This window comes from Bos indicus x Bos taurus, chromosome 11, assembly GCF_003369695.1.
Source record: "Bos indicus x Bos taurus breed Angus x Brahman F1 hybrid chromosome 11, Bos_hybrid_MaternalHap_v2.0, whole genome shotgun sequence".
Lineage (NCBI taxonomy): Eukaryota > Metazoa > Chordata > Mammalia > Artiodactyla > Bovidae > Bos > Bos indicus x Bos taurus.
In genome coordinates, this window is record NC_040086.1 from 44,286,800 (window position 1) to 44,388,097 (window position 101,298).

Consider the following 101,298-nt stretch of genomic DNA (forward strand, 5'->3'; position numbering starts at 1 on the left):
AGTGGGAGCCAAGGGGTTGGAGCAGGAGCCCAGGCGGGCACTGCCGCTCCAGTGATCACTGTCCAGCCAGGCTACCCGGCGGTTCCCTAACTTGGGGAAGTGAAAGTCGCTCAGTCATGTCTGACTCTTTGCAACCCCATGGACTGTAGCCTGCCAGGCTTCTCTGTCCATGAATTCTCCAGGCAAGAATACTGGAATATTCTCTAGTTCCCTTCTCTAGGGGTTCTTCACAACCCAGGGATTGAATTCTTTACTGTCTGAGCCATCAGGGAAAGCCTAACTCAGGGAAGACCAGCTCTAAAGAGACAGCAGGACAGGAGGAGGAGGCCTGAGAAGGGGACAGAGGAGGCGCCCGTGGATACCACAAGGGCAGGGCACTGCATGAGGACCGAAGGGGCTCAGGGAGTTTTGTGATGACACAGCAGAGGGCCCACGGCGGGGCGGCAGTGACAGCAGGTAAAGACCAGAGGGACAAACAGAGCTTTTGAGAATTCCTACAAGACAGGACCTGTGCCTTGGTGCCACCAGCAAGAAGATAGCTCACCCTGGCAGGGTCCCTGGTGTCCTGAGACCGTAGGGCCTGAGCATGGCCAGCAGATGCCTGGGGCGGCCACCTGCCTGCCGTCCTTTCTGCTGCCTAGGGTCCTCCCACCTGGAATCTCCTCAAGAGTCCTGTGCAGGGTCACCATGCCTCTTGCCCCCATACTCAAACAGAACCTATTGTGTGATCACGACACACACACACACTGTGTCCTGAACCTGAACACGGCAACCCAGAAGCTGTCAGCACAGGCTCATCTAGATGAATAAACTGTGACTCAGAAGGGCTGTGTTCAGGGTCACAGCAATTTCTAGCCCACCTGCCGCTTCCACAGCCAAGAGGCTGGCGGGGCCATCCAGACATCTCAGCTTCACCAGCATCCTGGCGGGTTGTCCACACACACCAGCCTCACCAGCATCCTGGCGGGGAAGCAGTCAAGCTTAGAAGGACTAGAGGCACTTCCACACCCTCCAGGGCACCCCAGGGCAGTTAATTCAGACTCGATGGTGGCGGGGGAGGGAAAGGACTCTTTAAAGCCCACCCTGGTGGCTGCAATGAGCAGCCCAGACAGACTGAAAGCTCACTGCTTTAGACGAGGGACTGGGAAATGGGGCACAGAGGGTCACCCACCCTCAGCTCAGTTGTGGAGTCACCGAAGGTGAGACCATGGCGGGGGCACACCTGTGTGTTCCAACACACGCTCCCTGTGCACTTACATGTGTGTAGAATTTTAAATGTGAACAAAAATACTTTTAAACAGCAGCAGAACATTAAAAATAGAAACAGGAGTTCTGTTTTCTTTCTGTGTCACCTTGTGTTCCCCATACCCCAACAGCCCTTAGACGCGCACCCTCATGCACATTGAATACAGAGCTTCAGAGTTGAGTCTCACTCATTTATCATTTTCTTTGTCATTTCATCTCGCCTTTTAGAATTTCTGAAACCACTCTGCTTCCTCCTGAGGTACGTCCTTTAGAGGTTTAGGTGGAGCTTGGTGTTGCTGAGTGTTTGGTTTGTCTGAAATGTCCTGGGAAGGGTGATGATAAGGACGCCTGGGCAGATGGCTGTGGGGAGTCACCCACCTGAGCTGCCCTTTCAGCTGACCTGTCTTCTCTCTTGGCTGCATGTAAGCGTCTGCCGGTCTTTGGTGTCCTTCCGTTTCTTCCAGTTTGATGTTTCTAAGGAGCGATCTCTTTGCACCTGTCTTGCTGCTAGTTCATTTGGCTTCTTGAACGGAGAGTTGTGTTTTCCATCCTTCTCGTTTTATCCCCAGCCACGCTTTTCTCGGATCTCTCTGCTGTGTTTTCTCCTGCTGGGGCACGTTTACACTTGTGTTAGATCCTTTCATGCTTCATCCTCCACGTAAGAGAGTCTTCTAGGTTTTCATCCTGCATAATTACTATGACCAGTTCTCCTTTCAATCTTATCTATTGTCTGATTTTAACAGTTACATTTTCATTTCTGTAAGCTACTTTTTGGAAAACTTTACAGTCCATTTTGTTAGTCTCTTGTCTCTTCATAGTACCTCTAACCATCTTGCTTCTTTGAACCTAGCTAACATGGCTTATATTCCACTTTGGTATCTCAGCTGTTCTCTTCAATAGTCCAGTGTCACTGAGGCAGGGTCCCACACGCCCTCTGAAGACTTGTTGTTTAGTCACTAAGTCATGTCTGACTCTTTGCGACCCCACAGAGGAGCCTCCTCTGTCCACGGGAGGATAGAGGAGGCAAGAATACTGGAGTAGGTTGCCCTTCCTCCTCTAGGGGATCTTCCCTTGCTGGGGATCAAACTGCGTCCTCGCACTGGCGGTTGATTCTATGCCACTGAGCCACCTGGGAAGCACCCTGCAGACAGGGTCTCATCACCTGTATTGCCTTCAGAGGTCCCAACTCTGCAAAGATCATGGTTAACCCACCACCCTGACGGCCCCTCTTTTCTGCCCTCCAGTTCAGGGCCTTGGGCCCCAGGCCTTTGTGACCCACCTGTCAGTTCTGGCTCCAGGGGGTCTTGTACATGGCCACCAGCTGGGGGTGTATATGTGTCCCCGACATTCTTAGCTGCCTGGCAACCTGCAGGATGGAGTCAGTATCTCCACTGGAATCAAGCTCTCTACTTACCCCTTATTCCAGCAAGTGTGGCGAGGCTGGAGGAGCAGATGTGAGCCCCAACCAGATCCGGGTTGACCCCCAGCATTGCAAGCTCGCCCTCCCCTCTTGGAGGGCCACTGTGTGAGCAGCTGTGGCCGGGTGCTGGGCCGTGTCTCTTTCAGCTGGGCCGTCTCTTTCAACAAGGACAAGACCCAGCACGAGGGTCTGATGAGGATCAAACAACAGAAAAGAACTTGGCTCAGTGCTGACAAACAGCAGAAGCTTCCTTCTCTAATCCTGCCTGTTTATTAGTCCAGATGAGTTAGGATGACTTCCCCATGTTCTAAAGGGAATTCAGATTGGGATTAGTCTTGGCTGAAGCATGTGAAGTACTTGGGGAGACGAGGCCCCGACACAGCGGAGCCCCACCGGGAACTCAGGGTCTGTTTCATCAGATTGCCCTCCATGTCCCCCTGGCCAAGCCTGGATGGTCGCTCATCAGGTTCTGAACCTTCCTTGGTATTTGATTCCTGTTCCATAAAAGTCTGCCATGTAAACTGTTAACTTATTACTAACACTGAAGTGAAACATTAATTTCTAGTTAGTGATTGAGGGATTATGTAGAAGCTCCGAATGTGAGTGATTATCTCGCAACCGGGCACCCTGCTGAGCTTCTAAAAGAAGCCCCCAGCCCCCAGGTGGGCCCATCACCTGCACCTCCCTCCCCAAAGTTATGCTTCCTGAAACACCAGCCGTGCATCACAGGATGGGTGCTTGGGCTGTTACAGTCCCAACTTCAATAGGCACATACCCAGTGTCTCATAGTACTCACTGATTTCATAGCCCTTTAAACATATTATAGCTTTATCAGGAATGTAAGTTGAATTATATTTTAGGCATTTATTGAGTGTATGGTTTTCTATCTTTGCTTGGCAAATACAATAAAATATGTGTTTTTTACCACAAAGCCAATCTGATATTTCTAGAATGCATGCTTCCCCAGCTGGTGATGGATTAAGGTTCCTGTAATGTTCCTGCGACCTGCGCATTTAGCGCAGGCAGCTGCAACCAGCGCATTTAGCAAGGGCAAGAGAAGCTACCCCACCTCCGAGGTCAGGGGCGGCGGCCGGGAGGACCAACCCCACCTCCAAGGAGCGGTGGCCGGCACAGGAGGGCCTAGAGGAGCTATTCCACGTTCAAGGTCAGAAGGGGTGGCGGTGAGAAGATACCTCTCGTCCAAGGTAAGGAGCAGTGGCGGCGCTTTGCTGGAGCAGCGGTGAAGAGATAGCCCACGCCCAAGGTAAGAGAAACCCAAGTAAGATGGTAGGTGTTGCAAGAGGGCATCAGAGGGCAGACACACTGAAACCATACTCACAGAAAACTAGTCAATCTGATCACACTAGGACCACAGCCTTGTCTAACTCAATGAAACTAAGCCATGCCTGTGGGGCCACCCAACACGGGCGGGTCATGGTGGAGAGATCTGACAGAATGTGGTCCAGTGGAGAAGGGAATGGCAAACCACTTCAGGATTCTTGCCTTGAGAACCCCATGAACAGTATGAAAAGGCAAAATGATAGGATACTGAAAGAGAAACTCCCCAGGTCAGTAGGTGCCCAATATGCTACTGGAGATCAGTGGAGAAATAACTCCAGAAAGAATGAAGGGATGGAGCCAAAGCAAAAAGAATAGCCAGCTGTGGATATGACTGGTGATAGAAGCAAGGTCCGATGCTGTAAAGAGCAATATTGCATAGGAACCTGGAATGTCAGGTCCATGAATCAAGGCAAATTGGAAGTGGTCAAACAACAGATGGCAAGAGTGAACGTCGACATTCTAGGAATCAGCGAACTGAAATGGACTGGAATGGGTGAATTTAACTCAGATGACCATTATATCTACTACTGCGGGCAGGAATCCCTCAGAAGAAATGGAGTAGCCATCATGGTCAATAAAAGAGTCTGAAATGCAGTACTTGGATGCAATCTCAAAAACGACAGAATGGTCTCTGTTCATTTCCAAGGCAAATCATTCAATATCACAGTAATCCAAGTCTATGCCCCAACCAGTAATGCTGAAGAAGCTGAAGTTGAACGGTTCTATGAAGACCTACAAGACCTTTTAGAACTAACACCCAAAAAAGATGTCCTTTTATTATAGAGGACTGGAATGCAAAAGTAGGAAGTGAAGAAACACCTGGAGTAACAGGCAAATTTGGCCTTGGAATATGGAATGAAGCAGGGCAAAGACTAATAGAGTTTTGCCAAGAAAATGCACTGGTCATTGCAAACACCCTCTTGCAACAACACAAGAGAAGACTTTACACATGGACAGCACCAGATGGTCAACACCGAAATCAGATTGATTATATTCTTTGCAGCCAAAGATGGAGAAGCTCTATACAGTCAACAAAAACAAGACCAGGAGCTGACTGTGGCTCAGATGATGAACTCCTTATTGCCAAATTCAGACTGAAATTGAAGAAAGTAGGGAAAACCACTAGACCATTCAGGTATGACCTAAACCAAATCCCTTATGATTATACAGCGGAAGTGAGAAATAGATTTAAGGGACTAGATCTCATAGATAGAGTGCCTGAAGAACTATGGACTGAGGTTCGTGACATTGTACAGGAGACAGGGATCAAGACCATCCCCATGGAAAAGAAATGCAAAAAAGCAAAATGGCTGTCTGGGGAAGCCTTACAAACAGCTGTGAAAAGAGAAGCGAAAAGCAAAGGAGAAAAGGAAAGATATAAACATCTGAATGCAGAGTTCCAAAGAATAGCAACAAGAGATAAGAAAGCCTTCCTCAGCCATCAGTGCAAAGAAATAGAGGAAAAGAACAGAATAGGAAAGACTAGAGATCTCTTCATGAAAATTAGAGATACCAAGGGAACATTTCATGCAAAGATGGGCTCGATAAAGGACAGAAATGGTATGGACCTAACAGAAGCAGAAGATATTAAGAAGAGGTGGCAAGAATACACAGAAGAACTGTGCAAAAAAGATCTTCATGACCCAGATAATCACGATGGTGTGATCACTGACCTAGAGCCAGATATCCTGAAATGTGAAGTCAAGTGGGCCTTAGAAAGCATCACTATGAACAAAGCTAGTGGAGGTGATGGAATTCCAGTTGAGCCATTCCAAATCCTGAAAGATGATGCTGTGAAAGTGCTGCACTCAATATGCCAGCAAATTTGGAAAACTCAGCAGTGGTCACAGGACTGGAAAAGGTCAGTTTTCATTCCAATCCCAAAGAAAGGCAATGCCAAAGAATGCTCAAACTACCGCACAATTGCACTAATCTCACATGCTAGTAAAGTAATGCTCAAAATTGTCCAAGCTAGGCTTCAGCAATATGTGAACCATGAACTTCCAGATGTTCAAGCTGGTTTTAGAAAGGCAGAGGAACCAGAGACCAAATTGCCAACATCCGCTGGATCATGGAAAAAGCAAGAGAGTTCCAGAAAAACATCTATTTCTGCTTTATTGACTATGCCAAAGCCTTTGACTGTGTGGATCACAATAAACTGTGGAAAATTCTGAAAGAGATGGGAATACCAGACCACCTGATCTGCCTCTTGAGAAATTTGTATGCAGGTCAGGAAGCAACAGTTAGAACTGAACATGGAACAACAGACTGGTTCCAAATAGGAAAAGGAGTACGTCAAGGTTGTATATTGTCACCCTGCTTATTTAACTTCTATGCAGAGTACATCATGAGAAACACTGGGCTGGAAGAAGCACAAGCTGGAATCAAGATTGCCAGGAGAAACATCAATAACCTCAGATATGCAGATGACACCACCCTTATGGCAGAAAGTGAAGAGGAACTAAAAAGCCTCTTGATGAAGGTGAAAGAGGAGAGTGAAAAAGTTGGCTTAAAACTCAACATTCAGAAAATGAAGATCATGGCATCTGGTCCCATCACTTCATGGGAAATAGATGGGGAAACAGTGGAAACAGTGTCAGACTTTATTTTTCTGGGCTCCAAAATCACTGCAGATGGTGACTGCAGCCATGAAATTAAAAGACGCTTACTCCTTGGAAGGAAAGTTATGATCAACCTAGATAGCATATTCAAAAGCAGAGACATTACTTTGCCAACAAAGGTCTGTCTAGTCAAGGCTATGGTTTTTCCAGTGGTCGTGTATGGATGTGAGAGTTGGACTGTGAAGAAGGCTGAGCGCCGAAGAATCGATGCTTTCGAAGTGTGGTGTTGGAGAAGACTCTTGAGAATCCCTTGGACTGCAAGGAGATCCAACCAGTCCATTCTGAAGATCAGCCCTGGGATTTCTTTGGAAGGAAAGATGCTAAAGCTGAAACTCCAGTACTTTGTCCACCTCATGGGAAGAGTTGACTCATTGGAAAAGACTCTGATATTGGGAGGGATTGGAGGCAGGAGAAGGGGATGACAGAGGATGAGATGGCTGGATGGCATCACTGACTTGATGGACGTGAGTCTGAGTGAACTCTGGGAGTTGGTGATGGACAGGGAGGCCTGGTGTGCTGCGATTCATGGGGTCACAAGGAGTCGGACACGACTGAGCGACTGAACTGAACTGAATGTCCCTGTAATGTTGGTGTTGGTTTCTTACTATTTCTTTGAAGTTTTTGAAACATACTTTTTTGGACAATTTTTGGTGTTGGGCTCATGCTGTGTGAAATGAATTAGAATTTTTTTTCTACCTTCTGGGCCAGTTTAAATACTTCTCTTTGAAATGTTTAAACAAATCGCCTGCAAAACACCTGAAATAAATGTCATTAAAAAAATAATTTTCACACTTACAAAAGACTTAAATGATTTTCTATTGAAGATTTTTGAGACAATTCTGAGTTTGTATTTTTCTAGAAAATAGTCCATTTCATCCAATTTTCAAATTTATCAGAACAGAGCAATAGAGAATTTATAATTTTAAAAACTTTATCCTAAATATTTTTGTTCTTTTTATGTTCCCGGCTCTCTGTTTTGCCATGTCTATAAATGCATTTTAGTTTTCAGTTAAAAGCAGTCTCTTCTGCTTTTAACAATTACTCTGACGTTTTCTAAAAGCATTCTTGTAGCCTCCTTCATTCTTGTCAAGGTGAAAGTTGCTCAGTTGTGTCCGACTGCAACCCCGTGGACTATGCAGTCCGTGGAATTCTCCAGGCCAGAATTCTGGAGAGGGTAGCCTTTCCCTCGTCCTGGATATCTTCCCAACCCAGGGATCGAACCCAGGTCTCCTGCATTGCAGGGAGAGTCTTTACCAGCTGAGCTACAAGGGAAGCTCAGGAATACCGGAGTGGATAGCCTAACCCTTCTCAAGTGGATCTTCCCGACCCAGGAATCGAACCAGGGTATCCTGCATTGCAGGTGGATTCTTTACCAACTGAGCTATCAGGGAAGCCCTCTTTTGTCAATGTCACCACTGAAATTGAATGTTCAACTCCATCTCTGATGAAGACTCAGTGAAGGGTCCCTCACTTGCCTCGCCCTCCCCACCTTGACCCCAGGCCCCACAGCTGCTGCTCCCGATGCTGGCTAGTCACGTCTCATGCACACACTCTCAACCACTGCTCTCCCTGTTGTCTACCCTTCCAAGAAATTTAACATTTCACTCCATTTTATACACCAACTACAATGATTTAAACCTACCTATGTTTAAGTGGTTTCAGTGTTCACTGCAGTCTTTTGGTACGATGCTGACTCAGTAAACTCAGTTCTAAATTGGTTAGAATAATCTGTGCAGTTTCTCTTCTCAGAACAGTGGGTAAGTGGTGTAACTTCTGAACACCTACAAATCTGAAAACGTTTTTCCACTGTCTTCACTGACAACAGGAATGTCTGCCAGGCGTAAATCCTCAGAGATCCTGTCCCCCAGAGCCAGAGGGGTGGCTCCCTATCAACCTCCGGCAAGTCTCCTCTCCTGCAGGCAGGGGTTTCTGTCTGCCTCCCCCCTCCATCAACACTGTGTATGCACATAGCCCCCTCCTCATGGTCCCCACGGTGGGGACGGGTGCCTTCCATCTCCACTCGGCCGCAGCCCAGAACTTGGCCCCTTCAGAAGCACCAGCCCCACGCTGTCTGCCTGCCCCCAGCATCGACTCTACCTCCTGTAGCGACTCCACCTCCTGTAGCATTGACGAAGGATGCTCATTTTTGCTTCTGCATTTTCAAGTTCCTATAAAGCCTCCACATCACCTTAGCCTGCTCTCTGTATGGATTTCTGCTTCACAAACAGCACAGCTTATATTCTCTTGAAAAGGCCCAGGTCTCCAGATCCCAGGATGAGATTTGAGATTTATGCTGATTTCCTCTGTGCGTCCACCCTCTGTCCTGTGGACCCCGGCCACAACCCTCCCCTCTGATGGCAGCGAGGTCCCCGATGCTGGGCCCATGGCAGCTCAGATGTACGTGCTTCTGCTTATGGAAGGCGAGGCTCTTCACATGTTAAGAAAACGGAACAAGATGATCTAACTGTGTTCCCACACAAACACCAATTTTATTCCAAATAATCACATAATTTTAAGAATTTCCCAAAACATTTTTACAAAGAGTAGCCCCAGTGTCATTTGCCTTGAAAACCCCACTGTGTACATGAGTACCACCTGAGCCAAATGGGGAAAGTCCACATTTGCTGCAGCTCCATGGGTTTCATTTTAAAAGTTTTAAAAACTTAAAAAAAATTTTTTTTAAACATTTTTTTTTTCTATTTTTCATGATAAATGATGCTACTCATATGTAACTTTACTCGGTGGACTTTTAGTTACTTTGCTGATTTTTACAATCTGACAAGCAGCAGCACACATGCAGTATCTGTAAACAGTAACGACCAGTCTAAGGGTTTGTGCTGGTGGCCAGGGAGCTGCACTTCGTTAGACCCAAATTGAACAGAGTGGAGTTGAGGTTGATGCAGAGAAAGGCGTGCTCTGGGTGCGTCGTCCTCTGTATCTCCTGAAGCATCAGGTGGATTGTGAAGAGTTCAAAGAGCTTCTTATTACTCCTGCAAGAGAAGGAGCACCTTAACGTCATCTCACAATCAAGAACAGTGAGAAAGCCTTACGTGTGAATAGCATCCTGTTTCATACATGAGGAAATGAAATAGGTAACTAGAGATTCACATGCCGAGAAAGACAAGACACGATTTGTGAAACAGGCCTAACATGGAAAAGTATTCAAGGAGAAAAGAGGACAATTCATCACCCTGGAGCCTGCACCATAGTCACTACCAGAGCAGGCTTGCCCTCAGCCAGCCAGAGTCAAGTACCTGACCACCATGTCTCAGGAATGTCAGCTTCTTCATGGAGCAGACCATTAGCTGACCTCTTGACTTAGCTCCTGGCCACTGTCCTCTGCAGAGCAACCAGTCAGCAACCTCATTTTCAATAAGTTAAACTCGTATCTGGTAACGTATTTCTTACTTCCTTGTCCAGATCTATTTCCCTCTATGGTAACCTTTATAACCATCCATCTCACATCCAGGGTCTCCATCTCTGTGGATTTACAGGTTTACTCTAAGGCTGGCTTGGGCATTAATGATTCCCAGCCCCTCATTCAAGCTTTGTTCCAATTCTTTATCTACGCCTGAAATGAACACAAACTTCAAAGCTCTGGCTCAGGCCACAGCCATACGGGAACTACACCTCCACCAATTCCAGGAGCAGGAACTCAGAGGAATGAAACACGCCTGCAGCCTCAGGGCACCACAGAGGGTGAAGGACCACAGGCCTCCCAGAGAATTCACTGATTACAAATCAAGACAGTCACAGCCAGTCAGCCTGAGAAAAGGAAGACCATGAACTGACAAGCCTGAACGACACCAGAGTTAAACTAGTACCTTGTTGAACTAAGGATGAAGTCACAACGTGACAACAAGTAATTTACTGCTGTGGCATCGTGTGCGACACCAGGCAGGACGGGCTGACCTGCAGTCACACACCCACAAGTAGCCTCAGGGTGCACTGTGTTTACTGAACCAAACCAAGAGGTCACGGCATGAAAAACAACGCACAGAAGATGTTCAGACTTCCCTCAAAAGAAACACTAGAGTATATGAGATTCAGGGAAAATATAGTTTAAAGTCTATGTCCTTTTTAAAAAAAAAATAATTTAAATATCAATGCTTGCATCAGGGAAAGAAGAAATACAAAAAGAAAGCCCTCACTTATGGCAATGAAATGAAACCAGTGCAGCAGTGCGTCCAAGACCGTTTGTGGCCAGCACAGGTCACAGTCTTTTCTGCCTGCTTCCTTCTCACCCCTGACCCAGTGCATCCACAGTAAGCACCAGCAGGACACACCTTCATCTGCCCCTGTCTTCACCTGTGATCACAGCGCGCCAGCCTGCAGGAAGCTGGCCCAGGGTTCACTCTGTCACTAAGTGTGTGGCCTGAGACCAGCATTTAACACACCACACGTTTGCTGGAAACTCTGATTCAATAATCACAGTGGAGCCACTGCAGGAAGCAGAAATCTAAATGATCACAGTGAGCTGGTTTCTGATGAGAAAGCTGAGAAATCAAATATCCTTACTTGATCTTGGAAAGTTTCTGCAGGATGATACTGAGCTTCTCTAGGACATGGAGGTCGAGCTTCGGGGCCCGGAGCAGCACGGAACAGGTCCGGAAGAAGAGCGAGCAGCTGCAGGCCTCCAGGAAGGGCTGCAGGGCACCTGCGAGACAGGAGGCTCAGGGCAGGGGGCGGGGGGCCAGGCCCTGCGGGGCGCAGTCACCCACTGCTGGGTAGGGTTTCTGTTCTTTCCACTCTTATACTATGGGGAAAATACCATCATTGGAAGAATTAAAATATCTACTGGCTCTTGTTGAACAAGCAAACTGAAGGTAATGACGTCAGAGTTCCATTCTTCAGACGTCAGATTCTTCCACTAAGCAGAATCGAGAATACAGTCCATAAGAGGAGGCTGTTTAAATAGTGCTTTAGCAGTGTTTAATAATAAGAAGAAATTCTGTTGGGGTGGTAATTTTTTTAAAGCATCCGAAATTTAAGAATTTCATTTACATGTTAATGACAGCTTGGATAACCACTGAATAAGGAAGAACTTTTTAGCATAAAAGCAAAAGTGGGAAAGATTCATAAAAGAAAAGATTGCAGATTTTAATAAAATTTTATCGAAAAGACGTATGCTTTCTATAGTTTTCCTTGCTTGATTCTTTTTGAGCAATAAGTGTTCATATTTACTTTTCAAACCGTGGTTAAATATGCATAAGGTAACACGTACCACTGGAACCACTTGGAAAAGTGCAGTGTTTGCTAGTGTTAAGTACACACATGCTGTTGTGTAAACACCACCCCACGCACCCCAGAGCTGCTCATCTTCCCCAGCTGACTGTCCCGTGAGTCACTAACCCCCAGTTTCTGTGCCCCATTCCTACCTCCTGTCTCTACATATGACAACACGGGGGCCCTCACATGTGTGAAGTCACAGAGGATCTGCCCTTCTGTGTCTCTTATTACACTCAGCATAACATCCTTGAAGCCCATCTGTGGTGTAGCAGGTGTCAGCTTCCACCTTTTTAAAGGCTGAATAATATTCCACAGTACACAGACCACACTTTCTCTTGCTGCTTTCAAGATTCTCTGTTTTTGACAGTCTGACATTTTAATATCATGTGTCTCCAAGGCGGGGTCTCTCTGGGTTTATCCTGAACTTCACTGAGCTGTGGAATTTGGTGAAATTCTTAGATTTGTAAAAGCACATCTTTCCTCAAATGTGGTAAGTTTTCGGCCATATTTCTTTAAATCATCTTCATGAATTCTCTCAGCCAAATCTCTGGACAACCACCTGCAGCTTCATGGAGCACTGTGAATCTAGCCCTGCCCTGGATCAGATGTTGTCTTCAGGGAGTGCTGTGGCTAGGCTGATCTTCTGTCCAGACACTAAGACTTTCTCCACATCAACAGTAAGGCTGTGTCACTCTCTTGTCATTCGTGTGTTCACTAAGCAGCACTTTAAATTTCCTTCAAGAACTTTTCCTTTGCATTCACAGCTTGACTAACAGCTTAGTCGAAGAACCTCAGCTGTAGGCCTGTCTTCGCTTTTGACCCACCTTTCTCACTGACTTCAATCATGTCTAGCTTTCTATTTTAAGTGAGAGAGGAGCACTCTTCCTCTCACATGAACTCTCTGAGGCCACTGGAGGGGTATGCTGCTGCTGCTGCTACTAAGTCGTGTCAGTCGTGTCCGACTCTGTGCGACCCCATAGACGACAGCTCACCAGGCTCCCCTGGGATTCTCCAGGCAAGAACACTGGAGTGGGTTGCCATTTCCTTCTCCAATGCATGAAAGTGAAAAGGGAAAGTGAAGTTGCTCAGTCGTGTGACTCTTAGCGACCCCATGGACCGCAGCCTACCAGGCTCCTCAGTCCATGGAATTTTCCAGGCAAGAGGATGTTAATTAGCCTAATTTCAATATTGTGTGTCAGGGAGCAGGGAGGCCTGAGGAAAGATATGGGGGAACTGCAGTCAGTGACACAGGCAGAACACACACAACATTATTAAGTTCACGGCCTGCCCCCCAACACCCCTCCTGCCCCAAACCATGACAACATCAAGACCACTGGTCACAGATCACTGTTAACAAACACAGGAATAATGAAAAGGTTTGAAACACCATGAGAATGACAAAAATGTGACAGAGAGATGTGAAGGGAACAAATGCTGCTGGAAAAATGGTGCCAGAAAATCTATTCAAGGCAAGGTTTCCACACACCTTCAGTATGTTTAAAAAAAGAAGTACTTGCAAAAGCACAGTTCACAATAGGCTTGTGAATGTACATATTTTTGGACAGTAGGACTTTTGGGTCTTTGGCTAGTTTCCCAACTTCTATTACTTTTATAATAAAAATAAACTTTATTTGAAAAACAAGGTCTGAGAAACATCCTCAAATACATTGTTCCATTCAGGTGTTAAACGGTAACACAAGATGGTTTCTAGAGCACAAAAGAGAATAAACTCATAATACAAATACAAACTTAAATTATTTTATTGAAACTATGTCTGACAAGAAAAGGAAAGTTCTTCAAGAAAGTGAAACTCATGCTCTTACACAGCTAAGCCCAGGTAGGTGAGTGACAGGTTTCACCACTGACAGGAAGAAAAAAAGAAACTACAGAGTAACTTTCTAAAAGCACACTGCTCAGTTATTGTCTGATTTATATTCATGTGCAAAACGTATAATCAGAAGTCCTCAATCTAAAAATAACACTGTGCTCACCACACACACTCAGGTAGAGCAACGCACAGACCTCCGTTCAAACTCATGAAGTGTAGCCCAGCAGCTTTCAGAGAACTCTGCCCACACGGTTCCTGGTACTTCTCATGCTTGGGGGGAGGTAGGGTGGGGATGGCTGAGATGACCTGCGGCAGATGGACAGGGGGCCCTGGACAGACACACAGAGCTCCTACCGCTTCGCCATGTCTGTGCCAAAGACCGGTCTTCTTAAAGTTCCAACACGGCACCGGGAACCCACCACCTTCCCCCAAATATGTGACAACAGTCATGAAACAAGGTGGCCACCAGATTGGGTGGCTCAGGTCCCCCAGTCACAGCCCACTAGACAAACTGGAACTCCACTTGCATCTGAGACACGAGAGTCCAGAATGGCGAGCCTAGCAGCCAGCTAAGGCGAGCGCTACAGTGTAGACAAAGTTTCTCTACTTCTGAGTCTGGTCCACAAAAACCTCTGCCTGAGGCCCCACCAAGCCCCACTGGGAATGCTGTTTGCGCAAATAAACTTTTCAAGTTACAGTGTGTCTCAGTTTACCATTTTACAACGCTGCTAAAAACACTAGAAGACGAAATAAAACAAACATACAGAATACATGCCCCATGTTTTAAATTACTCTGGGATTTAACAGACGTGAAACAACTGTGGAGTCACCTCCCAGTCTCAGGCCATTTCTACACTGATCCCAGGTGGACACCACCAGGCCTAGCTTAGCCACTGGCAGCTCCTCCCGTTCAGCAAAGTGGCAGACCCGAGGCCCAAACCACGGCACTGCATACACGGGCCACCAAGGCCCAAGAGCTGCAGACCAGTCCTATCAGGATTTCTTTTCCAACAATTCTTCCTAAACAGTTATATGGTAAAAGAGGGCTTCCCCAGTGGCTCAGAAGTAAAAGAATCTACCTGCAATGCAGGAGATGTGGGTTCAATCTCTGGGTTGAGAAGATCCCCTGGAGAAGGGAATGGCAACCCACTCCAGTATTCTTGCCTGGAGAATCCCATGGATGGAGGAGTCTGGCAGGATACAATCCATAGGGTCACAAAGAGTCAGACACGACTGAGCAACTAAATAATATGGTGAAATGAGTTTCCCACCTCAAACCTAAAAAGAACAAAACAAAACCAACAGTGGAGAAGTATTTGCTGTGTTTTGATCTAAGATTCATTTATCCCTTCAACAAACTTTGTTGGCTAGTATCAGGCATTGGGTTTATGCTAAAAATGGAAAACGCATCCAACAAATACACACACCTCAGTCAGCGACCCTCAAAGTTACATCACTTCCGGTCTCCTGGGTCCCATCTCTCTGCCAGCACAGCTCCCAGAGAGCAGCCTCAGGAGCAGCTGTTTACCCCACGGGATGGGAAGAGCAAGAGAGGGTGAGGGCGGCTGGGACAGAGATGCTGGGCCCTGCATGAGGAATCGGACATGGTCTTCCACATGGGTGCTGTGGGCGCCCCAATACTTCTGAGATTGTATCACGTTGTCCCCTGGCTACACAGTGACTTCGTCTGTCAGACACTCAGATGGCTTTGTCTCTGATAAACAAACATTTTCACCTGATAGGAGTTTTGTTTTCCTTACTGAAAAAAATTCTGTGAAACTCGTTGGGAATTCACCTACTTCAAAAAGTAACCTTAAGTCTCTGTGTCTCAGTTACTAATTTTGCAATGCTGCTGGAGACCTGACATCAGTCAATCAAGAGCTGCCATGTCACCATCACCGCTCAGGGAGGAGTTAGACTCCAGCGGGCAGTCTGATCGTTTAACAGTGACAGTCAAGAGATGAACACGAATAAACACAGTCAGCGGAGGCTGTCCCCCTGGGGCAGGAGGAAGCAGCCCAGGGTGGGGGGTGTGTGGCAGAGCCCCTCCCCAACCCACAGCCCTGGGTTCAAGTCCGAACTCCACCTCGGTCCAGCCGTGGGTCCAGGACAAGCCAGCTGACCTTCCAGGCCCTGGCTTTCCCCAGGGCCTCCTCGCAGGACCGCTGTGGGGAAACAGGCACACAGACCACATCCAGGGAGGATGGAGGGACAACTGGCCACCAGGGACCTGCCCTTGCTTGCTGGCTCCCACAGAGCGTGAGCTTCCTGGCTGTGGTTCCATGTTCTCAAGGCATAATGAGAAGTGCCGTGCACGGAAGATGAGAAACCGAGAGTGGGAAGAATCACTGAAGCAAAATGGCAGCTTCCCATAAGTTGAGGGGTTTCCCTAGGGTCTGAAGAACAAGGCAGGCAAAGCCCATCAGGGTCTTGGCTGGGCTGGGGAGGAGCCCCCACCAGCGAGTAAGAGCTTGTCTCACCCACCAGGGCCATCGCCGAGAGGAAAACCCCACTGACCACACTGCTTCACGCACTTGAGCATCAGAGACACAGGGAGGCTGCAGGGGTCTCTGGGAGGAGAGGAGGCTGGGTCCCCATGTGCCCTGCAGGTGGGGATGCTCCCTCCCACCCACCAGGAGGACATGGATGCTCTGCCGCACAACAGACATGAGGAACAGAGAAGGGGCTGGAAAGTGAGCGAGTCTTCACACTGAGGCCCCTGGGAAAGCTGGTGGACATGTGGACAAAGGGTGAGGCTCTATAACTCTGAACGGCACTGCTGACCCTGTGATCCAGCTGTGCCGTACACAACACAGTCCAATGTTGAGAATAGGCTCAAACCACTGCCCTCACTGGGCACGACACTCCTTGGACTCTCCCCTCCCTCCCGTTATTGGACATGATACTCACTGGATTCCACGGTCATCTGCAGCAGGCTGTCCATCACACTGGGCAGCAGCCCCCGGCTGGAGAGCTTCAGGTGGCTCAGCACCACCGGCACCGCCTGCAGCTGCAGGAACAGGCTCTTCCCCTCGTCCGCCTGCAGGTCCAGACACAGCGAGTCGAATGCCTGGGCCAGGAAGTCAGCTGGAAGACAGGGCACCAGACAGTGACCACATCATTAGTCCAGCAGGTCACAGGCATGGCAGTAAGGGGACCCCGATGCGGCCATAAACATGAGAGAAAAGGAGAAACTGGAGGACCAGATGAGATGGGCTGAATTCAGACACTGCCTCTCACTCAGCTGTCAGGACTGAAATGGGAGGAGACGGTACGACAGGGTAAACTTCACTCAGAAATTCCCTGTTTAACACTGAATTTACAGTGAACACCACTCGTTTATATCAAGGAAAACAGTCAATATTCAGCAGTCTGATCATGACTACTGCCTGCCGACACCTGTGAGCAGCATCACCACCGCCACCTCGACAGCTGCTTCTGAGACGAGGTTTCTTGCTACTGCTGCTCCCATCGACCTGTTTCAAAATGTAACTTTATAAAAATGGGGGTTTCTGCCTCAAGATCAAGACCAAATGGGAGCCACTCCCAGAGCTCAGGAGACCGACCTTCTTGGGTTGCCAGTGACCTCTCTGCCAGGAGGAATGGCCGGGGGGCCAGACCATCCTGACCGCAGGATGGACCTGAGGTCAGATAATGCGCAGGTAGTGCACGAAGAGTTAACACAAAGTGTCAAATCCACATCAGGATCATGTCTATGCAGATGCTCGTGAAGAACAGAAGTCCTTGATTTCTGCCCTGACACTCCAGCGATAACCCTTCCCTGACCTGGGCCCTCACCGTTACTTACGAACTCTGTACTTAAGTCCTGTTACTTCTAAGTGGATGAGGTTTTACTGACACTGTGTTAGAGCAAGGTCCATATTTCACAGAATGTGCTTTGCTTACATGAACAAATCTCTTTCTTTGTTCATTATTGTTCCTTATTACTGATGATCAGAAGAGTTAACACTCTAGTTACAAGCTCTGTGGGGTCTTGTTCATCAGGGCGCCACCCCCATGACCCAAGCACCCCCAAAGGCCAGTCTCCTGACACCATCTCCCTGGAAATAGGGTCCCCATGTGAACTGAGAGGGACAAACATTCAGCCCACAGCACATGGCAGCCAGCACCTCTCTCTGCCAGTGTCCATCTGACCTGCATGGACCATCCCCAAGTCACCAGTTTTCACTATTTGCTTCCATGTCCATCCCCACGTGTTTAAGGCCACTGCCGGGGACGGCGTGTCCAATACTGGACTGCGCAGAGTGGGGGAGGGGGCACCGACTCCTTCCTGCTTATCTCTTCTTCCCATTCGCGTTACCAGCCACGAACATCACTGTGTCTCTGATGACGGGACCAAGTATGTTGATACATGGTGAACTCTGGTCTGGGCTTCTTACACACATCTCAGACAGCCACTACCCCTTCTGATACAACTCTGGGGACCATAACCACGAGGAAGAAGAGAACGAAGACAGAGGCACTGTCTGGTAGGCAAGCTCTCTCTGTTGCTATCTACTGAGCTCTGCTGTTACAAGGAAAAGCAGTCAGAGGCCAGGGAGGCAGATTAACATACATGTGTTCAACTAAACTCTATTCACAGAAATAAATGCTGGGCCTCACTGGCTCCCGGGCTCCGGCCCACCAAGCATTGTCCCAGTGGATCCGTAAAGGCGCACTCTCCGTGCTGTGTGGGTTCTGTGAGGCGGGTAGCGGCAAAGGCTGCCGTGGACACAGGATCCAGGCGCATCAGTAAAGGCCCTGGAGGGCAAGAAGCCAGCCCACCATGACCTTCTCAACTTCAGCAACTACAGTCGGGCCCCCAGCACGAAACAGCACACTAGTCCACTCTGAAAAAGTAAACTGTGTAACTATGTAAGAACTGCTTCACTGTGGACAATCTGAAGGCTTACCTTGAGTGACTGTTTTGAGGACGATTAAAGTGGACACGAATCTCAGGGGCAAGCTGGTGCTCTTGAAGAAGGCAGCTGTCCTCGGTCGACTCTCCACTGAGTGCTCTAAGGCCACGTCCTGAACACCCTTCGTCACCACTCCTCTGAATATGTCTTCACCCAGCCTCCTCAGTGTGGCTGTCATGGTCGAGTGCTGTTAAACATATGAACTCTCTCGGTACACTTATCCATGGTCAGGAAATAGATATTTTAAATACTACAATCAAATATATGAACTAAAAATAAGCCAACTAAAAAAAATTCAATGGAGCTGAAAATACACAGGATTGAAAAGCAGAATACAGGACACCCACTTTGCAGACATACACAGATGAAAAGGGCATGGACGAAGAACACACACCACGCTGACAGAGACTGAGAGGCCGGAGCAGTTCTCAGCCTCAAACAGGCTTCAGAGCAGGCAGTTACCAGGGAAGGAGGGGCAGCACGCAGTGATGGAGGGTGAGGGCTCCAGGAAGACACGACGACACCTCGGGTGTGTGATCGCCTGCAGACACAACACCCACCGCACCGTCTGTCAAGAATAACCGATAAGCTGCACTTCATGAAAATCAAAACCTCCTGTTCTGTGAAAGCACTGTCAAGAGAATAAGAGGACAAGCCAGAGACGGGGGAGAAAACATGTGTAAAAGACACACTTGAAAGACTGTTATCCAAATACTGATAGGGTCCTAGAGATTCAGCAGTAAGAGAACACAGCCCGATTAAAAACGCACAGATGACCCGGACACCGCAGCCGAGACGACACACAGATGCCAAGCAGACATAAGCAGCAGCACCGCACACGTCATCAGCGTGAAACCCCTGTGGGTAACACCCCACACTACAGGAAGGGCCGAAGCCCCGAACCCCGACACCACCAAATGCTCGTCAGCCCATGGGGCAGCAGGTACCCTTAGCACTGCTGGGGGACCAGAGAGTGCAGCCACTCGAAAGACTGGCTTCAGCTTCTTAAATAACAAAGCATCCTCTTAGCCAATAACCACATTCCCTGATATTTCAGCTCCTGAAGGAGCTAAAAACTTACATCCACACAAAAACCCACCTGTGGATGTGACAGCAACTCTACTCAGAGTTGCCAAATCTTGGAAGCAACCAACATGTCTGTCAGTAGGTGATGGATAAACAGTGGTCCATCCAGACAGTGGAATAGTATTCACAGCTGAAAAGAGTTATTAGGCCGTGGAAAGGCAGGGAGGAGCCTTAATACATATGACTATGTGGAAGAAGCCCATGTTAAAAGGGCACGCACTGTGTCACCCAGCTCTGCGACATTCTGGAAAAGGCAGGACCACCTGGGTAGTAAAGGTGGGGGAGAACAGGCACAGCATAGAGGATTTTTAGGGCAAATTTTTTTTTTGGTATCAAATGTTAATTTTTTGCATCAAATTTTATACCAAACTATACTGTGTGATAGTGTAACAATGGTTACAGGCTCCAATACATTTGTCAAAACCCACAGAACGCACACCACCAAGATGTTGGGGGATGATGGCACATCCACGCAGGACGTGGATGTGAAGAAGATTCCGTCTGGCAGGGATGCTGATGGGTGGGGCAGGGGGGGGGCGCCGGCGGTGCAGGTGTAGGGCAGGGTACCTGGGAAATCTCCCTGCTCAATGCTGCTCTAAACCGTGACGTCTACATATGAGAAGAGCCACGTGAGGCTCTGGAGGGAGACGGGACGGTCACCTGATCGCGGCCCTGGCGGCGACACTGCACCTGTTCTGCACAGCGTCACCTTCAGGAGATGGACACAACGTGTCTATTATTTCTTATGACCACAGAGAATCTCTAATCACCTCAAAATAAAAAGCTTAACTTATGTACCCGCACTTTGACAACTGTTAAAACTAAATTATTAAAAACCCATCAGTACATGTTCAGCAATGCGCAGGTGAGAACCAAACTTCACAGCAGAAAGCTGTGCAGCTGGCAGCCCCGCCCCAGAGCACACGGAGCGACCAGGTCCACACTGGAGGCAGGGCAGCACGAACTGTCTCAGGAAGAATGAGGAGACTATTCCAGAAGGAAGACAAAGTCCCACTCAACGCTGAGTCTAGCCTTTGACGGCTGAAAGCAAGAATTCAGCCAACCTTTCTCAGAACCCATCACACAAACAGCAAAGTCACAGTGACTCTGAACAGACTTGATCATTTTATGTAACTTTCTTTTATGAGACAACCCATGACCAATACATCCAGATGATATTATGTGTGTGGGTGCACATGCTCCCCCACACACGTGCTCATGCACTCACTTGTTTACCATGATGGCAAAATATTTAGGGTTTCCTCAGGAAAGGTATTTCCCTAAACCTCAGCCATCCGGCTACATGACCATCAGGCCCGCATGGAGCAGCTTAGCCCCCGCATCCTAAGGGTCACGGGGCCAAGAGGAAACTACCCCAGCAATGCTTTGTTTCTTCCCCATTTTTAACTGAATGAAACCTGTATCAGGATGTATCAGTACTAACTGGGGAAATAAAATTTTACAAACCTACTATAATTCACAGCACACGGTACACACGCGCCTCACATTTGGATTAAACAACCCTACGTGAGCTGGTAACACACACCCTTCATTTACATGACGCTGGAGTAACTCTCCCTCTTTGATTAGCTTATCCTAACAATCACAGTCCCATTTAGCTAGAGTGTGTTTATTGACATAAGCACAAAAAATCAATTTCTATTACCTTCAAGAATATAAGAAACCATAAATTAAATAATGGGGTGGGTGGAAGCAGTTAGTTTCAACAATAACCTAACACAGTGAAACTCATTACACAATTCTGAAGCTCACAAACAATGACCCACTGCACTGAGAGAGAGGACAGAGAAGGAGAAAGAAGAGCAAGCGGTGAACGAAGCAAGGGAGGCAGGAAAAGTCCTGCGACGTGAAGAGAATGCACAGGGAAGCCTGAGACAGAGCAAGACCGGGAGCCACGCAGCACTGAACACAGCTTTCCCTGCAGATCGACTCTGATTCAGTTACCTGAGTCCCGGCATCGAGCTGCCTCAAAGACCAGTAGATAAACTTCACGAAAGGCTCGTGAAGCCTGGCATTCACAAAGGGCAACCACTGCAGCTGCTCTGTCATCAGAGGCAAAAGCTAAAGATGAAATGATGGAAAATATAAACACACAGTTTTCAGACATCTGAAATTATCACAGTTTTCCAAAAATTATTTTTCCAAAAGAAAAGAGTTCTCTAACAAAAAAAATCTCTACTTTAAAATTAAATGCAATACAATAAGAAAACACACATTTGAGACATTACATATATATTTCCTTGACCTACCAATACCACACCTAGAATTTTAAAATTAACTTATATAAACACACATCTGAATCTTTTGTTGTTGTTCAGGTGCTAAGTTGTGTCTGACTCTTTGTGATCCCATGGATTACAGCATAAACTTCTGGTACATGTATAACCATTAACTGATAATGACATCTTTATTGCCATGGCATAGTCTGAGGTGATAAAAGCAGGTTTCAAAAGTGTGATAAGATCCTCTTTATATAAAATATGTCTATTGAATTTACACTGACAGAGATAAGAAAAGATGTTTTTTAAAAAGTATTAACAGTGAGATTTCAGTAACTGGAAAGATGCTCACTTTCCTCTTTATATGTCTTTCATAAACATTTTAATGTTAATTTGTAAAAATAATACACATTTTAAAAAAAGAACATTGACTCAACAGTATGTTATTTTGTTGAAAAGTTTAAGACCACAAAGATACAGTCTAAGCCTTTGAGGAAATAATCCCACTTCTGCTATAACAGCCTAAGAAAATTACCTAAAATAAAACCTTCCAAAAGCTCACATACAAAAATAGTGTTACAATGATTTGAAAAAAATGGAAGTGACTTAACAGCCTAACAAAGGGAAATAGCTAGGTCAGGTGAATAGCTACTCAGTGGACTAAAGATGATGAACAGAAAATATTAATGATAAAAATTAAGTAAAAGTAATAAAAGCAAGGATGTAAAATCATATGTAATTGGACCACAGACATAATAAAGACACACCAGACCTCGGACAGCAGCTCTGGGACACCCTCTCCACGCACCACCCACCTCTATTCCGCGACCCCAACCCGATACACCCTTTTTGACTTCTGAGACCCAGCTCCCCCCACCTCTCTGCTCACTTTCAGGGACCCCTACTGGCTGGTTCTCAGTCACCTGGTCACCTGCTCCTCAACTCAGCCAATTAGGATTCATGCCTCCAGCATCCACACCCAGTTCAGGCATCTCTGCAGAGCTCCATCCCCATGGCAACACCCACCAGACACAAGCAGGCTAGTCTCCAGCTCAGCTGCCTAAAACTATCTAGCCAGAGGGCAGAGGTGCAAACCCAGATCTTGTGGTTTCCTACCTGGAGTGAATGCTGCCAACATGCATTCCAGCGCAAAATCAACAGCTGGGAGCCAACCTTGAGACCCCGCAAAAGTACGGGATCCATCACCAAGTCCCACCAAGTCCCAAGTATGCAAAGTTGCATACTTTTGTACTGGCTTCCCCAATGGCTTACGTAGTAAAGAATCTGCCTGCAATGCAGGAGACACAGGAGACCAGGAATCGATTACTGGGTTGGGAAGATCCTCTGGAGGAGGAAATGGCAACCCACTCCAGTACTCTTGCCTGGAAAATCCCTCAGATGGAGGAGCCTAGTGGGCTGCAGTCCAAAGGGTCGCAAAGGGTCTGACACAACTGAATGATTAACGTTTCACTTCAAAGGTGTACGTCCAGAACAAGTTAATATATAATAATCTTTATTTGAGGATGACGACAAGAACCTGGTGCTCCCTCGGGCTATGGCTGGAGGTGTAGTTCCGTGGTCAGCTGGCTGTTAGCAGAAGGTCACCCCAGCCTGGTTATGACCCTCCTGCCTCCTTCTCTTGCCTTCACGGCTGGTAAGGGTGAGTGAGCCTCTGACTGACTCTACAGTAGCCTCTTGTGTCTGGTCTGAAGTGCTCTGTGGTTACTGAACCCACCCGGATCACCCTGGGTTAATCATCACTTTAACCAAAGCTCCAACACTTGGCCACCTGATGCAACGAGCCGACTCATTAGAAAAGACCATGATGCTAGGAAAGATGGAAAGCAGGAGAAGGGGACAACAGAAAACGAGATGGTTGGATGACATCACCAACTCAATGGACATGAGTTTAAGCAAGTGCTGGGAGATGGTGATGAACAGGGAAGCCTGGTGTGCTGCAGTCCATGGGGCTGCAAAGAGGTGGACACAACTGAGTGACTGAACAACAATCTCCACTTGGGGGTGAGTGGATAAGTAACTTTAATTCACTTTGGCAAAGTGATGTAACATCCATGGGCTCTAGGGGCTTAGGTTATGAATATCTCTACGGCCATTATCCTGCCCAGAACAAAAGGCATTCAGAAGAAACTTTTTAGGTAAGGATGGAAACAATTTCCCAAAATGAAACTGCTTCCTGTATGTAATAATTCTTTAAGTAAAACAAACAACCTCAGATATCCAATCTTCAGAGTTTTTAATGTATTTCTTGTAGAATACAACAGTCAACCTCTAGTAACAATTTATATTGACTGTAAATATGAATAGCAATATCCAAATTAATGTTTGTAATTTAAGAAAATGGTCATTTGTCTTTAATAAAGAGAAGCCTTTTGAAAATAGTTTGTTCTTTCATGACAAAAGGCAAAATAAAATTATTTTAGTGAGATGTGAATCCTAAAAAGATGCATTATCAGGAATTGTTCATATCACTGATTACCTGCCTAACTCTAAAATATAATTATTTTGCCATTTTTTGGAGTAGGTTTTTAATTTCTGGTCTTCCTTTAAAAGGAAATTCCCATCATGTTATAAAAATACACACAGGAATTCATGTGGATTAAATCTAAAATGAGTCTTTTTACAACAGACTGTTGGTATGATCAACTTTCTATCAAAAATACTTTCAATATTTATTCTCCTGCAAAATACACCACAGCCTTCCTTTTTTCACTCTTCACGTCTCTACTGAGTTATGACTCAAATTATTTCAAATTAAAAACAAACCTTCACACACTTCTCCTGAATATCACTTCTCTGAGAACCAAATGTGGGTAGTGGTTTTTCACCATCCATTCCAGATTCCTCATTTTTCAATTTGCTAAGGTGATGATCTGAAATCCAGTCCATGAAGACAGTTAAAAGTTCATAAACTTGTCCATTAAGTGATACCTTTAAGCAAAAAATTAAAGCAAGCATTTATTTCAATTCACAGCTTGCTGTAACTTCAAAGGCAAGTTTTACATTTGTTAAGTGATTATGGAATAATTTATTTAAACTGCTTCCATAAAACATGCATTGGATTGCAAAGCTTCTCCAAATGGAAGAAATTCCAAATCAAATCTCTCCAGTTAACATCAGACACATGTTAAATGCTGGCTGACAGAAGGGGGAGACCCACCACAATAAGGACATTGAAAGAACTGTACCTTATTACCAAGAGAGAGAATTTTCATTAAAATTCTTTATCCAAGTTTGATAATGAAGAAAAGCAAAATTGGCCTTAATTCAAAGGCATGAACCACCCATACCTAAGATTTTAACAAATTTAAAGGTTTTAAAAGCTAAATAATTTCCACCATGGAACTTATCTTCCTCCCCCAAAAGCTGTTTTTCTTTACATTGTACCATTCTATAAAATGGACATGAAAATTTTTTTCCTGGAAACCCTGTTCTTTGAGAGTCTACACAAATGGGAAGAAAACAAGAACCAAATGCCATAAAAAACCAGTACAAATTCAACTCAACTGACTTCCATGTTCCTTCAAACCACTTTTAATCATTTTAAGTCGATGTTTATCACACGTCTGCCTTAGGGAACTATGCCAGATTTAACTTTAGACAGAGAAGTACAAGAGCAAAGTAATAAAAAAGGCATAGTTCAGCAGACAGCAATCCACAAAAACAAAAACAGATGAAGGAAAACAAAGTTACATTATTCTGAACAAGAGTAATCTTTAACTTTTTCAATTTTCTTCAAATAGGAACTTTTGATGAAAACTACAATCATCTTGAGTATCTAAGAATCTCCACTTTTTCTACTTTAATTAAAATTTTTTTCCACAACTAGCATCCTCTTTAATAAAACATGGAAGCTATGTAGCAGGAAACGGGTGGGCGAGTAAAACAGGACCTCTCCCAGCCACTAAGCCCTCTGCACACAGCCCGTGCGCGGCAGACGGGGGGTTTGGGTGTGGGGAGGCAGCTACAGGCTGGGGCAGCCTTTTCAGGAGTGGAATGTGGGGTCCAGGCAAGTCTGCAGTGAGATATCACTACTATCCACTGGAAAGACGAAAATAAAAAGGACTGGAAACATCAAATATGGATGAAGCTATGGTGCAACAGAACAGACTGCCAGCAACGGTACAAATAACATGACCTCTTTGGAAAACTGGCGGCTGTCCCAGAAGTTAAACCTATGTGTACCTTTTGACCCAGAAATTCCAGTCTTGGCTTTATTTCCAAGAGGGATGGAAACACATGTCCACAAAGAGCCCTGTACACTGATATTCTTAGCAGCTGAATATTTTGCTCTGTTTTTAAAACAAAAGCATATCTGAAATATTATGATACTTTTCTAAAAAGAAATTATTACGGTGAATACTTTCATAACAAAAAGAATGTTTGATAAATTGGAAAAAAAAAAAAAAAAGAAAGAACAACGAGAAAAATGTCCTGGCTTTGCAGTAGAGAAATGTTCAACCATACCTTACAAGGTTTTGAAGCTGGTACTTTTTCCTGCTTTAAACTTTTTGCTTCATGAGTGGCCTGGGGATTGCCTTTCAGTCTCTGTATTGTCATGAACTCATACTTCCTCTGCGACAGTACATATCCACGAATTAAAGAAAAACGGTATCAGAAGTGAGACCAAGACAGCCATTTCAGATTTCACTTGTGTCTCAAGAGCAGAGCAGGTTCCTTACCTGTAAATTGTCTAAGCGAGCTTGAACTCTTTTGGCCTGAACCTCCAGCTTCCTGTTTTCTTCACTCACTTCATTCAACTAAAGCAGGAAAATAACAAGACATTTCAATAGAAACCTCAAGCTGATTTCCTACTGAAGTTTTCCCAGGATACTATCTTATCTTGTCTATCACCAGGCAACACAACACACAGAGGCAGCACCTGCGATTAAAGATCACAGCAAAACCACCACTGGGCCCTAAAACATGAAGAGTGTCTAGAAAGTTTGCTTAATTCTACGAAAAACGTTCAAGCCTCCTAACATCTTAAATGAAGACATTTTAACAGGGAACGTCCTTTTTCTGAGTTTTCTACTGAACTATAATATACATACGTGAAGATGCACAAACCACGTAACAATGTAGTGAATTACTGGGACTGGAGTTCATGTCTGTGTAACTCAGGAAAAGTGCCTTCTTCACCATGTGGGTCTTCCCACCCCACATGCAACACAGCCTTCAACTTCTTTCCATCCTCTTTAATTGCTTTTTAAATCATGTTTTGCACGTTTTGTGTGTTCTGTGCATGTATAATCTCTTAGGTTTATTCCTTCACAGCCAATGCTTCTTGATGCTACTACCCATAGCATCTTTCAATAAAGAGTATCTGGTTATTGTTGATATGCAGAAATACACTTGCTTTTTAAAAAAATTTAAATTTATCTTTTTAATTGAAGGATAAATGCTTTACAGAATTGTACTGGCTTCTGCCAAACATCAACATGAATCAGACATACACATACATACGTCCCGACTTTTACTGAACCCATATCCGAATAGTCTCCTGAATTTGTTTAATTCTAGTAACTTATCTGTATGCTCGTCTGGACACCGACTATATCTGTGCATAATCACGTCATCAGAGGCTAATTCTCATTTCTTCCTTCCCAATCCTGACCTCTCCTTGCTACGTGGACCAGGACGTTAGTTCAAAGATCCCTGGAATCAGGAACAGTGAACACCTTCCTTGTTCTGATCTCAGAGGGAAAAGATTTCAGTAACTTATGTTAAGTGTGAGTGTTGTCAGGATTGTTTCTTTTTGTAGATACTCTATGAGAATTAAGTTCTCTTCTATTCCTAGTTATTGTCTTGAGTTGGTGCTGAATTTTAAATCAAAGAATTATGATTCTTTTCTTTTTATCAGATGATGTGTTAATTTTCAAATGATAAATGACCCCTGTATTCCTCAGATAAATCCACTGAATGACATTACACTTTTTAGGTAGCTCTAGATTCAACTTGCTGATATTAAAATTTTTGCATATACACTCATTGGAGACTGGCTGCATTTTTCTTGTCGTGCTGACAGGTTTAGACTCAAAGTTCTGCCTGGCCTCCTATGACAGGAAAGAGAGCCTTTCTCTTTTATGTTAATCATGTCTGTGATATTTCCTCCAGGAGTACTGTTCCTTCTTTGAAGGTAAGGTGCCTTCTTTGTCTCTGATTTTATCTTTACCTAAAGTTTTCACATCTTAAAACAGCGTACCAGTATGGTGTTCCTCAACATTTATCCTCCTTAGGTTAACAGAATTTCTTAAAATCTGTGGGCTGGCAGGCTTCACCAACTTGTGGATAGTATCCTTTCACATTCTGCCTCTCTATCTCACCAAGTACTTTGGAAACTCCCATGTTAACTTCTTCACTATGTTCCCTGTGCCTCTCAGGTGAAGTGTTCAACCTTTCACTATGCATATCAACAGGCTCTACCCCTTAGCAATGCACACATCCACCCCAGTCACTACACACTCACCAAACACATGCCCATCAGGATCATAGTCACCTGAGAGCCAGGTACAGGCAACAATGACCCCATGCTAGCAATCAGAAACTCTTCTCAAGAGCGTGAGACAAGACTGCAATGGGAGAACAGTCTCTCCAAGGATAAGAGAACTCCAGACAAAGTGGGTCAAGGTCATACTCTCACTGTGGGAGGGCAGACAGTTCAGAAATGACAAAGAATCAGATCCAGTGAGAACTGGGGGACCTGGTTATCACCGCCATGGAGATAGGTTATAACAAGTGGGGACTACAGAAATCAGAGAGACAGAGAAGAACACACAGCTGGCTAAGGAGTTCGAGGTGCACACGCTTGAGAGTCCACATTCAGCCCCCTGCTGGAATCCATAAGTTCCCCACCCTGGACCTCAGCTGCTAAAATGCCAAGGTTCACCCGTTTGTGCTCATCCATGCTTCCCTCCCCACAACAAACACACCATCACTCTCCTGTCCCTCTTCACAAAACCCTGCACTTCAAAACTGGCAAAGGGGAGCAGAAAAAAAAAAAAAAAACAACAACAACTAGCAAGAACCTGGTGCAACCTGAGTATGATGGAGCACTGAGCTGACCCACAGCTCTGCATACAAGGTACAGTGCAGTGTGACACAGTGGGTGTGAGCTCGCCACAGCTCTGCATATGTAACAGAGTGCACAGCAGTACGATGCGGTGGGTGTGAGCTCGCCACAGTTCTGCACGCATACATAGTGCAGTGCAGTGTGACGTGGTGGGCATGAGCTTGTGCTCCCAGCACAGGATCCACACACAACAGACACTCCCAAAATACACAGTGGTGTTTAACAGCCAGGTCAAGAATAGCACAAAGCTACAACTCAGCACCTGAAGTCCCCAGGTTAGCACGTTTTCTTTTGCTTGTTTTTAATCTAGTCACTGCTCTTAACAGTTTGAAAAATTCCAAGTTGTCCAATAGCTCAGCTAGTTGTCAGAACAGATGATAAGAAACCAAGAGCTAGCTTAACTATTCTATATTCAGAAGTATTTTATAATAAAGCTAACAAATAAAGATGATAATCAAGGTTTTCTCTACACAGAATATGCTCTAAGATTCTGACTTGAACTGGTTAATCTATACAGTTCTGAGAATGTCTCATAATCTAACACAGATAAACTAGGTCTTACCTGTTTCTTTAAGCTATCATTCAATCCTTTCAATGCATCAAAGGAAGACCTCAGCCTTTTGCTTTCCTTATTTCTCTCTCTAAGAACTTCAGTTAAGTGCTCAACTTCTGCATCATGTTGCTAGGAGGGAAAAAACAGAGATTCAATATCACTAATGCTACTGAACATAAGTTACATAAAAATTACAACTCTCTGGGGCTTCCCTGGTGACTCAGTAAAGAATCTGTCTGCCAATGCAGGAGACAAGGGTTCAATCTCGGATCTGGGAAGACCCTACATGCCTCAGAGCAACTAAAGCCCTTCCACCACAACTACTGAGCCTGTGCTCTAAGTCTGTGCTCCACAGTGAGAAGTCACTGCAATGAGAAGCCGCCCACACACTGCAACTAGAGTAGCCCCCGCTCATCACAAGTAGAGAAAAGACGGCGCAGCAACCAAGACCGAGTGCAGCCAAAGACAAATATATAAAATTACAAGAAATAAATAAAAAATAAAAACTAGCCTTTAAAAAAAATTACAACTCCTTGAATCACAAGGACTTTAATCAGTATATTTAAGCATAATGGCTGACACTGCAAGTAATTTATAAAAACTGGATAATCAACCAACTTAATAACAAAGAACTAAAAATGTATGTTAAATACCTATTAAAACATATTACACAAATTAAGTAGCATTAAGGCTATTTTCTGGTCCTGCTCAGAAAAACCTCCAACAGAAACTCACTGAAATAATTTCTGACATCATGGAATGATAAAGGAGTTCTGATCCTTTCAGGAGACTAGTTAATTATTCATAGCTTTGTGAATTAAAATTTAAGGTTTAAATTAGCCCTCTGGAGAAGAAATATTCCACACATATAACTGTTCTCATAAATTAGCTAAAATTGTTGTGCATCTCAGAAAACTTACATAGATAATAAAATTTCCTGAGCCCCAAACGATTTGACTTTCCTTAACCACTTTCATAAATATTAAAATAAATTTCCCCTATAATTATATTCAAATAAGAGCATGTTTAGATTTGCGAATACTTACATAGTTTCTTTCACTTTTTACTCTCAGATTTATTCATAATGTATTAAAACAAATAAATTTCCCAGGAAATCAAGAAACCGATTTCCTTCTTCCAAGTAATCATCCAGGTCCCACTAAAATAAAGCACTTAGCTTTATACCTCCTATGAGCAGCAAACAGACAAATCCAAAGAGAAAGAACCAAGGCTGAAATGAAGATGGAGTGCATGGAAAATCCAAGCTCGTTAAAAAAAAAAAAATCAGCTGTGTGAAATTTTATGATTAAATGACTCCTTAAGTAACTCAGACATGGCCACAAAGACAACACTTATTTTAAAAGTAATATTAACATTCTCAACTGCACAAATTTTCCACCTCCAGAAGATATTAAGACCATTTGACACGGGTTCCTTTTCCAGAAGGATAAGCCCACCGCGCTCCGCTTCTCTTACTGATCACAACTAAAGCCACACAAAGAACACAGAAAGCAACTACTAAGGAAAGTCAAAAGAAAACAAGCAGGGAGTTGCAGAAAGGAGGAAAAACCTGGGCAAACAGCCCTCAAGAGGCTCTGTTTCCCCATTCCTCCAACAGCCTTGCCCCACGGCAGGCCCTAGCCCTGCTAATTGCAGAGAAATGGCTTTGCTTTCTAGGGCTGGAAACAGGAAGAGGGGACCCATGATCCACGAATGTGCTCAAATCCAGCTCACCTCTGAGCTGCTGAAAGCAAGGGGCAGAGACAGGAGCTCAGGTGACAACAAGCCTACCCCAACCCCCGCCCAACACCCCACAGGCATGTTAGGGACCCAGAGCATCACAGCAAAGGCTGAGAAGCCCAGCCTCAGGCTCCCAGCGGTGCCTGCACCACACAGGCTCCAGAACAACGACAAAGGCTCTGGGAACTGAGTGAATATGGTAAGACACAGCCTGAACTCAGCTGCGCACAGTACTATCAGGCTTCCAGAGGCTACGCTAGGATCATCCCAGGTCTACAGAAGATGAGTGACGTCCAAAGGAGTGTTGCAACCGGCCTCTGCAGTCAGTGCCACGCTCACCTCCTTCATGATCTGGAACCTCATGAGGACCTCTTCTCTGACGTCTTTCACTTCACTCAAGGCACCTTCATGTCTGAAGAGCAGCTCTTCCCTCTCGACCAGAAAACGTTCTCGCTTCTGAAGCTCCTCAGCAAATTCCTGCTGGGCTGCAGTCTCACACTGTGGGCAAGGATAGAGTTAGTGCTCCAGGAAGCTCACTCCACTGAGCACGAGCCAGGGGAGCGCAGAGCAACGACCATACAGCACAGCACGCGGGAACCCTGCAGGCCACCAATGCCAGGATCGGTCAGCAGACTCCAGCGCGAGGACCTGAGAGAATCCAGGGTGCAGACAAGGGGGGGCACCATGGGGAGACCCCCCACTATCCCTCCCAGCTCCCCATCGCCCCTGGGAAGAACGGCTCACACCTGCAGAGGAGCCCCTCCAACATTCCCCCTCCAATCAGCAGAGCAGGCTCCAGTGGAGCCCAGAAATCGTCTCACATCCCCTACATTCCCACGGCCATGCGAGCCTCCCCCAGAGCCCATCAGCTCCCACAGCCTCTGAGCAGAACAGAGGACAGGGCAAGGTTGTGGCCTTACAAAGGGAGGTTGGGCTTCCAATGCCTTGGCCTCCTGACTTCCCACCTGGACAAACTTCTCTAAAACATTGTCCTGGTTGGCTGCACCCTCCTCAGTGCACTTCAGTCTGGCCTCAACCCCCGTCCCCCCTGAACCAGCTTCCGAATCACTGACCCTCAGTCCCGCTCCAGCCCTGGCTTCACCCGTCCCTCCCTCTGGTCCCCTCCTCCCTGGCTGCCATCCGGGCAGCGCTGAGCCCACACCTGCAGCTTCTGGTGAATCTGGAGCAGCTCGTCGTAGATCTGGCTGACCTGACGGGGCAGCAGGCCTGGCTTCCGTGGGGCCCTGGATGCAGGCCAGCCAATATGCTTGGAAGGGGAGTCGCTGCCATCACTACAATAGTCAGCCCAGCTCTTTGAACGTGAGGCCACGTTAGCTGGCCAGGCATTGGCTAAGAGAACAAAATTTAAATTAAAAACTTAGTTTACAGTTTTAAATATCCTCATTGTATTGTTAAAATGTTTCAAGTACTATATGCAGAAAAGAAAAAGAGGACACAACCAACGGTTTACATTTAGAAAATGTGGGTGAAAGCCATCCAGAAATTCTCTGTGGCCTTTTTGCAACTTCTCTGTAAATCTAAGACTATTTAAAAAATGAGCGGGTAACTGCCTTGACAAAGAGATGGAGAGTTACCTCAGGAGCCCTGACACGTGCTCTTTGCTCCCTTACACCAAACTAACCACCAATCTAGTGTTCATCACTGCTTCTTTGACATTTAAAAAACCGTTTTTGTTTTAAAACTTTATGTGATGTCTATAATTAATCATATAATTACATAATCTCGATAATCTCCTCCGTTAAATCATGGGCTCCAGTGTTAATGGTGGCAGCAGGTTCACGACCCTCCATGGCCTTAGCCTTTGACAATACCTTGTGACCGCCAAGCTGCACTGTCTGCACAGAGGCTGGGGAGCCTTGCTCCTGGCAGCCATGGTGAGAGCTCCTGCCGTTACTGCGCACATTCAACTGTGTGTCCAACTCTTTGTGACCCCATGGACTGTAGCCCACCAGGCTTCTCTGTCCATGGGATTCTCAGGCAAGAACAGTGAAGTGGGTTGCCATGCCCTCCTCTAGGGGATCTTCCCAACCCAGGCATCAAACCCTCGTCTCTTAAGTCTCCTGCATTGGCAGGTGGGTTCTTTACCACTAGTGCCACCTGTGATGCCAAATCAGTTACCAAAGTACCCCCTGCCCCTGCAACCCTAGCAGTGGAGGTGAGCACCCCCCGCACTGCTCCTCCCTGGCACTGGGCTGTTGGCACTCATGCTCTGCTCACAATGAGCTGACTTTCACCTGCACTGGCCGGCAGCTGAGGAGCCGCCCCCGGCTTTAAGGAGGGGGTCTCCATGGTACTCCCCATCGTGGACAGACCAGGGGAGCCAAGATAAAAATAGGAATTTTTAAAAAAGAAAGTGTTTCCTGTTCCCCAGCTCCACAAGCACCCTTCAAGGGAAACACTCCATGCTCTGCCTGCCTCCCCAGGCTCCCAGCCCACCAGCCCCGGGCCGTAACAGTCCTTAGTACTGTCAACTTTTAAACACACTTAACATTTTGTATATGTTATCTTGTATTCTCAGTTGTTTCCAGTGGGAAAATCCATCACACACATGCAGCCAGGTACATAGAGAGCAACTGCTGACTCAGGGTGAAGGAGGCCAGGCCTCAAGTGACCTGGCCTGTTTTCCTAAAATGTATAAGGGTTAATCACCTACTACCACAATCTTAGGGCATCCCAGGTGGCTCAGTGGTAAAGTATCCGCCTCCCAATGCAGGAGACATGGGTTTAGTCCCTGGGTTGGGAAGATCCTCTGGAGGAGGAAATAGCAACCCACTTCAGTATTCTTGCCTGGGAAATTTCTTGGACAGAGAAGCCTGGAGGGCTACAGTCTGTGAGATCACAAAAGAGTCAAACACGACTTAGCAACTAAACAACAACCACAATCCTAATTCCTAAGAAATACTGATAAGAAAAAGAACTGAAAAAATTATAATATTCATGGAGTATTAAGTTATTTTTGATAAACTTCGACAATGTGGAAATTCTACTGGAAAATCATGAAGTTTATTTTCCTCTTCTCCTTTAACTTAATGACAAGCACAGCAACCAGTTCATGGCTTACAAAGACCCAGGACAAAGAAATGCACACCTTGAGAACTAGGGTTACGACTACAGGGTAAGCTTTAGTGCCCTACTTGACAGAGCTGCTGTTTAAATGACTGTTTAAGTGAGATGAGCATTTCTCATCTCTGAAATGAGCATTTCTCTTACCTTTGTCTGTCTCTTTAAAGGACTGCCTGTTTATTTTGGAAGTACTAACTCTAGAATCATTGCCGGTGAACTCTTCTTCTGTTTCTGGTTCTTTCAAATCTTGAAAAGAATCCAGTTCATCATCTAGGCTTTAAAGAAAAATAAATCACAGCATTCTGGAAGATTTATACAGCCATTTAAAGAAGGGGAGACTGCTTCAAATATTAGCAGCATAACAACTGAAAAAACGTAACAAGTAAACATTTTTTAAAATGCAAAAGGAAAAACTGTAAACTACCAGTCATGATGCTAAAAACTCACACGTGTGAACTTTCCTCACATTCAGACATGCTCAACTGCAAAGTACACCCTTCCTCTTGACCCCGTATTGCTGTGAGGTGGATTGAACAGGCTCTGTGTCTCTAATTCTATTAACAACTGCAAGAATGAGTGTTGAAGGTGGGGAAACTGAGTCTTAAGTTAAATAACCGACAGGGTAACTGACAGGTGACGTAACTAGCAAAAGGTGAAGCAGAACTAGAATCCCAGATGTTCCCTCCAAAAAGATCATCTGAATGTTGGCATTTCCAGAGCCAGCTGTTAAAAGGGAATATGCTGCAAGTCACAAAAGACAACTTAAATTTTTCAGGAATTCTCTGGCAGTTCAGTGGTTAGGACTCTGTGCTTTCACCGCCCAGGGCCCAAATTTAATCCCTGGTCTGAGAACTAAGATCTCAGAAGCTTCGCAACACTGCCATAAAGAAAGAAAAAGAAATTCTAGTAGCTACTTTAAAAACATAAAAAGACATGAAATTTTAAGTGTATTATATTTAATCCAATATATCTAAAAGACAATCATTTTAGCATACAACCAATATTAAAAATAAGATACTTTACATTCTTTTTATCTTGAAAATGCAGTGTTTATTATTTACTTACAGCACAACTTAATTCAGACCAGCCCCTTTTCAAGCACTCAATAGATACAGGTGCTGGGCAGTCCTGTAATTCCACACTAGATCACAACAAGGAACTGGTGGGAAAACTGTCCAAAGTTAAAACCTTTCACAGTCCTAAAGCTTCAACTTGAAACCATACCCAGACCATTTAAAGAAGATAAAACTATCAGTTCAATATAAGAAAATAACTTCCATGAACTTATAACTGCCAGCAGTTTCCTTTCTCTATAATCAAACTTGGGACAGCAGGGAGATCAAACAGTCAATTCTAAAGGAAATTATCCTGAATATTCACTGGAAGGACTGATGCTGAAGCTCCAATACTGTGGCCACCTGATGTGAAAAGCTGATTCATTGGAAAAGACCCTCATGCTGGGAAAAACTGAGGGCAAGAGGAGAATGGGGCAACAAAGGATGAGATGGTTGGATGGTATCACTGACTCAACGGACATAAGTTTGAGCAAACTCAGGGAGATGATGATGGACAGAGAAGCCTGGTGTGTCGCGGTCCATGGGGTCGCAAAGAGTTGAACACGACTTAGCCACTGAACAACAAACACAACAATAATCAAACTATCCATGTTTACATCTTTTTTTAAAAAAATATTTATTTTATTTGGCTGTGTCGGATCTTAGTTGTGGCGTATGAAATCAGCTGCTCCGCAGCATGTGGGATCTCAGTTCCCCAACCAGAGATCCAACCCACATTCCCTGCATTGCAAGGTGGATTCTTAACCACTGGACCACCAGGGAAGTCCCCTCACGTCCATGTCTACCCCTTGACTCCAGATCAACTAGATGACTCTGTGAGTGCCAAAGGAGACCACAGCAACGGTGATGATGATAACATTGGTGCATCTGAGTGCCCTTCTATGTACTGAACAGCATTTTAAGTGCTTCACATGGAGTAATAATCAGAAAATGAAACAGTGCAAGCTCCAAGATATCAATCACAGTAACAATAGATATTTCAGGCACAATGCTTTTTCCCTCTCTACAATTACCTCAACGCTTCTCTTTGTATATGTCCACAACTTTACAGTTTACCATCATTTCAAAATGCTTGTTCGCTTTTGATACCTTAGCACTTCTTTCTGCCACATATTTTTGGCATTAATAATATTCAGCTTAGAACATTATTTCACCTTACCTTCCATTGGTTTTACCCAGAGTAAAAACTCCTCTACAAAACTGCTGACCCCTCACAGCCCAGCAGCACATGGTGTACTATTCTGTAGGCCCCAATCCCAGGGCTGACCTCTCCCATCTCTCTCTGCTACCTAGGTATAGCACAGTGCTTACCACAGCAGGAGACGCACCATACTGACTGCTGCTGAACAAACTTGTAGTCATTTTTATCTTAGTTCCTTATTAAAAAAAAATAAATAAGGGAGCAAGGCCTTCTTTTGGGTCCTGGATGAAGAGCCATCTATCCTGCAGTGTAAGTATCCCTGCATTATGTCTGCAAACAGGACGCTAGGCGTGTGGTTCCATCAAATGCTCAGCAACTAGCACCCAGTCTCCTCCACCGCCCAGCGGGCTCCCCACCGCCGATGCCTTCTCTCACAGAAAGGCGCACACCAGGCAGCCTCGGCCCCCGCCCTTGGTTTCGCGATACCCAGGGGCGTGGGGGGGACCCCCAGCAGGACTCGGGGTACCTTGCCAGTTCACCGTGAGGACACCGCGGGGGGACGTGGGGCGCCGCCTTCTCTCGTCAGAGAAACATCTCAACGACGGACCGACTTTATCTCCACAGCAGAAGATGTCCAAATCCTCTGTGAACAGGAGGGAAGGCAGCCGAGGAGGCTCGGTAAGGTCCGGCACCGACCACCTAGTTCTCGGCTCCGCAGAAGTCTCCCGTCTGCGTCTCCGCGACACGGGCTTCCAACAGACTGGCCTCCAGGCCGATGGTCAAACAGCGTGTAATCCATCGCCTCCCCCGCCCCCACCCCGCACGCGATCGCTGCAGGGACCCGCTACCGAAGACCCTGTTCCGCAGCGGAACAGAAAGACCAAGGGGGCAGGCCAAGTCCCTGAGGGCTCAACACAGTGCTTCTTCCTCTGATGCGCTCTAAGCATTGAACTCACACGATAAACTACCTACACCTGCGGCCTGCGGGGGAACAAACAACCCAGCCGCGGCCCTACCTGGGGTGCGGGGAGGCCGCCGCCGCCGCTCCGCCACGTCCTGCCGCCGGCGCCCCGGCTGGAAGAGAGAATGGAGAGGTGACCGGGGCGAATCCGTCCCCCGGCCCCTGTCTCCTCCGACTCCTGGAACCCCGGCCCCGCGTGGCGTCCCCTCCCGCCGCCCGACACGCACGCCGGGCCCTCGCACACGGGCGGCCCCCGCGGACCCACCGGGCACCTTGGGGCACCGGGCCCCAGCACCTTGCGGCATGAAACCGGCTCGGACTCACCGCCCAGCGCCCGGACTGACGCAGCTCCGATCCTCACCCAAGTCTTAGCGGGGAACGCCTGCGCGCGTTCCCGCGGTGACGCGCATAGATCCTCCGACGCGCGTGCCCGCCGGGAGCCCGCTCCCCGCACGCTGCCGCCAGGGGTCCCGCCTCGCGCCCACTCTCCAACCCGCAGATCCAGCTACCCGCGAACCTGGCAGGGCCGGGCCTCACCTCGCTGAGGCAGCCGCCCGCCAGGCCGTAGCGGCTTTTGAGGCGCTCCACCACGAGATCTTGCCCCGGCGGCTTCACGACTCTTGGCTCCATGGCCGCGACCGACGTTGTCTCCCTGGCAACAGCGCGCGGCGGGGCGGGGCTGTGTGGAGAATATGCGCCGTGACGCACGACATGCCCCGCCCCCGGCAGGGACGCTGACTCGTGTTTCTTGGGGAACAGCCCTCGGACTCGTGGAGGGGCGGGCATTGCGGATGCGTGTTACGACGCGCGTACATCCCGGCTCCCGCTTGCCGTCGGCGCGAACGCCGTTGGGCCCGGCTTGTGGGCGTCTGTACAAGTTCGCGGCCCGTGGGGGCGAGATGCGAGCCGGCGCGCGGGGTCATCGTTTCCTTTCCTTCTCGAGGGTCGCGCGCGTTCCGCTGGGGTCGGGTCGAGGCGCCATCCGGGTGTATCTCTCTCGTACGCAGCTCAGACTTTCCTGGCTGGAGAAGTTGGTTTCGGCTAGAGCGTTCGTTTCCTAACCTGGATCCACAGGGCGCCTCGGAGTCTCCCGCAGCCCACAAGGCCCCAGGCGCCTTCTGTCACCCGGGACGCGCCCCGAAACCACGGAGAAGCGGAGCCCTCGGGACCGTGGTGCACGCACCCCCCCCCCCCTCCAATACACACACACAGTCGGGCGTCAGGGTGTCCACTGCGCCCCGCACTCGGACCCCACCTCGGGCGGTAAGCAGGTGCTGCCCCAGGACAGCCTGTTTCCAGACCCCAAACAGCACGACAGCCCCGCAGTCTGAGCACACCGCCGGCGGGGGCTGCGACGCGCACAACGTGCTCGAGGGACTCCGAGGTCCTACACTGAGCAGGCTGATGAGAATGTACCCCCTGTTGTCCAACTTTTTCCACTAGCCATTTCTAAGTAGGTGTTCAGTATATACCCCACTTGAAAACAGTCCTTTCCTTGGGAGCTCTGGAAATCAGGTGGCAGTCTGAGTTTACAGATATTTAATTATTCTTACTTTGGTTCCAGAATGAACAAAAAATTAAGATGCACAAGTAATGAATTTTTTAAATATCATAGCTGTTAACAATTGTCACTTTATTTTTGCTACAAAATTCACCAGAAAAAGGTACTGCAACAATCTAGTATAAAGCAAATCTTTAACCAAAGAACATGGTATAGACCTGTTTAAAATACTCATACTTTATCACAATAACTGCAAGGAAAAATTCAAGTTCTATCAGAACCAATGCAGTTTGAGGTAGTAGAAACAGATGACAGAAAGGTTTTTTAAAAAGTCTAATTACTCAACTTAAAATGTAAAAATTAATTTAATACCTTTGAAAGGGCGCAGGAAGCTACATATTTTAAGGAAAGAAGGTACTCTGCTTAAAAGATAATTTAACTATACAGGAGGTGCAAGAATTTATAGAAGAGCACTTTGGTTAAGTCTCTGCCCTCTGTGGCTCTACCCATTTACAAGTGAATCTGTTCATAACTGAACACACCAATAGTTTAAATTACCAAATACAGTCCAAATCTGAAATAAAAATTATCCAAGTCATGGTCCCTTTATTCAAACCAGTAAGTATATCCATGCAGGAAGTCTAATATCTTAAAAGGAACTAAAATTAAATTGCATATATCATATTCTTTCAATAGTTTGAGAAGGTCTATTGCTTTTAACAAGATTAGTATTCCATTTTAATACAAATATGTCAGGAGTACATAAACACAAGTACACCTGAAAATACACCAGTGTTTAAACTTTTATTTCACACCATGCAAGGTCAATTATAACACATTAGAAAGTGACAACAGCTATAAGCTGCAATTTTACATTTGTACATCGGAAATGTCCATTTTCAAAAGCTGAACATAATTAATTACCATGTTGTCAAAACAGCTAGGCCTCAATTCAACTTCTATACAGGTAAAATTTACTATGGAAAACAATGATTTTATATCTGTCCACATTCTGTGATAATAATTCTTCGACTAACAGACCCTTTAGGAGAACCAAATGACTCAATCTTTTTCACAGTATCCATACCATCTTTAACAAACCCAAATACTACATGCTTAAAGTCCAAACGTTCTGCTTTTTTCAGTGTTATGAAAAACTGAGAATTATTGGTGTCCTGGCCTCGATTGGCCATTGATAGTAAACCAGGACCTGTATGTTTCACATCAAAATTTTCATCTTCAAATTTATCTCCATAAATGGACCGTCCTCCTGTTCCATCATGTTTTGTGATATCTCCCCCCTGAAAAAAAGATTTCAATTAACAGGAATCCCAAATAAAACATTAAAACACATACAGAACTAACCACTGAAGGGTAGATCCTAAATACCCAGCTTCTCTGAGAATGTAGTTTGAAAACTAAGAAATTTGTGAAAGGAAACAAAAATGAAAAGATCTTTTCCCATCCTTAATTTCTATCAGGTTCAAGGCATTAGAAATATGAACCCTTTTATGCTGCAAGTTCTTGTGGGGATAGAAGCTGGGGGTGTGGAAAAGTTAAAGTCTACAATTACAGGTAAGGAGAAACACTCAGATTTACTACACTGGTGTGATGCACACTTAAGACTTACTTGGCAAACAAAATCTGGAATCACTCTGTGGAATATGGAGCTCTTGAAACCAAAGCCCTTCTCTCCAGTGCACAGTGCTCTGAAGTTCTCAGCAGTTTTAGGAACAATGTTTGAAAATAATTCCATGGTTATACGTCCCAGGGGCTCATCATCTGCACAAATGTCAAAAAACACCACAGGATTTGTCTCCTTTGAGAACTCTGCTGTCAGTGAATCCTGTCCTTTCTGGGGTTTCAATAAATTCTGTTGACATTCTTCAAATTTTTTCTTGAAACAATCAGCCATTTCTTTAGTTTTAAATCTCACTGCAAGCTGTTCCACTTTGGCTTCTCCATCTGTTAAACAAGAAACAACACAGTGACCTTAGTGTTAAAATAACTTAAAAAATTGTTTTATATATTTGTTGTCAATTTAGAAAAGTCAAAAAACTGGAAAGTAGCATTGAGTGCAGAGCTCACCAGCATAATCTGAGGCAGTCCAAACTAAAGCATTGTTGGAAACATTCAAGGGTTTCAGTTCCATCGTCTTGGTGATGACGTGGTTCGCACACACTTTGAACACCTGGTCTCTCCTCATCAGAATCCGAAAGTAATTCTTCACCGTGTGCCAGAGGATCTTAATGTCTCCAACGCCACGTTCCTTCCACTGACTGGCCTCTCGATCCCACCTGTAAAGTTTGGCTCTCTCTTTAAATAAAATTTCTTCATCTTCTTCTCCAGATTTTACTTCTACCTGTGACAAGAGATGAAATTACCTATAAGCTGCTGCTTATAAAATACTCTTAACAAATTCCAAAGATCCAAATTCCTTCACACACTGACATGAGCAGAATTTGAAAAGAGTTAACATCCTAGGGTTACTAATACAGCGGATTCAGATGAGGCAGGAAAGATTTGTCATTAAATGTCTTCTTTGTACTTATTAACATCCTTCCTCTTTTTGGAAATCAAATACAATCTTTTACAGGAGAGAAGAGGTTTAAAAAAAATCACATTCTTCAAGAAAAATACTATCTACTGATTGAGGTTCAAACTGATGAAAGTAATTTGCTTAAAATAACATTCTTGTCTAGAAAAAGTACAATACACTTTTTATTGAAAGGACTGTGGCAAATATGAGCTTAGATGGGTTTTTAATATTTTGCTCCTTCAATTATGTTACTGAAAACAAACAGGAAAAAATTAAGTTCTTCCCAACAATTTCACACAGAATTTACCAAATAACATTTGTATGTAAATTTTTTTACAAGGATGATTTACATTTTAAGATTGAACTTGTAATAAAGAGCTTCCATTTGTAATGGTCAATGTTCTGAAAGAAATGCAAACAAGGTCAGCCCTACAAATCAAGCCCATGTCAAGTTTTAAACTTAAAATGTGAAGTTAGTATAAGGTTTTTACTCTTTAATATTTACCTCTGGTAGTGACACTATTGGTTCAAAATGGATATCTTCATTATGAACTACCTCTTCATCACTACCATCTTCATCTTCACCAACTTTACTGGTTGACTGTGCTCCAAATACCGCTGCTCCAGTATTTGCCCACTGGAAATTTTTATCTGATGAATAAATTAGGATATTTAAACAGTGATATCTATTTTAATAAGCTTTTAATCCCTGTTACAGTACTTTATGAATGAATTTAATTTCCAATGATGTGACATAACAAAAATGCTTAAAACTGTATTCTCCTGGCAAGTTAAGCTCAAGTGGTGCGCACAAAGGAGTGTAGTGACGTTTATGCCTGGGTGTAGAGACAGGGTTGTCTAAGCCTTAGGTCTTAGTGACACTGAACTTTCAGTTATGAAGCAGGTTCTTCATTCAAAGTACGTCCTTTGAAACCTGAAAACCCAGCTCAGCTCCAAGGGTAGTTATTTCATAAAACATTCTATTACATGAAAAAAGTAACTTTAGAGCCTAAGAATGTTCTCCAAGAGGCCAAATCTGCTACTCTCAAAGCAGACTGAATACAAGTTGGTAACTTCTCCACCTCAGCTCTCTTCTAAGGTAAATGGATGGGGTGAGAGCTTCAACTTCTTGCCCAGGTGGCACTGGTGGCCCAGGAGCAGCTCACTGACCCCACCTCCACCCCGCCCTCTCTCAAGCAACACCATGCTTAATGGGTGAAAAGGCTCCCCACTCCTATACAGAGGAACAAAGACTTTTCCCTCCCTCACACCCTGGAGAAGGCGAACACTAAATGCTGTGTTTTCCACATCTCAACTGTGACAACCCAGCCTGCTAATATTAATACATTCCCCACTATCTTATCTTAGAGGAAAGAAACCTCTCAACTCTTCATCGCTTTGCTGACTGACAAACAACTGCTTTCTAATCCTACATCTGATACAAAAACTCAGGAGAAGGCAAAAATTGTCACGGATCAGTTAAAAACTCAGCACCTTGAAGAAAGAACAAAATGAGTGTCTAATGAAACAGTAAATTCTTCTAAGACAGGTTTAATGGGGAGAAAAAAAACAGGAGAAAAAAAAAGTCGTACAAATAAATAGCAAATGAATGCTCAAACAAAAGCACCATCTCAGATTGTGTGGGGGCTTCCTGAGAATAGTAAGCATAGAACCTAGTTGATTCATAGGTGTAGGGCTCGAAAAGAACTTGTTCAGGGAACTCCCAAGCAGAACAAAATTTTTAATTACCCCAATACCCTGAGATATACGGCAGAAAATCTCAAAATTCCTCTAAAGCAATGGTTCGTAACATTGGGTGCATATTAAAATCACACCAACAGCTCCTATGAAATACCAGTGCCTGGGTCCCACACTCAGAGCCCAACATAACTTAACTATCAAGTGTTCCTTCTACCCACCCCTTTAAAAAGCTCCCAGGAATTCTAATATGAAGCAGAGAACTGTAAACCACTGCTTTAAAGGAGCAGGAAAAAGAATTTATTCAGTATAAGTATAAAGATAAGTCTATCAATAATCAATATCAACAACTGTATTCTAGGTAGCAATACCTAGGAAGCTTCCACTCTGGGTTTAATGGAAAAATTACAAAATCTCAAGGAAATATGATAAAATGTCAGGCACAGGGAAGCAGCAGATAAACTGCTGTTTCTTATTTTCTCTTAGTTTCCGCATGAAATATTACACAAAAGACAGAGTGACTGGTTGACCTGTGTGAGGATGACTTTCAGGAGAAACAGAGAAAAAAGGAACAAAAGAAAAGAAAGTGAGACAAAAATAAAATGAACAGATGAAGAAAAAGCAATCACCACAGAAATAACACATAATAGAAGAGGAGAAAGAAGATTCCTCTGGGCTTAAAACCAACCAAAACAAAAAGTTTAAGATCAAAAAAGTCCACACAAGGCCAGAAATATGTTTCAGAAGCAAAAAATCATTCTGATGAAATTGACCTTCATTAAAAAAAAAATTAAATCCTACAAGCCCTTAGTCAAAGGCTAAAGTATTAAAAATTTACAAGTGTGAAAACTCTCCATGAAAATATATGAAATGGATTCCAGGGGATTTACAGTTACAAAATACTATTCTATGCTTATATTATTAGCACAATATACATTAAATAAAGTAGACATTCAATACATAAGAAAACGAATCGTAATTTAAAGGAAAGTAATGACAAATCTGGAGATAAAAAAACAAAAGGAGAACTGATAAAACCAAAAGCTACTTCTTTGAAAAGACAAAGCACAAATTCCTGTTAGATCTAAGGACACAAACTAAAAGGTGAAGCTTGGAAAAAAAAAGAGCTTGGTGGGTAATCTCACTGAATCAGCAGGTAACTCAGGGCAAGCCTCCCACATAGATGTGGAGCTGTGCTATGTCAACTTTACTGCACAACACTGATGGAGTATCAAGCAACCTAACACATCAGCTTTTATTTGGCTTTTCATTGGTGGATAATTGTACCCATTCTATTGCTGTATTTGCTGACCTATTATCCTGTGACTTCAAACTACTAAATAAATTAAAAATAAAGCAATGTGACATCAATGAGGCTATGAATTCCAAAGTAACACAACATCTGAAGGTGATTTCTTAAAGTTTTATATGTTTCAATAAATGATGGAACTGTGAAACAAGTAAAATATGTGAGATGGCATAACACTATTTTGAATTAATAATGTAATTATATATCTTCAATAAAATTTATTCTGCAAATCAAGCATTAATTCAATTTAGGTGCTGCTATAATTTGTTATATGAAAGATATTTAAGAATAGGAAAGTATAGTATGCCATAAACAAGGAAAAGGATTATTTTCTACAGATGATACCAAAACAGACTAAAATTAGAAAAATTAGAAAAACTGGAAAAGATGGGAAAGCTCACCAGATATAAATTAGCACAACCTTTATATGAAAAATACAATCAAGGATAATGCAAGAATAGAAAACTTCAAAGTCATCTCCTTAAAAATTACAGATGCATATCTTGAAATATTAGCAAATCAAAAGTATAACTAGAAGAACAATCCCAAAGTTACTCCAAAACTGGAGGGAGGGTTCTGCATTTCAGGATGGGCAAGACTAGCACAAGTTACAATGAATTAAGAGAAAATTCTTGGTGAGCGACAACCCTGCAACAAAGGACTCACCCTCCAGGGGTGTCCACTTCTGTAACACAGTCACTGAAGCCTCGCCTCCTAATCTTACCTTTGGATCCAAAAGCAAAATCCCCAGAATTACTGGAAGCCAAGTCTGCAAATGACAGCCCTGGACCACTTCCAAATCCAAACGTAACTGTTTTGCTTTCCACTGGCAAAAGGGAAAGAGAAATTTAGTATTTCATTTAACATATGTTGAACATCAAAGATTTACCCAGGACCCAAAGGGAAGGGGTATGTGTGTGTGTATGCTGGGAAGGGTAGGACCTGCTATACTAACTGATGTGGTGGGTGGGGGTAAGGAGTATTTATAATCTAATTATTTCTCTGAAGAAAACTTACAAGTTTACAGGTACTATTTATTCTCAATGAACAATACACCAGAAGCAGCATGCTCAAAATCATTTAAAAAAATGAGATGTACATCTATACTAAGAGAGCTACACAGCTTCTGCTTCACATGGTCTAGTATCATCTAAACAAACATTCATTCCAAGGATTTCAGGAAATAGCTTTGTAAAGATTCTGTGTTCACTAAGAAAACTGAATTACCTCATGCCCCTTTGTACATCTCAGTTTAATAAAGGGAATTCCTGGATGTACATTTGAAGGTATCGTCTCAGAACCACAGGTGTACCTTACGCAGAAATGCATACCTACAAGGTTGCTATAAACATACATCAAATTTTACCTTGGCTTGTAGAATCTGCATCATTTTCCTTTCTAGTAGATAAATCCACAGGTTTGTCAACAGTCCCAGAAGAAACTGATGGTGAGCTAACAGATTTGGTAGTAAACTCTGGCTCTTCAGATTTACACAAAAATGGCACAGTCACTTTAGTGTCATCTGTACACATGCCATCAGCTGAGCTAGCTATGTTCTCATCCTGGGATTTCTGCAAAGAGAAAGTAACAAATAACTATGTCATTAAATACTAAGTGACAAAAAGGATCATATACTCTATTTTACAATAAACAGATGATATGGAGTTCTGGACAAAATGGAGTAAGCATACTTTTCTCTCCACCATGTTACCGTACCTCCAGTCTCTCCAGCACCTGCAACTGAACTAGATTGAAAAGGACAAAGCAAGCAGAAGCCGCTGGGAAGTGGATGAGAGCAGGAGGACCAAGAATCTTGAGACATGAAGCAATGTGAAGTCTACCAGCGAGGAGCACCAGGTCTGGTGATGAGACCATGAATACTTCAGCTTCCAGGGGCCAGCCTATCCGGGTCCACAAGCCACAGCAGGAACCTGAAAAGGCATTGGCCTGAGCCAACTGTCCCCCGTAGTTGCTCCTGCTGGTGCTGAGCCACGAGCCCTGGCACATACTGCTGGGGTGCTGCCACCAAGGATGCAAGCCCTGGGCCCTGGGGCCTGTTGTTCAAGCGGCCCACCCCCAGCCAACATGGCCAGCCCCTGCCTTGGGGGCCATCTCTGCAAGGACCGAGAGCACACAACCTCCTCTGAAACTCCACCCCAGGGCAAAGACGGCTTCCGGAAATGGACGGTGCTGAGCAGGAGGACTGGGCCCCCTCGCTGACCTGCTTCCTACTGCTTACAGGGTCGTCCCAACAAAAGAGCACTGAACCTGAGTGAAAGGGTTTCTAGCCGGAGCTGCTGGACAGCATCAAGAGATGAAATTTTTTCTCTGACTGTCCCCTCGTTATGGCAGGTGGTCCCCAGGTATAAAAACGACTGGAGAGACAGGCAAAGTGACATCAGAAATTCTGGTCTTACCAAATCCACTTTTAATCAAGACTGTAAAATGTCCTCTGAAGAAGACATATTTACAGTAAACTTCTGTGTTTAACTTAGGAGAAAAAAGCCTCTCAAGCCCTGAGGGACAGTCTCGTAGTAAGAACCTGGTGGGTTTTCTCCTGCCCCCACACATCAACCCACTTCCCCGCAGGGGTAGAGAGCTGTCCAAGAAACTGGGGCTGCCAACAGCACAGATGGAAAAGCATCAAAGAAGAGTTGGCTTTCTTTGGCCAGGGATGGGGAATGTCATGAAATGATCTGTGTGTTGAAAGATCAGACAAACTCTGAAAGCTTCTAACAATGTTCCAAGAGGTAAAGACAAATGAAAAGAGAGTTGTCAGGCAAACAAATATAAACCATAAAAGAAAATCCAAAGGGAATTTAGAATTGAAAAATACAACAGAAATTTAAAAATTACAGAATGCTCCATTGAACTGCAGCAGCATACATTCCTCTCAAGTGCATATGGAACACTTAAGAAAGACCACGTTCTAGGCTACAGAACAAACCTCAGCAAATTCAAGAGAATGGAAATCATAAAAAGTATATGCTCAGTCCATAATGGAATTAAACTAACAATCACTACAGAAATATAGCCGGGAAAAAAAATCTCCAAATATCTGGAGATTAAGCATTACACTTTTAATACACATGCTGAAGTCTTTGGACAAATTAACAGAGTCCATCAACACTGATCCATGGATAGTAAACAGGCATTAAAACATTTTAATGACCGTCTCAACTTCAGCAACACTATTATGCCCACAAATGTGATAATGCAGATGAAATGGACCAACCAATTCCTCAAAAAAAGTAAACTGACAGAACAGATAAAATGAATTGGCCTGTATTTATCAAAGAAAATGCATTAATATATCCTTGCCAAAAAAAAAAAAAGTACCAGGCCTGGTGGTTTCAGTGGTTAAGTTCTATCAAATATTTAAGAAAGAAATATCACTAATTCTACAGTGTGTTCCAGAAAACAGAAGCAGATGGAACACTCCCTAACAAAGTACATGCAACAAAAACTGACAGGAGCAGCAGACATGCTGGGCAACACTCTGTCAATCATCAACATCACAAGTAGATGAAAAATTAGCAAGGATACACTGGACTTGGACAATACAGCATCAACTGATTTGATCTATTTAAAAACCTATTTTCCATGCAAAACAACAAAAAAAAATTACATTCTTCTCAAGTGTACAATGAGCACCCACTGAGACAGTCTTCACGAATTCAATAAGAACTGAAATTATTCAAAATACGTTTATAGACAATGGAATTAAACTATAAATCAGTAACAATGACATGTGGAAAATGGAATATTCAGAATATACTTCTATCCAATGCATTTGTCAAAAAGAACGTCTCAAGGAAAATTAATAGTTTGAACTGAATGAAAGTGAAAATATCACATATTAAGACTTGTAAGATAGAGCTAAACAGCTCTTGGAGGAACTTAAAATTAAAATGTTTATTAGAAATGAACTGTCTTAAATCAGTTAATTTAAGCTTCAACTTAAGTAGAAACTAGAAAGAGCAAAATAAAACAACATTCTTCAAGGATTAATGACAGTGAATGTACAATGTCCGGAATACCAGCTGGTGACAGAAAGGAATACACTATCACTACACACAGTGACTGGGCCACATCTCAGAGGCACTGTGCTGAGTGAGAAAAGTTCGTATCAGAGCTTACAAACTGTATGATTCCATTCATTCCAGTCTGGAAAAGGCAGAAACACAAGCAGATCAGTGGCTGCAGAGGTTCTGGGTGGGGAGGGTTCTGAACTGAAAGAGACAGTAGGAAGGAATTCTTTGGGGTCTGGAACTATTCTGTACGCTGCCTACGGTGGGGATTACAAGAATTCAGCCATGTGTAAGAACTCACAGAAAACATACATACAACAAAAAGTGAATTTTACTTATGATAAACTTGAAAAGTTAATACAAATGAAAAAAGTCATTATTTCCTAATGACTGAAACACAAGGAAACGATAGTCCACTCTGTTTGTGTCAAATGACTTAGGCTATCACAGTAGTATTATTTATTATAGCCAAAAAGAAGAAACAACACAAATGGGCATTAAACACATGAATGGATAAATAAAATGTGGTAAATTCATACACTGGAATGTTATTTGGCCATAAAAGAACCAAGTACAGATAAATGCTACAATGTGGATATATCACAAAAACTTACTAAGTAAAAGAAGCCAGACACAAAGGACCACATATTATGATGTTTATATGAAATGTCAGGTAAATCAGAGACAGAAATGGTACATCAGTGGTTATCCAGGCCTCGGAGAGACAGGCAGAAATGGGAAGGGTGATGACTGTTAGAGGTTAACAGGGCTTCTTTTGGGGATGATGAAAATGGGTGAATTAAACAACAATAAATGTCACCCCCCAAATGCAGACTAGATTACTTGGGACGGGAATGTCATAATTCAGCTCCTAACACATCCTCCACTTAAGAGGCCCTGAACAAGAATTTCCTGTAGACAAATCCAAAGGCTGCTCCCTCGTTCAGCACTGCACCCTGACCCTCGGCAGTCCCAGCACACAGTCAGCACCTAACCACAGCATGCTCAAGCACTTAAAGCCAGGAGTGCGTATGGCAAGAGTTCATGTAGTTGGGGATGAATCAGTGTAAAGCAGGAAAGATGTGTCCTAAAAGGACATCATCTACATCCACCCACAGAATATTTTAGTTTAATGGCTGTTAGTTCTGTTTCACCTCTATCAAAGGGCACTCTCCTCCAAAATTACAATTCACTGAAACAATTTTTTTCCCACCCTGATAATGACTTACCACATTTAACTTCTGTGGCAAAAGGAGCCCCTAGGATTTTTATTTAAAGAACATTGTAAATGTTACAGGATATTTTACAAAAAGATTTTAACTTATAACAATGATAACTCAACAGTCACTTACTTTTTAAATATCTTAAAAAGTAAGGTATTTTAATTGCTATAAACAGCACAGTACACTGACAAAAGACACCAAATCCTATGTACACTATGAGTAGGAAAAGAATAAACACTGTACAACTCAGCATGTGCACCAGCGCTGAGATTACTTCTCAGTTCTCTTTTTAAGGCTTGAAATACATAAAAAAAAATAAGTTTATTTTTCAGTTTTGCACACAGAAAAGTGAAGCCATATTTAACTGCACTGTTCACTTAGTATGACTGGACTGTATCTGCCAAGTGAATGACTGCACGCTAATGCCTCCAGCAGCAGCGATTAGAGGTGACCGACAGAAACCACACACTGTGTACTGCCACTGAGACAGGGAAACAGCTGAGTGACGGAAATACATTTCGGATTCAGCACAGCTGAATGCAGAAACTTCAAATAGCACTTCCAAAAATAAACCTATTTGGTTATAAATGAGGGAGGGCTGTGTCTACATTAGCTCTTGTGCACTGATGAACAAGTTTACACCTACGGAAGAGCTGGCACAGCCTCGGTTGACAGCTGCGAAAGCAGGCCAGCTACTCCTCAGGGTCAAACGGACAGTGAAGGGTAGTAAGTCTTCCAAAGAGCAGGCCGCATGCTGGGCCATCTCATTCTCTTCTCATGTATCCATTAAAGAAAACACTGCATTCCCAACTCCAGGACCTACTTTATTTTTACCATATTTCCAACAATTTTTTAAAAAGTATTTCTTGAGGAGCAAGGAACCATTCTGATTATGTCAATACTGTAAACAACTATAAACAATGACTAGTTTTCTAGTTTCTGTGGAACACAAATTCATACACCAAGGCGCTGACAACTATTAAAATGACTACACTTGAACTAAGAAAGTAGTCAAATCATGAACTTACCAAAAGCAAAATATACAGACCATGGGAACTAGGTTTCAAATGCTACTTCCTATCCACTCTGCCCACTCCAGAATCACGTAACCGGCACAAAAAGTGAAGCACTTAATTCCATTCTTGGTACGGCAGTAGACCATGTCAGGGACATGAGCATCGTCCATGCTACCACCCCAACTTCTCAAACCCAGCACACATGCAGCAGTGACAGGTGGGCCTTCTGGTCCTCTGCCCAGAAAACAGTTTCTCATCCTCTAGCCAGAGCTGACTGAGGCGCCACCCACTTGCCGGATGCACCCTACTGTTACCATGTACTAAGAACACTCTAGTTTATTGCCATCAACAAAGGCGACTGAGCCAGAAGGAATGCCAGAGACAGTCTTACTTGCGCCTCCTGCACTTTCTGAAGCTCCGACTGAAAGTCTTCCGCATTTCCATTGTCCTCATCAGTGTCACTGCAGATGCCACAAAAAAACGTAGGCGGAAGCTTGAGTGTGTCTGCTTTTGCCTTCTCTTCAACTGTTGGCTTCTTTTCCCAAACAATAACACATTCTTTCTCATTATCTGAAAATCCAGGCAATGCAAACAAAGGAAAGGTAAGATAAAAGTAGATGAAGCCCAACCAACTCCACAATAATGGCCCACAATGTCACCTACAAATTAAAGACCCAAACAATAAGACCCTGGATGCTAATGGAGAACTAGCACCACCAGGAATGATGTTTTCCCTTCACATTACTTTTAAATATTTTAAATCACCATGGCAAAATTGGTAATCACCAATGTGACCAGATTGGGAGATTCCTTTAAACAGAAGATTTTTAAAAAACACTTTAAATTACTTGCTTTAATGTTACATACCTGTTACATTTTCTTCTGACAGTCTACATGTTTCTGAGTCATCCAGATACAGTTTTCCATTGAGTTTCTTGACAGCTGTGTCGAAATCTTCATCTTAAAGTATAATTTATTTTATTAAATAAAAGAATTTGCAGTAAATTTCAGGAGATTTCCCAGCCAGGAATCTAGGAAAATCATCTGCAACTTCCCATCCACTCTCCCTTACTCTCTACATCCAAATAGCAACCAGTTTCCTGATTCTACACCCAAATGCCTAGTCTGAGCTGCTCTGGCATTTCGGGGCTCCGAATGCCTCTATCCAGTTCCTACAATCCAATCCTCTAAATCACTGCCTGAATGTCCTACCGAAATTATTTTGAGCCCATAAGCCCCTGCCTGAGAACTCAGATGGGGCCCACAGAGCTCGCCTACTCAGACCCCGTTCCTGCCGCATGGCTCAGCCACCCATCCCTCTGAGACTCCAGGGAAATCAGAACTGCTTTCAGTCCCCTCAGAACGCCTGCCCTGTTCACAGCAGACACGGAGGGAATGCGAACACACGAAGGCAGCTCTTCTAACCATGACACCCACTGACGGTTCACACACATTTAGAATCAACACGGACCTGCATAAACAGCAGGGGTGGGGGCTCCAGGAGGCTTATAGTAACTTCATGAGCCCCGTTCACTATGATGAGCATGAACAGAATGCTCTATAGCAACAAGAGACTCACCGTCCTCCTCCTCTTCGCTGATGTAGTCTGGCCTGTTCTTATAGCAGAAAAACGTAGGGGGAAGCTGAAGTCTGCTTGCAAGAGCTCTTTGCTCAGGGGTCGGGGTTAGCTCATACACAATGAGAACATCATCATCAGAGGGAAGATCCTCAGGTTTTTTCCTCTCTTCCACTACCAGACAAATCAGAAAGACTGATAAAGACAAGGTGGTAGGTAATTAATACCAATATTGTAACTAAAATAAAAATCCTGGAACTTCATTTTTAGGTTAAAACATCATGCTGATGAAAACACACACACTCTGATGTGGACACAGCTCAAAACCCTGAGAGTTAGAAGCCTGAGGAAATGTTCTATCAGAACCCTCAGTGAACACAGAATCGCCTTAATAACCAGGAAAGAAATCCTACTTTCAGTAACTAATCACTGAAGAAAATACTACTGATGGCTATAAATTAGTGCTGCCATAACCATACTTGGCATACTAAATGGTTTAGCAAAATATCCATGCATTTGAAACAACTGAAAAAAACTAAAGAAATCATGAGCAAATATTAGTATAAATACAAAACTAACTCAAAGCCAATCCCAATGAGACCCCACAAAGAAAGCTAACAACTGCCAAGGCTGGTGAGTGATTAGAATTACATCCACTTTCCTGTATTTCCAAGCATGATAACATTAAATTAAACCTGTTACCCTCTGGGTAAATCATACTGTAAGAATCTAAGACAATGTCTGTTCGCTGAAGAGCCATGACCACCACCACCACCACCACCAAAAAGGCAAAAGATGGGGAGAAAAGGAACTCTTCACACAATAGGTTGTGGTCTATAAAAAAAGGACTTCTAACAGAGCAAGCAAAGTCATGGAGCATGGCTGTGAAGCACTGCAAGTACAACCAGTCCAAAGTGAGATATACTCCAAGTGGGAAAACACACACAGGGTTTTGAACATGTGGAAAAAAGAAAGGGGGATAATTTCATTTTTCATACTGATCAGAAGTTGAAATGGTACTCTGGATGTAATGGGCTAGGCTGAATAGATTATTAAATTTAACTTCATCTGTTTCTCTTATTTCATCTGTTTCCTTTTATTTTCAAACATGCTATAAATTTTAAAATTACATATACAGGTCATACTTTATTTCTACTGGATGATACTGATCCAGAAAACAGCTCTTCTCAATGCTGAAGGAGCCCTTCACTCACCCTCCTTTGTTACAAAAACTCAGCATCAGTTCCTGGCCAGGCCCCACGAGAGGACACTGTGAGACAGACTCCTGTTAATGAGACGGCCTCCTTGGGCCTAAGTCCCCATCTCTTAAGGTCCTCTGAAACCAGGACGTTCTCGCACCTGAGAACCGGGCTCTTTGTCCCGCAGCAGTACATCAGTGCATTTGCTCCCAGACCAGGGCTCTTCGCCTAGGATCCACAGAGTCTGTGCACCAATATGTACCATTCACACATAAACACACACACAAAGGCCACACAACTTTTCCAAAGATTGCATCCTTAATCGTAAACATAAGAGCTGCTGCAGTTAGGAGCACAACCTGTGTACTTTACAACTGAGCTCCTAAAATCACAGGTGGTCACTTGATCACTGTAGCTGTCTGGCACTCGAGACACAGCTGTGATTCTGGGGGTGAGTCTTGGTCTCCACAGCCTACTCCTGAGGGTCTCTCACAGAGCCTACTGCTGAGTCCTCTACCCAACTCCACTCTAGCATGACTCCACAAGGGCCTGCTCTAACTGGGAATAGCGAGATATGGGGGAGCTCTTCCAATAGGGCCAACTTCCACACACAGGATCTTTGTCAACCAGGGAGCCTAGGTTCCCTGTGGTCCACATGCTGCTGCCACTGTGTCTGGACGCAGACAGACAGTGATGGTTAGGTGATACACAGGTCCTTCACTAATCACAGGAGAAAATGATGATGTACAAAACAGACACAGTAAAGACCACAGAGATCCACCTCGAAACAACAGAGTATAACATGTGAGAAAACATGACATCCAAGTAGAGAGAGCAGCATTATGGGGTCATGATAGCCTTGTCACATGCACGCTGCAGCATCAGGCACTTGATCTCACACAGCCAGTTACACTGCTGAGCACCAGCAGCTGCTGACAAGCGGACACCCTAGCATACTGCCAGTGCCAGCTCTGTACCTCTGTTCTCAGGCTGTGAGGAAGGGGTGCTGGTCCAAAAAGCCATTGGATTAGATTTAAAAAGGCTAAAATTAAATCCTAGAAAATAAAGAGTATTTCATTTTTGAACATTTTGAGAATTAAAATGAATGCAATTTTAAAATATAAAAGCCAGATTCCATCCATTTACACCAGTGTGGCTGTCCCACGCATCCACCTATCCTATCCCAAGGCTTTCATTCTTTGCTCATTGCCAGATTGCTCAGTGGCCAGATTGCCTTACCTAAAATGTGAGCATGCAGTACCGTCCAAGAACATAAGAATAGTAACTGCAGAACAAACTTACTGAAACCACCAGCTTCGAGTGAACCCTCACGATTTGAGTGCTAGTGGCCTTAAGCTGGACCCAGTGCTGAGCTGAGTTCTTGTGCTCTGCTGACAGACATGTCTCCCTGAAGCTGACATCTCCTCAACAACGTGTACACACGCTCTCTGCTGCTGCTGAACACTCACCACTAAATTGGTTTAGGGAAGAAAACAACCCACACAAACATATTTTGGGAAGGAAAGTGGGGAGGGAGAGAGGGGGAAGAGGAAGACAAAGTCTGCCTCATCTAAAGACCAAGTGCTTACCCTTTTCTGGAGTTTTAAACGTGTGGCTGGTTGAGAACTGCTCCTTCAGAAAAGCAGGAGAGGTGTTTTTGACTTTGCCATCAGAAGCTGATTTGAGATCAGAGTTCTGTGACTCCTGGCGACCACCAGGTTCCACTTTTCTCTCAGATCCACTCTGGGCTGCTGAACTGGCTTCACTACTGTTATTTTTCAGAGGTGTGTTAAAACTAAATCCAAACAAAGATCCAGTAGCTGAACTGTTGCCAAATGCAAATGGTTTTGACTTCTCACTGCTAAAAATGCTTTTAACAGACTCAGAACCAAATACAAACTTTGGGGGTGAAACCACTGCTTTTGTTGTTGGTTCAGGGGTGCCAGACACCCCGCCAACTTCTGAGGTTGTGTCTGCTGCATCATCACCCTGAGACAAATCAGTTCGTTCTCTGGTGGTTTCTTCTAGCACAGCGACAGCCATTTTCCCACAAGGTGACTCCCTGGGAGTGGCTGAACGAGCGACGTGAGGTGTTATCAAAAAATCTTTTTCTTGGGCCACTTTTGCTTCATCAAATATTTTCTTAAACGAGTCTGCAACATCCTGTAGTTTAAAACGAACAGCTAAATGTTCTATTTTTCTTTCTCCATCTGCAAAATCACATGCAGTCCACACCCACACTCTTTCGGTCCCTTTCATATTTTGCAAAGTCATGTCTGGAGTTATTCTGTGGTTGGCACAAAGTTTTAATACCTGGTCCCTTCTCATCACTATACGAACTTGCTTGTTTTCATAATTCTGTAAAATCTTTATATCGCCGATGCCTCTTTCTTTCCACTGACCAGCATCTTTATCATACCTGTAGAGTTTGGCTCTGTGACTAAAAACAACTTGTTCATTTTCCTCCCCACTGGACACCTCGACTAGATCAGGCAAAGGGACAACAGGCTCAAAGTGCTGTCCGTCTCTCTCCTCCTCCTGAGTGACATCGGAGTCTTCGTCTGTGCCCACTGAGGCCCCACTCTGATTCAACTTGCCAGGGGACTTGGACGGGCTCAGAGCAGACTTGAAGCTGAAGTTAAAGCCGGTGGTCGACTCGCCAAAGCGGAAGAGGTTTTTTCTTACGGGGCTGCTGGCCAGTGGGGAGGCGTGCACAGAGCTGCTGCTCACGCTGTCATCCAGGGCATCCTCCCTGAGGTCATAGTTGTCCCACTCCAGGGTGGGCCCAGTGGTCTCAGTGTTTGGTGCGCCACTCACATCTGCAGCAGTGGTAGCTCCTGCTCTGGAATCCTTACTCTCTTCATCACTGACTTTTGTCTGATCGTTTGTCAAAAATGTTTTGAAATCTTTTAGCCCACTCTTCATTTCTTCTGCTCTCTGTATTAACTTGGCAGCCCTGCCAGTATCCACAAGCTTATGGGGAGTCTGCAGAGGAATGTCTAACAGAAGTCGCTGGCATTCCTCAAATTTCTGCTTGAATTCTTCAGCCAGTTCAGGTGTCTTGAATTTTGCCGCCAGCTGCTCGAGTTTGGCATCGCCATCAGAAAAGTCACTGGCTAACCACATCCAAGCCCTGTCCGAGCCGGAGAGGGGCTTCAGGTGCATGGTGGTGGTGATCCAGTGGTTGGCACACACCTTTAGCACCTGTTCCCTCCGCATCAGCATCCTCAGTTTGCCGTTGACTTCATTTTTGAGGATTTTTAAGTTCCCCAAGCCCCTTTCTTTCCACTGACTTATCTCAGCATCAAACCTAAATAATTTCACCCGCTGTGAGTAAAGAACTTTCTCATCTTCCTCTCCTGTGACCAGCTCCACTTTCTCAGGCATCTGGACGACTGGTTCAAAATGGATGTCGTCACTGTCCTCAGTCTTATAGGCATCATCATCTTTCTCAAGGTCAGCACAAGCGTCCGCTTTATCAACTAGTTTACTACTTTGTGATGAGAATAACTTCTCTCCAGCACCTGAAAATCCCTTGAAATTGGGGTCTTTTTTGCCAAACTGAAACCCTTCTCCTGAATTTGACTTGGCAAGATCTGCAAAGGTGAAAGTGCTGCCAGTCTGACCAAAGACCACAGTACTCCCGTCTTTCTGACCACCAGTGTCCTGAGCCTGACCACCAGTGTCCTCTCCAAAGGACTTTTCAGTAGTCTTCTCCTGATTTTCTGTCTCCTGAATGCCAAATTTAAACCCACCAGCAGACGCAGGGGAAGAAAAACTAAATCCTTCCTTTGCTGATTTAGAGTCTGTATTAGAAGAACTCTGAAATTTAAATGAAGGTGCATTTTCCTGATCCACGTGCCCAAATTTAAATCCCTGTTCTGCATTGCCGAACTTAAAGGCTTTTTCTGAAAAGTTACTCTTAAATCCTGTTCCTGTCTGACTTGCACAGGAGTTACCTGCCTCAGCTGTGGAGCCCACAGGGAAACTGAGAGGCACTTCAGCAGCAGGGTTCTGGGTTGGGTTAGAGGCACCACAAGCCACACATTTTGGAGAACTTCCTTCATTTCGTATCAAGCAGACATCGCAATCCCACTGTCCCTCCTTCTTGGCGAACAGCCCCTCAAGTCCACTCTTTGGAGCCTTGACTGTCTCTGAAGAAGCAGGTGCCGGAGCAGCAGAAGCTGGCGGATTCTGACCTGGGTTCTGACAGGCCACACACTCGGCCATGCTGGCCTCATTTTGCACTGAGCAATCCCACTGTCCTTCCTTCTTGGTGAAAACGCCTTCAAATCCACTCTTTGGAGTCTTGCTTGTCTCTGAAGTACCAAACTTTAACGAGGCAGGTGCTGGGGCAGCGAAGGCAGGTGAACTCTGTTTCCGGGGAGTCTGACAAGCCTCACATTTCACAGAACTTCCTTCATTTCCTATCAAGCAAACACTGCAATCCCACTGTCCCTCCTTTACTGAAAAAACAGATTTGAAATCACTGCTGGCAGCCTTAGGAAGATCTCCCTGGCCAAATTTAAAGGAAGGTTGCTTAATAAGTGGAGATTCACTTTTGCTAGCAGGCTTTTTATTCTGACACGCAATGCATCGAGACACAGTGGGTTCATTTCTTACTAAACAAACACCACAGTTCCAGTGACCTTCATTCTTTAGAGTCACCAGTGCAGATCTACCAGGAGTATGTTCTGAGCTGGGTTTAGGAGTAGAGATAGTTTCAACTAACGGTGGGCCGAGGAGCTCCTTACTGCCTGGGTTTAGATTCTGGCAGGATACACACTTCTTGGCAGTTGCCATGTTCTTCAGTGAGCAGCTGTTACAATACCACCAAGATCCTTCTTTCTTTGCAACCTGAAATTCAAAATTCATAGTTACGCCATCAGATTTGTCAATATCCTTACTGTCATGACCTGTAGGTTCTTTTACAGATTTCGTGGCCTGATGGGTGGTTGTGGCTACATTTGCTCCTGAGGCTTTCAACAGGCTCTGGGCCTCTTCAAACTTGCACTTGAAAAGGGCTGCCTCCTCAGGCGTCTTGAACCTAATGGCCAGCTGCTCTGGTTTGGGCGACTCGTCGGCATAGTCCAGAGCATACCACACAAAGGACCTGTCTGAGCCGGCGTTAGGGGCAAGGGCCATGTCTGGGCTGATGTAGTGATTTGCACAGATCTTTAGCACCTGCTCACGTCTCATGAGCAGGCGGATTTTACCGGAGGTTTTGTGCCTGAGGATCTTAACATTGCCGATTCCACGCTCCTTCCATTCTCGGGATGCTGCATCGAAGCGATACAACTTTGCACGATTGCAGAAGAACTCCTCCTCATCCTCCTCGCCAGTCCTCACTTCAATCTTGTCAGGAAGAGGAACCACGGGCTCAAAGTGAGGGCCGTCGTCTTCCTCGTCCCCCTGTGCACTTCCCCCGTCAGCATCGTGACCCTTGCTGGCCGGCTCCGTAGCAGGCACTCCGAACACTGATTTCCCTGGGCTGTAGAAAGTAAACATATCATCACTACGTCGAAAACCAGAATTCTTTGGCTGATTTGTACCCATGTTCTCAGTAAATGAAATTCCAGGCACATTTTTGCTTCCAAAATTGAACGTATTTCGAGGTCCCATGTTTTGAGCAGCTTTTGGTCCACTGTACCCATCTCCCTGCAAAGGTTTATCTGAAGTCAGCAGACCTAATAGGCTTTCATTATTGTTGTAACTTGTAGCAGGGGGCTGTGCCACAACCTGTGGTGAGGAAAACGTGAAGTCACCATCATTTGACTTGAAATTTGAATTAAATTTGAAAGGAGTCGGCTGTGTTGTATGTGCAGGTGCTGCCAGAGATGGCCTCATTCCTTCACCAGGCACCGGCTGAACAAAACTGGTTTTTCCAAATTCTAAAACCTTAGGTTCTGCAGATCTTGAAGCATGTGCTGCAAGTGGAGGTTTTGTAAAATAACCTGGTTCTGGCAAAGGTGGATTTGTGCTTGTTTGTTGAACATTGTAATTAAAGTAATCATCGCCCCTGGGTGATAGAATTCCTGTCGCAGGAGACTCAAAACGCAATGGGGGGCCATACATGTCTTGAGAGAACATGCACGCTGATGAGCTCTGCACGGGTGGTGTGTGCATCTGCTGGGGGTAGCCGTAGACGTGCTGCTGAGGTGGAAGCCTGTTCATGCCATAAACCGGCCCCTGGAAAAAGACAAAGTGAAAGCTTTTGTAGGCTGTCTATAAAACTATAGCTTACCTCGATACAAACCAAATCTCATGAACCTCAAACATGCATATAAATATACCACTAGAGCATACACTGCGTTCTTAAGAGAAGACATTGCTACAAGGACACTTACAGCTCTAGTTCTCGGCATGACCCAAAAATTGCCTTAACCAAAGACAGCATCTTACACATCTAATTATACCTTCCTGACTCCTAAACGTGGTGTCCAATGATGTTGATAATGATGATGATGACGATGAGCGCTGACATTTGTTAATGTGCCACCTAGGCATAATTTCAAGTTCTGTACACATAGGATCTCATTTAACAATTCTCAAAACCCTACAAACTAAGGCACTAGTATCATTCTATACATAAGGCACAGAGAAGTTAAGAGCCAGGGCCTGGATGCACCCAAACCCCAGTCTCTGCCGGGCTCTGCTTGGGCTGGTCTTCATGGACACTTAGTCACAGTGCCTAGGCCTGCGAGTGCCACCCACGGTGCTCCAAAGAGTGCATCACAGTCCTGCCTCTGTCATAACCAGATGATGAAGCTCCCACCACCACCACTCCTGTTCAAAAATATTCTAGATGTTCATACATATTGTATTAAAATTAGATAACTAAGAAACATACCTTCTCTATCCAGAGAGAAATTTAAAATAGCTATACCTCATGGGACATTTAAGTTTTAATGTTGAATTACTTCTTGAATTAATTTGTAGGAAGCCTGGACAATTAAAAAGGAGATATTTATAAATGTATAAATTATTCCTTTGTTACCTTTGTGGGAGTAACATTAGCTGCTGGTCTGAGTAGATACTGAGTATTATATGCTGGTGACTGACTATAACATACTGAATGGCCAGTAGTTGCAACTAAAAAAAAAAGAAAAAAAAAGAAAAGAAAGAAAACACTGTTAAAAAAAGTCTATGCTGCAGGGTAGTACTATCTAGGCAAGAACTATAAATACAAAAGCAGCAGAAATCAAAGATTTAACTACACAGACTTTTAAAACTTTACTATACATCAAAATACACCAAAAAGATGATTATCAAATGACAAACCAGAACAACTGCCAAGTGTAACACAGGAGCAGTGAGGGCAGCAGCAGGTTGGCACCAAGAGAGCCCCCACAGCTAGCACCAGGAGCTAAGAGGAGTGGTGGGCCCCCTTCCTGAGAAAGAGGGGCTCGATGTGAAGACACAATCCTGCCACATCAGGAATATAGGGGAGACACTGGCCACAGGAAGGACTTAAGGAACCAAAACATATGTGGTGGCCTCAGGGCCACATTTTTGAAGTGAGGCTTGAAAATCTGCAGAATGACAAGGTTGCATTTTATACTTAAGCTAGCAACAACATTCAGGTCAAAAATCACCTGGCAAATTCACATAAAGGATCTCAAAAGTAACACAAAATGTGCTTCTTGGTGTAATAAACAGGATACAACATGACTAACACTTGAACTGGTGCCCAAACTATTTGCCCCACCTGCTTTGTGTGCATGTGTGTTACCAGAAAACCAACAACTAGAAGACACTCCTATTGATGGTAAAAACAACCAACAGCCATTTGCCTGATCTGTTCTATGAAAGTTTTACCAGAAAACAAAACAACTTAAAAATCATTTATATCTTTACACAAGGAGGAAGTGGAAACTGAGACACAAGAGGTGCTGAGCAGCTGACTCTGGAAAGTCCTGCAAAGGCCCAGTGAGGGTGAACCAGGCCCAGTGAGGGTGAACTGCGTCTACACAGTCCACAGGGTACCACAGGGTACTGTGCTCCCTGCACAGTAACACAGAGGCAGCGCCACTGGAGAAGCCCACAGCTGAGCAAGGAAACTAATGCGCTGCCTGCAGGGGCTCCTCTGAAACATTCTCAGGAGAAAATAGGCAAAGAACACAGAACAAGTGGATGGATATATATGGGACAAGAATTGTAACATGTGAAGTTTAACTAGTGACTTTATCACTGAGAGTGAAAGAAACAGTTCAGATGTCTTATAAACCTACCCAAAAAAATCCTATAGAAAAAAAGCACCAAATGAATAGGTAACTCATGAAATCTAAGTGTGCTGAACATTCCTAGTATTAACAAAAACAAAAATTTTAAAAGCTGATATTATTTTTGCTTTTAAAAAAAGGATTTAATAAACTCGTAATAGTTAATAACTGGCAAGAGTGCGAACAGACAGGCACTACCAGATCCTGGAGGTAAAAGTGTAAAATTGGCACAGTTTTTCAGGAAAAGCAATTCCCCAACACAAGAAATCTTATAAAACCCTGAAATCCTAGGACTGTGTTCATGGCAATAATTATAACACCAACAACAGGAAATAAAAACCAGGAAGTAAAACTTGCAGAGCTTCCATGTGATGGGGCCCTCGTGTTCATTAATGGTACCATCAAAGAATACTGAGTAGAAAAATGCTAAGAACTTAAAAGTAGTATTTAAAACACATGCTTACTCATCTCTGAACAAAATGCTAATATGGTGAAAAATCTCATTAAAAATTCCTTATGAATACAAAGAGAAAGGACCAGAAAAAAATGCTCCAAACTGGTAGCAGAACTCTCCGTGACACGATTAGTTTCCAGTTTTCTTTACACTCGTCAGTACTTTAGAGCATTTCCTTATTCAAGCTTATTGATGGTTTTTAGTCATCTACTGTCAGTAGACAAGGGCCACCCTGGCACATCTGGGCCTTCACTAAGAAAACCATCTGTGAGTTCAAGAGGGTGGTCAGGAGCTGGGACTCTTGGCTCGAGCCAGAGCTGACTGTGACTGTCAAGCAGCCCACTGGTGTCTCCATTCCTCTCACCTGTCAAACCTGTCAAGTGAGGGTGTGCTGCGTCTACACAGTCCACAGGGTACTTGCAAGAATAAAATAAGACAACATGAATGTTATGTTCAGATGTGTGTTTAACAACCGGAAGACCTGTTATGCACATACAAAGAAGAAACAGAACTTGTGACCCACAAGGTGCCCAATGATAACCACACAGCATCCAGAAAGCCTCAGAGGAAGCCAGACATGAGCCTGTCGCCGCCAGTCAGGTTCCACATGGTGTATGGCACCTTAGGCAGGCAATGTTTAAATCTGGCAGGCTCCTCACATCCACACCTATGACTGATAGCATTAGTGAGTCTGACTTCACAAAGATCTTCTCTGTCACCTGTTGCACTTGAAGGACACTGTCATGAGAAGACAGCAAGCTGCTCTAAGGAGGACCCTAGGGACCATCACTAAGGTACTAAACTAGGCCACACCATTCCCAATCTTTCTTTTGAACTAAGTGGAGAAGACTCTTGAGAGTCCCTTGGACTGCAAGGAGATCCAACTAGTCCATTTTGAAGGAGATCAGCCCTGGGATTTCTCTGGAAGGAATGATGCTAAAGCTGAAACTCCAGTCCTTTGGCCACCTCATGTGAAGAGTTGACTCATTGGAAAAGACTCTGATGCTGGGAGGGATTGGGGGCAGGAGGAAAAGGGGACGACAGAGGATGAGATGACTGGATGGCATCACTGACTCGATGGATGTGAGTCTGAGCGAACTCCGGGAATTGGTGATGGACAGGGAGGCCTGGTGTGCTGCAATTCATGGGATGGCAAAGAGTCAGACACGATTGAGCGACTGAACTGAAGACCAATTAATCTAATTACCTCCATTTCAGGAATCTGTCTCAAGTGAAAAACACCTGTCTTCATCATCACTCTGGCTGCCTGGGGGCACGTGGCCTGAAGTCAGAGCAACCAGAGTCTGAAGCCTCTACCAATAATGACGTGTATAATAATGGGTGTCACCTAACCTTCCAAGCCCATTTCATCTAAACATGGGAATTCATAATGGTATCTCCCACTTTGGGTTACTGTAATTGAATGAAATCACATACACAACGCACCTGGCACACAGACAACCCAGAGGGCAACTGCCTGTACCCTGTGGTTCACTGAATGTTTACTGCACACTCTAAGTAAATGCCTAATGTGCACACACACCCCCCACACACATAAATACAATAACCATGTGATATAAGTATTATTTCTATGTTTCAAACAGACAAACTGGCTCAGAGAGCTAAGTAAGAGTACAACCTAAAAATCCACTCTGCCCTAGCTCAAACTCTCTCCTTCCATATACAAAAGATTTCCCAAGACTGTCAGACCTCTCAGAATGTCATAAAAATAATTCCCCAAAGTTTAATTTCATAATTAGGCAGCTCTTAATGAATTAACCATCAGTTAACATTTTTCCAATATAAGGCATAGTTCCAGCTCAGTCTCAGCTCCTCTGAGATGTGCAGTCAAGGGTTCTTTAAGCCTTTACATAAACAGGATCAGATAAAACTTGTTTTGTTTCTGGAGTTATAAAAATCTTGGTAACAACAAAAAATAGCTTAAGCAACATATAGATAGACAAAAACATGTAATAAATTAAGGCATACAGACAAGGTGATTTCGCAAATTTCCTAAATGAAGGAGGCAGCACTACAGTATCGTCACTAACACCTGGGAATATTCAGTTGCCAACTCACCTGTCAGTGGGGCCCCGTGAAAATTCTGTGACCCCTGATAACTATCAGGCACTGGGTCTGGTCCATAATTTTCTGGAGGCCAACGATGAGGGGACCCTGAGCTACTGCTATTTAGTTTCAACTCCTGCATTTCTTTCTGTTGGAAGAAGAAAAACAATTTTAAGCATTATATCATGGTGTAAACAGTGCTAGAGCAAATTTAATATCTGATGATACCTTTTCAGAGAGTCCATTCTCCAGTCAGATCTGAGCACCAGGTGTTGACGTAAAACATGATTCTTAATTTCTTAAAGCTTGTTTTTTGCTCTCATTCTTTTCCCTCCTTAGTATCATTACCGAATCCACTCAATCTAGTCAGCTCTAACCTAAAAAACGGATTCATCTCCCTTTCCATTCTACATTTACTTCATCTTTCTAAAGTTCTGTTCAGGACTTCCCTAATGGTGCAATGGATAGGAAGTTGCCTGCCAATGCAGGGGACATGGGTTATATCCTTTTGCTCCAGGAAGTTTCCACATGCCTCAGAGCAAGTAAGCCCTCGAGCACCAACTACTAAGCCTTCCGATGACAGCCAGTGGTTAGGGATCAGACAAGAAAAAGGCAACACCTCCCCAACCCCAGAACCTACAAGGCAAGTACTTTTCAGGAACAAGTTATAATAAGTGAGGTCAGAGACAGATCCAGCATGGCTACCCTCTTCTGCTACAAGTGTTTCAGATGAAATTCCTTGGCAGTCTAGTGGTTTAGGCTCAGTGCTTTCACTGCTGCAGCCCTGGGTCTAATCCCTGGGTGGGTGGGTGGGAAGGGGATGGCAACCAAGATGTCCGCAAGCCAGGTGGTGTGGAGAAAAAAAAAAAGTATTTCAGGAATAAAAACTTCCTGGGAAAAAAAAGACCCTTAACTATTAAGGTCAAAAATACATCTTAAAATTTCAAACTAAATAAAATTTTCCCCACTCATCCATCTATACTGTATCTAGTCCAGATGGTATATATCTAAAAATAAGAAATGAATGGAATCAGCTGGAAAATTTAACTGGTCACCACCAGCATCTGGACCATAGATTTAAACATCCAATTAAAGATAAAAACATAATGTTAAAACTTGAACAACTAGAACACGTGGTGAAAACTAGTTTTGACAAGTCTCACTTTATGGATGAGAAGACAAAGAGACAGAAAGCTAAGCAAGTACCTGACCCAAAGGCACACAAGAACACCATGTAGGTGCCAGAAATCTACATGGTTAGCATGTAATATCATGAAGGTCACAATTATACAAAATTAACACACAAAATCTTTATGCAAATTCGAAAGTGTAGAAAATACAGGTTTCAAGATTTTCCTTGCCATGATTTTAGAAGCATGAATGATTTAGTTCTTGTCAATGAGCATGAAACAACTTACTTGTACTTCCAATTCCAAAGAAGTAAAGTTCCTTTGAGTGCTACAGTTGAGGTCACTTTCATCAAGTTAAAGCACAATCATGTACAGACACCTGCGTCTTTACATAATTAGGTCGAATTCATATGAAGTAATAAAAAGATAAAGAGACTTTTTAAAGTTTAGACCCCTTGTGAAGTCTTAGCTATAAATGTGATATACACACTAGTCAGTCTGAGCTATAATCTCACAAACCAAGGTATGAAGACTAGAGCTCGCTAGTTCACTCTATCATTGGGGACCTCCTCTATACTGGGAACAGGGTTATGGTTTGGATATGAGTTGCCATCTTTGAAAGATTCATATCTTGTGGAGGATAAAGACACATAAGTAATTTCAAAAAATAAGCTAATGTCAAGACGGAAGCATGTAAAACACAGTGTGACTCTACAGTCACGCAGCAGAGGAACATCTGGAACAGTGTTAGAAATGAGTGAGAAAGTGGTCAACGAAAGAATCTTGGAATAAGATAGGCACAGTTTAGAAAAATCAAGGCATTTACCTTAATGGCCTCCACTTGTTGGCAGATCATTTTCAATAAGCAATTTTGATCTTCTGCCCACTGAGGTGGTGTTTTGGGAGAATACTGAAAAAATAACAATGAAACAGTATTTAAAACATCTAGAACACACATTCTGCAGTAAAGTGACTCTTCTCTTTTCACTCACCTTACAACTTCTATTTGGTGATGGAGAGTATTTGGTGGGAGATGAAGTTGAGTGTTTTATTTCTGAATCTGCATTTCGTACAGACCCATTTTTATGAAGAGGCGCTCCTTCACTGAACTCATCGAGCTCCTGCATGACTAAATTAAGCATCTCTTTAACAGATTCCAGGGGCACAGGCAACTAGAAATAAAAGGCAACAATCAACATCTTTAGTTTGCAAAATCACCAACAGAAGAACTCTCAAATAAATCTTACTAATTTACATTTTCATACTTCTGTGTGACAAGCACATTGTACTTTATGTAACAACACACAGAAAATGCTGTGCAATCTAAAGTCTCCTAACCCTCAAGTCCATGCTGTGTCTACCTCTCCTGATGGTGGCAGCAAAGGCAGAGCAATGTTAACTGGGGAGTTTTTCCATGTGAGCAAAGTCAGTCACTGATTCTGAATGAGAGGAGAGGAGAAACACAGACGCTGGCATGCACCAAACATAACCCTAATCCAAGAGCAGCAACATAAACTCATCAATAAAACAGGTGGAAGGTTGAATGTCAGTGAGGTTAATCCCATCACAACAGCCTCAAACTGCTGACAGCCGGGGAAAGGTGGTCACAGGAGACAGTGACAAGGGGAGAAACATCCCGAAGTCATGAGCAACCACCTGATTTCATTAATATGTTTAACTGCCAAGTCCACACAGAACTAGTCTTAGTGGCAACATTTGCTGAATACATCGCCAGCTAACAAAAATAAATGCCAGCCTTTTCTAATTCTCCAACAAGCATTTTTGTAATGTTATAAACCTAAATGTTCACATTTAAACACACACACACAAAATAAGGCAAAGTAATACTAATTAAATAAACACCCCACTTCTGTGCATTAATACGGTATCACTAAGCATTTTAAAAATTAACAAAACATAAAATCAAGGCAAAATTCCTTATCGCCTAGTTATCAATAATAAGAAAATACAATCTGCAACTTACTTTCTTAACTACCGACAGATTTGAATCACAGTCATCTAAAATCTTTATCAGGTAGTCCCTGGTCTTTCTCAGGTAATTTTTGCATTCTTCTTGTTCTTCAGAAGAAAGCACATCATTATCAATGTCTTCTGCTTTTCTGTGAAAAAGCTATACACAAGAGTGCTTTATGAAACAATTATGTTTTAAAAGAAAAACCCTTTAATTTAAAGTACCACACTACTTACCAGTGCAAGATTCCAATAAGAAATGACGTTATTAATAGATTCAAAAGCAGCCATAGCATCGTCTATATTTCCATTAACTACATCCAATATAGCGAATGTGATGCGTGCTTCATCTTCGTATTCCCCAACTTCACATGCCTAAACACATTGGGTAACTTTCAGTCAAGCTGCCTCTACCCAGAATATCAAACCCGAATATTTCCCAAGGATTTTGCACGATCTAATGAGATCAGCATCTCAATGTTCTTCTCTGCCATGTTGCATCTGTGACAGGCAGTGGACTTAGAAAACAAGACTACCATTCAATAGTTGGGCAATTAATATAAGCAGTTTCTACTTCCATTTCCTTATTTAAAAACTAGAAGCCCAGACCTCCAGATAGTTCACGATGGGATTTTCCGTTACCTGAATGTCTGCACTATGGAAATGCCTGAACAGAGGGTCAGCAGGCTCAGGGATGCTGCTCTTCTTCTTGATCATCTTCAACAATGGCAAAACCTTTTTCCAGTAATGAACACTTCTGCCTATGTATTCTCGTTGATCATAAAAAGAATTAAGACCACTGCCCTAAAATACAAAGTTAGAAGCACACAAAGAGACACAAACGAACAGATTAAAAAACTCACTTGCAGATGCTCTGAACAACTGGCTAAAATTTCAAATCCTAGGCAAAATAGAATCTCAAAAGTCATATGCTCACCTTTCCAAATTCTAGAATAACTAAGCACTTTACCATCAGCCCTCATTCTAGACCCAACTTTGACACAACTCCAACGACACTACCCAATCAGGCAGCCTATTCTTTTTTCCTGAAGTTGCTATAGGTGCCACAGAACAGACCTCAAATATTAAGCAAGGTCTATAATGCCCTTACCTATAGAGCCTTGTGCCACCAAACAGGTAAAAAAATCTTCAGACTGGTAACTTAACAGCTAATACCTGGTAACATTTACTGTGCTAGGCACTGTTTTAAGCACTTACATGCAGTGGCAAGATTGTAAAAATACATTTCACCTGACACAATATGAACACGCTACTACTGTTTTTAAACAAAAAAACATTCAAGGTCAAGTATGTCATGTAAAAAAATTAAGGTAATGTTCTTACAAACTGCTCCACTTCAGTGAACTCACCGTTTTCTGAAGGCACTTTGCCCAGTGCACGAGCAGAGCAGGCTGAAGGCCAGTTTTTTCCTGGCCTCGTAGAGTGTTTATGTCACGCTGAACTAGAAGTCGCAATTTTGCTGAGGTCCCAGGTCTAAAAAAAGTTTTATTTAATGAAATTGATTTATAAACATGCAGTTCAACACTTACATGTATGTTAATCATCACATGATAATTAAAACTTTACATGAGAATTAAGTCCCTGTGCAGTTAAGTTAAAGGAATTTTTTTTTTAAACTACTTACACTGCTTTTCTGTGAATTAGATTACAAACTGCATCCCACCATGCTTTCTGTCTTTCTGTGCAAAGCTGTTTACACACAGGCAGTGGCAAGCACAGAGGCTGATAGAAGCTGCAGTGAGAATTAGACTTTTCCTTTAACTGTAAGTGGCTGGTATATATTACTCCAAGCAGAAATACCTGTTTTATTTACAAAAAAAAAAAATCAATTTAGGGGAAAAAAAAAAACCTAAACAGTATTCATGGTATTTAAGTTATTAAAATCTATGCTTACTTCAAGATCTAAAATACATATTGACTCAGGTGCATTTGTTTCAAGTCTTGAGGTTTCCTGGGGCAAATGATGAAAAAGCTGTTTTAGCCATTTTCGAATTGCAGGTAACGTAGGCAATGAATCCCACTGTAAGCCAAGCCAGGTGAGGTGTTGAAGACTACCATTATGTGCCCTAATGGCACCTGAAATAAAGCAAAAAAACAAAAAAAAACAGCTTGAGGTTTTGGAAATTTTTGTGTGCCATCAGTTTTGCCAACATAAAAAACGGACTCATAGTAATATTAAATGTAACTTAATGTTATAACTGCTTTTCAGTATCAGAGTACAGGGAAAATCTATAAGCAAAGTCTAGTGTTCTTAATAAAAAGAGTTTTGATGGAAAAAGTTCTTTTGAAGGAAAAAAAAGAGCCTCACTAGAACTCAATAAAACAAAATCTACTGACAGAGGTCAAATAAAGAATAGCCATCTGGTAATAAATCTTGAAACAACAGATCTTCCTTTCGGTAAAGAAATATGAAAACAGTGGGCTATCACTACATTAATAAATTAAGAAATTCAATACTAAAAAAGTTTATGGGCTTCCGAAAGCATAAAAGAAGAGCAAGCTTTCTGGTAATACAGCAATTTGCGAGACAAACATGTCCATAAACTTTATCCCAGTAATTATGTTTTTAGGAATCTGTATAGAAAAAGAAATGGAGACACCTAAAAATTGTCATCAGTATTTTTAATGTAAGTGAAAAAACTGGAAACAGCTTCCAGATGGAAACTGGCAAGTACATTATAGCTATTTCATTAAAAAGATTGTATTAGCATCAAAATGATACTTAGGAGAGAATTCATGACACCAATCACTTGTACAGAACTATTCAGAAGAAAAGCACCTGCTACCATAACCACTACCAATACCTCATATTACCCTCCCCCCATAAACCCTAAAAGTAATTCAGAATAATATTAAGTCATTATTTCTGGATAATCCCCCTGTTGCTATTATATATCTCCTGGTGTAAAAGGATTAAAATGTAAAGTGTTTCCTTAGGAAGATACCACTTACCAACATCATATCTAGCCAATTCATCAGGATCAGGTTCTTGTACATCAATGCTTCCAATATCATCATTACCAAGGAAACAGCTATCCTTAGGTAACTGACGAGAAAACAGAGCGTCGTACAAAGCTGACTGCCCACTCCTGTTGGCAAAGGATTCTACAACCTCTTTTAAAAAGTCTTGCTTGTCACGACTTAAGTTTAGCAGCATATGCCCTGAAAAACAAATTATTTCCATCATTTAAAAGACACAGATTAAAGTTACATCTCTCAACAGTTTCATTCACTTACCCTAAGGGGAAATAACATGACATTCTCAGAATGAACCCTCCAGCCCCAAAACCACAGCTGGACCCAAAAGGGTGCTGATGTGAAAAATGAATAAACTATAGGTGTCAAAGCATCTGCGTCTATGTGCTAGAATAAAAGGAAAGGAAAAAAATGTGTGTGAAAAATCCCAAAGGATTTCCTTTTGGAAAAGTGTGGGATTCAAGTGGCCAAAGGAGAACAGGATCAAGCTCAAATTTTCTGTCCTGATACACCAAATTTCTAAATCTGGCTGGTCAGAATCATCCTTTAAAGAGATTAAAATTTTTCTGTTTCAGTTCTAGACTTCCACTCCCAGAGATTATGATTCCACAGATTTGAACCTATTTTAAAAACACTCCTTGGATGAGGTTCTAGTTCACATTCTAGTTCTAGTACACATGGATGTGCCTTGAAAGCACTATGGCTTTTCAGGTTTATGGTTTCAATCAGGCTGTTTGAAACAAAACAAAACAAAACAAACTTTTTTCCTGTAATTCTGTTGGCCAATCAGGTTTCGTTACTACCAGACAATTATCTCTTTAAAAATTTGCAGAGAGAAGCTCAGCAGGCCCAGATCAAAGACAGTACAACACAGTTCATTTTACAAACTGTGACCCTCTGCAAAGGTAGAAGGGAGATCTGAGAAAAAAAACAAAAGATCGCTTCAAGGACTCAAAGTTTGTCTCCTACAAAGAAGTAAGCTGTGGGGCAGAAGAGCCTTGACCAACAGTCTACCTACAGACCCCAGCTTATAGCTACTTGGATTTAAGATCATTTCCTAACTCTTAATGAAGGCCCTTCAACTTTACATCAAAACTGTCTCTTATAGAAACATTTCCCTACAGAGCCTTCAGTTCACTGTTTGACTCACTGGCTACCTGAACACTTTCAAGTTTGTGCCTTAGGAAAGCCAGAGAGTGTAACAGACCTTTAGGATCCAACCCAAATAGTAAGAATTGGGAATAAATCTACAAATTCCAACAACCTAACAGAATGTGAATATACACCTTCTGTCTTTGTTTCTAAGTTGTCAGCTCCTGAAGAGAGAGATCCCTAACTTTTTTACCTTTTATCCCCAGTGGCTAGAAAACCAATAACTTATTCTTAGGTCAAGAAGTGCTGTAAAATGTTCTGGATGGAGATTCTAGCAGCTAGATTAAGGATGGGTTAAGGAGTTTCTCCACACAGGAGCAAACAATATTTGTTCCTTTTAAAGAATATTTTTTATCATTTACCATTTTTTATCATTTGTTCTCTCCTCTCTCTCCCTAATTCAATACGGCAAGGAGAAAAAATTCTAACAAATTATCTCCTGGGCAGAGAGAAGACACTATCTAAGATGTGTTCAAAAAGGAAAAAGTTCTTTTTTCTTTTTAAAATAAAATCAGTTAAATGTTACCAGTACCTGATTGGCTCAGACGATCATAGGCCATCATTTCCAGTAGGCTTTGTCCAGCTTCTCCTTTTATTAATTTAGTCTTTGGTCTTGGAATCTAATCATTTTAGAATCAAAAATCTTAATTTAGTGATACATTTCTAATAGTAAAATGTTCCTTTCTATTACACTGTACTTTTCTTCAATAATGAATAAACAGCCAACGGTTAAAGAGAGTTGGGAATCCAACTGCAAAACATCGGGAACTGGGGAATTTAGATAATCTAGAAAAGATGCCTACAAAGAGCATGTCTGAGAAATTACTTTCTATTAAGAACATGATGGAGTTACAGCTGGGGAAACAAGAACATCTGGTTGGAGACCTTTTCTGCCTTGCACAGATAGACTGGGAGCAGCCTGGGACGACAGCTCTACACCACCCGGCACTGGAGCCCCCACATGGAAATACCACACCCTTCCAGAGCGCAGACCACCTGAGAGACCAGCAGTGTAACAGGAACAACCTAGACAAGAAAAGGGCTCCAAGTCCTGTGCTATGAAGAAGAGGTGGAAGAACGACAAGTAAACAGAATGGTGAGAAGATGACAGCTGCCATCGAGTATTAAGAAAATTATCTTGTAAAAGAAGGGAACACCAAAAGAAAAAAAACACCACCAATGGGTAGCGGCTTGAGAAATATTTTTACTCCATGTAAGGAAGCACTAAGAACCAAATTATCTAAAAATAAAACAGGCTACCTTGAAAAGCTGCAACTGTCCATCACTGAACATGTTTAGTCCCAGCCAATGAACATTTATCATCCTGAAAGTAACTACACAGATGGTAGGTGCAGTGCTGTTAAACCTCTAGTAATTTTCTTACACTGGGAATGGCAGTATAATTTGATACAACCTCTGTGAGACTGGAAATTTGGCAATAACTCAAAATATTATAAATGCACAGATAGACACTGATCCTGCCATCCATCACTCAAACTCATTCCACCTCCAAATTTTCACATGGGAAATGGCACAAGCTAGTCACTGCAGAATTATTTTGAAGTAGCATAACAATATCTCGGTTTTAGGGCATCAGTTTAATGAAACCCAAACTATGGTACATCTATAGAATGAAATAACATCCAAGCATCAGAATAAATAACAGTGTTGTACTCAGCCTATGTTTTCTGTGCTGATATGGAAATACTGGAATTCAAAACTCAAAGTGGAGTTTTTACTGAATGGGTATCACTGTCACACAACTGTCAAGCCACTGTTTTAAGTCAGACAATAATAAGTCAGAGACCAACTGAACTCACTAGAACTACTGCAGTCCCTGATCAAGGGGCTGAAAACCCTACCATTCAAACAGCCTGCAGAATCAATCAGGAGGGAGATGTAGTTTTTACTATTTAAAAAGGTCAAAGTTGAATACAACAAACTAATAAATACAACAAAAAAGAAATAGACTCACAGATATAGAGAACAGAGACTAGTGGTTACTGTTGGGAGGAGGGGGAGGGTATCAGAGTGAAGAGGTGCAAACTACTGTGTATAAAATAAGCTACAAGGGTATAATATACAACACAGGAAATGCAGCCAATATTTTATAACTATGAACAGAGTATAATCTTTAAAAATCGTGAATCATTGTACTACATACCTGTAACCTACACAACATTGTACATCAACAATACTTCAATTTTTAAAAGGCCAATGTTTAGAGCAATTGACTGTGTCAACATAAAAATATCCATTTAAAAAATTTAATACATTACAATGTCCATTAAAGAGAGCTGTTAGCTACTTGATAATTCTTTAAAAATATTAATCATAACAGTTTAATGCTTATACAGATTAGCAAACTTCATTAACTTCACTACTTTTCACTAATAAATTCCTTATGAACAAAATGCTTCTGCTGAGCTAACAGCAGCACTGTGGACTGCCCCTCAACAGGTTTTAAAAGGCCTAAGTATGTTAACTAGAAAAAGCAATAGCCTCCAACAGTCATTTTACAGTGAAACCCTTTTTCTTTCTCTCAAGCAAAGGATTATTCTCTAAAGCTAACAATTTCTACAAGCTAGGAATAATCCACTTTGTGGAAGACTGCTCATTTCTTTTCAGATCAGAAATGATGCAAGCTCACTAAGAAAACATTAAAACTGCAAAAATGGATGAGGGGAGGGCAAGAGCCAACATCTCATCATCTAAAAACAAAGGCTCACATTCTGGCATATTCTCTTTATGTCACTTTCTATGCATAAAGTTGTTTCATGTTTCTAAGGATGAATAAGTATACTGCTGTGTAGTATATACTTATTAGTATTTATTACTTATTAGTAATAAATACTAATAAGTAATAAATAAGTACTACTACTAAGTACTTACTAGTATACTTAGTAGTGTATACAACTGTTAATGTTGTATATATATTAAAAATTAAGTTTCCAATTAACATATTAAAAGTTAGGGTAAATAGTCTTCTATCACAGCTTATGTAACCATGCCCCCAAATTGACTTACTCATTAGATTTTCATTCAAGTTATGTGTATCTTTTTGAATCATGTTTTATCCATACTTGAGACTATTTCCTTGCAGGTTCCCAGAAATGGTACAGTAAAAGATCAAATTCTTCAAAACGATCTTCCAAACAGTCAAAGCAATGCCAACTGCCACCGGCAATGCATTAGTGTACCTGTCTCACCCGCCTCACTAGTACTGTATATTAATAAATCTTGTTATTCTTTCCCCCAAAGTATTTCATTTTAACTTTGTACATATTTCTTCCCATTTTCACCACATACCAGGACATACCCCATGTGAAGTACAATCAAGTCTCACTGAAAGGTCAACGGCACGCCAGACAGGGGGCGATTACCTGGAAGGCTATGAGATAGCAGAGCGCAGCCAGCTCCGAGAGCGCGCGCCACTGCACGTCACTGTGCTGGCCCATCTTCAGCAGCAGGGACCCAGCGTGCATGTAGAAATGGCCTCTCACTTCCAGGAACGTGGCTGAGAGCTCCTCGTTTCCACCTGCACAAAACTTCACAGACTGAAGAGCGCTATCAAAACTGGAATATTAAAGTATTAAACAGGTGTTAAACTACTACACTGTGAATAATCCATGTCATTATTTAATCCTAAATAAAACTGAGAAAGGAATTTACTTCAAGCATCACCTTCCACATCTAAATCCCAACAATCCATTCTGTTTTATGAATTACGAATCAAGTGCTTCGTGTTATTCAACATACTTCCTATATTTCAAGCGTTTTTAACCTCCAGAATGTCTTATTCCAAAACATCTTCTTGATCATATGGTTTCATTATTTAATTCAAAGTTGAAATTTCTCAAAATAAACATGCCATTTCACATTATAAGTAAACAACTAAGACACATGCCATTATCAAGATGAAAACTGCTTTTACTATACATTTAACTACAGAGTTAATTATAATTCTTACTATTATTTGTAATCTACGTACTAATCAGTACTTTTTAATCCTAATGGTCCTCAAAATCTTCATTTTCTAAGAAAATCAAAAGCAAACAATAGAAATGTGAAGAATGATTTTGAAGTAGATTATAATAAGAAATCTGAGTAACAGATTATTTCTTCTAGCCTGTGAATTTCTGGAACTTGCAGAGGGTGTCAAGACTCCTCCAAGGGGTATGTGTAGTAGTAGTATCATAGCACTAAGAAATCTTCCTCACCACTTTCTCATGGGACCAAAAGTTTTTAAGTATATAACCATGCCTACTTCCCCCCAACCATAAATATTTTCTAAAATCATCAGAAAGTTTGATTGAGTCTTTTTGGCTACTCCCTCATACTACCTGTATGAAGACACCAAGTACTTCCTCAAGAAAACGACTTACTCTCCTACACCCCAGTGTAAAGAACTCCCTGCCATGTGAGATGGGGGAGGAACCATTACTTTTCAGAATATGAGTGTACACCAAGGAGCAGCAACCTTGTTCATTACGGACCCCATGCTGATGTGGCTCTGTGGGCACAGCAGCTCTGCCACAGGGCTCGCCTCTACTGCTGCAGTGCGCGAGCACACAGCTGGCACAGCAGGAGGTCGGCTGTGTCAGGGGAGCCCCACTCACAAGCAGGCAGGTGGTGAGCCTGGTTTAGCCCACAAGCTCTAAATTGACATACAAATCCAAGTGACGTGTCTGTTCAGTGGAATTTATTTTAATCAAATGGAGACACTGGTCCTCAGAATTATGGAAGAGCAACGAGGATGTGCATTTTCAGACTCAACTCTTTACTAAGCATTTCAAAACTAAACGTTTAATTACAAGAGTAACTTAATCAAGAACAGTAATAGAGTTCTCTAAGAATCAGAGTTTCACAAAACCAATTATAATATAATACTGCCCCAAAAGAAGATTCCTTCTAAGTAGTTCACCATATTATTAAGTATTACCTCTGGACATTACAGAAAAAATAATGACATTAAGTTGTTTAGACGAATGAACACAAACAGACATCTGTAATTTACACTGAAGTGCTCTCTCTAGGTCGGCCTACCTCTCCAGCAATTCTCTGCTCTCCTGCGCATCTCTCATGGACAGCGTGAGAAGCATCAGGTTAGCATAGGCTATAAGTAAGTCCTGACTGGTTGCTCGCCAGTTACTTTTATCAGACTCCAAACACTGTGAAGATTCCAGGTATTCCTGTTGTGCAAAAAGAACTCTAAGTTACCAAACTGTATCATGTGTTACAAAACTGAGTGTTTTACGACTACAAACCCCTTTGCCCATTCACAGGCTGAAAAACCATGTTGGTTTTAGATTAGCCTACAAAAACACCAAAAAATACACAAACATATTTCTCATATCTATCTCTTGAATCCACTCATTATAAATTGAAATCATCCTGGTAAAATCAGCTCATTTCACAGCTGCTACACATAAACGAAAGAGACTTAGGTCATGGAGTGCAGTGGTTAAATACAAAGGGAAATACGGTAATTGTGAGACCCAACAGCCCTTACCTACCTTAAGGGTCTGTACTACACAGGAATTCCACTCTAAACTTGACCGCAGAGCTGTGTTCCTCTCTGCCTGGTGGCAGTGGGCCACAGCATCTCTCAGCCTGCTGTTGGAGCGATACAGCTCCACCAGTCGGATGTTCACGTGGACATCATCAGGCCTTGCATAAAGTTCTGACTGAATCAAGTCGAAAAGTTTATTCCATCCATCTTCACCTTTACAATCTAAAAGCTGTTCCTATTTATAAAGAACCATTAATTAGAGAAACATCTGTGCAATTTTAAAAACATCATGGTGCTCCTATGAGCACCATCCCACTGTGTCTGGCTTTAGTCAATTCCCACCCTACACACCTCATTAGTGCCCTCAGTCATTTCCAGAAGCTCAACCTCCAGAAAATACATGGAGAGAAACATCTGGGATTACACAGCTGCAGGAGGGCCTGGACTCAGCTCAGAACATCCCTGCATACCTGTCACGACCAGAAGGGACCCTTGCACCCACGTGTCCTCACCTTCCATGTGCTCTGGATCTCCCTAAGGCTGCTCAGTCCCCGTTCCCACTTCTCCTACTGTGGAGCTCCTACTATGCCACCATCTTCTTGGTCTTCACCTTCCCCCTTACTGAACGAGAGTCCCATTCCAAGACAGGTGCCATCACTTATCCGCTAGACTATGTACAGGTGGAGGAGGTGGTGACTGACTCACTCCCAGTGTCATCACCTGATCATGCCCCTCCTCCCCCAAACCTGTTTATAACATTTTACTAAAGGATGTGCTATCTGGCCATGCCTCCCACTCCTTATCAGCACCTGGAACAGAACTTCGTTCATCCCTGCTGCTGCTAAGTCACTTTAGTCGTGTCCGACTCTGTGCGACCCCATAGACGGCAGCCCACCAGGCTCCCTCGTCCATGGGATTCTCCAGGCAAGAACACCGGAGTGGGTTGCCATTTCCTTCTCCAATGCATGAAAGTGAAAAGTGAAAGTGAAGTTGCTCAGTCGTGTCTGACTCTTAGCGACCCCATGGACTGCAGCCTACTAGGCTCCTCCATCCACGGGATTTTCCAGGCAAGAGTACTAGAGTGGGGTGCCATTGCCTTCTCCATCGTTCATCCCTAAGATACATCATGAACCTTCGTTCATCCCTAAGATACATCACTACCAGCAGCACAAGACACAGGACAGCCTGGCCACCCTGCTGTTTAACAGCTTCACCTTCACCACTCCACACCAGCCCCAGCCATCCATGTGGCAAAATCTATACTCTGAACCAATCACTCAGACCACAACACCCCCTCATTTTCTCACCTCCCTGGGGCCAGCACAGCCTCACTGCCACATCTCCTGCCTCTACCGCATGAAAAGGTCCTTTTAATTTTCCATAAAACACACACATACACTTTCCTTCCCTGTCAAGCTAAAACACCAGAGTCTCGCATCCAGTCACTCCCTACTTACAGATAGAGCCCTCAGCTAGCTCTCTCTGCCCCTCCTGGAAGCCCCCTTCCCTGCAGTCTCCACCCCTGTGCACTAACAGATGAGCATGTGTAGGGCATCTGGGAGCATGGGGAATTACAACCAGGCCAACTGATTCACCTTCATAATCTCAAACCACCAGACTGGCAATGCCTAGAAAAAAGTCCTAGTTTACTTCTAAAGACTCATTTTCTCCACTCCCTGAAGAGTTTACTTCGTACTCCTCTTTCCTCTGACCCTCTCTTTAGGATCTCCACTCATCCTCCATGGAGAAAATGGAAGCCATGGCCTGTAAGCTCCACTTCCCCTTCCTGCACTCTCCTCCCGCCCACCGCCCAGTGAACCTCGCTCCTCATCAGTCTCCTCCTGGACCAGTTCCATAAACTTACACCTGGTCTGTAACTGCAAAGAACCCCTAGACATCAATTACATGTTTAAAATTAGGTAAAAGATCAGCCCCATTACAGATGTTTTTCAAAAACTACTCTCAAACCCAAAAGAAAGCCTTTCTGTCAATGATATTTTTGTTCATTAAAGAAGTGCCAAAAAAACTATTTATTTTAAGTAAGCCTCAACTTCTAGGAGAAACAGAATTACTCTGCTTAATGGTTATACATTTCATGGATTTCTAGTCCAAAAGTTCCAGGAAAAAAATCTGACATAAGATTTATTAGTTTTAGACAACAGTATTTTTAAAGTCATTAAAGAAAATCAGGATGCTTCACAAACAATTAAACTTTTGTTACACTGCAAGAAAATAATCCTCTCCCCATTATACACATAGTCCATAACATCACTGTCACCAGACGGAATGGACTCTTGTAGCCAATGAAGAAAGTCATGACCAGTGAAAAATTATGTTTGAGGCATAAAACAAAGATACTAATAAAGCAAAGAAATCTGCACTATGAAACAACATTTTTGATTAATACTTAAAACCCAGGTGTTTATCACAGGGAGAGAAAAAAAATAATGTTACTAGTATTCATCTCCATGGCTTTTAAAGACATTTTTTATTTAAAAATCTGTACACAATTGTTTATACCTGATATGTAATAGCTAAAAATTGGAAACACAGAATTTCCCCCCAAAGTAAATGGTTCACCGGTGGAACACACCAGTATGAGTACATACTACTCGGCAAAAAGGAAGGAACCTATCCTGACACACACAACTTGAAAGGTCTCAAGGGCACCATGCAGAATGAAGAGCCAACTGCAAAAGGTCACGTGATGCCTGCTTCTATCATATGACATTTTTTAGTTACAAATTATAAAGACAGAGAACAAATTACCAGTTGGCAGAAGCTAAGGAGAGATAGATGTGACCACAGAAATGGAGGCATGAAAGACAGCCCCATGGTGATGCAGTGCTAGATACGCATGTCTACACGTGACGGGTGGAACAAGAACTACACGTGTACTGCACCCATGCCAAACCCTGCAGTGACTGTTCGACAGTCACACCAAGATGGAACCACCATTGAACCATTTACTTTTGGGGGAAATTCTGTGTTTCTGTTTGGATGGAGCACACTCAGGACCTTTCTGTACAACCTCTCCAACTTCCTGAGAAAAATCTCTATTTCAATAAAAAACATTAAAAAAATTCTACTGGAAACATTTATAAATGAGGGATGGGGGTCCTTTTAAAAAGAATATATATGAGAATTCCCCGAAAGTCCAGTGGTTAGGACTCAGTGCTCTTCCTGCAGGGGCCCTGGTTTCAATCCCTGGTTGGGGAACGAAGATCAAATAAGCTGCATGGCAGGGGGAACCAACAGACAATTAAAATTACAGTTAAAATTCTGTTTGTCTAGCACATTTTGGAAAGTCTTTCTCCAAAAAGTCTCCTAGTAAACTATATTTCACTCAGTAAAGAATAACATGCAGAGCCAGTTAATACATTAGCAACACATTTCTATCACTTTTAGTAGTCATCTATAACACACTAGAGAAACTTTTAACTTTTGCTTGAAAACCTCACTATCCTGTAACACAGTCCTTCCCAAATTTATATAATGGTTCTTTGAAACTGTCACCTTCTGGGTAATTTGCACCCAATTAAGTGAAAGTTTTATAATAGAGCTCAATTTATAATAATTCTCAGCTCCACCATCTACTAATAGCTAAGGAACAGTAAAATCCCTAATACAGTAATCACTGCGAAGATAGATGAGATGCCACTTGGAAAGCAAACTGGGTGCTGGTGAAACAACACACCGCGACGCCTCATATACTGTGGAAGGGCCATCGCCTCCACAGCGGCAACTACTCTGCTCATGCACACTGCGGTGCTACTGCCGATGGTCACAGCTCTTCTGTCACTCCCCCAGACTTACACACAACTAGAGGTCTATTCCCCTAGGATGCCCCTCACCTCCACACATACCAGTTTACAGCTTACTACTTAAGTCATTGAAATTCCAAGTACCAGCAATAGCTGTGTCTTTAAGTTTTCTCTGACTGCTTTTATTATATGCTTTGTTTTCTTTAGTTTTTTACCTTTAGTTTATAAATTGCAGGACTTCCTGGAAAAAGTTTAGCTGCTCGTTCAACCCAGTATTTAGCTCTTCCATCAGTAACATCATTTTTACAGAGCAATTCTGCAATCTTCAACACAAGATCTTTCTGTGTTGGGTTTAATTCCACTGAACGCTGATACCAAAAACAATTAAGAAATTAGTAGGATTCCTAAAGTCTGTACACTCATACACAAAATTTAAAAACTTAACAAGTACTCCATTACAAACTCTATTTCTAAATGACAACACGTTATGGATGCTTGGGGCTGTTGCACTGGGACGACCCAGAGGGATGGTATGGGGAGGGAGGAGGGAGGAGGGTTCAGGATGGGGAACACATGTATACCTGTGGCGGATTCATTTTGATATTTGGCAAAACTAACACAATTTGTAAAGTTTAAAAATAAAATAAAATTAAAAAAAAATTAAACTGTCTGCAAGTTTTTAGAAAATGAATAAAAAGTTTTTTATTTGGTAAATGCAAAAAAGAAAAGGAAGGAGGGGAGAAAAGGAACCATGCATTTCTCACCATGGTAAACTTAAAATTTACAAGTATTAATAATCTTTTCCAAGTGCTAACCTCTCCATGACAAAATACAGCACTCTTTGGGCCAAATATTTTAAAATCTGTTTCAAGCTGTTTTGCTTAATAGTATGATGATATGAGTGCTTGTTTTCAAGACATCCATAAAACGTACCTGAATTACTTACTACCTCAATTAACCTGGATATTATGAGTGTGGTTATGTTCTAACCTTACACAGTTTATTTACCTTGTAACATTCAACAGCTTTCTCTATGTTTTCCTCCACTTCGTAAAGAAGACCGAGAAATCTGTGAGCTTTGGGATCCCTTTCTTGCACATTAATATATGTAGATATATATCTGTTCAGAAATAATAATATAAAAACAATCTTCAAAATACCACATTTAGAACTGTGTTTAAATGCAGAGAGAATATCTTACTCTAAGCAACCACTAAACTAATTTCTACTGTTTTCTGCTGAACATCACTATTTACTTAGAGCAGAGTATGCAGACAATTCAGAAGCATTCACAGGAAGAAACAGACAGCACCTAGACACACACACACACACACACACACAGTCAACAGCACCTAGACACAAAGTCGACAGCACCTACACATACACAAAGTTGATAGCACCTAGATACACACACACAGTCAATAGCACCACCTACACACACAGTTGACAGCACCTAGACATACACACACACAGAGTTGAAAGCACCTAGACACAAACACACAGTAAAGAGCACCTATACACACACATAAACAGTCGACGGCATCTATATACACACACACACAAAGTCAAGGACACACTCACTCTATCATTAAACGCTACATTCACCAAAAGTTTTCCTCAGTGCTACCCATTCATAAGAAATGAACATGTAAGTTCTACCTTTTTTTCTATTACACTTTGGTAAAGCACTAAAAAGTTTTGCAGAGAAATTACAAAGTGATTACAGTAAATCTTTAAGTTATCATAATGCAAAATACTAAAGAGCACTAATTCCCGAACAACCACTAAGATAATCTGTTCATCTTTTAAACAATAACATCTAAGGGGACTGCACAGGAGTCACTCAGTATACCACCAAATGCAGATGACTTGATTATAAACAAGCGTCTTCTAGGCCCAGTGCACGTTATCACAGGAAGAATCAGACCAAAGATCAACATTGAAGGAAAAAGTGTCATTTTATAAAGTAAGGAACTACAGCTGTTAGGTCAATAAAGGTGCGAACATTTTCTTAACAAAATTTTCATCTTCCCATCAATGCCTTCAATAGCCTACCTCCCTCTTAATTTCCAGCTTTAAGCTACTGAAAATCAGGAGATCAGATCACCAACCTTCTTGGCCTTGGAGGATCACTCACTAGTAGTCAACTAAAGTTATCTCTGACACAAGCTATTCTCCCACCCAGGAATTGGTTTAGTCTTGTACTCACTGCTATTTTCTAGCTGATGAAAGTAGCAGATAGCTAACCAGAAAGAAATCAAGATGTAAGCACGGTTCCCTTTTATTCTAACCCAGAACAATCTCTAGAGAAAGTTTAATGCCAGATGACAGTTTGGTACTTACTTTTTAGCAAGATCATATTCTTTAGCTTCATAATACAGCTTTGCAAAATAAAATCCTTTCATTGACTTCTAAAAAAAAAAAATTAAGAATTATTTTATTCTTCATATTTCAAATTTTGCATGTTTTTCACAAGAACTAAAATCTGTTGTAACAATGTTAACATCCACTCAGTATTCTTGACTGAAAAAAATCCCATGGACCGAAGAGCTGGTGGGCTACAGTTCCTAGGGTGACAAAGAGTTGGACAAGACTGAGCACACAAGCAACCTCGCACTTAAAAGGTAAAAACTGCCTATAGAAATGCATACATATTTTAAATCATGAAACTACATCTAATTCTCATGAAACAACAAACAAATTTAAGAAAGACAAGATGACATCAGAAATTAAGAATTTATATATCAACAAGAAACCCTAGGAACTGTGTGGTTTCCTCTCACTTTATAGATAAGTAAACAGACAGAGCCCGCTTTCCTGGTGGAGAAGAAGTACACCAGAGAGAGACCTCACTGCTCCTGCCATACGCACGCCTTTATGCGGGAAGAGTAACGAAGTACTGCAGAGCCACTGAGGCACTGGGGCTTCCGGGTCCCGTTACTGACCTCTGCACAGACCATTATCTTACACTCAAGGAGTTAGAGAGGCAGAAATAAAATCTGCCTCTCCTGGTATTAATTCTCCTGGTAATAATCCAAGTCCACACCCTGGTTCTTTTATGTCTACAGGCTCCGAAGTCCAGAATGCAAGAGCACACCAGATGACGTCATATACACATGATAAAAGTACAGAGCATCAAACACCTTATTTTGAAAATGACAGGACACAGAAAAATAAAAATCAATGTATTATGTAAAAAGAGCAATGCTTTCATTTACTGATTTTATTTCTAAAAAGTATGGATGTTAGATGTTGCTGTGCCTACTAGTCTCCAGGCACCATTCTGAGTGCTGGGGAATCGGCAGTAAACAAAGTCTGTCTTCAAGCAGGAAGCTTGCACTTCAGGAAGGGTGACAAGCAGACAGTAATCTCCATGGAGGCAGGACAGAATGCTCTTACAGCACCTCATCAGTTCTCTATAGAACACCTCATTTTGACAAAGCTACAATCAGTACTTGTCCCACAAAGCACAGGCACCCTAATAGTGCCTATCTAGCTGGGAGTTTCTCCTCCCTTAGCTGCTGAGGGTGGAGGTGCACAGACAAGGCATCACATAATTTATACAATGGGACAGAGACAAGCTTGTGAGGGAAAGTCTTGGGAAGGGGGATACTTGACTAGAAACCTGATTAATGTGCAGAAGTGGTTACCTGGGGCAGGTGAACTGCAAAAATTTAACACCGCTCCACTGTTTACTATGGAGTATTTCCATTTTCTCCTTTTTATGAACTCTCTTCTTTTATGAACAGAAGACACTCCTGAATGGCACCCATCTTCCTGAAACACTCTTTTCATGTCTTCAATGAACACAGGTTCTCCTCACTTCATTTCTACCATGGTGGTCATTCCCTCTCCAACTCCTCTTCTCTCTCAGGGTGTCTCATCTGGGACATAATCCATCTCACCGAGGACTACCCTGACTCTCAGATATGTGTCTTTGCTTCTCCTGAGCTCTAAACTTATGTGCAAATGATCAAGATGTGTTAGTTCTACCTTCTGGGTTACCTCAACCCACGTTTTTCTACATCTCTAATGCTACTGTCAAAGTCCAAGCCTGCTATCACGTCTCTGTGGGATGACTGAAATGGCTATTCCTGTTTCCCTCTCAAAGTTAGTCAAAACGTAACACAAATGACACTGTGTATTTACAACTGTAAATCCTTTTTTGTCTTCCATTACACTTTGAAAATATCCCTATTTCTCACCAAAGACTAGCATGACACGGTATCTGCCTAGCTCTCCAACTTTACCTTGTCTGCTCCATGCATGCTATGGTCTAAAACCAGTGACTAAAACCAGAATGCAACTCTCCAACTGGGGTAGTCCTGAGGAGTCTGTTTAATTTAAACAAAGGCAACAGTAGGTACTGATATGATATGGTTTCTGCCCAGTACATTCAATGTCAGAGTGAAAAAATTCAATGAAGTTAAATAAATGGCAGAGTAACTATGATTCTCTTAAGCCAATGCTTCGTCATCTAATCAGAGACATGTATGAATTCATGACCAAGATTTTCACTAACCTAGTCAAAGGAGAGCCAGGGGAAAGTGAGTCTGAGGATCAACTGAGGAAGAGCACCCAGTAGGGTGTGTGTGGCTCATGTCTGGTACAGGAACAGATATGAAAAGCAGAGCGAGTGGAGGGCCCCCAGGGCCTCTCACCTCCCCTGTACACCATGGGCGGTTAGGTCCAGTACACCTATCGGAGCATCACACAAGTATATCTCAAACCAAGCTGAGTAGAGAGTCAAATTCCAGTGAAGCAAACAGGAAAAACTCATTTTACCTAGATTTTCACTAGGATTAAAGATCCTAAAACTGGGTTCTCCCAATCCTTTTGATCTTTTTAGTTTTAAGCCGAGGTTATCAGAAAAGTTACCGTACTGGCTTTAGGCAGTCAAACATTGAAAGAACTCACCTTTGGTCATGTCTTGCTGATGTCATGTCTTGATCCTTGTAGAGAACTACCATTGGATCATTTACTCAGTAACATAACTACGTTTACATCTGCACTCAATGTAAACTGGGTTTAGACCTTCATGAGAGAGGTTGGTTCTACTCTAATGATAATGATTGTTTCCTTAACAAGCCTCCTCAGAACAAGAGGAACCATGGTTCAGACAATGGGGGCATGAGTTTGCCTGAGGAGCAACCTAGTCAAACAGAACATCAGTGAGGTTCTGACTGAATGCTTCTAAGAATCCCATCTAGGCAGGACAACAGAGTCACAACAGGTGGTGTTTCAGATGGCAACGAAGCTATAAAGAGACACGAAGGAAACTTAAACCAATCTCAAAAGGCTACATTTTTAGGATTCCAACTATATTACATTTTGGAAAAGGCAAAACTACGTAGACACTAAAAACATTAGTGGTAGCCTGGGCCTGCAGGGAAAAAGGTATGAAGAGCAAAACACAGAGGATCTTTAGGGCAGCGAAGCTACTATGTATGACACAATAACAATGAATACCTGTCCTTATACATTTGTCAAAACCCAGGACTGTACACCACCAAGAGTGAACCCTAAGGTAAACCGTGGACTTCAGATGAAAATATTTTAAGTTCATCAACTGTAACAAGTGTTCTATTCTGTGGGAAATGCTGACACTGGGGCAGGCAGGACGAATGTGGGAAAACTACCTTCATTACAGTTTTGCTCTGAACCTAGAACTTTTCTAAGTCTACTAAAAAAAATTTAACTCTAATTTTCCATAAATTTTCCTCAGTAAAATGAACCAAGAACACATTAAAACTATTGTATACCATAATCAACAGAGATTTTTGTCTCAGGAATGCAAGGTTGATTTCATACAAGACAATGAGTTAACTAATACATCACATTAAAAGAACAAAGGAAATAAACTGCAAGACCATGTCAAGTGCCATCAAAAGAAAAACAGTATGTGACAAAATCCAACATTTATTCATGATAAAAATTCTCAGAAAACTGATTCTCTCAGAAAACTGATTCTCTCAGAAAGCAAAGAATATCCTCAACATGATAAAGGTCATTAATGAAAAGCTCACAGCTAACACCATGCTCAGGGCTTTCCAGGTGGTGCCAGTGGTAAAGAATCTGCCTGCCAAGCAGGAGATGCAAGTTCAATACCTGGGTTGGGAAGATCCACTGAAGAAAGAAATGGCAACCCACTACAGTATCCTTGCCCGGGAAATCCCATGGACAGAGGGATTTCTGGCAGGCTACAGTCCATAGGGTCACAAAAGAGATAGACATGACTTAGCGACTAAACAACACCAATAGCAACACTACACTCAAGGATGAAAGATTAAATAAAGGCTTTCCCCTTAAGATCAGAAATGGCTTTCAGCGCTTCTATTCAACACTGAGTTGGAAGTTTTAGTCAGAACAATTTCAGACAGAAAAGAAATTACAAAAACAAAAAAAACTGAATTGAAAGGAAGTAGCAAAACTACCAATATCCATAGATGATGCAATCCTATATAAAGTCCCCAAAAATTCACAAGAAAACTACTATAGCTAAAAAACTAATCCAGCAACACTGCAGGACACAAGATTAGCACACCAACAGTCAGCTGTGCTGAACAAGCAGAAGAGTGAACTGATAAAGCAATTCCAGTCACAAAAGCTTATGAAAGAATCAAATACCTGGGAGTAAAGTTACCCAAGGAGGCAAAAAACCTGTATGCTGATAAATTTAAAACACTGCTGAAAGGAATTAAAGACCTAAATAAATGGAAAGGTGTGTTCATGAATAGGATGACCTAATATAACCAATGGGTGAATACCACTCAAAGGAATCTACAGATTCAACGCAATCTCTTGAGAATTCCAACAGCCTTTTTTGAAGAAATAGAAGGGTCAATCCTCAAATTCATATGGTATTGTAAGAGGCCCCAAACACACTCTTGAAATAGAACAAAGCTGAAAGACATACCACTTCCCCAATGCAAAACTTACTATAAGACTACAGCAATCAAAACAACATGCCACTGATCTAAGGAGAGACATACAGACCAACTAAACAAAACTGAGAGTTCAGAAACAAATCCATAAAGCTATGGACAATTAATTTCTGACAAGCATGCCAAGTCTATTCAATGGAAAGAAAACAGTCTCTTCAATAGACGGTGAAGATACAATTGATTTTCCACGTGCAAAAGAATGAAACTGCACCCTCTTCCTCACACCATGTATACGTATAACTAACTGAAAATGGGTCAACATTAAGAACTAAAATCCATAAAACTCTCAGAAGAAAACATAGGGTTAAACCTCCGTTAGCTCAAATTTGGCAATGTACTCTTAGATATAACACCAAAAACAACAGGTAAAATGAGATTCATTAAAATTAAAAACATTTTGCATCAACTGACAATCCAAAAAAAAGTGAAAGGACAACTTATAGAATTAGAAAAAACATTTGGAAATTATATCCAAAATATAGAAAGTATTTCTACAACTCAATAACAGACAAATATTCAATTCAAAAGCCTAAAGGAAAGGGCTTAGGTAGCTACTGCACTAAAGAAGATATGCAAATGACCAATAAGCCATGAGAAGATGCTCAACATTATTAGTAATCAGGAAAATGCACATCAAAGCCACAATAAAAAACCCCCACCTGGATAGCTATAATTAAAAAAAAAAAAAAAACACGTATAGAAATTGAAATCCTCTTACACCGCTGATGGAGATATAAAATAGTGCAGCCACTATGGAAAACACTTGGCAATTTATCTAAGGCTAAACCCAGATTACAACCCAGCAATTCTACTCATGGATACAAATTCAAGAGTTAAAAACAAAATCTCAAATAGACATCTGCACACCCATGTCCACAGCAGCATTACCTACAATAGCCAAAAGGCAGAAACAACTCAACTATCTGTCCTTCAACAGATAAAGGGATAAACAAAATTGTGGTCTATACAGACAGTGGCTCAGATTACACGCTTGTTATTGCAAAATTCAGACTTAAATTGAAGAGAGTAGGAAAAACCACTAGGCCTTTCAGATTAGATCAGATCAGTCCCTCAGTCGTGTCCGACTCTTTGCTACCCCATGAATAGCAGCACGCCAGGCCTCCCTGTCTATCACCAACTCCCGGAGTTCACTAAGACTCATGTCCATCGAGTCAGTGATGCAATCCAGCCATCTCATCCTCTGTCGTCCCCTTCTCCTCCTGCCCCCAATCCCTCTCAGCATCAGTCTTTTCCAATGAGTCAACTCTTCCCATGAGGTGGACAAAGTACTGGAGTTTCAGCTTTAGCATCATTCCTTCCAAAGAAATCCCAGGGCTGATCTCCTTCAGAATGCACTGGTTGGATCTCCTTGCAGTCCAAGGGACTCTCAAGAGTCTTCTCCAACACCACAGTTCAAAAGCATCAATTCTTTGGTGCTCAGCCTTCTTCACAGTCCAACTCTTACATCCATACACGACCACAGGAAAAACCATAGCCTTGACTAGATGAACCTTTGTTGGCAAAGTAATGTCTCTGCTTTTGAATATGCTATCTAGGTTGGTCATAAGTTTTCTTCCAAGGAGTAAGCGTCTTTTAATTTCATGGCTGCAGTCACCATCTGCAGTGATTTTGGAGCCCAGAAAAATAAAGTCTGACACTGTTTCCACTGTTTCCCATGAAGTGATGGGACCGGATGTCATGATCTTAGTTTTCTGAATGTTGAACTTTAAGCCAACTTTTTCACTCTCCACTTTCACCTTCATCAAGAGGCTTTTTAGTTCCTCTTCACTTTCTGCCATAAGGGTGGTGTCATCTGCATATCTGAGGTTATTGATATTTCTCCCGGCAATCTTGATTCCAGCTTGTGTTTCTTCCAGTCCAGCGTTTCTCATGACGTACTCTGCATATAAGTTAAATAAACAGGGTGACAATATACAGCCTTGATGAACTCCTGTTCCTATTTGGAACCAGTCTGTTGTTCCATGTCCAGTTCTAACTGTTGCTTCCTGACCTGCATACAGATTTCTCAAGAGGCAGATCAGGTGGTCTGGTATTCCCATCTCTTTCAGAATTTTCCACAGTTTATGGTGATCCACACAGTCAAAGGCTTTGGCATAGTCAATAAAGCAGAAATAGATGTTTTTCTGAAACTCTCTTGCTTTTTCCATGATCCAGCGGATGCTGGCAATTTGATCTCTGGTTCCTCTGCCTTTTCTAAAACCAGCTTGAACATCAGGAAGTTCACGGTTCACATATTGCTGAAGCGTGGCTTGGAGAATTTTAAGCATTACTTTACTAGCGTGTGAGATGAGTGCAATTGTGCGGTAGTTTGAGCATTCTTTGGCATTGCCTTTCTTTGGGATTGGAATGAAAACTGACCTTTTCCAGTCCTGTGGCCACTGCTGAGTTTTCCAAATTTGCTGGCATATTGAGTGCAGCACTTTCACAGCATCATCTTTCAGGATTTGGAATAGCTCAACTGGAATTCTATCACCAGATTAGATATTCTAATAGATAGTTAGAATATCTCTTCTATTCTAACTCAATGAAACTAAGCCATGCCTGTGGGGCAACCCAAGATGGGCGGGTCATGGTGGAGAGATCTGACAGAATGTGGTCGACTGGAGAAGGAATGGCAAACCACTTCAGTATTCTTGCCTTGAGAAGCCCATGAACAGTATGAAAAGGCAAAATGATAGGATACCGAAAGAAAAACTCCCCAGGTCAGTAGGTGCCCAATATGCTACTGGAGATCAGTGGAAAAATAATTCCCGAAAGAATGAAGGGATGGAGCCAAAGCAAAAAGAATACACAGCTGTGGATGTGACTGGTGATAGAAGCAAGGTCCGATGCTGTAAAAAGCAGTATTGCATAGGAACCTGGAATGTCAGGTCCATGAATCAAGGCAAATTGGAAGTGGTCAAATAAGAGATGGCAAGAGTGAACGTCGACATTCTAGGAATCAGCAAACTCAAATGGACTGGAATGGGTGAATTTAACTCAGATGACCGTTATATCTACTATTGCGGGCAGGAATCACTCAGAAGAAATGGAGTAGCCATCATGGTCAACAAGAGAGTCCGAAATGCAGTACTTGGATGCAATCTCAAAAATGACAGAATGATCTCTGTTTGTTTCCAAGACAAACCATTCAAGATCACAGTAATTCAAGTCTGTGCCCCAACCAGTAACGCTGAAGAAGCTGAAGTTGAACGGTTCTATGAAGACCTACAAGACCTTTTGGAACTAACACCCAAAAAAGATGTCCTTTTCATTATAGGGGACTGGCCTGCAAAAGTAGGAAGTCAAGACACACCTGAAGTAACAGGCAAATTTGGCCTTGGAATACGGAATGAAGCAGGGCAAAGACTAATAGAGTTTTGCCAAGAAAATGCACTGGTCATAACAAACACCCTCTTCCAACAACACAAGAGAAGACTCTACACATGGACATCACCAGATGGTCAACACCGAAATCAGATTGATTCTATTCTTTGCAGCCGATGATGGAGAAGCTCTATACACTCAGCAAAAACAAGACCAGGAGCTGACTGTGGTTCAGACCATGAATTCCTTATTGCCAAATTCAGACTGATATTGAAGAAAGTAGGGAAAACCACTAGACCATTCAGGTATGACCTAAATCAAATCCCTTATGATTATACACTGGAAGTGAGAAATAGATTTAAGGGCCTAGATAGATTGAGTGCCTGATGAGCTATGGAATGAGGTTCGTGCCATTGTACAAGAGACAGGGATTGAGACCATCCCCATGGAAAAGAAATGCAAAAGAGCACAATGGCTGTCTGGGGAGGCCTTACAAATAGCTGTGAAAAGAAGCGAAAAGCAAAGGAGAAAAGGAAAGATATAAACATCTGAATGCAGAGTTCCAAAGAATAGCAAGAAGAGATAAGAAAGCCTTCCTCAGCGATCAATGCAAAGAAATAGAGGAAAACAACAGAAGGGGAAAAACTAGAGATCTCTTCAAGAAAATCAGAGATACCAAAGGAACATTTCATGCAAAGATGGGCTCAATAAAGGACAGAAATGGTATGGACCTAACAGAAGCAGAAGATATTAAGAAGAAATGGCAAGAATACACAGAAGAACTGTACAAAAAAGATCTTCATGACCCAGATAATCATGATGATGTGATCACTGACCTAGAGCCAGATATCCTGGAATGTGAAGTCAAATGGGCCTTAGAAAGCATCACTACGAACAAAGCTAGTGGAGGTGACAGAATTCCAGTTGAGCTATTCCAAATCCTGAAAGGCCTTTCAGGTAGGACCAAAATCAAATCCCTTACGATTATACAGTAGAAGCAACAAACCGAGTAAAAAAAAAAAAAGTGACAGATTCAAGGGATTAGTTCTGATAGTGTGTCTGAAGAACTATGGATGGAGGTTCATAACACTGAACAAGTCAGTGATCAAAACCATCCCCAAGAAAAAGAATGCAACAAGGCAAAATCGCTGTTTTGAGGAGGCCTTACAAATAGCTGAGAAAGGAATAGAAGCAAAAAGCAGAGAAAAGGAAAGATATACCCATCTGAATGCAGAGTTCCAAAGAAAAGCAAGGAGAGATAAGAAAGCCTTCCTCAGTGATTAATGCAAAGAAACAGAGGAAAACAACAGAATGGGAAAGACTAGAGATCTCTTCAAGAAAATTAGAGATACCAAGGGAACATTTCATGCAAAGTAGAGCACAATAAAGAACAGACACAGTATGGATCTAACAGAAGCACACGGTATTAAGAAGAGCTGGCAAGAATACACAGAACTATACAAAAAAATCTTTCCCTGATGCTGGGAAAGATTGAGGGCAGAAGGAGAAGGGGACGACATAGCATGAGATGGCTGGATGGCATCACCGACTCAATGGACATGGGTTTGGGTAGACTTCAGCAGTTGGTGATGGACAGGGAAGCTTGGTATGCTGCAGTTTATGGGATTGCAAAGAGTTGGACACGACTAAGCAACTGAACTGAACTGATAGAAAGAAGAGATCTTAATGACCTAGATAACCACAATGGTGTGATCACTAACCTAGAGTCAGACATCCTGGAATGTGAAGTCAAGGGGGCCTTAAGAACTGTTATGATGAACAAAGCTACTGCAGGTGACGGAAATACAGATGAGCTATTTCAAATCCTAAAAGGTGATGCTGTGAAAGTTCTGGACTCAATATGCCAGCAAATTTGGAAAACTCAGGAGTGGCCACAGGACTGGAAAAGATCAGTTTGCATTCCAATCCCAAAGAAAGGCAATGCCAAAGAATGCTCAAACTACCGCACAATTGCCCTCATCACACATGCTAGCAAGGTAGTGCTCAAAATCCTTCAAGCTAGGCTCCACCAGTATGTGAACTGAGAACTTCCAGATATATAAGCTGGATTTAGAAAAGGCAGAGGAACCAGAGGTCAAACTGCCAAAGTTCAATGGATCACAGAAAAAGTAAGAGAATTCCAGAAAAACATCTGCTTCATTGACTATGCTTAAATTTTTGACTGTGTTGATCACAACACATGTGAAAAATTCTTAAAGAGTGGTTATACCAGACCACCTTACCTGCCTCCTGAGAAACCTGTATGCAGATCAAGAAACAACAGTTAGAATCGGACATCAAACAGCTGACTGGTTCAAAACTGAGAAAGAAGTACATCAAGGTTATACACGGTCACCCTGCTTATTTAACTTATATGCAGAGGACATCAAGTGAAATGCTGGGTTGGATGAATTACAAGCTGGGATCAAGACTGCTGGGAGAAATATCAACAACCTCAGATATGCAGATGACACCACCCTTATGGCAGAAATAGAAGAGGAACTAAAGAGCCTCTTGATGACAGTCAAAGAGGAGAGTGAAAAAGTTGGCTCAAAGCTCAACATTAAGAAAACTAAGATCATGGCATCTGGTCCAATCACTTCATGGCAAATAGATGGGAGAAAAAATGCAAAGAGTGACAGACTTTATCTTCTTGGGCTCCAAAATCACTACAGACGGTGACGGTAGCCATGAAATTAAAAGATGCTTACTCCTTGGAAGAAAAATTATGGCACCTAGACAGCATATTAGAAAGCAGGGCCATCACTTTGCTGACAAAGGTCAGTAGAGTCAAAGCTATGGCTTTTTTCTAGTAGTCATGTACATATGTGAGAAAAGTGAAAGTGAAAATCACTCAGTCATGTCCGACTCTTTACAACCCCATGGACTATACAGTCCGTGGAATTCTCCAGGCCAGAATACTGAAGTGGGCAGCCTTTCCCTTCTCCAGGGGATCTTCCCAACCCAGGGATCGAACCCAGGTCTCCCTCATTGCAGGCAGATTCTTTACCAGCTGAGCCACAAGGGAAGCCCAAGAATACTAAGAGTGGGTAGCCCATCCCTTCTCCAGCAGATCTTCCCCACGCAGGAATTGAACCAGGGTCTCCTGAATTGCAGGTGGATTCTTTACCAACTGAACTATCAGGGAAACTGGACCATAAAGAAGGCTGAGGGCCGAAAAATTGATGCTTTTGAGCTGTCACGTTAGAGAAGACTCTTCAGAGTCCCTTGGACAGAAAGGAGCTCAAACAAGTCAATCCTGAAGGAAATCAACCCTGAATATTCAATGAAAGTACTGATGCTGAAGCTCCAATACTTTGGCCACCGGGTGTGAAGAGCCAACTCATTGGAAAAGACCCTGATGCTGGGAAAGATTGAGGGCAGGAGGAGAAGGGGTGACATAGGATAACTTGGTGGTGGCTCAGACGGTAAAGAATTTGCCTACAGTGCGGGAGACCTGGGTTCAATCCCTGGGTTGGGAAAATTCTTTGGAGGAGGCATGGCAACCCCCTCCAATATTCTTGCCTGGAGAAACCCCACGGACAGAGGAGCCTGACGAGCTGCAGTCCATGGGGTCGCAAAGAATCGGACATGACTGAGTGACTAAGCACAGCACATCGCACTAAAAGAGGATTATCTTTAGATAATTAAACAACAATTATTAACGACCTACACACAGAATCACGTTGGTGTGATCACTGACCTAGAGCCAGACATCCTGGAATGTGAAGTCAAGTGGGCCTTAGAAAGCATCACTACGAACAAAGCTAGCGGAGGTGATGGAATTCCAGTTGAGCTATTCCGAAGATGGTGATGCTGAAAGATGATGCTGTGAAAGTGCTGCACTCAATATGCCAGCAAATTTGGAAAACTCAGCAGTGGCCACAGGACTGGAAAAGGTCAGTTTTCATTCCAATCCCAAAGAAAGGCAGTGCCAAAGAATGCTCAAACTACCGCACAATTGCACTCATTTCACACGCTAGTAAAGTAATCCTCAAAATTCTCCAAACCAGGCTTCAGCAATACGTGAACTGTGAACTTCCTGATGTTGGTTTTAGAAAAGGCAGAGGAACCAGAGATCAAATTGCCAACATCCGCTGGATCATGGAAAAAGCAAGAGAGTTTCAGAAAAACATCTATTTCTGCTTTATTGACTTGCCAAAGCCTTTGACTGTGTGGATCACCATAAACTGTGGAAAATTCTGAAAGAGATGGGAATACCAGACCACCTGACCGGCCTCTTGAGAAACCTGTATGCAGGTCAGGAAGCAACAGTTAGAACTGGACATGGAACAACAGACTGGTTCCAAATAGGAACAGGAGTTCATCAAGGCTGTATATTGTCACCCTGTTTATTTAACTTATATGCAGAGTACGTCATGAGAAACACTGGACTGGAAGAAACACAAGCTGGAATCAAGATTGCCGGGAGAAATATCAATAACCTCAGATATGCAGATGACACCACCCTTATGGCAGAATGTGAAGAGGAACTAAAAAGCCTCTTGATGAAAGTGAAAGAGGAGAGTGAAAAAGTGGGCTTAAAACTCAACATTCAGAAATAAAGATCATGGCACCTGGTTCCATCACTTCACGGGAAATAGATGGGCAAACAGTGGAAACAGTGTCAGACTTTCTTTTTCTGGGCTCCAAAATCACTACAGATGGTGACTGCAGCCATGAAATTAAAAGACGCTTACTCCTTGGAAGGAAAGTTATGACCAACCTAGATAGCATATTCAAAAGCAGAGACATTACTTTGCCAACAAATGTCCGTCTAGTCAAGGCTATGGTTTTTCCAGTGGTCATGTATGGATGTGAGAGTTGGACTGTGAAGAAGGCTGAGCGCTGAAGAATTGATGCTTTTGAAGTGTGGTGTTGGAGAAGACTCTTGAGAGTCCCTTGGACTGCAAGGAGATCCAACCAGTGCATTCTGAAGGAGATCAGCCCTGGGATTTCTTTGGAAGGAATGATGATAAAGCTGAAAACTCCAGTACTTCGGCCACCTCATGCAAAGAATTGACTCACTGGAAAAGATTCTGATGCTGGGAGGGATTGGGGGCAGGAGGAGAAGGGGACGACAGAGGATGAGATGACTGGATGGCATCACTGACTCAATAGATGTGAGTCTCAGTGAACTCCGGGAGTTGGTGATGGACAGGGAGGCCTGGCGTGCTGCGATTCATGGGGTCACAAAGAGTCAGATACGACTGAGCGACTGATCTGACAAGGGTGAGGGCAAGCGTTATAGAGAGGACAAGTAAAGTCGAGGAACCCAACAGTGAGTTCCTAACCCTGTTCTCTTGGAAAGTTAGGTTAAAGGAAATCTATCAAAAAATACAACAGAAGAAACAAAGAAGAGAGAAAAATGTGGATGACCAAACCAGAACCAACTTTCAGTCAGTAAGAACATCAGAAAGATAACAGGAAAAAAAGAGGGAGAGAGGAGAGAAAGAAAAAAATGCTCAATGAAATACAAGATGTTCCAGAAGTGAAGGAAATAAGTTTGTCAACTGAAAGAAAACTTTCAGAAAATCTATAGGCTACCAAGAACAAGAATCACATATAACCTCCAACAGTACACTGCAAATATGCAGCAATGCTCTCAAAATTAAGAAAAAAATTATTTCAAACCTACATTTGACAACCCAACTACAGATTATGTAAAGACATTTTTTGTCAGTAGAAAGGGTTTAAAATGGAGAAAAGTAGATGAATAAAGCAAGGGTTAGGGGCACTGACCCTCTGCACAGTTGAAAATCGATGGATATTTAACAGTCGTCCCCCTATACACACACACTCTCCCTCCAGAACCTGGGATCCTCCATATTCAAGCTTCCACATCCTCATATTCAGCCATAGCACTGCTCTATGTATTCACTGAAAAAAACATAAAAAAACCCTTCATGTAAGTGGATCTGTGCTGTTCAAACCCAGGCTGTTCAACGAGCAACTGTAATATGTATATTACTCAGAAGTATGACATACAGACGTTTAAGATAGAACAAATAACTGTAAGAGCTGTCAAGGTGCCTCTGAGAAGCAAGAAATTGGGGGTGTGGAGTAAAAACCTAGATATAAAACTAAGAAACTAAGGTATAAAACTAGATATAAAACTAAGAAAATTAAATAGAAGTCATCAGGGGGAAAAAATATTTTCAATAAAAGCAAAAGCAGGTGTTGCTTATGTGTGCTCAGTCTTGTCCAACTCTTTGAGACCCCATGGACTGTAGCCCGCCAGGCTCCTGTCCATAGAATTTTCCAGGCAATAATACTGGAGTGGGCTGCCATCTCCTCCTCCAGAGGATCTTCCCGACTCAGGGATTGAACTTGCATCTCCTGCGTTGGCAGGCAGATTCTTTACCAACTGCACCACCCACGAAGTCCTAACAAAATCAAAAGCAGGTGTAAAGGAGCAGAAAATGGCAAAACAGAAGATGAAGTGAAGAAATGAGTGGAAGCCTGGGAAGACATATGACTATGGACCCATAACAGCACTTAGAATTTGGATAACCCAGAAAACTGGTCTGTTTCCAACATCACCAGTGTCTGCCCGAAGGCAATGGCACCCCACTCTAGTACTCTTGCCTGGAAAATCTCATGGATGGGGGGCCTGGTAGGCTGCAGTCCATGGGGCCGCTAGGTCCGACACAACTGAGTGACTTCACTTTCACTTTCCACTTTCATGCATTGGAGAAGGAAATGGCAGCCCACTCCAGTATCCTTGACTGGAGAATCCGAGGGATGGGGGAGCCTGTTGGGCTGCCGTCTATGGGGTCACACAGGGTCGGACACGACTGAAGTGACTTAGCAGCAGCACACAAACCCTAATCTTTTTATACTCTCCACAGCTACGGTCTCTGCTCCCTCCACCATCTCCCTCCCAACCTGTCCAAAGCACCATGTTTTGTCATTTCACTTACACCCACGATTATAGCATTACTGTCACGTGTTCCAAAGTTTTTGTTTATTCTGTTGTTTCAGTTGCTAAGTCATGTCCGACTCTTTGGACCCCATGGGCTACAGCCCACCAGGATTCTCTGTCCATGGGATTTCCCAGGAAATACTGGAATGGGTAGTCATTTCCTTCTTCATGGGATCTTCCCAACACAGAGATCAAGCCCAAGTCTCCTGCACTGGCAGGTGGATTCTTTACCACTGACCTACCTGGGAAGCCAGGAAGACCTAATATACTCTTACCAAAGTCTAACTTAAAAGTTTCACAGTTCATTTCTTGAGGTTAATCAGGATCCAGAGGGCAAGGTACCTTTCTACTCTGAACACCCATCCCCGATTTCTGGAGATCCACCCCAGGACCTCCTGAGAAGCAAGCCTTTATCAACTCTGCACCTGAGGCCTCCCTCAGTGTCCTGCTATTTTAGTGTGTGTGCTTAATCTTTCAGTCGTGTCCAACACTTGTGACCCCAGAGACTGTAGCCTGCCAGGCTCCTCTGTCCATGGGATTCTCCAGGCAAGAATACTGGAGTGGGTTGCCATTTCCTTCTCCAGGTGATCCTCTAGACAAAGGAATCAAACCCCAGTCTCCCACACTGCAGGCAGACTCTTTACTAAGTTACAAGGGAAGCCCCACGAAGCAACTGAAACAAAACAAATAAAAACTTTGCTGTTTTAGCACCAGATCTTAAACAGCTGAATCTGGGGATTCTTTTTACTCTCTACTTCTCTAGAGGCCCACCTAGGACCTTGTCCTGCAGTGTGTCCAGGACACTGACTATCCAAGTTTTCTCCTGATGTTCGTTAGCTATCCTTCAGCTTGTACAACTGTGACTCCAAGCATAGCAGAAGTGCTTCTCCTGCAGGAAGTGGAATCGGTTCCCCAGTGGCTGTCCCCTAACCCTTTCCTCCTGCCACCAGAAGCCTTTCTTCCCAGTCTATGTCCTTGAGATCCAAGTATCAGGCTGCTAAATTTCAGGGACCTACCTTTGGGCTGTCTCTCAGAATACACGGTCCAACTATAGCTAGATAAAGGATGTTCACTCCTTGAATTATCATTTTAAACATTTCCATTATGATTAAAGCATCTCTTTTAGGTCTCTATCTGGGACCCAAAGTTATCTACTACACTTGTTAATCAATATCCCACTGAAGTCCCCAGGTTCAAAAGTCAATGATTTCTCCTTGTCTGAAGAAAAACATCTGATTATAATACTCTTTATAAATGTAAAAGAGGTGACAATAATAACCAATCCTTAAAGTTTTGTGCCCACTCTTCTTTACTGACAGAAAAGTTCCCTAGTTCAAAGAACATTCTAATTCCTGTCTAGACAGTGGTTTTTAAGGCTTTGGAGAGTCAGGGTGCCCACTACAAATTTCTGAAAAGTGCTAAACTTGCTTTAGAAGAAAAAAAAAAAAAAAAAAAAAAACGGCCAAATCAGTTTCAGAGGCAGAGAACGTTTAACGAGCTTCTGTTTTTGACTCTGGTAGGTACATTTGTATTCACAACTATGCCAGCAGCTGGAAGTTACAATCTGAAGGTTGGCACCTATTCCCCTCCTCCAGAGGCACAGACTGTAACCCACTCCATACTCCTAAAAGAAAGAAATCACACCCAATGACAAAACCCTGCTGAGCTACCATGTGTCCCCGGAAAAGTATCTTTAATCTCCCCAGGTCCCAATAGCCATAGGCTTGTCGGGAGCACAAAGTAAAATAATATATGCCTAGTATGTGGTATGGAGAAGGCAATGGCACCCCACTCCAGTACTCTTGCCTGGAAAATCCCATGGACGGAGTACCCTGGTGGGCTGCAGGCCATGAGGTCACCAAGAGTCGGACACGACTGAGTGACTTCACTTTCACTTTTCACTTTCATGCATTGGAGAAGGAAATGGCAACTCACTCCAGTGTTCTTGCCTGGAGAATCCCAGGGACGGGGGAGCCTGGTGGGCTGCCGTCTATAGGGTCGCACAGAGTCGGACACGACTGAAGTGACTTAGCAGTATGTGGTAACCAAGACACTATTACGATGCCGTTACAATCCTGATTGTCCGCTGGTTTTGTTTTTAATTTCCTCATACATCTTTATTCGCATAGGCTCCGGCCCAGAACACCTGGAATGACTGTCCCTGTAACAGCCACATCTACTGAGAGCTTACCACGTGCCAAGCACTGCCCTAAATGTTTATCATGGCCCATCCTAAAAACTCCTATCGATACCCTAACTCCCGACTTATTAATGAAATAAGTGGCAGTTATCTCGAATCCCACAGCGCGTGCTTGGCGGAGCTGCGACTCGGCCCTGAGCAGCGACTCCGGGTCCGGCGCCCCCTCCGCCCACCCCCTGGCATCAAGGTCCGCGGGATCCGCTGAGCACCCAGCTCCCTATCTACGCCAGAGATGGCAAAGTACCCCGCGAGGCATCGTCGGAAGGCCACAGAATCTATCCCAGAAACAAGGCCCGGAAGGAAATTCAGAACCCCCGGGACTCCGTTGAAAAACAAAATGCCCGGAAAGCAGCTTCCAAAGCGGTCAGAAGCGGTGGGGCGGCTGCGCCTCGGCGTAGAGCCCAGGCCGCCCGAGCTACGGGAACGAAAAGCAGGAAACGAAAGAGGAAGAGCAACAGAAAGCGCCAACGCCCGCCCGCCGCCGGCCGGCCGCGCCTCAGCCGGAGCCATGGCGCCGCCGCCGTGGGCCCGCCCGGAGGCCGTGGCCCCGGCCCGCTCACCTCCCGGGGTGACGGCGCAGAGCCCTGCACCGAAGCGATGTGTCGATCCACGTCGGCCTTGCTGCGCCTCATCGTGCCGCCGACTGGGCTCTGGGTAACGAACGCCAGCGCCGAGGCCGCAGCGGGCGCCGTCGTCTCGGGAGCGCGCCGCCCGAAGGTCCGTGACGCAGCGCCGTCGCCGGAGACAGGGCGACGCTCCTGCGTGGGTGCGTGCATGCGTGAGGGCTGCGTCAATCCTGTGCGCGGCGCAGACCCGCGGGCGCCGGCGCGCGGAGGTGACTGCGCTTGCGCAGCGCGGGAATGCGAAGCTCGCGGCATGTGTGACGCGGTTGAAAGCGCTTAAAGATGACAAGGGCCGGTTGCAGCTGCGTACGGAAATAACTCGCCCGCAGGCTATTGAGTCGGGC

At 43.2% G+C, this 101,298-nt stretch overlaps 2 protein-coding genes across 9 annotated transcripts; both read right to left on the reverse strand.

Moving 5' to 3' along the window:
- Positions 1–9,086: 9,086 nt before the first annotated feature.
- CCDC138 (coiled-coil domain containing 138) lies at positions 9,087–38,759 on the reverse strand. 6 transcript variants are annotated; one of them, XR_003513373.1, is made up of 16 exons: positions 38,112–38,756; positions 37,630–37,687; positions 37,140–37,256; positions 34,544–34,666; positions 32,475–32,662; positions 31,652–31,810; positions 29,582–29,701; positions 26,630–26,707; positions 26,415–26,522; positions 24,714–24,878; positions 21,655–21,771; positions 19,066–19,171; positions 18,598–18,790; positions 16,595–16,771; positions 11,146–11,284; positions 9,087–9,617 (listed from the first exon to the last, which is right to left on the reverse strand). XR_003513373.1 is itself a non-coding variant. In XM_027555413.1 (15 exons), the coding sequence occupies exons 1-15, from the start codon at positions 38,358–38,360 to the stop codon at positions 9,452–9,454; spliced, it is 2,157 nt and encodes a 718-aa protein (XP_027411214.1). In that variant the 5' UTR covers positions 38,361–38,742; the 3' UTR covers positions 9,087–9,451. The 6 variants fall into 6 exon arrangements, 5 of the variants coding, with proteins under 5 accessions (XP_027411214.1, XP_027411217.1, XP_027411215.1 ...); XM_027555413.1 differs by lacking the exon at positions 19,066–19,171 and having other exon boundaries at positions 38,112–38,742; XM_027555416.1 differs by lacking the exons at positions 19,066–19,171; positions 38,112–38,756 and having other exon boundaries at positions 34,544–34,671.
- Positions 38,760–39,186: 427 nt separating this feature from the next.
- LOC113901247 (E3 SUMO-protein ligase RanBP2-like) lies at positions 39,187–101,071 on the reverse strand. Of its 3 annotated transcripts, XM_027555408.1 has the most exons (30): positions 100,892–101,066; positions 83,279–83,346; positions 81,944–82,055; positions 81,151–81,303; positions 77,176–77,406; positions 76,706–76,851; positions 75,043–75,235; positions 72,192–72,279; positions 70,484–70,693; positions 69,426–69,607; positions 69,156–69,331; positions 68,881–69,004; positions 68,153–68,314; positions 67,748–67,885; positions 67,524–67,670; positions 66,532–66,711; positions 66,366–66,449; positions 64,422–64,557; positions 60,664–60,758; positions 55,256–59,855; positions 54,644–54,721; positions 52,471–52,641; positions 51,759–51,851; positions 51,283–51,461; positions 45,988–46,192; positions 45,346–45,447; positions 42,120–42,265; positions 41,164–41,437; positions 40,706–41,040; positions 39,187–40,376 (listed from the first exon to the last, which is right to left on the reverse strand). In XM_027555408.1, the coding sequence occupies exons 1-30, from the start codon at positions 100,961–100,963 to the stop codon at positions 40,071–40,073; spliced, it is 9,186 nt and encodes a 3,061-aa protein (XP_027411209.1). In that variant the 5' UTR covers positions 100,964–101,066; the 3' UTR covers positions 39,187–40,070. The 3 variants fall into 3 exon arrangements, with proteins under 3 accessions (XP_027411209.1, XP_027411211.1, XP_027411210.1); XM_027555410.1 differs by lacking the exon at positions 54,644–54,721 and having other exon boundaries at positions 100,892–101,071; XM_027555409.1 differs by lacking the exon at positions 54,644–54,721 and having other exon boundaries at positions 52,471–52,662; positions 100,892–101,065.
- Positions 101,072–101,298: the final 227 nt, after the last annotated feature.

Bases quoted from the DNA above. Each gene is read 5' to 3' on its own strand.
- CCDC138 (XM_027555411.1), bottom strand. From the start codon at position 38,360: ATGCCCGCCCCTCCACGAGTCCGAGGGCTGTTCCCCAAGAAACACGAG. The intron at 29,702-31,651 runs GTGAGCGTGGCA...TTTCCCTCCTAG, and splicing joins GGTTCCAGATCATGAAGGAG to CAACATGATGCAGAAGTTGA. The intron at 24,879-26,414 runs GTATGGTTGAAC...TTTTGCTTAAAG, and splicing joins CAGCTTCAAAACCTTGTAAG to GTATCACTTAATGGACAAGT.
- LOC113901247 (XM_027555408.1), bottom strand. From the start codon at position 100,963: ATGAGGCGCAGCAAGGCCGACGTGGATCGACACATCGCTTCGGTGCAG. The intron at 82,056-83,278 runs GTAAGTACCAAA...ATTTCTGAACAG, and splicing joins GAATATGATCTTGCTAAAAA to ATATATATCTACATATATTA. The intron at 40,377-40,705 runs GTAAGTCTTAAG...TCTTTTTTTCAG, and splicing joins TTCCAGATTTTGTTTGCCAA to GGGGGAGATATCACAAAACA.